At 40.4% G+C, this 144179-nt stretch overlaps 2 long non-coding RNA genes and 2 pseudogenes across 26 annotated transcripts; 1 reads left to right on the top strand and 3 right to left on the bottom strand.

Annotated features, from left to right (window-relative positions):
• Positions 1-959: 959 nt before the first annotated feature.
• On the bottom strand, positions 960-13557 carry LOC147367534 (uncharacterized). 22 transcript variants are annotated; one of them, XR_015169213.1, is made up of 5 exons: positions 11837-11974; positions 10917-11026; positions 2801-2908; positions 1347-1417; positions 1068-1205 (listed from the first exon to the last, which is right to left on the bottom strand). It is a non-coding gene; the product is annotated as an uncharacterized LOC147367534 (long non-coding RNA). The 22 variants fall into 22 exon arrangements; XR_015169229.1 differs by having other exon boundaries at positions 2784-2908; XR_015169222.1 differs by lacking the exons at positions 10917-11026; positions 11837-11974 and adding exons at positions 5193-5394; positions 10459-10597.
• LOC147367535 (uncharacterized) lies at positions 4919-58552 on the top strand. Of its 4 annotated transcripts, XR_015169233.1 has the most exons (8): positions 5722-6760; positions 6970-7034; positions 43968-44187; positions 44367-44532; positions 45431-47170; positions 52677-52762; positions 53909-54164; positions 54768-58552. It is a non-coding gene; the product is annotated as an uncharacterized LOC147367535 (long non-coding RNA). The 4 variants fall into 4 exon arrangements; XR_015169232.1 differs by lacking the exons at positions 5722-6760; positions 43968-44187; positions 44367-44532; positions 45431-47170 and adding an exon at positions 4919-5708; XR_015169234.1 differs by lacking the exons at positions 43968-44187; positions 44367-44532; positions 45431-47170 and having other exon boundaries at positions 5723-6760; positions 52708-52762.
• On the bottom strand, positions 35114-35697 carry LOC147367536 (large ribosomal subunit protein uL16-like; annotated as a pseudogene).
• On the bottom strand, positions 35648-35794 carry LOC147367537 (small nucleolar RNA SNORA70; annotated as a pseudogene).
• Positions 58553-144179: the final 85627 nt, after the last annotated feature.

Genomic DNA, 144179 nt, shown 5'->3' on the forward strand with positions numbered 1-144179 from the left:
CATCAAGAAAACCTTGTCAACAACAAAATTATCTATCAATAAGTTAACGTAAAATTTATGAGTGTGTGGTTAATGTTTCTCAAAGAATTTGGGAGAGGGGCATTAGAATTGCTTCTATTTTTATTGCTAAATATATATAATTATCATAAAGTATCTTGGGGGGAAAAATCTATGATCTTATTGACTGATAGTTGATAAACTGTCTAAGGCTCTTTTGAAATGTGAATCCCAGGACTGTACCAAATGTATCACAAATAAGTTCATAGTCTTCCTACATTTTAAAGCTGCTTTCATATTTACCTGCTCCTTTGTTACTGACTTTGATTCAGTTGAAGCCAACAGGTATTTATGGAATGCTTAATTATGTACGTCAGAAAGCTGAAGCATTTTAAAAAAGACTCTTTCTACTTTCTACTTTGTTCTGTTATCATTATTATTAATAGACTTTACTTTTATAAGTACTGCTAAGTTTACAGAAATATTGATTGGAAAGTATCAAGTTCCCATGTATCTCCTGCCCTTTTCTCCCTGGCTTGTTCCCCATTTTATTTACATGTTTTATTAGTATGATACATTTGGTACAATCAATAAACAAATATCAACAGTTGTTATTAACTAAAGCCTATAGTTTACCTTAGGGTTCACTCTTTGTGTTGTACATTCTATGGGTTTTGACAAACGTATAGTTTCATATATTGACCAGTCTGTATCATACCATTATTATACAGAATAGTTTGACTGTACTGACAAACCCCCTGGAAACTTTCTGTTTTAACCTAAAACTGACGTTAAATTGAATCATGGATGTTAAATTGAATTTTTTCATTTATAGCTTTATTATTTAAAGTTTCCACATTTAGTATTTCTTTTTAAAAATTTTTATTTATTTTTAGCTGCAATGGGTCTTTATTGCTGCATGCAGGCTTTCTCTGGTTGCAGTGAGGGGGGCTACTCTTTTGTTGCCGTGCATGGGCTTCTTGTGGTGGTATTTCCTGTTGCAGAGCACGGGCTCCAGGGCATGCAGGCTTCAGTATTGTGGTTCCTGGGCTCTAGAGAGACCACAGGCTCAGTAGTTACAGCATATGGGCTTAGCTTCCTTAAGGCATACGGAATCTTCTCAGACCAAGGCTCGAACGTGTTTCCCCTGCATCGGCAGGATTCTTAACCACTAGACCACCAGGGAAGTCCAGTATTTCTTTTTTCTTCTGTTGAAAAAATAGTGAGGCCATACATACCATTTGAATCCAAAATTTGTACACATGTCCCTAAATGATTAACCATTTATATTGATAGAATCTTTCATATAATTCAGTTACCCACCTCAGATATATTTATTGAGTTCTTACCTGGATCAGCACTCTGTTCCAACAGTCTTTTGATTAGGGGTGCTTGTGATAGGCAGCTTTATGCCATAGAGCTTCATTTCATGCAGAGATACATATTTAATTACCAAAACTCCTTTCACCATGTTTTCTTTGTCACTTTATTTTTATTATTATTCAAATGCATTTTTGAATAGGAAATATATGTATATAGTGCGAAACATACAAGGTATAAAAACATTCACATGTCCAGAAAGACTCCACTCACCTTTGCACCCACATACTCACCTCCCTCAACTGTTATCAAAGCTTTATATGTGTCCCCAGAGATATTACATATGTATACAAAATAAATCTTTTAAAATAATAATCTTTGCCTTTTTTTCACTTCATAATATATTTTGGATGCTGTTCCAAGCACTGATCTATTACTTGCTTATCCTTTTGATGAGTGCATAGTATCCCATTTTTTTGATGTTCCATACATTATTTAGCCAGTCCTTTACTGATGAACAAAGTTCATTTTTTGTGGTTTCAATGCAGCAGTGAGTAACCTTGCACATATGTCTTTTTATAAGTACTTTAATACAGCCAGAGGATACATTTTAGGAAGTGACATTACTGCATCAAAGAGGAGGTACATTTTAAACTGTGATAGATCCACAGTTCTATTTATGATAGTGTTACAAAGCAGGTTCACTGCCCCTGTGGACACAGAAGCCAGTACCATGACACCAGCTTTTGAGAAAATGAAGAGCTTTATTGTGAGGTTGACCAGCAAAGAGACAGGAGGCCAGACTCCAATCTGTCTCCATGATCCACAGTTCAGGGTGAAATTTAAAAGGTTGGGGAGTTTCAAATTTGGAGGCTGATTAGCTAGTCTTGAATCAGTTCATGTAAGCTATGAACTGATGTATGGACTGATGTTGGAAATCAGATTTTCCATATTGACCAATTTCTTGCTTCACAAAGGGCTCTGGTGGCAACATTTCTATTTGAGTTAGGTGGGCTGGGGGTTCTTAGTTCCAAGGTCATCCTGGAGACATGGCTTTTTAACCTGCACAGGTGAAGTGCTATTCTCTAAAATAACTCGTGTTGATTAATCAATCAACCTATTTAAGGAGGCAAAACCAGTTTCAGCTGGTTTCTGTGCTGTTTCAATGGGTCAGCCATTTTCCATAGAAGTTGTGTCAACGTACGGGAGTGCTATCTGCTTGCATCATCAGCAACACAACATGTTATTAAACTTTTGGATCTTTGTCAATCTGATAGATGAAAATTATACCTCATTGTAGCTTTAATTTTAATTTCTCTTATTATGTGTAAGACAAACATTATTATTTATGTCTTCAGAAAATTAATAAGGTAAAGATTGATGGCATTTAAGTTGAAGGCAGTTAAGTGATCCAACAACACCTAATAAGTGAGAGTGCCCAGAAAATGATCTGCTAAGCTTGCCACCTTGGCCACCATTTCACCTTGTTTCCATAGCAGCCAGCACAGTGTGGGGGATGAAAGGTTTGCCTTTCCTGGGAGTTTTCCTATCCTTGGTCTTAGTAGTTCTCAAAAAAGGTGTTGAAGAATGCCTGTTATAAAGGGAAATAAAACTCCTTACTAAAATGGCAAGATCAATGAATTCTAAAGAATCCTCCCAAAATCCCTTTAAAATCTTAGGTATTCACCCTCACCTCTGCCCTGAGATAGATCTGAATCAATATTAAGAAACTTGATACTTTCCAATCTATCCTGAATCTGAGTAACCACAATGATTGACATAAAATTCATGTTCTAGACTTCTGGGAGAGGTGAATTTATCCTAATACTGATGACACATATTTGAAAAAACACTCTTTCTTTTCCACTTCCTACTCAGAAACACTAGTTTCCTCTCTGTATGTGACTTCAAACTTGGACCTTTGGTTTCCTTATCCTCTGGGACCCTGAGAACCTGTGGTTTCCGAGTAGCAGTTAAAGACTTTGCCTTCATTCATGATGTATATGCATATATCATTGGAGTTTGTTGGCAGGTGGAGGCTTGTCCCTGACTTGTGCTGTCTCTTGATACTCCTGTCCCAGTTTGCTGCCGAAGGAGGATTATTCACCCTGATCATCATTTGCCTGAAGTCAGGGTTGGGTCTTGGAATATGAGAAAAGACAGAGCCATCTGGGGAGGAGTGGGTTTCCCAGGGCAGAACAGCTTGTGGTAATTTGACAACTGTTAAGCCAATCAACAAAGCGACTAAATGAAGCAAACTTTCTGGAATAGAAGTACTGTCAATCCTGAATTATAAATTTTCAGTTATTATCCTTTATTTACCAAATATTGAGCACCTACTATGTATCAAGTACTGTTCTACGTTTTAAAGATATAGCAAGTGACTAACATGGGAAACATGCCTGCATATAGGGTTGTTTTGGGGTTCCCAGGTGGCACTAGTGGTAAAGAACCCACCTGCCAATGCAGGAGACATAAGAGTAGTGGGTTCGATTCATAGGTCAGGAAGATCCCCTGGAGGAGGGCATGGCAACCCACTCCAGTATTCTTGCCTGGGGAATTCCATGGACAGGGGAGCCTGACAGGCTACAGTCCGTGGGGTCGCAAAGAGTCAGACACGACTAAGTGACTAAGCACAGCACCAACGCAGGGTTGTTTTATCCAAAGGTCATTGTAATTGTCTTTCCCCATTCTTATGGTGGATCTGAGGACCTAGTGAATCATACCTAGAAAAGAAGCATCCATTTCTAGTAAACCACAGCTGCACTTAGACTCAGCCTTATCTCTTTGCTACAAACAAAAGAAATGAGCTGAATTCTTTCCTAACACAGAGCACATCGTCTAGATTCCAGGAAGAAAAGTCTTTAAGATTCTCAAGTCCATCTGGGGGAAGCATAAATGACAAGGAGAAAAAGCACCGGTTTGAAAGCTGGTCAGCCACTTTTCTGCCAAGGGCTTGTCAAAATTGCTCAAGAGAAAGAAAAAAGAGAAACAAGTGCACATATACATTTTTTAAGTAGCCAGCAACCAAGACAACACCAATTATTCAACCACAGTAAAGAAACCAGCAGCCAAACCACACTGATTATTTAACCGCGTATCCAAGTGCTGAACACAGCCATAGCCAGCAACGTTAATTTAATGTAAATATCCTGAGTAACCAGCCCCTGTGGAGGCAAGTGTTGCAGCAAAGGACAGGGCCTCACCTTTCCTTGTCTTGGCTCCAGATGTTTGGAGCTGGAAAACTGGCTATAATCCAACTAATATCCCACCCCCTCTTTTTCTCCGTTTTGCATTTTTGTTTCTCTAAAACCCTGATTCATTTTTTTTTCTTACTGATCCACTGGTCTCATATGCACACACAAACTCAGGGAAACATTTCATTTGGTGAATTCTGTTCTTTTCCTCTTGATTTGTACCTTTTCTTTCCTTTCCTTTTCATTTCAATCGTCTTTCTTCTTTTCAACCTCATTGCTTTCATTCCTATGTATTTGATTCCTGTTTATTTAATTTTTACTTATCATATATAAAGTTTATTCTTAGTAAGTGTTTATAAGGAAAACATAAACTTTCTTCTTTGCAACTTGCAACTGCAGAAATTTCCACTAGGTTGAATTTTACTGTAAAATAGTTCCTTTCACTGGGAAATACCCAGACTTGTGAGCCCGGATGTCCAAGTTTGAAAACATAGTCCTATTTTCACTGGCCACAACTATAAACATCTGACTCAAGGTCAGCCAACCCATTGGTGTCTATCTTCTGCCTTACTCACTGGTATCCAAAGCTGCCAAATAAGATCAAGTCTGCTGTGCTGTAAGGACTCTCAAGCTCCAAGGAGACATTACACGAGTAGGTGTCCCAATCCATAGTTCCACCTGAGTCAGTCTTCCAGTCATCCCAGGCCAGGTGTCAGATGTATAGGAAGCAGCATCAGGTGCTTCCAGCCCCCGGCTCTCTGGTCATGCCCCCTCCAGCTGCTTAAGTCTTCCCCACCCAGATCTCAGACACTGTGGAGCGGAAACCTAGTCCTCCCTGTCTGAATTCTTGTGCCCCATCTGATTTCTTGATCCACAGAATCTATGAACATAGAAAAATGGTTATTCTTTAATGCCACTAAATTTAAGCTAGTTAGTTACATAGTGATAGATAACTTGAATCCCAGCTCAAAGGCTAGTCTGAGAACTAAAGAAATGATTGTATGTAAAAATGCTTAAAACTAGACCAGTGCCAGCCACATTGTAAGTTGACCTTCCTCAGTGGTAGCTTTTATCATTACTGTGATAAAATTTCCACTGATAAATATAGGAAATTTGAATTATTTAATAAAAATCCTCTTCTCTCACTCATCTTTAAAACTTAATAAGAAAATCTGGAGCAGAATTATGGAATTTGTAAGTTGTATTGTACTCCCCAAGATCAATGTCCTTACAAGCTCGGATAGAGAGAGACTGCACTATGATTTTCTAATAAATTGATAATTTACAGTCTGATGTGATAAAGGTCCGGAAAAACAAAGCCCTCTGTACTACAACAGAATTTTTCCTTAGAGAAGGTCCAGAATCCTGCTCACTTTTATGTTCCTCTGAGCACCCAGCAACAAAGCGGACTCCCTACCAATGAATGTTTGCCTCGCTGACTTGATCAATGCAGTTGTGTTCATTATCTTGCATAAACTTCTGGGAAAACATTGCTTTATTTAGTATTTTCTCTATTTTTGCTTTTAAATTTGTAATATTTTCTGAGACGCTGATTGGTAATCTCATAAAATTTAAATCGATGTTTATGGATTAAATAGCCAGTATTGTTAAGAATGTACAGTGCAGTGTAAACACAAAACTCTTGCACAATCTTTTCCTGGACTTGTGCTTTTTTGAACTGGGTTCAAATCTAAACTGAGCAAGGCCACACAGGGCGTTAGAGCAAAAAATGTAAAGCTGGAATGCACTGAACCCCCTTGACTGGGGACGATAGACCTTGGAGGAGGGAATTTTAAGGACATGCTTTTTATTTCTGGTCACCTGGCAAGCCAATCTACGAAAACATACCACACAAATGTGTTTTTCAAGCCACACACATTGTCTTAGTTAGAAAAACAACTTCAAACATCACATAGTGTTTTGGAAATTATTTGCTGAAAATGTCAACATACCCCCTGAAAGAAAAGCAGTTGCCTAGTTTTTGGACAGTTCTCATGTGCAGATTTCTTAAATTTGAAATAACAAAATAGTTAATATGATTATTTGGAGATGTATCACATTTTTAGATGGCCTGTTGAATGCTTTGCTCTGAATAATTAAATGTGTCTCATCTTATGGCGAGCAGTCCCTGTGGGTAGAGGGCAGACAGGAAAGGGAAGAAATGCCAGTAGGAGGAGCAGAGGGGCAAAGGAAAGACAAAGGGAGGGGAGAGAACAGATAGAGAGTGTGGATGGCTTCAGCAAACGGTACTCTCCTTTGAAACTCCTAGTCTCCACAGTTTTACTACAGCAAATATTAGTGCTTCTGTTTACATTTACAGTCAGTACAGAACAATCTACATATACAAAGTGAAAATTATTTAGGGCTGGTTTTGCTCAGTCAAAATGAAGTCTGGGGTAATTGTATTGCTTCTGAGTTCCTATGTATTGACCCAGTTTGGAATGTTCCTTTGCAGGGGCTATTGACTTTATGGATCAGAATCACCATCATGAATGTGGGAAGCATGACCTCAAGTTTCAGGTAAGCAGCCTAGAGAACATTTTTGTCTCAAACAGAGAGAGCACACATCAACTAAACATCCATATGCAATTGATTTGGCTACTTGCACTGTAACTTTATTTCAGTGGCTTGCCCAATATTCTCTTGCAAAACTATATCCTTCATGGATTACCACCATTATCAATGAATAGCTTTTACTAAACATTCACATTTACAGTATATGTCATTGGCTGGACATAAAGTGTATGTTACATGGAGAACTGAGCTTACGTGTGCATTGTGCCCTTAATCCTACCGATTTTATCGATGAAAGGTTGAGATGCTCAGTGCCATACAGTGAGTAAGCAAAAGAACTGGGATTTGGAGCTAGGTCTAGCTGACTCTAAAATCTACCTTATTTTACATGACATGATACACAATGCTTACTTGGAACAGTTGGTATTGGGAAACTGGTCTACTGGGGTCTTAAATAATCCTTTCGTCTTTGTAGTCTCTAGCTTAATGTTGGCCAATTATTCCAGCAGACAAACCGAGCAGGTTGGAGGAGGGGGCTGACTTTGGTATCAGCTTGTTGAGACTGGCAATCCAACCCCAACTTTGATACCATCACAGTGAAGTCAGCCTGGCACAGCCCCCACTTGCCAACTGCCTCAGAATTGTGGTCTAGCCACAAGCCAGACACCATAGGCTCTCAGACTGGTGAAAAGGCTGGGCAAAAGGCTTGGAGAGAAATGGGCGACCTGTAGACTGCGGGTTTTCCAGGCCTGCCAAGCTTTGCTTTCTTAAAGAGAATGAAAACTAAGTAGTTGGCTGTCTTGGATTCAGGGTAATGATCCCAATAAATTCACATGTATCAAATGACTCTTTTTGCATGTGTAGGCAGCACTGGAAATAAATAACTGAAAAGAAATAATTATTTGATGCTATCTCAAATGTCTCTGTTCCCAATTTTGCATAAAAGCTTGTTGATGACTTGAGTCATCCTGATGTATGCGTGGGACCTATAAATATATATTGAGCACTCATGGTATAATGTGTCAGGAGCCATACTTTTTCCTGAATTTATTTTGCACTCAGTGTTCATATTAACTAAGCTAACACTCTGCCATGGTGCCAGATGTGGATAACGGTGATCTTTTTCTCTATTCCTCCAGCCTCAGAGAGGGTCTCACATTGGCTCTTGCCAGCCTCTGGGTTGTACCACCATTGTGGGCTCTGCTTCTTAGCTTCTATCATCTTTGAAAGTATAAAAGTGTTAGTTGCTCAGTCGTGTCTAACTCTTTGTGATCTCATGGACCATAGCCCACCATGCTCCTCTGTCCATAGGATTCTCCAGGCAAGAATACTGGAGTGGGTTGCCATCCCCATCTCCATTTATCATCTGTGGAAGGAATTAAATTTCCTCTTTTATATACCGAGAGTGGTTTGTTTTCCTGGTTGGACCCTGACAGATATAGTTTTTATTCAGAATTTATTTTATATGTATATGAATTGCCTTTGATATAAGATTTTAGTAAGATCTAGAATGGGAGTCTTTCAGTTCTACAAATGTTCTGTGGGTTCTTACTATGTACAAAGTGGTTACATAGGTAACAATTTACTGATTGTTACACAGTCAGGATCTAAAAATTTGAGATCAGCAAAAAGTTTTTTTTCAGGTCAGTGGAATATAATTGACTCAATCAATTTTCTGCCTGCATATAATAAGAAGATACTTGGAGATGGAAACATTTATGAATGTTCCTGTTTGAACTGTGTCAAAGTCAGGGCTTTTTCTATGATGGTGTCATCAGATTGCCTACTGGTGTGTATTCTCAGAGAATGTGAGCAAGTTCATTCAAACTGTAATTTATACTGATTATCTTGCAGGAAAAGTTAGGATCATATTCAGAAAGGAGGGTAGTACACATGTTTCCTCCCACCCTCAATACAAATACATGAGGATTGAACCCAATGGGCCATTAAGAACTTCCAGATCATCAGTCATTGATCTATGAAGCCTATGAGGTCCACCCACCAGATAAATTTACTAGTAAGGATGGGAAGAGACAGAATAAGGGAGGCATGAGAAGAGCCCTTTGTAATTTTTCATGACATTTAAGTGAGCAAATAAGCTAGTGGTTAGGATAATCCCAAATAAACTGTGTTGACTAATTTTGTGCATTTTATTTACCAAAGAACATGCCTGCAAATTCTTATATTATAAATCATGATATATTGAGGGATGCCAAGAAATCATGGATTTTCACTGACTAAAATCACCTGATTTCTCAGGGAAATGGAAGTTAGAGCTTGGAATATCTTTAACCACTCTTCTCTGATACTGCCAGAATCTTGCTTTTATTCAGACCTCCTCCTTGTGTTAGCCTCAGAGAGGAAGAGGCTAGAAGATGTAGCAGACCCAATGTAGTAGAGAAGAGCATGAAAAGAAGGAAGGAGTGGAAGAGAAAGAAAGAGGAGGGGTGGAAGTACAGAGTAACAAACAGTCAAGGAACTGTAATGGGTAAGGCCACAGCCATTCCAGATGCTGTTGCCTGAACGCTTCCTGCTTCCCTCCATTTCCTGCTTCTCCTATTGCCTTAGCAGTGGGAATGCAGCCCTCCTTGTTGCCCTGGCCCTGTGAGGATGGGTTAAAGGACTTTAAATTTGTTTTCATCTCTTTGCTCAGGTAGGAAGTAAGCTTCACTTCCTTATCTTACCTATCCTTATCCTTTTGTACTTAAAGTATACTTTTATTTTTTAAAATGTTAAATATGAAAACCTTTCTCATCACCATTTTTCTTCTTGAAATTCAGCCAATTTTGTAGACTGATTGGCCACCAGTTCTCCATTTTCCTTACTGGATATGGGACCCAAACCATTTCCAGCTCCCTTTTATGTTTGCTCAGCTAAAAATACAATTCACCCCTTTCCACTTCAGCAACTGAAGAAGTTGAAATATATAGTTTACTTGCTTTGTTGGGCTTCCCAAATGACTCAGCAGGTAAAGAATTCACCTGCAGTGCAGGAGACACAGGAGGTTTGAGTTTGACCCCTGGGTTGGGAAGATCCCTTGGAGGAAGAAATGGCAACCCACTCCAGTATTCTTGCCTGAGAAATCCCATGGACAGAGGAGCCTGGCAGGCTGCAGTCCTAAGGCCTTCGGAGTCAGACACAACTGAGTGACTGAGCATAGCACAGCACTTGGTTAAAAAGTAGCACATTTGGATATCAAATTAATTTGGTTCAAATTGAGGACAAACGAATATTGAGCCAGCTTGGAAATGATATTTAAGGCTCTTTCCCCCTCTTGGGGGACACAAGATACCAAAACTTCACAACAGATTGAGATTTCAATTGGTAGTTACTGAAGAGGGCACCCCTTTCCACTTCTTCCCCTACTTTCCTCTTTAAAGAATTTCCTGAACTGACTGAATTTAGAATAGAAAATAATAGTAAGCATTACTTTGGAAACAGTGTGGTCTAGTTGGTGTCGAAAACTTTAAACTTTTAAATGTTCTCTTTGTGAAGGAATTTGCTAATTATCCAGCAGATGTTTTTTCTTTTTATCCCTTATGCGTCATAGTTTCCTTAAAATTCTCTCCCTCCTTTCCTTTCTTGCTCTGGCTCTGGCTCTAGCTCCATCTCCCCCTCTCCCTCTCTTTTCAAGTAGTGAGGACAGGTTCAAAGAATGTGCAAAGCTTATATACCTCAGAGCCAAAGTCCTAAGGCTGTCTTGATGAGAAACCCTCTTACTTTAATTATAACCTCTTCTTGAAGATTCTCTTCCAACTGAGTGATTTGTGTGTCCTGGAACTAATTTTATTAAGTGGGTTGCAACATTCAATTGCTTGTTTGGATTTCATGACTCTGCCTAAACCTTCGATGCCCCATTAAAATAATCAAATATTGGATTACAAGTACCTGTATTTTTTTCAGAGGATTTAAAGCTGAGAATTCCTTCACAGTTCTGGGAATGATCAGAGAACTATCAAAACAACTCAAAATCTTGGCTGGGAAGTGATGTTCTTATCCTTGAGAGAAAAAAAAGTACCCAAAGGCCAGCAGAATATTAAAGTCACCTGGTTATTTTGCATTCATCTTAGTCAATATTTTGAGCCACTCATATCAGGTTTTGAAATAGAGTTAAATGTCTTTGTTTAGTTATATAATTTGTTTATCTTTCATAATATGTTTCAAAATGAACTCTAATTTATGAATTTATTATTGGTTTATTCTTAAAGGTTAACTATCCATTTTTCCTACATGGTATATTTACATAGCCTTGAAAACAAGAGCCCTGCCAATACAGACTCATTTCCCAGGGACCTGGTGTAAACCAAGTGGGTCACATCTGCGCAGGTAATTGCCTCCATATCGTGATGGAAATGAGACTCTCAGCAGCTCATTCCGGCTCCACTCCCTCCACCTGGGCTGAAGCTCCCAGACGGGCTTTCCCACTCCCTCTGCCCTGCCCACACCTGTTTAAAAAACAGATGCAGGAGCGTGAACCCAAGAAGTTACAGTGAGAAAATGTAGTTAGTGTGAGTAAATTTTATGATTGCCTAATTTTGTGGGATTACTGAGCAAATAACTTGTTGTACAACTGATTCCCGGGAAGACAAAAGGCTAAAAGTACTGAAAGGTTTCTATACGGTAGGTTATGAATCAAGAGATCTGCTATAGTCATTCTTGGTTCCACACGAAATTTTCCTTTCCTAGACCATTTTGCCATGAAAAGCATTTGGTGGTTCTTTCCTGTATACACCACCCCGCCCCAGCCCACACATCTACCAATGCTGTTACTACTCCTTCTATTACTGCTACTACTCACACACACACACCTTTCCCGAGAAAGAGTCGCAGCGCTGAAGACAGGACTTGCCTGAGTCTCAGAATATTCTAAACAATGAGGCCAATCACTTCAATTTGCAGAAGCATGGATGTTGCTTGGAGGGTTCTTGAAAACCTGCTGTTCTTTTCAGCACCACCTGCATTTGGTCTTTAGAACAGAGCTCTAGTACTTCCCAAGAGTTCTGGTCAATTTTCAAATTTTTAACTTCTTTAATTAGATGAATGATGACTGGATATGGAATCTTCAACAAAATATTTCTTGATATTACTGTAACTTTCTTATCCCAGAAAGGGACCATCTTAGATGATTCTTGGATAAGAATTTGAATTATTTGGCCATATCAAATTGGGTGATAAAAATGTGTAGAGTTAAAGGAGTGAATTGACCAAAGCTATATGGTCATTTCTACAGATGGTAGAGAGGACAATGGAGGAGGCAGTTGGGATTCAGGGGTGGAAGTCTTAGTGCTTTGTGTGGCAAGTGAAAGTCCACTGTGAGAGAGGCAGTCTGATCATTATTCCTCTTATTTCTTGTAAGTTTAGGTGATACTCTCTCTGAGGCTTAAGGTATGTCCTTGTGATACATGTCAGTTCAACTCAGTGTGCCTCCATCATGTGAAGAGGGCTAGATGGCTAGAGAGCTATATTCTACAAGACTTAAAATGTCAAAGACCAGCAATCACGATTCCCTCCTAGTGCCCCCTTCCTGCCAGAGAGCATTCTGAATTGGAGGAAGTATAGTGCTGGGTGGGAAAGAGGACAGACCCTAGGAGGGGCCTGTAAGGAAGATGGGTTTCCCCCAAAGTGTGTGGAGTTTAACACCATGGAGATTAGGTGAAGAAATCATTGAGAGAGGTGTAAGTTAGCAGGCCAAGGTTGAGTATGTCCCCAAGGATACCCTTTGTGAAGATGCTTTTCCTTCCACTTATGTGTGCTTTCTCCTCAAACTATGGGAGAAAATGGATTTAGAGTACAGTTATAATTTTTCTCTTCTAGGATATAGTTATCTTGCATATCCTTCCTTTATACCTGCAGGAAAGTCTGACCACCCCTTCAGTCTTAAGTGATGCCCAAAGTGGAGAAGAGGAAATAGGAAAATGAGGGAAAGCATGGACATGTATCCAATCAGTATCCTAGCCCAACCAGGAGCCATGGTTCAAGCAGAGAAAGGACAACACCCTTCCAGCAGATTATACCTGGTAGTGACCATCAGGAAACCAAGGTTCCCCGAAGGATGGAGCCATTGGGAGGAGCATTCCAAGTAGACATCCATAAACATTCTGGTGAGCAGAGACTATTAGATTGAAGACCCAGGAAAAAAGAAAAAACAAAAGTGAGGGAGAAGAATTTGTTAAGAAATATATTATCTCCAAGCTCTCCTCCACCTGAATTTATATCTCATAGTTTCACCTTCAAGCTTCAGTTTAGAAATAAAACTTCTCCAAGAAGTCCCACAACTTCATATGATGTCCTAGATATCTTATAGGATATTGGACTTGGTTTAAATTATTTTTAAATCCATCCAAATGCCTTTTCCCTGCTGACAGCTCCATGCTGCCCACTCATATAAAAAGACTCACCAGGAGAATAAATTATTTCTTCCCTTGTCAGTGGTAATTTGTGTTCACTAAATTACCTCCAGATCTACTTTCCTGAGTCAAAAATAACTTCATAGTTTTTTTTCTTCCTTCCATGTCCATCTTGGAAAGACATATAGATTTTGAAGTTAACCTCTCTCTGCTAGATACTCAGAAATAATTAAGCTCGTTTTCTTAAGTCAGCCAGATGTTTCATTTTAAGATGGAACAATACATGGTTTATTTGACCCAAGTTCTCATGGAAAGGCCATTGCTTTCACTTTGATAGTCCTATTTTGTGAGAGGTAAAAATGAAAAACATCTTTAAAAGAATTCCTTTTTTTTCTGGGAACAGTGCTTGGTCTCAACAGGAAACCACATTTTTAAAGAACATGTAAGTTATTACTGATGATGCTCCAGAATCTGATCAAACAGTTTAAGCTGCAGACATCACGGTGGGATTTTACCACATTGTTCTTCATAACTGTTAAAAGAGATTGAAATGTCTTATGATGTCAAGGTCTGTTTCTGGCAAGGCATCTATTTACACAATTTCTTTGTCACTTTAGCATTTTCTTCTAATCAAGCTGGGCTAATGTGCTTAGGGTACCTTTTATTTTTGTCTTAAAGAATGCTAATAAATGGTTAAGGGTATTTTTTACAACATGGTGAGTGTTATTTCACAATGTTTCATTAGCTACAAATCCTCAAGTCACTTTTAAGAATTCCAGATGCCCTACTGTAGGTATTTTTGCAGCTGTTTTGTAGGAAATCATGAAAGTGCAACTCTCTTCAACAAAAAAAGGCCATATCTCATTCCTGCAGGGATCAGTCTCTTTACTATACTTTATAGTAACAAAAGGGCAATGTAAGGACAGCTGTGTACTGTACAAATTCTATCTGCCTGAAGTTGGGATAGTTACAATATCTTCTAATTTGTAAGATGGTTTGATTTTACATGGAAGGAAGACTTTCCTTTGAATATGCTCTGAAGTAAAATTTTTCTTCCTGCTATTTGTAAGGTAAAATTGGACTAAAGAAATCTGTCTGAATCCAATGCATTTGCTGTTGCAATTCAGTTTTTTTGTTGTTCTTTGTGTTTAGATTTATAAGTAGAATTCATTCATTCTTTTACCTGTCACATAACATGTTAATCTAATTGTCAATAACTATTGACTCTTCTTAAGATCACATATTATTTCCTTTACTAAAACAAAATTTAAACCTTGAAAGTTATATTCTGAAAAAAAAAGTTGTATTTTGTGGATATTGTGGATATTTATTCACCAATACCGTTTTATATCTCAAGAGTATTTTGGAGCGCAGATGACCACAGTTTGTGATAGAAAGTTCCTTTCATTACTTTCAGTATCACACAATCTATGTCTTCATTATCAGACAGCATTACGTGTTATTGTTGTTGTTTTTCAGGCACTAAGTCATGTCTGGTTCTTTGTGACCACATGGACTGCAGTACCCTAGACTCCCCTGTCCTTCACTGTCTCCCAGAGTTTGCTCAAATTCATGTACATTGAATCAGTGGTGCTATCCAACAATCTCATCCTCTGCTGCCCACTTCTCCTTTTGCTTTCAATCTTTCCCAGCATCAGGGTCTTTTCCAATAAGTCAGCTCTTAGCATCAGGTAGCCAAAGTATTGAAGCTTCAGCTTCAACAACAGTCCTTCCAATGAATATTGAGTTCATTTCTTTTAGGATTGACTGATGTCATCTCCTTGCAGTCCAAGAGACTCTCAAGAGTCTTCTCCACTGCTGCAATTTGAAAGCATCAGTTCTTCAGCACTCAGCCTTCTTTATGGTCCAACTCTCACATCCATACATGACTATTAGAAAAACCATAACTTTGACTATACAGACCTTTGTCAGCAAAGAGATATGTTTTTAAATATGCTTTTAAGTTTGTCATAGCTTTCCTTCCAAGGAGCAAGCAGTCTTTTAATTTCATGACTGCAGTCACTGTAGTGATTTTTGGAGCCCAAGAAAAGAAAATCTGTCACTGCTTCTACTTTTTCCCCTTCTATTTGCCATGAAGTGATGGGACTGGATGCCATGATCTTAGTTTTTTAAATGTTGAGTTTCAAGCCAACATATTTACTCTCTGCTTTCATCTTCATCAAGAGGCTTTTTTGTCCCTCTTATTTTTTACCATTCAGTTCAGTTCAGTTCAGTCACTCACTCATGTCCGACTCTTTGTGACCCCATGAATCGCAGCACACCAGGCCTCCCTGTCCATCACCAACTCCCGGAGTTCACTCAGACTCACGTCCATCGAGTCAGTGATGCCATCCAGCCATCTCATCCTCTGTCGTCCCCTTCTCCTCCTGCCCCCAATCCCTCCCAGCATCAGAGTCTTTTCCAATGAGTCAACTCTTCGCATGAGGTGGCCAAAGTACTGGAGTTTCAGCTTTAGCATCATTCCTTCCAAAGAAATCCCAGGGCTGATCTCCTTCAGAATGGACTGGTTGGATCTCCTTGCAGTCCAGGGGACTCTCAAGAGTCTTTCTCCAACACCGCAGTTCAAAAGCATCAATTCTTCGGTGCTCAGCTTTCTTCACAGTCCAACTCTCACATCCGTACATGACCACTGGAAAAACCATAGCCTTGACTAGACGGACCTTTGTTGGCAAAGTAATGTCTCTGCTTTTGAATACGCTATCTAGGTTGGTCATAACTTTCCTTCCAAGGAGTAAGCGTCTTTTAATTTCATGGCTGCAGTCACCATCTGCAGTGATTTTGGAGCCCCAAAAAATAAAGTCTGACACTGTTTCCACCGTTTCCCCATCTATTTCCCATGAAGTGATGGGACCAGATGCCATGATCTTCGTTTTCTGAATGTTGAGTTTTAAGCCAACTTTTTCACTCTCCTCTTTCACTTTCATCAAGAGGCTTTTTAGTTCCTCTTCACTTTCTGCCATAAGGGTGGTGTCATCTGCATATCTAAGGTTATTGATTAGAGTGGTGTCATCTGCATATCTGAGGTTGTTGATTTCATATCTGAATTGCAATGTTCCTGGTGGTCATTTCTTTCAAACAAAATCAGTGAGAAATGTTGAAATTGAGATTTAGGGCTCAATGGCCTTCTTGAAATTCACATTGCTAAGATTTTGGCTACAAAGTCAAAGCTAGGGTATGAAGATTCCATTGGTAGGACCTGTGATATAAGGAAAACTGGACTGAATCCAGATGGAGGATCAGCCTGTGACTCTAGCTATTTCTAGCTGTTGGCAATATTACCGAGAGTTGATTATTTCAACTCTCACATTTTATGGATGAGGAACCAGAGGCCCTTAAACACAAAGCTCTACAGCCAATTAATAATCAAGTCCCTGAGGGTAACATTTTTGCCCTTTTGTTTTTCACTTTTATTGCTTAAACATAGGTTTATAGATCTCATAACGGGTTCATGTAAGTGTCATTCATTCCCAAAACATGCAAAATGACTTAGTAAAGCCATGGGCATGCCAAGCGTAAAGACAGTGAGTACCCATAGAAGATTTGACATCTAGTGAGAGGGAAACTTACTGAACAAGGATTCCAATGCACGGAGGCAGCTGCCCTGATGAGGCAGACATGGAGATGGGGAATAGAACAGAAACAAGAGAAGTCATGTTCAAGGAGGCAGGAAAGTCCTTCTGGAGAAAAATGCTTTTGACACTTGAGGTGAAAGTTGAGGTGACTTCTCCAGGCAGAGGGAATGACATCGGGAATGTGCTGGAGTATTATCTTTGTTACTCAGCTTAGAAGAGTGGAATGGTCGGGGGAGAGGCTGGAGGTAACTGATTTTTTAAAGAAGATTCTAACAATGCTATTCTCCCACTGCTAGCACCAACCCAGCTGGTCTTACACAGCAATGACTCACCATCCCACCCCCTACAGGGACTCAGGGAACTCTTAAAAGAGAAAGGAGAAACAACCCCCTCTCTTAATCTCCGTGTAAGCTATCTCCAAAATATTTAGTTTACAAGGATTTTCAACTCCATCATCATTTTCCTCAAAACTGTTTACTACAACTATTGCTTATAGTACTAGTTGTAAGATAGAGAAAGTGTTAGTTGCTCAGTTGTGTCCAACTCTTGAGACTCCATGGACTGTAGCCATCCAGGTTTCCCTAAATTGAACAATAAATTCAGTTCCACTAAAGTTCTGGGCTTGTGAAATGTTTCTGCTTTTCTTTTAAAAATATATTCTATGGGATGTTTTTTTAGATTTAAGGAACTGATTCCCTTACATATATTCATAATCTTTGGAATAACATGATTCTTAGCCTAAATCCCTAGTTTTCTAAGTAGAGAAGGAAATTATCAGGACCTGTACTTTCATCACAGGTGGATGAAATAAGGTAATACATTTAAGGTGCTTAGAACAGCCTGGCATGGAGCACATGGGCAAAAAATAGGAACACTTTCCTCTACTTGTGAAGAAACAAGTAAGGCCTACTTTATGAGAACTTTGGTTGAATTGCATGCATAGAAAGATTTTGCCAGTTAATTTTACTACTGCCCTTCTTGACAACCATCCTATGAAACACAACTCAGCTGTCAGTGAGGACGTGGGGTATAGGTGAATTAAGTAAGATTCAAGCTTTGCAATACTTAAGGAAAGCAACAGTAAAAATTATTAAAATAGAAGCTAAAAAGACAATAGAAAAGACCAATGAAATTAACAGATGGCTCACTGAAAAGATAAACAAAACTGATAAACCTTTAGCTAGATTCACCAGGAAAAAAAGAGAGAGGCCTCAAATAAAATCAGAAATAAAAGAGAAATTACAAATGATACCACAAAAATACAAATGACTGTAAAAGGCTACTACGAACAATAAGAGAGCAACAAATTGGACAACCTACAAGACATGGATACATTTTTAAAAACATACAGTCTTCCATGACTGAATTATTTAAAAAAAAAAAAATAGAAGGTTTGAATAGGTTGATTACTAGTGAGGAGATTGAATCGGTAATCCAAAATCTCCCAATAAAGATAAGTCCAGGACCAAATGGCTTTACTTATCCTTCTCAAACTCTTCCAAAAAATTGAGGAAAAAGGAATGTTTCCAGACTTATTTTCCTAAGTCAGCATTCAGTTCAGTTCAGTTCATTCGCTCAGTCGTGTCCGACTTCTTGTGACCCCATGAACCGCAACACGCCAGGCCTCTCTATCCATCATCAACTCCTGAGGTTTACCCAAACTCACATCCATTGAGTTGGTGATGCCACCCAACCATCTCATCCTCTGTCGTCCCTTTCTTCTCCTGCCCTCAATCTTTCCCAGCATCAGCGAATTTTCAAATGAGTCAGCTCTTCCCATCAGGTGGTCAAAGTATTGGAGTTTTAGCTTCAACATCAGTCCTTCCAATGAACACCCAGGACTGATCTCTTTTAGGATGGACTGGTTGGATCTCCTTGCAGGCCAAGGGCCTCTCATGAGTCTTCTCCAACACCACAGTTCAAAAGCATCAATTCTTCGGTGCTCAGCTTTCTTTATAGTCCAACTCTCACATCCATACACGACTACTGGAAAAACCATAGCCTTGAATAGATGGACCTTTGTTGACAAAGTAATGTCTCTGCTTTTTATATGCTGTCTAGGTTGGTCATAACTTTCCTTCTAAGGAGTAAGTGTCTTTTAATTTCATGGCTGCAATCATCATCTGCAGTGATTTTGGAGCCCCCAGAAATAAAGTCAGCCACTGTTTCCCCATCTATTTCCCATGAAGTGATGGGACTAGATGCCATGATCTTAGTTTTCTGAATATTGAGCTTTAAGCCAACTTTTTCACTCTCCTCTTTCACTTTCATCAAGAAGCTCTTTAGTTCCTCTTCACTTTCTGCCATAAGGGTGTTGTCATCTGCATACCCGAGGTTATTGCTATTTCTCCTGGCAATCTTGCTTCCAGCTTGTGCTTCTTCCAGTCCAGCGTTTCTCATGATGTACTCTACATATAAGTTAAATAAGCAGGGTGACAATATACAGCCTCGACATACTCCCTTTCCTATTTGGAACCAGTCTGTTGTTCCATGTCCAGTTCTAACTGTTGCTTCCTGACCTGCATATAGGTTTCTCAAGAGGCAGGTCAGGTGGTCTGGTATGCTCATCTCTTTCAGGATTTTCCACAGTTTATTGTGATCCACACAGTCAAAGGCTTTGGCATCGTCAATAAAGCAGAAATAGATGTTTTTCTGGAACTCTCTTAATTTTTCCACGATCCAACGGATGTTGGCAATTTGATCTCTGGTTCCTCTGCTTTTTCTAAAACCAGCTTGAACATCTGGAAGTTCATGGTTCATGTATTGTTGAAGCCTGGCTTGGAGAATTTTGAGCATTACTTTACTAGCGTGTGAGATGAGTGCAATTGTGCGGTAGTTTGAGCATTCTTTGGCATTGCCTCTCTTTGGGATTGGAATGAAAACTGACCTTTTCCAGTCAGCATTACCTTATACCATAACCAGACAGGTTCCTCCATCCATGGGATTTTCCAGGCAAGAGTACTGGAGTGGGGTGCCATTGCCTTCTCCAATAACCAGACAAGGACACCACACACACACAAAAAAAGAAAATTTCAGGCCAATAGCTCTGATGAATTTAGATGCAAAAATTCTCAACAAAATATTAGCAAGCCGAATTCATCAGTACATTAAAAGGGTTGTACACCATGATCAAGTGGGATTTGTTCCAAGGGTATAAGAATAATTTAACATCCATAAGTTGCTCAATGTAATAAGCATTAAGAAAATGAAGAATAAAAAATCATATGATCATCTCAATAGATGCAGAAAAATCATTTAAGAAAACTCAACATCTATTCAGGATAGAAACTCTCAACAAAATAGGAATAGAGAAAATGTACCTCAGCATATTAAAGGCCATATGTGATAAGTCACAGTTAACATCATATTCAACAATGAAAAACTGAAAGTTTTCCTCTTAAGATTTGAAACAAGACCAGGATACCTACTATTACCACTTTTTTCAACATAGTACTAGCGGTCCTAGCCAGAGCAATAAAGAAAGAAAAAGTTTCCATCAAAACTGGGGAGGAGGGGGGCTGTGGGAAAGAACAAAGTGAAACTCTCTGGACTATGTGATTTTATACAGAGGAAATCCTAAGGACTATACCAAAACATTGTTTGAACTAATAAATTAAATACAGTTGCAGGGTACAAAATCAATATACAAAGATCTCTCATATTCACTTTCAACAAACTCAGAGAGAGAAATTAAGAAAGAAATTCCATTTACAATTTTATCAAAAAGACTAAAATACATGGGAATAAATTTAACCAAAGAGATAATAGGCCTGTACACTGAAAATTATAAAAGATTGAAGAACACACAAATAAATAGATATTCCATGATCATGGATTGGAAGAATCAATATTGTTACAATGTCCATATTACCCAAAGCAATCTGCACATTCAGTGCAATGCTGATCAAAATCCAGTGGTATTTCTCAGAGAAACAGATCCTAAATTTTGAATAGAACCACAGAAGACTCCAATCAGCCAAAGCAATATTGAGAGAGATTAACAAAGCTGGAGGCATCATTGTTCCCTGATTTTAGACTATATTACAAATCTATAGTAATTGAAACAGTATGGTATTGTCATAAAAAAAGACATATAGTTCAATGGAAAAGAATAGAGAGGCCACAAATAAATCCCCACATATATGGCCAAGTACATAGCCAAAGGAGCAAGAATATAAAGTTGGGAAAAGAGTCTCTTCAATAGATTATGTTCTGCAAACTGATGACAGACCAGGCAAAACAATACAACTGGACTACTAGCCTATGCCATGTGCAAAATTAACTCAAAATGGATGAAGGACTTAAATATAAAACCAGAAATCATAAAACTCCCAGAAGACAATATTAGCAGTAAACTCCTTGACATTGGTCTTGGCAAAGATTTTTCGTATCTGATTCCAAAAGCAAAGGAAAAAATAAGTAAATGGGACTACATCAAACTAAGAACCTTCTGCATAGCAAACTGTCAACAAAACAAAAAGAAAACCTGTTGAATGGGAGAAAATATTTGCAAATCCTTTATCTGATAAGTGGTTATTATCTAAAATATATAAAGAACACATAAAATTCAAAGTGAAAACAAAACAATTTGATTAAAAAATGGGCAGAGGATCTGAATAGACATTTTTCAAAGATAACATACAGATGGTCAATAGGTCATTTAAAAATGTTCAACATCACTAATCATCATGGATATGCAATTCAAAATCACAAAGAGGCATCACCTCACACGTGTTAGAATGACTAAAATCAAAAAGGCAAGAAATAACAAGTGTTGGTGAGGATGAGGAGAAAAGGAAACACTTGTGCACTGTTAGTGGGAATGTATACTGGTACAGCCGCTATGGGAAATAGTATGGAGATTCCTCAAAAAAGTTAAAAGGAGAACTACCAGAAAATCCAGCAATTCCCCTTCTGGGTGGAATCCAAAGAACAGAAAAACACTAACTTGAAATCATATATGCACCCCTATGTTTATATATATATAATATTATATACACACAATGGAATATTACTTAGCCATAAACAATGAAATCTTGCCATTTATGGAAACATGGATAGATGGACCTAGGAGTATTATGCTAAGGAAATAAAGCAGAGAAAGACAAATACTATATGATTTCACTTATATGTAGACTCTAAACACCAAACCAAACAAACAGAACAAAGCCAGACTTATAGAACTGACTGATGCTTGCCAGAGGGGCAGGTTTTGGTGGGGAACAAAATGAGTAAAGGAGGTAAAGAGGTACAAACTTCCAGTTATAAAATACATAAGTCATGGGGATGTAATGTATAGCATAGTGTACATTATGATAATATTGCGGTGCATATTTGAAAATAACTTATTCACACATACACAAAGTTCTAACTTTGTATGGTGGCAGATGGTAACTAGACTTATTGTGGTGATCATTTCAGTGTGCACAAATATTGAATCATTATGTTATATACTGCAACTGATATAATGTTATATTTCAGTTATACTTCAAATAAAAAAAAGAAAATTCCAGGAGATAGTGAAGGACAAGGAAGCCTGGTGTGCTACAGTCCATGGGATTGCAAAGAGTTGGACATGACTGAGCAACTAAACAACAAAAATAGAAAAAAGATGGAGTCAAGCATCATTAGTGAGGTGAAATATTTAAGATATATAATTTTACTTAACTCAGGTAAACATAGTAACTTGACCTATGTTAATAAGGAGCTTCCTAGCAGGGAAAATTGAAATGTCTGCCTTAATGAAGCAAATTAATAAATTTGTTATTAGAATTTAGAATGTTAATGATTCATCTAAAGTGATTGTGAATAGCTTGTTTTCTTAACTGGCTTTAAAAAGTGTCTGATTTTTTTTTTTTTTACACTATTAATTTATTTAGCTAACTTTTCCTCTCTGGACTGTGGAACTGTAAACCAGTTCAGCTGCTGCTCAAATATTAACCAACTCCCAAGTGAAGTCTATGCTAATGATGCTATAAGAAATTTAGGGGTAACAGACTCATTCATTTGCAAAATATTCACAGACATGGAAGATAAAATAGTTTGTTACTCAGTTGAGATGCTTGGAAAATATGTTCAAAGGATCTCACTCTTTCCTTTCAAAATATGGAACATTACAAAACACATGTGCTTACGTGGCTTAGATACATGAGCTAAGAATGTTTTTAAAGTTAAAAAAAAAAAAAAGATTAGAGGAAGGAAAAGTCCTTTAATTGAAAAGAATCTCCACCAATATAAGGAGAATAACATTTCAGTATCTGAGAGCCTACCATGACCTGCACTGAGACAGAGGAGGCAACATTGAATAATCAATGGAAAGTTTTTGTATAGTCAGTAATTATCCCTTTCCAGAAAAGCAAAGGGAAGGCCCACATTCCATGTCCCAATCTGGCTCCGTTCTGTGCACTCAGACTATTTCACTGAGGCCTCTGACTGCATCCCGGTGACACGACCCACACAATGGTCACAGTCACCAATGCAGTGCTGGCGCCAGCAAGCTTTAGTTTGTTAAGGAAAAACACTATTTTCCATGTATGTTTAAATAATACAGACACATAATATAAAAAAAAAAAAAAAACCAGAAGCTCTGGGTCTGTAATTTGATTCTCAGCCTTTGCAAAATAGGCAAAAATCCAAATATTTCTCTCTGCTAAAAAGAGTTTAAAATACGTTTCCAGGGATAACTTGGCTGGAGAGGCTAACTTGGAATTGGTGAGCTGAAAAGTTTGATTAGGTGGCGATCTGCATTTCTGAGAGAGAACCAAAAGGGCTCTTGGAATTAGCTGAGATCCAAAGGGAAGGTGGGCTCTATAATAGAACTTTCCAAGTTAAAATCAAGTGCTCATGTGTGGTGGTGGTGGGGTGAGTGAGGGAGTTGGGGGGGATTGAAGGGGGTAGGACACATTATTTTTGAAGTTTTAGACTTAGATCATGGAACAAAGTAAGGTAATACAAGGCCCACTATAAATCTGGCTCTAGAATCCTTTGTAATTAAATCTCTAGGACTCCAGATATAATACCTTGGCTGGAAGCTGTATTTCAATAGTGGTCCAGAAATGTATATCACTTGCCAGCTAGGGAAGCATCATTCTCTGAACACATATCACCCACACTGCCCTGGATCCTTCAAGTCAGGCCAGTCACATCCCAGGGGGCTCAACAGGTGAATCTCACACCAGCAGATATTTTAGGTAATCTCTCTCGAATTGCTCCCAACATGCTTGTTCTTGTCTTCACTCCCTGAATCCAGCTGTCTACATTCCAATAGTAGTCATTCTACATTCCTATAGTAGTTATTCTCCTTTGGGTTAAGTGGATTGGAGCTCAGCACTCCCACTTGACTGTCAGACTTACCACTGTAGATCCCAGACTGAAAAGCATCGCCTCTGATTGGGTCTATTTCCCCCTCTCCCTCAAATGAGTTTCAAATATCTCTTTGGTAGAAATAAACAACTTCTCCTAAGCCTTATGAAACAAGAGATAAAGATGACTAATACCTGTTCCCTACTTTCAAGGAACTTACAATCAACTGTTTTAGGTAAGATATTGACAAGGAAATAGGGCTAATATTATTATGAATCTCATGTTATGAGTGCAGGATGAGGGGATGCTCCATTGCCAAGATAAGGGAAAGAGCAATTCTCTTTAGAAAGACCAAGAGTATAATAGTTATGAAAAGATTTTGAGGGAGCTACAACTGGTGTTTGCTTTAGTTATTTATTGCTGCCATTAAAAAATAATCATAAACTTAGTGACTTAAGACAAATTTATTACCTTCAAGTTCTGTAAGTCAGAAGTCTGACAATGGTCTCACTGGACTAAAATCGAGATGTTAGCAGGGTTGTTTCTTCTGGAAGCTTTGGAGAAGAATCCACTTTTAAGCTCATGTACATCATTGACAAAGTTCAGTACGATGTGGTTGTAGGATTGAGGTCCCCATTTCCTTCTTGCCTCTCTCCATTCCTTACACATGATCCCTAAACTTCAGAACCAGAAATGGCATCAATCTTCTCAGGCTGCCCATCTCTTCTCCCTCTGTCTCTTCTGCTTCATCTTTCTGTCTTCCGCTCTGCCCTTAGGGACCAGATTACCTTGGGTTTACCTGGGTAATACAGGATACTCTCCTTTATCTTAAGATCAGCTGATTATCAAGTTTAATTTTATACACAATCACAGGCAGAACCCAAGGTGGTAGAATTCATGGGAGCCAAGTCTTATCTAGTAACGTGTTTTTATGATATTAAGCAAAGGGGTACAGAATAGAATTCAAATCATGTCCATATTAAACAGGTGCTAAGTTGCTTAGTATGGCTCAAGTTTGGAAACACGAGGTAAATCAGAATCCATTTCTTGCTCAAAGTCTCTCCTAGAGAAGAAGACAGACTTCTTTTCAAATAATTTTGATACAATAAGCTATTTGCAAAGTGACAACCAACATTAATAATTTTGTGGTTTTATTTTGATAGGCTATGTTTGTCTTTTGAATTTTACAAGTTGTATTTCATCGTGTATTTAGGACCATGATAGGGGCTTCCCAGGTAGCACTGGTGGTAAAGAACCTGCCTGCCAATGCAGGAGACATAAGAGACATGGGTTTGATCCCTCGGTGCAGATCCCCTGGAGAAGGGCATGGCAACCCACTCCAGTATTTTTGCCTGGAGAATTTCCATGGACAAAGAAGCTTGGCAGGCTATGATCCATAAGGCTTCAAAAAGTTGGGCTGAAGTGACTTGGCCTGAACACATGCACACAGGATCATGATAAAAGTTTTGAGGACCACTGAAATGCATGCATGCATTGGCCAAAGACAGGGCAAAATGAGATAAAATCTAAGAGAGCCCCATCCTTGATTGTCCCCTTGTCCTCACCTGCAGTACTGACTCTGACCTCCCATCCTGGTTTCAACTTGCCACTCAACTTGAAATATTCTCTCCTTTCCATCATAGCACTGAAATGGTAGAAAATCAGATAATAAGAGCAACATTCCATTTGGCACTTTGAAACTCATGTCTCATTTGCATCTCCTGTGGAGCGCTCTCTGTTCTCCAACATCCAGTCTTCCTTCCTCCTTTGTCACCTCTACCACTCAACTGATATATTGATAAGGGAATTGAGGACCGGAGGGCCTCAGTTTTATTCATTTTGGAATATCCTCTTAGTCTGCCCATACCAGACCTAACAGTGTTATAGATGGTGAAGCCATTCAATAAAGTTGTAGTAAATTATTATTTTTAAGGCAAAAATATTAAAAGTAAGTCTTTGATTGGTTTTAGAATTTAAAGTGAGTGACAGGAAATGGCATTTACTACCTGAAACTTTTCTCTTTTTCATGCAAAGAAGAAAGCAAGTGGTTAAGTGGTGAGGTATGAGCCTCAAAAGATTAGGGAAAACAAACACAATTGAAGAAAATTTCCTGTGATTCAAATGCAAAATAACTGAATAAATGTCATCCTGAAATACCCTGTGGGATACAGTAAGTCCCCTTCATGCCAGTGTGTGTGTATGTGTGAGAGTGTGTGTTCAGTTGCTATGTCTAGTCTGACTCTTTTTCAACCCCGTGGACTATAGCCTGCCAAAATCCTCTGTCCATGGGATTTTCTGGCCAAAGACAGGAGTGGGTTGTCATTTCTTCCTCCAGGGAATTTTCCTGACCCAGGGATGGAACCTGTGTCTTCCCTGTCTCCTGCATTGCAGGTGGATTCTTTATCGCTGAACCATTGGGGAACTAACCCTCAGGTTGAGAATGTTCAAAGAGTTGGAGTCGAACCTGCGTTCCATCAACAACAGGAGCGAGTGAAATTGCAACTTGCCCTTCCATCTTCAATTGCTGAGGATCATTCAGTTCTACCATCTCCCACCTCCTCTCCCTCCTCCAGGCAGTAACTCTTCTTGCCTGTTCACTCGATGCCAGTCCCTGTATGCCAGCTATTGTATTGTACTACTATACTTTTCTAAGTACTGTACTGTAAAATTAAAAACGTTTTATTTTTTGTTTGCTTTTTCTGTATTATATGTATGAAAAGTATTGTAAACGTATTACAGCACAGTACTATATAGCAGATTGTGCTAGTTGAATTCCTAGGCTAAATTTGTTGTGCCAACAAACAAATTGGACTTACAACTGCTCTCAGAACAGAAATCATTCAACTTGTTCATAAGTAGGGGACTTACTGTACAGGAGTTGTGAAAGGTGAGTAGGGCCATTGTACACATTCTGGAAAACCAAACATTTAAAGCAGACATTGAGAACATTTGGTTCCATATTCATCCTTCAGGGCATTAAAATTGCCAGTCAGTTGACCTTAAAATAGGAAGCTTATGGCTCAGTGGTAAAGAATGCACCGGCCATGCAGGAGCCATAAGAAACACAGGTTCAACCCCTGGGTTGGGAAGATCTCCTGGAGGAGGAAATAGTAACCCACTCCAGTATTCTTGCCTAGATAATCCCATGGACAGAGGAGCTTGGCAGACTACAGCCCATGGGATCACAAAGAGGCAGACATGACTAAGCAACTGAGCACACATGCATCAAGGTGGGCCCAACATAATCAGAATGATCCTCAGAAATGGAAGGGAAGGCAGAGGGTTAAGAGTCAGAGAAGATGTGATGAGGGAAGCAAAGTCAGAGTGCTGTGACCTGAGGATTCCGCTTGTCACTGTTGGTTTCGATGATGGATGAAAGGGCCATGAGTCAGAGAAGGTGGGAGCCTCAAGCAACTGGAAAAGGCAGGGAAACACATTCTCCTCAAGAGCCTCCAGAAAGGGACATAGCCCTGTCTTGAATTTAGCCCAGTGAGAAATGTGTCAGACTTCATTTGTGTTGTCTCAAGCTACTCAATTTGTGGTAACTTGCTACAACTCTCACAGGAAACAAACAATTATATAATTAGTCAATGTCCTGTTGTCTGTGGTGGACAGCCCACAAGATGCATTGTGGGAAAGCAGCCCTCTGATTGGCTCATGCTCCATGAATAAGGCTAACTGACAGACTCCAGGATGTCGTGGGGGAAAGGTCATTGTGACTCCCCAGCCATGGAGCCCCAGACTGCTGGGCTGTATGGGACAAAAGCCCAAATCCCAATCATTGCAGAAGTTAAAACTGATATCATACAAGCCGAGTTCAGCACTCAGATGCTTTTACTCGTACATAGAATCTTTTTTTTTTTTTTTTAATGTGAATTAGTTTCCAACATTTAAAGATTCTCTTGCAGGAAGAGGGACTCCTTCTAGGGCAAGAGAGTGGGCTCTTGTCTAACACTCAGAAATGAATTGTCTGAGGAGACACACGTACTGACACAGCAAGAGACTTTATTGAGAAGGGGTGCCTGGGTGGAGAGTAACCGGCTAAGGGAACCCAGGAGGACTCCTCTGCCACATGGCTCACAGTCTTGAGTTTTATGGCCAATCATTCTAATACAGGGTCCTTCCTGCTGGTTCATGCATTGCTCAGCCAAGATGGATTCCATCGAGGAGGATTCTGGGAGGTTGGTAGGACACATGGATTATTGTCTCCAGTCTCCTTTTGACATTTCCTGAATTCGGCTGGTTCGTGGTAGCTTGTTAGTCCCATGATCCTTACCAGGACCTCCTGTTGTTAAGACAGCTCTTGCAAGTGGCTACTATCTTGCCTGGGTATGGCGCAGATGGTTTCAGTGCTTCCCCTAACCATTTCACGTAAGCATCAGGATTTCTGACTTTTCTTGGAAAAAGTAAATCAGAAAATGTTGCCACACTTGAATCCCATGGGAGTGGAGTCATGGCTGCTCTTTAGACAGCACACTTGCACTGTTGGCTCCATATGCTCTACTCTACTGTCTCACACCCTCTCCCTGTCACCCTACCACACGGCCTGAAGGGACCAGTGTGCAATCCCTGGTACTCTGCTTGTGTACAATACACATTTCAGAACTGGCTTATTAGGGAAAGATACTAAAGGGAATCTAGCCACTTTCAATGCTTTTATCATACATGATAGCAAAGAATGCCTTCATTGATTTCAGAGACAAAAAATCCCAATAGTTTGATTCATTCCTCCATTCCATCCAAGTTCTTAGCCTAAGCAATACCAAGAAACACTGGCATTGGTGCCTCACAGGGAATTTCCAGGTCTACTTATGATTCTCATTCTGATCAGCTAAACCTTTGCTCCTTTAAGAATTTATAGAAAACTGACTTCAACAGGTAAGGGAAGCATTTTCTAAAGGATATGTATATAAATCAAGCTGGAGTACTTTCAAGATGATAGACAATGAACTCAAACAAAATGTCAAATGGTCTGATAGCATTTTCACGTGTACCCAGCCAAGGTTTAGAGAAATCCCTGTGCACTTTTATTGGATTAACAACACGTCAGCTCTGACATCAGCTGCAACACAATCTGCTATTGCAAAATGCACTTAGGAACCCTGATGCATTAATTGTTATGTTTGGCTTTATTACACACTTATCTTTTTCCTCATATCTGAAAGCTAGTGGTTATGGGCTAGAATTTTTGGAGAAGTGATACCTTAGAAGCTCACACTTGAAACAGCTCTGCACAGTGATGGAATGTCATAGTTACAGGAACAAGAGAGGAGAGTTGGCTCACAAAAGGGTCAGTGTCCTGAGTGGCTGGGTAGGAATCCACTTTTTCCACCTCAGGCTCTCATCTTCAGCCTACATGTAGTGAATAACCAGCCATATATGTGCAAAAGAGCGGTTGGGCTGGGCTTTGACACGGCCTCTGTGGGTGTGATAGATGTGCAGAAATCCAACCCTTCCCAGGGGGGTCAGGTGGAACCATCAAGACAAAGTGAAACAACTCTGTCCTGGAAAAGAACTTTTTTTTCCCGCTATTTGTGCCAAAGCGTTACAGTATCCCTACTAAATTGGAAATCTATGCAAAGAAAGAAAAAGCCAAAATGAAGCCATGAATTGAAATACTCTCTGCATAGAATATATTTAAATTGTACAAAAATTTCTGTATGAAGAAAGAGAGAAAGAAAAGAAAAAAGAAATGGCATTCACTTCTCATTTCCAAGGGCAAGTTGAAAACATCTGCTTTCTGGATTACAGAGTGAGACAGTATCCACGTCTGTGAAAAAGCAAGATCTCTAACATCTTTCCTTTGGAGGCTGTGGATAAAACAAACAAGGGGAGGATGAATTTCCCTCTGGTCTGCAGAGGCTTGCCTGAGCAGACAGAAAAATAGAGTACGTGCCTGCCCACCATCCCAACTAATAAAACTTGTGAAATATTTTTTCCATTGTCTTTTCATTGCTTTTCATTCTCTCCCTGTCTTCTTACATCTCTTAAGCAGTGATTCTGATGGGACGTGGGTTTATTTGAGCCTTTGATAAAACACAAACCACTATGCTTTTCTCCAGCCCAGGACTCAAGGAGTTTTGAGAAATACCTATAAATTTTCCTAATTGCTAGACAGTTTTTCCACTTTTAGGCCAACTGGCTTCCCTTAGCCATAATGTCGAGCTCTGACCTATGACTTGAGGGGCTCCTAATTGATGACTACCAAATGCTGAAAGGGGCTTTGGTTTTACTCATTTTTCTTCATCTGATTCTCAGCCTTGGGGCAGGCTGGCTTTTTAGTCCTGGTCTGAGTGGGCAGAAATGTGCCAATTCAGAAGGGAAACTGGGAAGGGGACAACTGTGTGGGCTTGTTGTGTGCCAGGCAGTGTGCTGAATTTTGCCTTACTTTATGGTCACAAACACTTGAGAGGTCAATTTTGTCAGTCTCGTTTAGACAATTAAGGATGTCAGATAAATAAGTCGATCATCTTAAGCCAGTGAGTGGCAGAGCTGGCAAACCAAACCAAAGTTGCCTGCCTCTGAAGCTTTAGTTATCTACACAGCTTTGATAAGTAAAGGGTCTTGAAACTTCTTAAAAGATACTTTGATGCTTGCTCTTCGGAACTTTTTATCACTTATATTGTCCCTGCTGCTGCTGCTAAATCACTTCAGTCGTGTCCGACTCTGTGCGACCCCATAGACAGCAGCCCACCAGGCTCCCCCGTCCCTGGGATTCTCCAGGTAAGAACACTGGAGTGGGTTGCCATTCCTTCTCAAATGCATGAAAGTGAAAAGTGAAAGGGAAGTTGCTCAGTCATGTCCGACTCTTCGCGACCCCATGGACTGCAGCCCACCAGACTCCTCCGTCCATTGGATTTTCCAGGCAAGAGTACTGGAGTGGGGTGCCATCGCCTTCTCTGATATTGTCCCTAGTATTAGAGAATTCCCACGCAGAGAATTACCTATGGCAGTAAGAGCTTTGCAGAATTCATTTGTAACATACCTCAGCTCAAAATTAATTTCCACTTTCAAATCCAGATGACATCTCAAAAGGAGACTGTCAGGTGAGAAGATGAGGGTAGGTAATTACACAGAATGTAGGTGACCTCAGTTATTCTACCAGTCCCCACACATCCCATGGCCATCAAGTTGTTCATGTGGCTGTAAATGTGTGGCTCCTTTTAAATAAGAAAGAATTTGGATCTGAACAGATTTATGGGAAACTGTCAGAAGCAGAGATGATTCTGAGGGACGGATCAGTGGGCAGTAAGACAACTGATGCAATCTGCAAACATAAGCCCAGGCAATTAGAGGAATGAAGGGCTTCTTGGGCAACCACCTACTCTCTACTTCCCTTCCCCCAGCAAACCTTTGCTTGATTTCAGACTTTCTACCTCCTGGTATACATTTTTATTCCAGACATCTCATTTTGTGTGTTTATACAAAAGATCAGGGCAATTACATGCAAAGGTCATGGGCTGTGGAATTAGAATACCTGGTTTCAAATTACTGTATCACACTGAAATACTGTGTGATCTTGGGCTAATTACCTAACCTCTCTGGACCCTTCTCTGAAAAATCAATTGCTCTAAATCTTATTGAGACAAGGTAAATAACACAATTCCTGGCTTATAGTAGGTATAAAAAAAAATACTATTTCTCTTTACTCTTCTTATTTGCTTTTTCAGAAATGCCCTGGGGTCCTAAGGATTTTACTTTTTTTTTTTTTTCTGCAAGCCTCAAACATTCTTAATTTGGTGGTGGTGTTGAAGACTGCCTTTTTATACAGTTCATGGGGTTTTCACAGCAAGATTACTGGAGTGGTTTGTCATTCCCTCCTCTAGTGGACCATATTTTGGCAGAACTCTCCACTCTTCTATTCCATTTGGGATTGGTGTCAATGGAACCTAGATTTTGGGTTCAGATTACTGGCAGAGATCTCTCAAACTCAGGGAAGATCCAGTCCCAGAAGACAAATTCTGATAGAAGACAGCAATGAAAACGCCATACTTCACCAGTGAGTGCTTTTAGGATGAGCAAAAATAATGTAAACTTCTACCTAAAGAAGTGGTAAGGAAATCCTTAAGTCAGAGCCCCAAGAGGAAACGGGAATTTGTTCCTTGTTTCCCACTTAGGTGGCCACTGGTGGGCATGATGCCTGGAGAAATGGCAGCCATCTTGAATCCATGAGGTGTCAGTCACAAGGATGAACCAATGTGCTGAAAATGGTGGAGGAATGGGTGGAGACAGCTGGAAGGACTCTGGTAACATTATGGAATTGCTGAATGAGTTTTTGGCCATCTATCTTCATATTTGTTGTTGTATGGGATAATTAATGCTTCAGTTCAGTCAGTTCAGTTCAGTCGCTCAGTCATGTCCGACTCTTCGTGACCCCATGAATCGCAGCACGCCAGGCCTCCCTGTCCATCACCAACTCCTGGAGTGCACTCAGACTCACGTCCATCGAGTCAGTGATGCCATCCAGCCATCTCATCCTCTGTCGTCCCCTTCTCCTCCTGCCCCCAATCCCTCCCAGCATCAGAGTCTTTTCCAATGAGTCAACTCTTCGCATGAGGTGGCCAAAGTACTGGACTTTCAGCTTTAGCATCATTCCTTCCAAAGAAATCCCAGGGCTGATCTCCTTCAGAATGGACTGGTTGGATCACCTTGCAGTCCAAGGGACTCTCAAGAGTCTTCTCCAACACCACAGTTTAAAAGCATCAATTCTTCGGTGCTCAGCCTTCTTCACAGTCCAACTCTCACATCCATACACAACCACAGGAAAAACCATAGCCTTGACTAGACGGACCTTTGTTGGCAAAGTAATGTCTCTGCTTTTCAATATGCTATCTAGGTTGGTCATAACTTTCCTTCCTAGGAGTAAACGTCTTTTAATTTCATGGCTGCAGTCACCATCTGCAGTGATTTTGGAGCCCCCAAAAATAAAGTCTGACACTGTTTCCACTGTTTCCCCATCTATTTCCCATGAAGTGATGGGACCGGATGCCATGATCTTCGTTTTCTGAATGTTGAGCTTTAAGCCAACTTTTTCACTCTCCTCTTTCACTTTCATCAAGAGGCTTTTGAGTTCCTCTTCACTTTCTGCCATAAGAGTGGTGTCATCTGCATATCTGGAGTTATTGATATTTCTCCCAGCAATCTTGATTCCAGCTTGTGCTTTTTCCAGTCCAGCGTTTCTCATGATGTACTCTGCATAGAAGTTAAATAAGCAGGGTGACAATATACAACCTTGATGTACTCCTTTTCCTATGTGGAACCAGTCTGTTGTTCCATGTCCAATTCTAACTGTTGCTTCCTGACCTGCATACAGATTTCTCAAGAGGCAGGTCAGGTGGTCAGGTATGCCCATCTCGTTCAGAATTTTCCACAGTTTATTGTGATCCACACAGTCAAAGGCTTTGGCATCGTCAATAAAGCAGAAATAGATGTTTTTCTGGAACTCTCTTGCTTTTTCCATGATCCAGAGGTTGTTGGCAATTTGATCTCTGGTTCCTCACCTTTTCTAAATCCAGCTTGAACATCTGGAAGTTCACGGTTCACATATTGCTGAAGCCTGGCTTGGAGAATTTTGAACATTACCTTACTAGCATGTGAGATGAGTGTAATTGTGTGGTAGTTTGAGCATTCTTGGCATTGCCTTTCTTTGGGATTGGAATGAAAACTGACCTTTTCCAGTCCTGTGGCCACTGCTGAGTTTTCCAAATTTGCTGGCATATTGAGTGCAGTACTTTCACAGCATCATCTTTCAGGATTTGAAATAGCTCAACTGGAATTCCATCACTTCCACTAGCTTTGTTCGTAGTGATGCTTTCTAAGGCCCACTTGACTTCACATTCCAGGATGTCTGGCTCTAGGTCGGTGTTCACACCATCGTGATCATCTGGGTCATGAAGATCTTTTTTGTACAGTTCTTCTGTGTATTCTTGCCACCTCTTCTTAATATCTTCTGCTTCTGTTAGGTCCATACCATTTCTGTCCTTTATCGAGCCCATCTTTAAGTCAAAGATTTTCTCATCTGCAACTACAAGTGTTATTGATTCTCTGATGTCTGCTTCTCAAAACTTATATGAGAATTATGCACAACAGAGGTAAAGCATCTAGAAAGTGCCTGTCACTTGGTAAACAGCTGGCAATCGTATAGCTTACATTTGTTAGAGTTGTTAATACACAGGCTTTCTCGGGGAGCAGTGGGGTCTTCGACAAATGGAAGCTTCCTTTCAGCATGCGTTGGTGTAACAGACAAAATTCATACATCCCATCAAGCCTATTAAGGGTCTTCACCCCATCACCTTGAGATTCCATGAGGTATTATCAATAGGCACAAATCAAATTTTGAAATTAACTGAATTTGAAGTGTTGCAAGTCAGATAAGAAGAAACAATATTAAACAAACCCTTCTCATTCCTAAGGAATGGGTGAGTTTACTTAACCATAAGTAAGGTTCTCCTTCCAAGCACTTCTTTTCTCCTCCCTGTGAGCTCATTTGGCTTATCTTTTTAGCTAGAGGGGAATTTCAAATCTGTCAGTATTACTGACTGGATAAATAGCTTTCAAGGGAAGGACAGTTGGAAATAAGTCCAAACTGCCATTTGTTGACAGTTTGAGGTTTATAAGTTGTCTAGAAAGTTAAAAAAAAAAAAAAAAAGACTGAAATGTTAATCATGGGCAAAAGTAATTCATTCACAAATTCAATCAACTTTTATGAAGTTCCTGTGCTTGGTGCTGTGGAAAACAAGGTCAAACAAGCCAGGGGCCTGTCATTCTGGGATTAGACAACCTAGTATGAAAGACATGTGAGCAAGTGTATGTAAAAAATCTATTGATATGGCCCAAACTGTATTTATACAGTGATGTTGAAATCAGGATGACCACTGGGATTACTGCTATTCATTGCTACCAGTGACTGAGCACTTCCTATGCACCAGGTTTGTCTTAAGTTCTTTATCTGCACTGTTTCTTTTTTTGTTTTTGACAGGAAAGTAGGATTTATTGGTGGGTGTGAGTAAGGAGGGTAAGGCTCTTGTGAGTTCAGGGCCCACGATTTGTTCAGAGGGCCACAATTAAGGATGTATTTGACCCCACAGCCATCTGGGATGAGTCACTTTTCTGCAACCATGTTTTCAAACTCATCCACCTTAAACTTAGTAAATCTCCACTTCTTGGAGATGTGCATCTTCTGGTGACCAGGGAACTTGGCCTTGCAGAGGGCCTCAATCACATGCTCCTTGTTCTGCAGTTTGGTGCAAATGGACATTATGACTTGGCCAATGTAGACCCTGGCCACTGTGCCCTGGGACTCTCCAAAGGTACCTTGCATACCTGTCTGGAGCCTAGACTGAGGACAGCATGCCAACCATGAATGTTCACTATAAAGGACTGTTTCCAAGGTCCCTTACGGCAACCTGTACAGGCAACAGGCTGCATACACTTACCTAGGAGGCTGCTGTTTGCAGCTTATCTGCTCTGATTTGCATAAAAATTCTTTCTGATCATTCTGGTTGTTATGTCCAATTTACAGATGAACACACTGAGACCCAAATGTACACAACTAGTTAGTGGAAGGAGCTAGAATTCATATCTAGGACTTCTTAAATCATGAAGCTCATAGACCTTATTAAACCATGGTAGAGGTTTAAACAGTGAACCCAGGTCTCCTGCATTACAGGCAGATTGTTTACTGTCTGAGCCACCAAGGAAGCCCAAAATGGAGATTGAAATGCAAAAAGTAATTAATTCTGTTGCCAGTGCTGAGTCATGTCGGGGCAGGGGAGGGAGGAAGGATAAGAAAAGGCTTCAGACAAGAGTTGACCCCCTGTGGACATTTCCTTTGTAGAAAAAGACTTCTCAGAAGCAAATATGTGGTCCATGGTCCTATAGCATATTTTCTAATGTGAGAGAGAGAAAAAAAAAAAAGGATGGAGGCAGAATGGTATCTGAATAGGCCCAGCGCCCCTGGAAAACTGCAAACCTCCAATGTAATTGGGACTTCAGGGACCTGGGATTGCTTGTTCTGCTAAAGTACTTGAAATTTCATGAATAAAAGGTTTTCTATGAATACAAAATTACTGTGATTGTCTACATTAGACCACAGAAACACTATAAACACTCAAAGAGAAGGGGAGATGTCTGAACCTATTTGTTCAGCATATGAAAGAGACAGGGAACCTGGATACTTTTGAAATCACTTGTAAGGAAGTTTCCTAACCAGACATCCAAGACCAAGAAATTCTTTTAGTCATATCGGATTCTGTTCTTTTGCATAAACCTTGACTTGAGTGGTGCCATAATTTTCCATGAAGTAATTATCAGATTTTTTTAGTCGGTCCAGGTTTTTGGACATCAGGTAGACATAGAATTGAGAGGCTAATTTTAATTCTTCCTATTATTTTAAAGTTTCCCCCAATAAAACTACTTAACAGATGATGGTTCCCTGGTACTCTAGCAAATGTTCCACAGGCAATTTGGTAGCTTAAGAGAACAAAACAGAATTTCTCTGCCTAGAACATTTTGGCCCATCTCTTCATTGTTAATTTATAAATCATATTGTTTTAGGTGCATCTTTTATATTTCAAATTTCAAAACAAACTTCAAAAGTTAAAGTGTGATATTATTCCATTTATGTGAAATATCCAGAATAGGCAACTCCATACACATAGGAAACTTTGTAGCCATTAATCAATTGCTCCCATTCCCCTTTTGAGATGATGAAGATGCTTTGGAACTAGGAGGTGGTAGCTGCACAATACTGTGAATGTACTAAATGCCACTAAATTGTTGCTTTAATATGGATAATTTCAAGTTATGTAAATTTTATCTCAAAAAAGTATGAAAGCCAAAATAAGAGCTCTTACTTTCCTCTCTGAAAGATTACACATTTGATATACTTTTCTTTCCTCTCTAGACTTTTTCTTTCTCATTTTAACTGATATTGTTTAGGATTTAAGATAAAGATTGCTTTTTTTTTTTTTTTTACAATATATCAATAGTTTTCTATTTTTAGACATACTGTTGACATTTGTGTTATGCCTCATGTGCATTAACTTTCTAGTCTAAATTCTGGATTTTTTTATTTCATTGTCCACTAGTATTTGAAGAAAACATTATCGCTTCCCCATTCTTGAATATGTTGCAGCATTCTTTGAGCAACTTTTAAAGTAAGAGTATATGTATTAAATGTTTTCTGAAGCCTTTCACTCCTGAAGATGACTTTCAGTTACTTTCACTTACAAATGATAAATGAAACTTTCGCAAAGAGTCAGACGTGACTGAGTGACTGAACAACAACAATCATCAGAGAAATGTAAAATCAAAGCTACAGTGTCAAAATGATGACTAACATCAAAAAGTCTACATATAGCAATGCTGGCGAGAATGTGGAGAACAGGAAACGCTAGTACATTGATGGTGTTGTGAACTGGTGCAGCCACTGTGTGGTGCGGACACAAAACATCATGGAGGTTCCTCAATAACTAACACAACTACAGCAATGGCACCGAAATTCCACTGCTGGGTGTATATCTCAAGAAAACGAAAACCCTATTTTGAAAATATTACATGCACTCCGGTGTCCATAGCAGCATTACAATAGCCCACTTTTAGAAGCAACCTGAGTGCTCATGAACAAATGAGAAAGAAGCTGTGGAAGAATCATAGAAACAATAGAATGTTGTCGTTGCTCTTGTTCAGTTGCTAAAGTGAAAGTGAAGTTGCTCAGTCATGCCTGACTCTTAGCGACCCCATGGATTGGAGCCTACCAGGCTCCTCCGTCCATGGGACTCTCCAGGCAAGAGTACTGGAGTGGGGTGCCATTGCCTTCTCCTGTTCAGTTGCTAAGTCATGTCCAAATCTTTGTATCCCTATTAACTGCAACATGCCAGGCTTCCCTGCCATTCACTATGCCTCTGAGTTTGCTCAAACTCATGTCCATTGAGTCAGTGACGCCATCCAACCAGCTCATCCTCTGTTGCCCTCTTCTCTTGCTCTCAGTCTTTCCCAACATCAGGGCCTTTTTCAATGAGTTGGCTCTTCACATCAGGTGGCAGCTTCAGCTTCAGCATCAGCCCTTCCAATGAATATTCAGTGTTGGTTTCTTTTAGGGTTGACTGGTATGGTCTCCTTGCTGTCCAAGGGACTCTCTCAAGAGTCTTCTCCAACGCCACAGTTCGAAAGCCTTAGTGCTCAGTCTTCTTTATGGTCCAACTCTCACATCCTTACATAACTATTAGAAAAGCCAAAGCTTTGACTGTATGGACCTTTGTAGGCAAAGTGATATCTCTGATTTTTTATATAATGTCTTGGTTTGTCATAGCTTTCCTTCCAAGGAACAAGCCTCTTTTGATTTCATGGCTGCGATCACCAACTGCAGTAATTTTGGAGCCTGAGAAAATAAAATCTGTCACTGTTTCCACTTTTTTCCCACCTATTTGCCATAAAGTCATGGGACTAGATGCCATGATCTTAGTTTTTTTAATGTTGAGTTTTAAGCCAGCTTTTTCACTCCTCTTTCACTCTCATCAAGAAGTTCTTTAGTTCTTTGCTTTCTACCATAAGAGTGGTGTCATTTGCATATCTGAGGTTGTTGATATTTCTCCTGGCAGTCTTGATTCCAACTTGTGCTTCATCCAGCCAGGCATTTCACATGATGTACTCTGCATATAAGTTAAGTTAGCAGGGGAACAATATACAGCCTTGTCATACTCCTTTCCCAATTTTCAACCAATCAGTTACTCCATGTCTGCTTCTAACTGTTGCTTCTTGACCTGCATACAGATTTCTCAGGAGACAGGTAAGGTGGTCTGGTATTCCCATATCTTTAAGAATTTTCCAGTTTGTTGTGATCCACAGTCAAAGATTTTAGCATAGTCAATGACGCAGAAGTAGATTTTTTTGTTTTGGAATTACCTTTCTTTTTCTATGATCCACTGAATGTTGGCAATTTGATCTCTGGTTCCTCTGCCTTTTCTAAATCCAGCTTGTACATCTGGAATTTCTTAGTTCACATATTGTTGAAGCTTAGCTTGAAGGATTTTGAGTACTACCTAGCTAGCATGTGAAATGAGTGCAATTGTACAGTAGTTTGAACAGTTTTTGGCATTGCCCTTCTTTGGGATTAGAAAGAAAATTGAAATTTTTCAGTCCTGTGGCCACTGCTCGGTTTTCCAAGTTTGCTGGTATATCGAGTGCAGCACTTTAACAGCATCATCTTTTAGGATTTGAAATATTTCAGCTGGAATTCCATCATCTCCACTTTATTTGTTCATTGTAATGCTACCTAAAGCCCACTGACTTCACATTCCAGGATGTCTGGTTCTAGGAGAGTGACCACATCATTGTGGTTATCTGGGTCATTAATTTCTTTTTTGTACGATTCTTCTGTGCCTTCTTGCCAACTCTTCTTAATCTCTTCTGCCTCTGTCAGATCCTTGTGGTTTGTGTACTTTATCGTGCCCGTCTTTGCATGCAATGTTCTCTTGCTATCTCCAGTTTTCTTGAAGAAATCTCTAGTGCTTCCCATTCTATTGTTTTCCTCTATTTCTTTGCACTGATCATTGAGGAAGGCTTTCTTATCTCCCTTGCTATTCTTTGGAACTCTGCATTCAGATGGATATATCTTTCTCTTTCTCCTTTGCCTTTCACTTCTATTCTGTTCTCATCGATTTGTAAGGCCTCCTCAGACAACCACTTTGCCTTCTTGCATTCTTTTTCTTGGGGATGGTTTTGGCCATCACTTCCTGTACAGTGTTACAAACTTCTGTCCATTGTTCTTCAAACACTCTGTCTATCCGACCTAATCCCTTGAATCTATTGGTCACCTACACTGTATAATCATAAAATATTTGATTTAGATCATACCTGAATGGCCTAGTCTTTTCCCCTACTTTGTTCAATTTGATTCTTAATTTTGCAAAAGCACCTGAAACACAGTTAGCTCCCACTCTTGTTTTTGCTGTCTGTCTAGGGCCTCTTCATCTTTGACTGCAAAGAATATAGTAAATCTGATTTTGGTATTGACCATCTGGTGATATCGATGTGTATGGTCATCTCTTGTGTTGTTGGGAGAGGGTGTTTGCTATGACCAGTGTATTCTCTTGGTAAAACTCTGTTAGAGTGTTACTTCATCATCATAAAAGATGAACTTCTGCCATTTCCAACATGGATGGACCTAGAGGGTATTATGCTTAGTGAAATAGGTCAGACAGCGGTGAATACTTTATGCTTTCACTTATATTTGGACTCTAAAAAATAAAGCAAATGAATGTATATAACAAAACACAAACTGATTTACAGATATAGAGAACAAATGAGTGGTTACCAGTACGAAGAGGGAAATGGGAATGGAGGAGATCAGAGTAAGAGATACAAACTACTATGCAGAATAAATAAGCAACAAGGGTATATTGTTCAGCCAGGGAAATATAGTCATTATTCTGTAACAACTTTAAATGGAGTATAATCTCTAAAAGTGTCGATTCACATCTGAAACTAATATAATATTGTAAATAAACTATATGTCAATTAAAAATCTGGTAATTTATTTCCATTTGTTCATCCCTGCAGAGGAAATTTATATTTTACCACTGGAAAACTGAGGAATATTTTATTAGGCATTGAGTGGTTTAAGTAAAGAAATAAAAAAATTAGATTTTCCCTAACTTATTTTGCTAATACAGAGTTTCTGAGAAATAGGAAGAAATAAGAAAGGAATTGGAACCAGACATATGAAGAGTTTCTTTTCTGTTTGTCCCTCTTTCTTCTACTGAGACTGAGGCTCTGACAGTTCTGATCTTGGGTGTTAAGAAAGCTTTCAGGACTGAGGATTCTTGGAAATCAGGGAGGACAAGGGGGATGGGAGTGTACATGTCTCCTGTATCTATAATTATGCTATTCATACAGTCTCATTTTACACTGATGATATGATAATGATAGTGATGGTTTTTATATTTAGCTGTTTGTTTTTTGTCAGATTTTGTGCTAGGTTTAACACACGTTATCATACTTAATCCCTGTGATCACCTTCAGTTCAGTTCAGTTCAGTCACTCAGTCGTATCCAACTCTTTGAGACCCCATGAATTGCAGCACGCCAGGCCTCCCTGTCCATCACCAATTCCCAGAGTTCACCCAGACTCACGTCCATCGAGTCAGTGATGCCATCCAGCCATCTCATCCTCTGTCGTCCCCTTCTCCTCCTGCCCCCAATCCCTCCCAGCATCAGAGTCTTTTCCAATGAGTCAACTCTTGACATGAGGTGGCCAAAGTACTGGAGTTTCAGCTTTAGCATCATTCCTGCCAAAGAACACCAAGGACTGATCTCCTTTAGAATGGACTGGTTGGATCTCCTTGCAGTCCAAGGAACTCTCAAGAGTCTTCTCCAACACCACAGTTTAAAAGCATCAATTCTTTGGCGCTCAGCTTTCTTCATGGTCCAACTCTCACATCCATACATGACTACTGGAAAAACCATAGCCTTGACTAGACGGACGTTTGTCGGCAAAGTAATGTCTCTGCTTTTGAATACGCTATCTAGGTTGGTCATAACTTTCCTTCCAAGGAGTAAACGTCTTTTAATTTCATGGCTGCAGTCACCATCTGCAGTGATTTTGGAGCCCCCAAAAATAAAATCTGCCACTGTTTCTACTGTTTCCCCATCTATTTCCCATGAAGTGATGGGACTAGATGCCATGATGTTAGTTTTCTGAATGTTGAGCTTTAAGCCAACTTTTTCACTCTCCTCTTTCACTTTCATCAAGAGGCTTTTTGATGATCTAGATTCACTTTCTGCCATAAGGGTGATGTCATCTGCATGTCTGAGGTTATTGATATTTCTCCTGGCAATCTTGATTCCAGCTTGTGCTTCTTCCAGCCCAGCATTTCTCATGATGTACTCTGCATATAAGCTAAATAAGCAGGGTGACAATATACAGCCTCGATGTACTCCCTTTCCTATTTGGAACCAGTCTGTTGTTCCATGTCCAGTTCTAACTGTTGCTTCCTGACCTGCATATAGGTTTCTCAAGAGGCAGGTCAGGTGGTCTGGTTTGCCCATCTCTTTCAGGATTTTCCAAAGTTTATTGTGATCCACACAGTCAAAGGCTTTGGCATAGTCAATAAAGCAGAAATAGATGTTTTTCTGGAACTCTCTTGCTTTTTTGATGACACAGCGGATGTTGGCAATTTGATTTCTGGTTCCTCTGCCTTTTCTAAAACCAGCTTGAACATCAGGAAGTTCACGGTTCACGTATTGCTGAAGCCTGGCTTGGAGAATTTTGAGCATTACTTTACTAGCGTGTGAGATGAGTGCAATTGTGCAGTAGTTTGAGTATCCTTTGGCATTGCCTTTCTTTGGGATTGTAATGAAAACTGACCTTTTCCAGTCCTGGGGCCACTGCTGAATTTTCCAAATTTGCTGGCATATTGAGTGCAGCACTTTCACAGCATCATCTTTCAGGATTTGAAATAGCTCAACTGGAATTCCATCACCTCCACTAGTTTTGTTCGTAGTGATGCTTTCTAAGGCCCACTTGACTTCACATTCCAGGATGTCTGGCTTTAGGTGAGTGATCACACCATTGTGATTATCTTGGTCATGAAGATCTTTTTTATACAGTTCTTCTGTGTATTCTTGCCACCTCTTCTTAATATCTTCTGCTTCTGTTAGGTCCATACCATTTCTGTCTTTTATTGAGCCCATCTTTGCATGAAATGTTCCCTTGGTATCTCTAATTTTCTGGGAGAAATCTCTAGTCTTTCCCATTCTGTTGTTTTCCTCTATTTCTTTGCATTGATTGCTGAGGAAGGCTTTCTTATCTCTTCTTGCTATTCTTTGGAACTCTGCATTCAGATGCTTATATCTTTCCTTTTCTCCTTTGCTTTTCGCTTCTCTTCTTTTCACAGCTATTTGTAAGGCCTCCTCAGACAGCCATTTTGCTTTTTCGCATTTCTTTTCCATGGGGATGGTCTTGATCCCTGTCTTCTGTACAATGTCACGAACCTCCGTCCATAGTTCATCAGGCACTCTATCTGTCAGATCTAGTCCCTTAAATCTATTTCTCACTTCCACTGTACAATCATAAGGGATTTGATTTAGGTCATACCTGAATGAAATATTAATTGTAAACATTCCAATTTTATAAGGAAAGGAAGTAAAGTATGGGGTTGTTAAATAACTTATTCAAAATGACATAGCTGAGTCTGCTTGGCTAGAGTACAGAGTATGCAGTTTGATTCTAGAATACATGCATTTAGCCATCTGTCTCTCTAGATCCGGGGGGAGTGGGCAAGTATAATGAAAAACACCTTTCAGAAGTGCAAAAGTTTAGGTCCAGAAAGAATAAGTAATTTTCCTAAAATAAATAGGAAAATTGGTACTTTAACCTTTGTCTAATTTTAACTATACGAAGCTACCTCTAGATGGTCAGAATCAGATAACCTTAAACTTAAGAACCAGAAGTAGTCTCAGAGATTATATCATTTCAGTGCCTAGTCTCTCATTTTACAGATAATCTATAATCACTAAAATCTCTAACCCAAACCAATCAGAGGTCAGTTCTACAGAGCAAGACAACTTTATATATCAAAGGAGAGTTATTGTTTGAAATTTTATTTCTATCAAAAAAAAATGAAGATGAGGGATCCAGTTCTTGATGGCAGCACAGCTTTTTACAGAAAATTCAAGTGCCTCATTGTTTCTCTGCAGCAAGAAGACAACTTGGGAAAGGATTCTGTAGACACTGAGCCCATTGTAGAGAGCTGTGGGACCCAGAGATTTTCATGAGAGTGAACATGCCCTTCGAGATCAAAGCAGATTGTCTTCTAAGAGGCGTCCAGTGGGCCATCCTCTGAAAAGTGACCCACTGTTCAGCATAGCTCTTTCCAGGACACTGAATTGGAGCCAGCTGGTGCCTGGAACGTACCTTGTATGTCACCTTCTGATCTCTGTCTAAAGGCCAACTGTATGTGATTAAGCATAACAGACACAGAGCTTGTGTTAAGCCCCGGATGTAACTTGTTGAGTGAAGAGCAATTGACTTGAAAATTGGACAAATGGATTAAGTTTCTTCTCTTAGTCTCTCTCTTTCTCTCTTATTTTTAATAGAGCAAGATTGTATCCTCTGGGCCTAGTCAGTCAGTGCTTGCTGTTTCTGAGAAGGATATTCATGAGCTGCTGCACTTCAGGGATACTAATTGGGATTTGACATGAAATTTTTACCCTGACATGTGCATCACCTAAGGAGGATGGCAACAACTGGCATCAAGCAAAAGTGTGTTTTGGTTTTTCCCCTTATAGTGACCAAATAATTTAGTGTTTTTTTTTTTTTTTTTTTAAAGCTCTTGCTGCTTCTCAAAATTGCTTGCACATTGGAATCACCTTGAAAATTAAAAAAAATACTGATGCCACTGCCAATCTATTCTACCCAACATATTTTAATTTAACTGGTATGAGGTGTGGCCTGAGAACAGGGAATTTTAAAGCCCTTGAAGCAATTCTAATGCACAGCAGAGTCTGAGAACCACTGGAAACCACTTTTAAGCCCCATCACTCTGATGAGGCGCCAGCTGCAAGCATGTTTTATACCAACATGTTTGCAGAGTATAAACATCACAGTGCAAACTCTTGCACCCAAGAACCCTGTGCTGCTAGTGGACAATCTTTGGAAAAGTTTGAATTTGTAAACTTATAATACATATAATTCCATGGGCTCCATATGGTTCCTGTTATGCTGAGGGAACTATACACATTTGCCTTGCCCCAGGATGAAAAGATAAATAACAGATGTGGTTAATTTTTATCATACTTGTAGTGAACAATAATAGAAAAATAAGAAATGAAGGGGGCAGCGAGAAAAGTAAATCACATGAAAATAAAACTTAAATCAACTATACTAGGTTATATCTTTGGATTTTAAAAATCCAGTTATATAATAGATAAGAAATAACTGTATCATATAATTCTTCAGTTCAAAGGGAGGCAGTCTCTACAACGACAAGAAGCAATATTAAAATTTTGGATGTTAATAGAATAATCTTAAATTGTTGATGGTAATGATAACTAAAATTTATACTTTACCATGTGGTAAGCACTGTACTAAGCATTTTACACATACTAACTAATTTAATCCTCATTACAACCCTGAGATAAATACCATTTTTATTTTACAGATGAAGAAACTGAAGCCAGAGAATTTAAGTAATTCGTCCAAGGTGACATGTTTACTATGTGGTGAAGCCACGAACTGAGCCCAATTCAGATACCATTCAAAGACATTCTAAAGGTCCTGGTGATGACCTGGTGACAATTCCTTCACAGAGAGAACACTGGTCCCATCTACAGAGATGAAGCAGAGTGTACAGCTGGAAGAAGTTTTTGGGAGAATTGCTACTAAGATTTAGGATGGCTGGGAATAAGAGTAATAATAATGCCAGGAACTAACATATACTTTGTGCCAGGCACTGGGTGAAGTTTGGGTGTGATTCACATATTCTCTACTTTTTTAGCTGTGAATCTCTTACTCCTGATGGTCCACTTAAGTCAACATGTGGTTGGCTAGGGTCTCTGTTGTTGTTCTGTCACTAAGTTGTGTCCAGCTTTTTGTGACCCCATGGATTGCAGCACACCAGTCTCCTTTGTCCTCTACTGTCTCCCAGAGTTTGCTCAGATTCATATCCATTGACCCAGTGATGCTAACTAACCGCTCATCCTCTCCTCCCCCTTCTCCTTTTGGCTTCAATCGTTCCCAACATTAGGGTCTCTTCCAGTGAGTTGGCTGTTTGCATCAGGTGGTCGAAGTACTGGAGCTTCATCATCAATCCTTGCAATGAATATTCAGGGTTGATTTCCTTTAGGATTAACTGATTTGATCTCCTTGCTGTCCAAGAGACTCTAAAGAATCTTCTCCAGCACGCTTCCCTTTGGAGACTTCAATTTTGTGCATATTAGGTCACGTGATGTGGTCTCACAACTTAATGAAGCTCTGTTTCTTGTTTTTGTTTTGAGAAACTTTTTCCTTTGTATTTGACTTTAGATGGTGTCTCTTGTTATGTTCTCAAGTCAACTGTTCTTTCTTTTTGCAATGTATAATCTTTTGATTGATTTTTTTCTCATCATTATGGCTTGCATTTTCTTGCTTCTTTGTATGCCTGGTAGTTTTTGATTGGATGCCAAAGATGCTGGATATTCTTGCATTCTTTTAAATATTCTTTATTTTTTTCTATGGGATGCTGTTGAGTTACTTGGAGGCACATTGATTTTAATATCTGTCAATTGGGACCAGGGTAGTATTTAGTCTAGTGCTAATAATCCCCATTTCTGAATATTCTATTCAATGCTAAATGAGTTATATTGTTTGCCTGGTGGTAACAGACACTGCTGCCAGTCTGTGTGCATGCCAGGTACTGTTGTATCTGAGTCTTTGGAGGAGATCTTTCCCCAGACTTGAGTAGTTTCCTCACATATATGCACTGCTCACTATATTGAATACATAAAGGAAAACCTCTAGAGATCTCTGGAGTTCTCTGTCTATGCAGCTACCCTCTTTGTATGCCGCCTGTGAACTCCAGCCACCTTACCCTGTCCAGATGTTTATCTTCAGTTCTTCGATTTGGGGACCTGCCTGTGCTCTCCATTCCCATGCTGTGGCTTAGAATCTCTTGCAAGGTACAAATATGAAACAATCCTAGGCCTTATCTTATTTTTTCTGTGTCTCTTAAGGATCACTGTCTTTTGTCTCTGATGTCCAAAGTGTTGAAAACCATTGTTTCAAATATTTTTTCTATTGTGTTTGTTTGTTTTTTCAGGTGGTTTTATAGATCCTGTTCCTCATACTCCATCTAGACTGGGAATAGAAGTATGAAAAATCTTTTTTTTTAAACAAACAAACTTTTTGTTCAATCTTACCAGAGGTTTGTTAATTGTTAATTTTATTAGTATTTTCAAATAACCCACATTTGTCTTTCTGAAATCTCCTTATGGTATATTTGTTTATTCATAATATTTTATTTATATATTTATGTTACTAATTTCACTTATTTTTATTATCTACTTTCTGATTGGCCCAGTATCTTTACACAAACATAAATTGGAAACACTCCCACTCAGATTAACCCCCGGGCAGCTGGTAACTCAGCTCAAGTAACTCAAGTGGCTCTTGTCTGGCATACAGCATAAGTAGACTCACCTACATTGAGGGAGTTTCTTGCCTGGCAATAAAGTTCAGTGTTTCCTGAAGAAGTGAAGAAACATGAAAACTCCACATATCAAGTGCTCTAATCTGCAAGCATCCTACTATGGATGAAGTATTCAATTGGCAAGGAATTGTGTTAATTAAGTCATGATCAGTCACAGGGGAATAGAGCTCAGGACTGGACTCAGCTTAGAATCAAGATTGGGAGCTGGTGAATTTTCACAGAAAACATAATGAGCTCTATACTCTACCATGTCCTATGGCAGGAGGTGCACACAAACAGCCATTGCTCTAGAAATTTAGAAGGTGGAGAATTGGTTCATCAGTGGCCAGGGTGATCAAGAAAATCTTCATTATGTGAGGGGAATATCTTAAAACTAGTATTGAATGGAAATCTTATTAAATGAATACTTCAATTTCTTTTTGAATACTTCTCAAGAAGATGATCCCTATCATCACTGGCCTAAGTGTCTATGCTTTTTATTTTTTCTAAAGTTCTGGATTTTTTCTCACAAATTTCTATAAGATAACATTCCTAAGCCCTGTGGCACTAACACTGTTCCCTAACATAATTATTGAGTAGCTGCTATTTGTGTTCTCAGAACCTAACATACTTTCTTACAGAAAGACTGCCTATATCTTCCATTTCCTACATAGATTAAAGTTTTGAATGTGATTCTTTGGTTACAGATAGTCTTTCAAGATTTGTAATCAGGCAAAGGCCACATAGTTTTGTGCAATTAAATCAAATAGATAAAGTCACATGTCATATGCCCTCCATTAAAAAATAAGGAGGTGTTTGTTCCTTCCCTATTCATGGCAACAGTCCTGTGTGTGTGCTCAGTTGCTCAGTCATGTCTGATTCTTGGCAACCCCATGAACTGTAACCTGCCAGGCTCCTCTGTCCATGGAATTTTCTAGGCAAGAATACTGGAGTGGGTTGCTATTTCCTACTGTCGGGGAATCTTCCTGACCCAGGAATGGAACCTGTGTCTCTTGCATCTCCTGCATTGGCAGGTACATTCTTCACCACTGTGCCACCTGGGAAGCCCAGCAACAGTCCTGGATAAGCCAAATGTGCTGCCATTTGCTGTGGGAGAGGCTGTGATAAATATGGCCATCTTCAGAAAGGTCACAGTCTTGTGAGGAAGAGTTACAAACCAAAATATCTAGCAATGACCTGATTTTGTTGCATTTACATGAATGCCTTTGATAGTTATGAGGACCTATCTGTGGCGATTCATCACACAGAGGCACTATGGATAACAGGACTCTCAAAATACAGTTCTCATAGATGTTAAGTCTGTCTTGATGAGCCATAACAACTGGGAATCACCACCTTTATTGACCTTTAAAAACCCACTTGCATTTACATGAACATGACTTGAATTATGGCAGATCTGGAAAGAAAAATCAATACAAGTAGAAAAGAAAGTGTTGGCCTATTGCTTTCTCTATAATATTTTAATAATTCAATTATTATACAGGTTAGTGAAATACAGTAAACTAATTATAAGGAAACCAATTCTATTGTCTAAGTTGCATGATGTGTGTATTTATTTCATTTGTATATCATAATCTATGACATTATTGAATGACACTTTGTACCGAAGAATATGCTATGTGTCTTGTATATATTGTCTCATTAAAGATTTGTAACAATCCCATGACACAGGTATGGTCATCATCCTTATTTTGTAGAGGAAAAAATTAATACTTTAAGTAACTTCATGATTAGGCATGGTGGATGGGGTAGAGCCAGGATTTGAACAAGAAAAGTTAGACTCCATTATGATTGGTTGCACTCCGCTTGCCATGTTAACTGCCATGTATGATCACTTTGTGATGTAAAGAAATACTGAATCACTGTATTGTGCACTGGAACTAACATAGTATTGTTTGTCAATTATTCTTGAATAAAACAGGTGATTTAGATATCTAAAAAGATAGGAACTTAGCCAATAATGGCATATATATATGCTTATATATGTTTGTGTAAACTTATAATGTATATATATTTGTGTGCTTAGTTTCTTAGTCATGTCCAGCTGTTTGCAACTCCATGGATGATAGCCCGCCTGGATCCCACTTCCCAGGTGGTACCAATGATAAAGAATCAACCTGCCAATACAGGAGACATAAGAGATGCAGATTCGATCCTTGGGTTGGGAAGATCCCCTGGGGAAGGGCATGGCAACCCACTCTAGTATTCTTGCCTGGAGAATCCCATGGATAGAGGAGCCTGGCCGGCTACATACCATAGGCTTGCAAAGAGTCAGACATGACTGAAGCGACTTAGCACCACTAATACCACCATATATGTAGTATATGTACAGTTAAATGCTGAGTTCCAAAGAATAGCAAGGAGAGATAAGAAAGCCTTCCCCAGTGATTAGTGCAAAGAAATAGAGGAAAATAATAGAATGGGAAAGACTACTGATCTCTTCAAGAAAATTAGAGATACCAAGGGAACATTTCATGCAAAGATGGGCTCGATAAAGGACAGAAATTGTATGGACCTAACAGAAGCAGAAGATATTAAGAAGAGGTGGCAAGAATACACAGAACTGTACAAAAAAGATCCTGACGACCAAGATAATCATGATGGTGTGATCACTCACCTAGAGCCAGACATCCTGGAATGTGAAGTCAAGTTTGCCTTAGGAAGCATCACTATGAACAAAGCAAGTGGAGGTGATGGAACTCCAGTTGAGCTCTTTCAAATCCTGAAAGATGATGCTGTGAAAGTGCTGCACTCAATATGCCAGCAAATTTGGAAAACTCAGCAGTGGCCCCAGAACTGGAAAAGGTCAGTTTTCATTTCCATCCCAAATAAAGGCAATGCCAAAGAATGCTCAAACTACCACACAATTGCACTATCTCACACGCGAGTAAGTAATGCTCAAAATTCTCCAAGCCAGGCTTCAGCAATACGTGAACCATGAACTTCCAGATGTTCAAGCTGGATTTAGAAAAGGTAGAGGAACCAGAGATCAAATTTCCAACATCCACTGGATCATCAAAAAAGCAAAAGAATTCCAGAAATACATCTATTTCTGCTTTATTGACTATGCCAAAGCCTTTGACTGTATGGATCACAATAAACTGTGGAAAATTCTGAAAGAGATAGGCATACCAGACCACCTGACCTGCCTCTTAAGAAACTTGTATGCAGGTCAGAAAGCAACGGTTAGAACTGGACATGGAACAACAGACTGGTTCCAAATAAGAAAAGGAGTACGTCAAGCCTGTATATTGTCACCCTACTTATTTAGCTTAAATGCAGAGTACATCATGAGAAACACTGGGCTGAATGAAGCACAAGCTGGAATCAAGATTGCCCGGAGAAATATCAATAACCTCAGATATGCAGATGACATCACTCTTACAGCAGAAAGTGAAGAAGCACTAAAGAGCCTCTTGATGAAAGTGAAAAAGGAAAATTAAAAGTTGGCTTAAAGCTCAACATTCAGAAAAGGAAGATCATGGCATCCAGTCCCATCACTTCATGGGAAATAGATGGGGAAACAGTGGAAACAGTGTCAGACTTTATTTTTTGGGGCTCCAAAATCACTGTAGATGGTGACTCTAGCCATGAAATTGAAAGACACTTACTCCTTGGAAAGAAAGTTATGACCAACCTAGACAGCATATTAAAAAGCAGAGGCATTACTTTGCCAGCAAAGGTCCATCTACTCAAGGATATGGTTTTTTCAGTAGTCATGTATGGTTGTGAGAGTTGGACTATACAGAAAACTGAGTGCCGAAGAATTGATGCTTTTGAATTGTGGTGTTGGGAGAAGACTCTTGACAATCCCTTGGACTGCAAGGAGATCCAACCTGTCCATCCTAAAGGAGATCAGTCCTGAGTGTTCATTGGAAGGACTGATGTTGAAGCTGAAACTCCAATACATTGGCCATCTGATGCAAAGAACTGACTCATTGGAAAGGACCCCGATGCTGGGAAAGATAGAAGGTGGGAGGAGAAGGGGACGACAGAGGATGAGATGGCTGGATGGCATCACCGACTCAATGGACTTGAGTTTGGGTAAACTCTGGGAGTTGGTGATGGACAGGGAGGCTTGGCATACTGCAGTCCATGGGGTTGCAGAGTCAGACATGACTGAGTGACTGAACTGCACTGAACTGAATTTAGAATATAGAAAAATAGTTAAGGCAGCGTTTGTGCATGCATACAAGCTCAGTCATGTCTGACTCTTTGTGACCCCATGAACTGTAGCCCACCAGGCTCTTCTGTCCATGGAATTTTCCAGGCAAGAATACTGAAGTGTGTTACCATTTCCCACTCCAGGACATCTTCTTAACCTAAGAATCAAACAAACATCTTCTGTGTCTCCTGAATTGGCAGGCAGATTCTTTACCACTTCACCACCTGGGAAGCCATGGCAATATATATATCATCAAAAATTATCAACTGTTTTTCTTCTCCTTAATTTATCACTGTGGCTCAGATGGTAAAGAATACACCTGCAGTGCAAGAGACCAGATTTCGATCCCTGGGTTGGGAAGATCCCCTGGAGGAGGGAATGGCTACCCATGCCAGGATTCTTTTTGGAGAATTCCATGGACAGAGGAGCCTGGTGGACTACAGTCCAATGGGTCACAAAGAGTTGGACATGACTGAGTGACTAATACACAAACACACACACAGATAGACACCTATAAACATATGTATAGACATACATATACATATGGATGTTCCAATTCACTGGGAAGGAAAGTGTGTTTCATTTTGTGCTGTTCCATGTCAGGGCATATGTATGTGACTGCTACTGATGGGAAAGAGTTTCATTTCAGATGAGGCCTCTACAGGAACCCCACCTCCCAGAACAAAACAAAGTCCCTTTCTGGGCACATTGCTTACATTTCCCGAACAGACTTTTTTCCATGCTGGCTCACGTGAGAACTTGCTATGAACACATCTCTGTCCCTTTCTGGACTTAAGCAAGATTGGGGGACCTTTGTCTAGAGTTCCCATCAGTGCTTGAACATGGGGGCTGCTCTGCAGATATGTCAACATATGCCTGAATGTTTCTTTCCAAGTGAACTCTCATCTGTTCAGTAAGAACTAATTTGTGCTCACTACTGGTTTCCCTTTGAGATGGAGTCCTATTAACACATCTTGATTTTTAGAGGGTGAGGGATAAATGGGAAAATGGGTGCATTCCCTTTGTATCTTTATTTACTTAAAGTTTGGTTTTCAGGCAAGCGAATTCAATATATGCCTTTCCCCAGGGCGAGAGGCTCACAAAGCAGAAGGAATGTCATTTTTCAGCCGACAGAAATAGAGGTAAGTCAATCTGGTGCCTACATGCTCTGTGAATGCTGGCGGCCAGCCAGAGTTCAGGTCTTAATTAAGCAGATTAGGCCAAAGAAAGCACAAATGCAAACCCAGGCAAATTACCAAAAATTGCTGTTATTCCAGCATTCCAACACACAGGATTTCTGAATATAAACTGTCCCCCCAAAACATTGTTGGTTAAGACTGAGGATAGCAAATCCTCTGGCTGACTGCAAGTCTGTCTGCTGGAACTTCAGATATATAAGCTCCGATCTGAGGCTTTTCCACACATGCCGGGCAGGAGGGCCTCTGGGACTGTGTGTGTATGCGCACACGTGCATACGCACATGCACACTGAAGATTCATCATGTCAAAAGCAGTACTTGCCCTGCAGTCCTTGTTAGAACAACCATATCACACAATGGTTTCTTTCTAAATAAACAGAGGAGGAGAGCTGGCCAATAAGGCCCTTTTTAGGTACATCAGGCCAAATTCAATCAGCAGTCCCTGCACAGACAAGTGGTCTTCTATGTTGGCTGGCTTGGGGGACAATATCATCCATCCCGTACACAGGCCCCCATAATTGCATCTCATTCCTGATTCCTGCAAAAAAAAAAAAAAAAATGACCCCCTCTTCCCATGGTTTGCAAAACACGTGGGAAGGAAATAGCAGATCGGAGCTAACTGGGCAAGAATTCTAACCAGATGATAGAAAAATGCTTTGTCAAAGTAAGAGTTCTTTGAATTTTTAAGAGCCCTGTATAATTTAATACACAGTCTTTTCAAGATGAAGTCCAATATGGGGCCAGCAGAACTCTCTGCCATTATTTCAGAACATTTTGCCAATTCTTTCATTTTGGATTCTCCAGAAGAGAATCCAAAATACAACATTCTTTATTAGTCCTGCCCCTACTTTTCTTTTTGGCAAGAGTATAAAAGAGTTTGCCACTTAAGCAACACAGTAAAAGACACAATTGAAGAAAAAAATGCCTTGTATAAGTGTACTGTGTTTTCAACTTTATTAAATAAACCCCATAAAGAAGTGATTTTTAAAAAGTCTATTAACCTACCATTGGTTTGCTGGGGGAGCTGGCTAGTGTCTTGCTCCCTGAGTCAGTGGCCCCTTTTATTTGTTTCCATGTTATTTGTTTTCAGCTTTTTGTCTGCAATAGTCACTTGAAACAGGAAGCACTCTTCAGAGGTTGTTGCTCTTGACCAAGACTATGGATGAAGTGGATACAAGGCTATACCCTGAGCACTTCCTTGGGGAAGAAACAACATGGGGAGCTGTTTGCCTGCTCTTTGGAGGTTTTTGTCTGCAGGTGTGAAGGCACCGTTTGCCTATTTTGGTAGAGCCTGCCTCCTGACTTCCTAACCATTATCTACCCAGGTGACTATATTCTCTGCCAAGGTAAGTCTACTGGGGGACAAAACTCTGTATATCATGATTATCTTCATTAAAAAAAAAATGCTCTTCCCTTTATTGTGAGTATTTGAAAGCAGGAAAGTAATTTCATAACAAGATTAATTCACAGAAAGGTAAGAATGACTAATAGCATTTTGAGGAATACCACTTCAAGTAATTTGTTCATACTTACAGAATAAGGACATACATTTCTTTGAGCATTTCATCTGTTTGAAAATAATCTATTCTGTCCCTGTGTGTCATTCGAAACCCAGTTTTAGATTTCAAATATGTTATCATGATAAAGTTAATCCAAAAGGATAAATCTTTATTGACACTACTCTAAGGACTAGGATAGATAAACAAGACCTCTTCAAACCCACAGATCATATCATATTGGAAACTGATTGCTCAGATCACTCTGTCATATTCTTATATCTAAAGCAGGACTGAGGATTAAAAACCTTCCTACGGTGTCTTTGAAAGATCCTTTCTTTGCATGGATGATGGGGCAGAGTGGCTTAATATCAGAAAGCATGTTCTATAGAATAAAATAAATAAGTACATAATTAATTCCCATATAATCTATTCCCTTCTTTGCTTGGTCAGAAGTTCCTACCATTTGATTCTCTATCTGTGGAGTGAATATCAAAGAGTTACAACAAGACAGCTATTCACACAGGAGGGGCTTTCAGAAGACTCCTAGCTTGGGCGGACACAAAACTGTAGAAGACAACAGTCAAGACAAGGGTAAAATGAGCTGGTGAAAACCTAAAGGCAATGGACTGCTGCTGCTAAGTCGCTTCAGTCGTATCTGACTCTGTGGGATTTTCCAGGCAAGAGTACTGGAGTGGGTTGCCATTGCCTTCTCCAAAAGGCAACATGAATTAGGAGTTAAAGCCTCAGAGATCCAAATGGCTTTCCCAGTGAAAAATTCATGTATCTTGACCTAAGACAGGAAATGAGGAGGAGAAAGAAGCCACCAAGCAGAAGAAAACTTAAACATTTGAAGAGAGAAAGTCAATATGCTCCAGATGCCTATAGTGGAGACATTTTGGGAAAAGTTCCAGAAGTGTGTTATCAGTGGAATTGTGCCCTTCCTGCAGAGCCCTCTGGAGGACCAATAAACCTCATTGCAGGTCACCATGCTGGTTGGATTCTCATGAAGAGGGAAAGGGAATGGGTAGAGCCATGGAGGAGGAGTGATGCCTCCAGGAATAATTTTCAAGAACATTTTATGATAGTGGGATGAACATATTCAGTGGTGACCAAAGATAGAGAGCAATTAACACTGAGAAGAAAGATTCATAAATTTCGAGTAGAAAAATCTGATTTGGAATTCCCAACTTTGCTCCCAACTATTTTAAAAGGTCCCTCCTGATGCTGTCTATCCCTATTGTGAAAACTCAAGTTGTCTGCAAAGTTACAAATGCCTCACATACCACGGTGCTGTGCTCTCTAACTCCCAGGATAATTATTCCTCTCAAAGCAAGGAAGTCACTGATAGAAATACAGTTAACTTTATTGGACAGCAAATTTGCATATATTCCTTCTGGGAGAATTAGTCTGAGGCAGTATAACTTGAAGGATCTCTATAAAGAGTAAATATAGATTGAGACTTGGCTCTTGTTTTCCTCAATAATCGAGAAAGATGATGGGCCGTAAGTGTCCTGCAAATGTCCTTTCTCTTCCTAGAACCTACGAAATCACTCTCCCTACCTCAGGCCATCTGGTGTTTGCATTATACTTTCATGTGGTTTTTCGCTCCCAAGACCCCACCCACCCTCTCTCATGTCAGGAATTTGATTCCAGCAAGGCTTTGTCCAGCACTTCCGCTCCTCCTTTCACATGTTTCTTGAAGCACCATGATTTCCCTGAATAATAAAAGCTTTTTTCCTCCTTATTGTTTTTCTTCTATAGAACCTCCAGATATGAAATCAAATGTTGTACATAAACTGTGTTCCTACTTTACTTGTGTATTTATTATTTATTCATAGGTATTGGTTTTTTGTGTGCATGGCTTAGATGTTCTCTGTAGAAATATTCTCTTTTTTTGTGTGTCAATAATGCCCATGTTCAGTTGTAACCTATTTAAAGGTAGAAAGTATACTCTTTAGCAAGTAGTTTTTAAAATGAATCTCTCTCTCTCTATATATATATATATATTTCGTATATATTTCAAAACACTCAAGTGTTTTGTTCAGTGGTTTTTGTAAGTATAATTTGTTGATTTTCAAAATGGTTTTCTGCTCAGAGCACACAATCACAGAGTAGAGACACTACACCATCATGAAAAACCCACAGCTAAACTGTATTTGATAACGAACCATTGGTGCTGACAATGATATTCACTCATACCTGCTTTTTTGGTTCTTTTAAAAATGGCCTTCAATTGTAACATGATCTTTGATACTGTTTTTAAAAAGTGAAAAACAATTTATAGTAACTGGCTTTCAGCAATTTGGGGTGAATCATTTCAGATAAATAAAGACAGAGAGCAGAAGAGATGAATTGTCTCTATAGTTCTCTGAAAACCAGGAGTCAATGATATTTACAAGGCAAGTGGGGAAGGCATCCTCCTTTATTTCCAGTGTTATAATATCTCACTGCATGGTCAGATTTTTAGGGATGTGGTGGGGCAGCCCTCTGTTACTCCCACTGCAGAGTTCCACTGATAAGCTGTTTGGAGCTAACAAGACTGTTTTTAGATTGGATGCTTGAGACTGAGCCCAATAGCAGAGTTGTAGTCCTGGATGAGACAGACCAGTAGGAGACACGGTGTGTAGCTGATATTTGCCTCTTCCTGACCAAATGATGCTGCATATGAATGAGCCTCTAAAGAAACACAGTGTATCTCTTGGGGTGGGGATGGGGGTGTGGGTATCAATAGAAAGGTTGACATGACTTTAGGGGACTCCAGACTGCAATTGCATGGCCTGAGCAATACCAGTGAAGGAGGCTTCCTTTGCTTCTGAGCTCTCCTCCAAAAAAGCTTCCACCAGAATGGCAGTGACCATGGTAGAGAGATTCATGTTTCCTTTGGTGGTGGATGGTCTAGACCATCAGACACACTTACCTGATTGAGGCCCCCGCTTCTCTCCTTGCAGGGTCTCTGCATTGCACTGGCCTGGCTCCAGACTTCCTGAATCTGGCTACAACAAAAGCAACAGTCCCCTAAAAGGAGCCTTTTAGTCAGTGGTTTAAATTCCTGGTTTTCTGTCCCTCAAGGGACAATGAAAGGGGCCTGACCTCTTGGTCACCTCAAGAAGGTTTGGAGTTCTCTGGAAAGAGGAGAAAGACAACCTTTTAACAGTTTGATTGGATAGCTGGAGTCACTACACAGGCACAGAAAAAAGACTGAAGAGAAATAAGGTGGAAAATTTAACTGTATGGTGAAATTTCAGGTGATCTCCTTTTACTCTTTGTAAAATTCTCTAAAATAAGCATGTGTTTTAAAAACCACTAAAAATAAATAATGTTAAAATATGCACCCAAAACCTGAACACAGTAAAATACTTTAAGTATGTGCTTATGTACAAAAATTCCAAACAAATCAAGGTTGTCAGAAATCACAAAAGATAATTTAATTCAAATTAAAGATGTGAGCTATTATCATTTTCAGATATTTACAGAATAGACTAGCAGGACTGAACTGTTTGTGGACGAGACATGATAACTTTGTTTCTTGCTGTGTCAGTTGTTTCTCTGTCTTTAACCAAGATTATATTTCCAGAATATCTACTTCTCCATTTATCCTGCCTTTTATTTTTCCATGGTTGCAATCTCCTGTAATTATGGGAAAAAGTCTTTCCTGGAGCAGCAGCTCTGAGATTAGCTAGTTTGGAGCCAACCTGAGTATTCCCAATTGGTGCTCATTATCTTCTTTGTAAGAACACAGTTTTCAGGACAGAGTTAGCTCTGCTCTGAGACTTTAAACAGCTGGAAAATGCATGACTTGACATGCATTAGATCTGACAGCATGTGAATCCACTGTTCAAAAGTACTTAATACCTATTTAATTTTCTTTTTTTGGGCATTTTATTTTCTTGTCCTTAAATAATCACCACAGTAATCAAAAGCATTTATGAATTACTGAAGTGGAACTCGAAATACTTAAGAGCCGATTGATTGCTTGGATAAACAAATGCCAAAGTTCAGGAGAAGGTCAGAAAGTTGAGTGTTGTCTTTTATTTTGAAGAGCTCAGTCTTTAAATTGCACACATTTGTCCTTGAACTGTCTGAATTCATCTTGAAAGGGCCGAAATGATCCCCAAATTAAGTCCTCTTGTACCTTGTTGATATACATTTATTTAAGAAAACATGAGACCCCCATTTTGTTAATTTTTAAACACTAATCTATGTTTCAAGATTTAATAAACAGTCTTTGTTAATGACCATTTTAGTCATTTATTCATTCATTCATTCTAACCTTTCTGGATTACATCAGAAAATAAAACAAACAAAAATGTCACTATGGAGCTTAAATGCTAGTCAGTGTAGAATAAACATAATACATAAGTAAAATATATGGTATGATAGGTTCTATGGAAAAAATAGAATAGCACAGGGGAGATGGGGAGAAAACAGACAGCAACTTGAGATGGGGCAGGGGGAGTGGGGATTCGGGTCAATCTCATTAAGAGGGTGACTTTTAGGTAAAGACTTGCAAAGGGGAGCAGGTTAGTCAAAAGAAGGGAGTGATCCAGGTAGGCAGAATAAATGGTGCAAGAGTCCTGAGAAGGGGAGGAGAAAGGGAGAAGGGGCTGGGCACAGGACAGAGGTGCAACTGGAGAGAGAGGGGGCAGGGGCGCTGGTATGGAGGGTGACCTCAGAGACAGCGTGGGGGAGGGGTTAGAGATTGTGTAGGGGCTCCTAGGCCACCACGGAGAGCTTGACTTTTCCTTTCAAAGGGGAGCCATTGCAGAATTTTAGAGGAGGACTTGACCTGACTTCCAGGGATCACCCTGGATGCAATATTGAGACTGGATTGAAGTGGGCAAGCTTAGGAGAAGGGATACTAGATAAGAAGCAATCAGAGTGCTTATGATGGAGCTGCTTAGAGCAGATTGGTGGCAGAGGAAGCAATGGGAAATGGTCAGACTGACCCAATTATCCAGGTGGAGCTAACAGGGCTTGCTAATGGATGGGAGGCAGGTGTGAGGGGAAGACAGGAGACAAACCAGGTTGTCTAAGGACTCACCGGCTCAGCAATGTGAAAAATGGGGCTGCCTTCCAGTGAATCTGTGTTTCTGTTTCAGAGACTCAATGGTAAACTTCTGGAAGACAGGGACCAGTGTCTTGTAAACTTCATTTGTTATTTTTGTTGTTACAGCACTAAGTCATGTCTGACTTTGTGATCTTATGGACTATAGCATGCCAGTCTCCTCCGTCCTCCACTATCTCCTGGAATTTGCTCAAATTCATGTCCTTTGACTCAGTGATGCCATCTAACTATCTCATCCTCTGCTGGCCCCTTCTTTTGCTTTCAGTCTTTCCCAGGATCAGGATCTTTTCCAACGAATCTGCTCTTCACATCAGGTGGCCAGAGTATTGGAACATCAGCTTCAGCACCAGTCCTTCCAAAGAATATTCAGGGTTTATTTCCTTTAGGACTGACTGGTTTGATCTCCTTGCATTCCAAGGGACTCTCAAGTGTCTTCTTCGGCACCACAGTTCAAAAGCATCAATTCTTTGGCAGTCAGCCTTCTTCATGGTCCAACTCTCACATCCATACACAACTACTAGAAAAACCATAGCTTTGATTATATGGACCTTTGTCAGCAAAGTGATATTTCTGTTTTTCAATACAGTCTATGCTTGTCATAGCTTTCCTTCCAAGAAGGAAGCGTCTTTTAATTTCATGGCTGCACTCACCTTCCACAGTGATTTTCAAAAAAACTCTGTGACTGCTTCTACTTTTTCCCCTTCTATTTGCCATAAAGTGATGGGACCAGATGCCATGAGTCTTAGTTTATTGAATGTTGAGTTTCAAGCCAGCTTTTTCGGTCTCCTCTTTCACTCTCATCAAGAAGTTCTTCAGTTCTTCTTCATTTTCTACCATTAGAGTGGTACCATCTACTTATCTGAGGTTGTTGATATTTCTTCTGGAAGTCTTGATTCCAGCTTGCGATTCATCAAGCCTGGCATTTTGCATAATGTATTCTGCCTGTAAGCGAAATAAACAGGGTGACAATGTACAGCCTTGTTGTACTCCATTCCCATTTTGAAACAGTCCATTGTTTCATGTAAGGTTCTAACGGTTGCTTCTTGATCTGCATGCTTCTTCATCCTGCATATTCTCAGGAGATAGGTAAGGTGGTCTGGTATTCCCATCTCTTTAAGAATTTTCCACAGTTTGTTGTGATCTATACAGTCAAAGGCTTTAGTGTAGTCAATGAAGCAGAGGTAGATATTTTTCTGGAACTTCCTTACTTTCTCCATGATCCAATGAGGGTTGGCAATTTTATCTCTAGTTCCTCTGCCTCTTTGCAACCCAGCTTGTACATCTGGAAGTTCTTGGTTCATGTACTGCTTGAAGGATTTTGAGCATAAACTTGTTAGCATGTGAAATGAGTGCAACTGTATGGTAGTTTGACCATTCTCAAAGAATGGCATTGAAATGAAAGCTGACCTTTGAGATTGGAATGAAAGCTGACTTTTTCCAGTTCTGTGGCCACTGCAGTTTTCCAAATTTGTTGGCATATTGAGTGCAGCACTTTAACAGCGTCATCTTTTAGGATTTGAAATTAGCTCGGCTAGAATTCCATCACTTCCATTAGCTTTATTTGTTGTAATGTTTCCTAAGGTCCACTTGACTTCACACTCCAGGATATCTGGCTCTAGGTGAGTGACCACACCATCACCATGGTTATCCGGGTCATTAGGATCTTTCTTATACAGTTCTTCTATGTATTCTTGCCACCTCTGTTTAATCTCTTCTGCTTCTGTTAGGTCCTTGCCATTTCTATCCTGTATCGTGCCCATCTTTGCGTGCAAAGTTCCCTTGGTATCTCCAATTTTCTTGAAGAGATCTATAGTGTTTCCCATTCTATTGTTTTCCTCTATTTCTTTGCATTGTTCACTTAGGGAGGCTTTCTTATCTCTACTTGCTATTCTTTGGAACTCTGCATTCATATGGGTATATCTTTCCCTTTCTCCTTTGCCTTTCACTTCTGTTTTTTTCCTTCCTCGGACAACCATTTTGCCTTGTTGCATTTTTCCCCCCCTTGGGGATGGCTTTGATCATTGCCTTCTGTAGAATGATATGAACCTCTGTCCATAGTTTTTCAGGCACTCTGTCTATCAGATCTAATCTCTTGAATCTACTTGTCACTTCCACTGTATAATTGTAAGGGATTTGATTTATACCTGATTCATACCTGAATCACCTAGTGGTTTTCCCTACTTTCTTCAATTTAAGCCTGAATTTTGCAATAAGGAGTTCATGATCTGAGACACAATCAGCTTCAGGTCTTGTTTTTGTTGACTATATAGAGCTTCTCTATCTTTGGCTACAGAGGATGTAATCAATCTGATTTTGATATTGACTGTCTGATGATGTCAATATGAGAGTTGTCTCTTGGTTTGTTGTAAAAGATTGTTTGCTATGACCAGTGTGTCTCTTAATGAAACTCTGTTAGCCTTTGGTGTGCTTCATTTTTTACTCCAAGGCCAAACTTGTCTGTTACTCCAGGTATCCCTTGACTTCCTACTTTTTCATTCCAATCTTCTATGATGAAAGTGGGGCTTCCCTGTTGGCTCAGAGGTAAAGAATCTGCCTGCGATGCAGGGGCCGCAGGAGACAGGGGTTTGATTCCTGAGTCAGGAAGATTCCCTGAGGGAGGGCATGGCAATCCATTCCAGTATGCTTGCCTAGAGAACCCCATGGACAGAGAAGCCTGGTGGGCTACAGTCATAGGGTCACAAAGAGTAGGACATGAAAAAAGCTCCTTAGCATGCACACATGCATGATGAAAGGGACATCTTTTTTTGGTGTTAGTTCTAGAAGTTGTTGTAGGCTTTCATAGAGTCGATCATCTTCAGCTTCTTCAGCATTAGTGGTTGGGGCATAGACTTGGATTACTGTGATGTCAAATGGTTTGCCTTGGAAACAAGCTGAGATCATTCTGTCGTTTGTGAGACTGCACCCAAGTACTGCATTTGTTGTAGTCTTTTGTTGACTATGAGGGCTACTCCATTTCTTCTAAGAGATTCTTGACCACAGTAGTAGATATAATGGTCATTTGAATTAAATTTGTCCGTTCCTGTCCATTTCAGTTCATTGATCCCAAAGATGTCAATGTTCAACCTTGTCATCTGCTGTGGAATTCTCCAGGTCAGAATACTGGAGTGGGTAGCTGCTCCTTTTTCCAGGGGTCTTCTTAATCCAGGGATCAAACCCAGGTTTCCCGCATTGCAGGCAAATTCTTTACCGTCTGAGTTACCAGGGAAGCCAAAGAATACAGGAGTAGGTAGCCTATCCCTTCTCCAGGGGATCTTCTGGACCCAGAAATTGAACCGGGGTCTCCTGCATTGCAGGCGAATTCTTTACTAGTTGAGCTGCCAGGGAAGCCCTTCTTACTCTATAGTCAGATGTTATTTTATCATCTGAATTTCACAGGGTACTTTTTCAACAGGTGTAAGTCCAGAGAGATAGATGGAGGAAGGGGAAGAAGATCAGTTCACACTTGTGCTCTAACTATCTTGTTCTCTTGCTGCAAGGCAGCATGGACTTAATCCAGAAGACACGGGAAAAACACTTTTGAAGCTTTTAAGGGGCTCGTCCAGTAACATCAGTGCCCGACACTGGCCAGTGTAAACAAGAGAGTAATTGGTGTTGATGCAGCAAACCAGAGTCCCAGGTAATTGCTGCTGCGTGGAAATGTACGTACAATAAGCTATACATGCGTGTGCTCTGATCAGAACTCATGAACTCCTCTCCAGTCCCTGGCCTGGGCATCTGAGTAGTCCCATTAGGACCTTCTCTTGGTCATTTGAATGCTCCCCCTTCTGCTAACTTTTTGGTTCTTCCCACAGCCGTCTCTTGGTCCCATTCATTGTTGGTGCTTCTTACTCATCATCCTACATAATTTCTGGACTCTTCCTACTCCTTAAGAAGCACCCAGGTCCTAGGTGCTTTCAAGCGCCTTGCTACAGGTACTTGTCTATTGATACAAAGCTACTCACATGTTTTACATTTCAATATTTATTTACACAAGTTTACCAATGTGCACTTCGTGCAGCGGTCTCCAAGGGAAGCTACAGCCTGCCACCACTAGAGATTAACAGTCTGTTCTTTTTTTGCCAGGTAGGCAGAAGCAGCATCTCATTTTCATCTGCATTTTTCTCCCTACTGGTGAGACTGAGTCCGTTTTCAGTCCAATGTTCATTGGACTGGACAGAACATTTCAGTCCAATGTTCATTAGCCATTTGTATTTCTTTTTTTAAAAAAATTATATATTAGGTCTTTGTGGCATACAAGCTTCTCTAATTGTGGTGAAGAGGCTCAGTTGCTCTGTGGCATGTGGAATCTTACTTCCCGACCAAGGATCAAACCCATGTCCCCTGCATTGGAAGGCAGACTCAACCACTGGACCATTAGGGAAGGCCTGGCCATTTGTATTTTCTTTTCTGCATTAATTACTCGTATCTTTTGACCCCTTTTCTACTGGGTAAATTTGTCTGCCTTTCCTTTAACAGTTGTATATTTTGCAAATATTTCCTCCCAAGTTGGCTTTTAAAATTTGCTTGGCTTCCCTGGTGGCTCAGAGGGTAAAGCGTCTGCCTGCAATGCAGGAGACCTGGGTTTGATCCCTGGGTCAGGAAGATCCCCTGGAGAAGGAAATGGCAACCCACTCCACACTCTTGCCTGGAAAATCCCACAGACAGAGAAGCCTAGTAGACTACAGTCCATGGGATCGCAAAGAGTCAGACACGACTGAGCGACTTCACTTTCACTTCCATTTTTTTTAAAATGTTTTTTGTGGTATCTTTCATAGTGTATGATATTTTCCTCTTAAAGTCATCAAATCCAATTTTATTTTCCTTTCTGGGTTCTGGTTGTTTTTTTTTTAATCTTCCTTAGGAAAACTTTTCCATATGAAGATTGTAAAGAGCTTTTCCTTAAGAGGGACCTCAGATTTTCTTCCCTTTGCTAAGTTACTTTTATGCTATTTAATTATATTTATGTCTATTAGATTATTCAACTAAATATTAGAACTCTTCAACTTTTTATTATGCAATCATTTAGCCCATTTTTGTACACTCAATTAAAAAAAAAGTCACAGCAGTTAATTTAAAAAAGAAGTTCTCCTTTACTTTCTTCTAGTAAATTTATAATTATATATTATGTATATAAATTATACATAAATTAATAATTTTGGTTTTTACATTTGGCAATCTGAATTTTTTTTATATAGTATGAGGTATGCTGCTGCTGCTGCTAAGTCACCTCTGTTGTGTCCGACTCTGTGCGACCCCATAGACGGCAGCCCACCAGGCTCCCCCGTCCCTGGGATTCTCCAGGCAAGAACACTGGAGTGGGTTGCCATTTCCTTTTCCCATGCATGAAAGTGAAAAGCAAAAGCGAAGTCGCTCAGCCGTGTCCGACTCCTTGCGGCCCCATGGACTGTAGCCTACCAGGCTCCTCCGTCCATGGGATTTTCCAGGCAAGAGTACTGGAGTGGGGTGCCATTGCCTTCTCTGAGTATGAGGTATATTCATCTGAATACTTTTTATATAGTATGAGGTATGAAAGTAACTTTATTTTCTTCAAAGAACAGCCAACATTATTTTCTGAAAAACAAACAAACAAACAAACACATTATCATGTGGCCTTCATCTTAAATTCTAGTCCCTTCATCCAACAGCAATAATTATTGAGCTCTGCTACATGAAGAACTCTGGTAAACTCAGAGTGGTGAAAAAGACAGAGAGGTTCCTGGGCTTCATCAATGTTTGGCTTGGTTAATATCATTAGTTAGATCTTATCTTGTTCAAATGTAATGGATCGTTAGCTTTCTAAGAATGGCAATACTACCGTTAATAGGTATTACATATTTGTATAGTTGGAACTATATAATGATTTTATACAAATGATTTTATACCTACCACACATATTTTATCATATAACAGGAACCAAAATAAAAAGATAATTTATAGATTTCCAGCTTTACCATGTCCTCATTAGTCACAGAAAAGCGCTCATCCATGCATCAGTGGCAAGAACAAGAGTAGTCGGGAGCCACCTTGTGCACTCACAAAGGAAACGAAGTCCTCCTTCTCTCTCCTTGCCTCCAAACTGATAGAGGACAGGGAGCGGGGAGAAAGAGCATTACCATGTGCTACAAATGGCCACAAACAAGAACACTTCCTGCTTCCCTTGCTTCTCCTCTACCCCTACATTTTCCATAGGGGCATCCTAGTGAAAAAGTCTCATGTTGTATTAGATCCAACAGAAGTGGGAAGGAATGTTTTACTAACTTAAGAAAACTTTCTGATGAATAAGAGTATTCTTTTAATAAATAGGAAGATATCAAATGTATCCAGGTAAAGACTTACAATTGTGATTTGAACTTGAACTTCAACAGTATATGACTTTTTGTTAGGCAGGTATAAGGGGAGCCAGGCAGGTTTTGCATTTCAACAGTGCTTTCTCTTTAGGAGCATTTCTTATAAGTGATGGACACCTCTCAGTGTCCAAACTAAGTGTCCTAAATTGAGTTATGCATATAAAAACTTTCACAATTCCATGGGAAAGCAAATCTTTATTCCACATAGATTTTTTTCTCCTCCATTATCCCTTCATGAAATCTGTTTCAGCCAAGGAAATAGAATGAAGGCTTTCAGATAGAGCAGAAGATGAGGAAGGAGACACATTATTACTGAACTCAGGTTGCCTGCTCACCTCTCAAAAGGCCAATAATTTGAAAGGCATGTGTTAGTAGAAAAGAAAGGTGCTTTAATTAAAAAAGCCAGCAAACTGAAGAGAAGGTGAACTCATGTCCTGAGAGCAACTCCAAAGATTCTGCTCAGCCATAACAGTTTCTGTATTTTTTAAATATTATTATTTTTATTGGTGTATAGTCACTGCTTTACAATGTTGTTTTAGTTTCTACTGTACAGCAAAGTGAATCAATTATAGGAAGATATATATATATATATATATATATATATATATATCCCGTCTTTTTTGGATTTCCTTCCCATTTAGATCACCACAGAGCATTGAGTACAGTGAAGTAAGTCAGAAACAGAAAACCAAATTTAGCATACTAACACATATATATGGAATCTGAAAAAGCAGGTATAAACGATCTTTTTTACAAAGCGGAAATAGAGACACAGACGTAGTAAACAAACGTATGGATACCAAGGGGAAAAGAAGGGGCAGTGGGATGAATTAGGAGACTGGGATTGACATATATACAACATTGACAATATGTATAAAATAGATAACTAATGAAAACCTACGGTAAAGTGCAGTTTTTAAAGGGGAAAATGGGGAAGAATCACAGTTACTCATCCAGGCAGGAGGTTAGGTTCTGCATTGTTCTCCATTGAGTGCAAACTGGCTGACTCTTGCTTCAAATGTTATTTTGCCCACATGATCTACCTGAGGATTGTTAAGGGCAACGTTGAGGGTAGACAGCTACTCATTCTTTAACTGCTTGATCCTTCATTCCTACTTCTTTTAACTTAGGGAAAGAATCCACAGGTAGGCAAGGTGTGCTGTCCATTCAGGAGAGCGTAAGTCAGGAGTTAGGTTAAATTACCTCATAATCTAATCTCTATAGTTAGTTTTTTTTTTTTAAGATTAGAGGGGAACAGAAATGAGCAAATAGGAAAGGGGAAAAAAGAGCTGCTTTCAGCAGTATTTTGAGTGATATCTTACAATATTTGTGACCTTCAGAGGCTCAGTCTTTGATTTTCATGGGATCTTGTTGACTTTGGACACTCCTCCTGGTGACTACTCTGCAGAATGCTTCTGCCTCTCACCTCCTTCGCTCTCTTCCAGTCCTCCATTCATCAACGGAATCCGACTAAACAGAGAATGACTGAAAAAAATCTACTACGAAGGCCAGACACAAAGAGGCTGGACCTTTGAGAGGATGAAGTGTAGGGGAATAAGGAATAAGGTCTGAGGATTAGGACAGACACTGGACAGAGGATGAGATGGTTGAATGGCAAGACTGACTTGATGGACATGAGTTTGAGCAAGCTTTGGGAGTTGGTGAAGGACAGGGAAGCCTGGTGTGCTGCAGTCCCTGGGGTCGCAAAGAGTCGGACATGACTGAGTGACTGAACTGAACTGCCAGCTGTAGGACTGGGAATGCTGAGGCCAAGAGTCAAAGACTAAGGTCTTTCACCACACAGTTCATGTTAAAAAATTTAACCAGTTGGTCCTGATCAACCATAACAGGAAGGACTTCCCTGGTGGCTCAGACAGTAAAGCATCTGCCTACAATGTGGAAGACCCAGGTTTGATCCCTAGGTCAGGAAGATCCTCTGGAGAAGGAAATGGCAACCCACTCCAGTATGCTTGCCTGGAAAATCCCATGGATGGAGGAGCATGATAGGCTATATAGTCCATGAGGTTGCAAAGAGTCAGACACGACTGAGCGACTTCACTCACTCAACCATAACAGTGTCATCCTAATTGTCAAACCTCAGGGATGGTTGGGCCACCAGGTCTGTGCATCAAGGGAGCACTCTGTGGGGTTCAAGGAAGTGACAATTATTTATCAACCAATATGTCAGTATTTCAATATTTAACAAGTATGGCCTTCCCAGTGTGTGCCAATGGACTGCCAGTCCTGCCACATTCTTGGCAAGAATCAGGGGAAGGTGCTGAATGGATTAGAGAAAGATGACCAGACTCGCATCCCTTGTGGACTCTGTATGTCAAGAAAAGACCACATGAACCTGAAATAAAGGCCTAACTGCACATTTGCTGGAAATCTGTGTGTCACTTCATCACCAAAGAGGCAGATCCTGTCTGTAGGAGCCACCCTTTGCATCCATGATAAGAGCTGGAGTTACCCAGTGACAGTCAAAAAGAAGAGTCTGGAGCTCTGATGTAACTTGAAAATTGTGCTCATTTCTATTACAAGTGAGCTCTGATATACTTCCCTCACTTGCCTCATACAAATAGCTCTGATAACAGCTCCTGCTTGGAAGGCACTTCACCTTCTGTGAGGTGCCTTCAATGGATATTGTTTATTTGGGTTCCAACAACAATGTTGTGATGTAATGTGTATTATCCCCAGGTTGTAGATGAGCAAAGTGTTGCTACCATGGTATCTTGCCCAATGAATCTGTGATTTAAAACAAAACCCACCCCTGGCTTTGCTCTTTTAACATTAGGCCAAATGAATCACACATTTTTAGCTAGAAATTATCTAGGATTTAAAAGCCTAATAACGTTGTTTAAGCTATTTAAAGAATGAGGGGCAACCATAATCAATTGCAGAAACACTTTTCTTCCTTTAGACCAAGGATTCTTTCCCATTTTTTACCCTTGCCAGCTCAGGAAGCCCACAGGACTGGAAAAGGGAAGGGGCTGATGAGGAAGTCAGTTTAGATCCTGGGGCCTTTAAAGAGGCTCTAAGACTGGAAAAATCTTAACATGTGGTCCTAAAAATAAACCTCAGAGGATGATGCCTGAATATGTTTTTGAAACATCACCAAAATTTACTGATAATCTGTAATTTGAAGTTAGCACTTTTAACGTATATCCAACAAATTAAAGTTCTCTGGGAACATATTTACGCTTGTTAGTTTTGTACCAGCATACCTCAGCGATGTTGCAGGCTCTGTTTCAGATCCTAGTGGTAAAGCTCATATCATGATAATTCACATCACATAAATTGTTTTGTTTCCCAGTACATATAAAAGCAATACTTACACTGAACTGTTGACTATTAAGTGTTCAATAAGTTATATCCTCTGTCGTCCCCTTCTCCTCCTGCCCCCAATCCCTCCCAGCATCAGGGTCTTTTCCAATGAGTCAACTCTTCACATGAGGTGGTCAAAGTATTGGAGTTTCAGCCTCAGCATCAGTCCTTCCAATGAACACCCAGGACTGATCTCCTTTAGGATGGACTGGTTGGATCTCCTTGCAGTCCAAGGGACTCTCAAGAGTCTTCTCCAACACCACAGTTCAAAAGCATCAATTCTTTGGCGCCCAGCTTTCTTCAAAGTCCAACTCTCACATCCATACATGACCACTGGAAAAACCATAGGCTTGACTAGACGGACCTTTGTAACAATGTATTACTTTAACTTAAAAATATTTCATTGCTAACCATCATCTGAGCCTTCCATAAGTAGCAATGGTTACATCAAAGATCACTGATCACAGATCACCATAACAAATGTAATAATGATGAAATATTACAAGAATTATCAAAATGTGATAGAGACACCCAGTGAGCAAATGTTGTTGGAAAATGGGGCCAATAAACTTGCTCAATGCCAAAGGGTTGCCATAAGCTTTCATTTTATAAAATTAAATATCTGCAAAACGTAATAAATGAGGTATGCCTGTATTTCAATGGTGATTTTCGTTTAGGAAAATATTCTCCATTCCTTGTAAATTACTGAAACCTCTAAGGGTTCAAACTAAAGGGGTTCTCACTTAGATTATTTACACAAAAATCTTCGTAATCCCATAAAAAAACAAATCTCTATTTCAAAAATGATTTTCATGTTTAAAATCTTTAGGGAAGGAAGTTTAAGTACTACAAAAGGTATACTAAGAATGAAATAGTCAGAAAATTAAGGGAAGTTGAGGGGAAAACTAAATTGATGAGCTTACTTCACAACAGTTTTGAGCTACTGAAAACTCATTTCTCTACACCTGTTCCCTTGTCCCTTCCTATATGAGAACTTCATCCAAGAAGTGAGGCTATCTGTTACCAACCATGTCCATTTGTTGTTTCTCATTAAAACAGAAGATTTTCTATTCATTTCAGGGATTTAAACTCTAGTAAAATTTTCAGTGTTTCCAAAGCTACTTGATACTCTCTGTTATTCTTCTGAGATCAGTATAATCCCCTAATTTAAGTTTATTTTCCTCTGGTTTCTTAAGTGTGAAAATCCACCATAGCAATTTTCTTGGAAAGTTCATGGACACAAATAGTTTTTTTTTTTTTTTTTTTAATGTGCTTCATTAGCTCTGTAATTATTTTTTTGAACACTGACTTAATTTTATAAATTTAGATATTCTCATTTCACCCATTTTCTATGCCCTCAAGGTGGCCCAACTAGAAAGGGAATAGGTGAATTTGTTGATTTTTGTTCTATGAATGTAAGCACAATCCTCTCAGCCCAAGGGCACATGCTCTGCAGGCCTCTTGCCCTTTCTGGCATGAGGTTTTGTACCCTGCTAAGACAAAAATCAGTTCAAATCCCCTGAGGACCGAAAGATCCAGATAAGAGGGCACAGCAATAGCCAAGAGAGAAGAAAGCACAGAAGGAAATATTTGGTAGATCTCTAAAACTTTAGTTTTAAGCCCAAATACTTTCTTGAAAGGCACCTTTGTGTGAGAGGGCTCATGGGTTTTTTTCTTATTCCTTTAGTTTCTTTCCAAGTCCTAGTGTGTGACTGTTGTTGGGTCATCAACTCCCCAACACAAAAGAAGGGACTGAGGTTCCCAGGGCTTTTCCGAGAACAAAAAGGAGCCTGCCTCATGCTGATAAATTACTGGTGTTAGCACCTGTAAGTCTGTTTCACATTTCACTCCAACCTTTATTCACGGCTGATAACAGCAACTGAAAATGAATCCTGACAGCCTGTTGCGATTTTACAGTATCCAACAGGAAAGCCCAGCTAATTGTGAGCATATGATTTTTTTCAAGCACCAAATTTTATATTTAGTTCACTGCTCTGATAAACCTACAAATTCAGCAGTAGCTAATCATCAAGGCATTCATTGTTTTGCTCCCATAGTTTGAGCAAGTTGCAGTTTGTTTTCTGAAAACCAACTTCTGCTAAGCTGGGAAGTCGTGATTGTTTCTTCATGGACTGTCCCTGTGGAGGTGTTTTTTTACTAAACTGCTCCAAGAAAAAAAAAGCTGTTGGAATACCAAACAAAGGCCCCTGTGCTGGAGTCTTGCAGGAAGGCAATTCCAGTGGTGTCTAGTTTCAGGCCAGAATACTAAGGTCATAATTTCAGGCCATCGATGGCTCTCCCAGATGTCTTTGGTCAAGTTAATCACAGTTTGCCTGAAGGTTGCTTTTTTCAGGTAATCCATCCTAGTGTGATTGTAAATCAAGAGCTCCTTCTAGCTGAAAGTTGGGAGCTTTTAGCTCAGCCTCAGACTGGGGACAGTTAACACAGAGCACCTAATCTCTATCTTTTTCATTTTGAAACTGAAGCCAATTCAGTCACTCTTTCACAAATGTTGAAAAAAAGCTCAAGAAGTTTACATGTCAAGCAAGCCTGTGAGTATATCATCAGTTGTGTCAGCAGGAACATGTCAAAATTTCCGAGGACTCAGTGAGACTCATCCCTGCAGTGGGTCCTCTGCTAGCTGAAGGTTTTCATCCCAGTGGTGCAGACTTTATGCCACACCAGGATTCCTCAGCTAAGCCCCAATGGGGTGCCGAGTGAACTGGCCAAGTGCTCCTGTTGCTAGAGAAGAAAAAGCATATTTTTCTGTTTTTCCTGGATTTTCTTCCTTATCCCCTTGCTGCTGCTGCTGCTGCTAAGTCGCTTCAGTCGTGTCCGACTCTGTGCGACCCCATAGACGGCAGCCCACCAGGCTCCCCCGTCCCTGGGATTCTCCAGGCAAACACACTGGAGCAGGTTGCCATTTCCTTCTCCAATGCATGAAAGTGAAAAGTGAAAATGAAAGGGAAGTCGCTCAGTCCTGTCCGACTCTTCACGACCCCATGGACGGCAGCCTACCAGGCTCCTCTGTCCATGGGATTTTCCAGGCAAGAGTTCTGGAGTGGGGTGCCATTGCCTTCTCCCCCTATCCCTTTACAGCCCCTCTTAAGAATACGTTGTTTTTCTCTAGCCTGAAGTTGATCTTTTCTTGATTCTTATTTAATTCCTATTTAGATTAGAACACCTTAATAAAGAGACTCAACAAAGTTGGAATAGAAGTAAACTTTCTCCGGCTGATCAAGGCCGTCTACGAAAAAGCCAGAGTGAATGCTTTCTCTGAAGATCAGAAACAAGACAAAAATGTCTATTCTTGGGACCTCAATTCAATATTGTACTGGAAACTCTAGCCAGAGTTGTTTAAAAGAAGTGGAAATTAAAATACATCCAGGTTGGATAGTCTTGGGGATCCCTGGACTTGTGACCGATATCCCCAAGATTTCCTACCTCTGGCCTGCTGCTGCTGAGTCACTTCAGTCGTGTCTGACTCTCTGCGACCCCATAGATGGCAGCCCACGAGGCTCCCCTGTCTCTGGGATTCTCCAGGCAAGAACACTGGAGTGGGTTGCCATTTCCTTCTCCACCTCTGGCCAGCTGGTTACAAATTCAGGGGTTCCCACAACCATACTGGGGTTTGATAATTTCATTAGAACAACTCACAGGACTCAGGGAAGTACTATTTTAGGTCACAGCCACAAATCAGAACCAGCTAAAAGGAGAGACACATCAGGTGAAGTCTGGGAGGATTCCAAATGGAAAGTTTTCATTGTCCCTGAGTATATACCACTCTCCTAACATCAAAGAGTGACCATACTCAAAGAGCATCATCCACCAGGGAAGCTCCAGTATTCAGTTTTTATGGAGGCATTACAAAAACAAAATTGATTGAATGATTGCCTCTGTGGTTAAATTCAATCTTCTGCTCCCCTCCCCTTCCCAGAGGTTGTGCTGTATCATGTGGCTTGAAGCCCCAACACTGCAATCATGTGGTTGGTCTCTCTGAAATGACCGATCCCCATCGCAAGTCATCTCCTTAGCATAAACTATCTAGAGGACCCCCATAAGTCACTACATTTGCACAAACTATCAGGTGTGGTCCAAGGGACCCAACATGAGTAAAAGATACTTCTTTCACTCAATAAATTCCAAGGGTTTAGAGCTTACCACCCAGGACTTAGGGATAAAGGTAAGCCAAGTTCTTTTTACACAGAAATAGAAAGGACCAAGAATAGCTCAAACAATGTTGAAAAAGGACAGAGTAACAGGACTTAAAGTTGTTGACATCAAAATTTACTTTGTTGTTGTTCAGTCACTGTCATGTCCACGTCTTTGTGACCCTATGGACTGTAGCATGCCAGGCTTCCCTGTCCTTCACCATCTCCTGGAGCTTGCTCAAACATATTTGAATCAGTGATGCCATCCAACCATTATGTCCTCTGTCGTCCCCTTCTCCTCCTGCCTTCAATCTTTCCCAGTATCAGGGTCTTTAAGATAGTAAGAGTGTTGTCCTGGTGTGGAAACAGACATATAGTTCAATGAAATAAAATTGAGATACAGAAATAAATCCTAATATTTAGGGTCAAGTGATCATCTACAGTGTACCAAGACAATTTAATGGGGAAATTCTCAACAAATAGTGCTGGGAAAATTTGATACCCACATGTACAAAATGGAAGTTGAACTCCTACCTCACACCATATAAAAATTAACTCAAATAAGTTGAAAACCTAAATGTAGATGCTAAAACTGTAAAACTCCTAGGAAAAAAAGGATAAATCTTCATGACTTTACATTAGACAATGGTTTCTTGAATATGACTCCAGAAGCACAGGTGATGAAAGAGAAAATTTATACACTATACTGAATCAAAATTATAAACTTTTATGCTACAAATAAGAGCATCAAGACGGTGAAAAGATGATCCACAGGATGGGAGAAAATACTTATATCTTATATGCAAATCATATATCTGATAAAGCATGTGAATGCATAATATATAAACTCACACAATCCAACAATAAAAGGACAAATAACTCAATTTAAAAATAACTAATTTTTTGAATAGCTATTTCTGGAAAGAGTATACTGCTGCTGCTGCTGCTACTGCTAAGTCGCTTCAGTCGTGTCCGACTCTGTGCGACCCCATAGACGGCAGCCCACCAGGCTCCCCCGTCCCTGGGATTCTCCAGGCAAGAACACTGGAGTGGGTTGTCATTTCCTTCTCCAATGCATGAAAGTGGAAAGTGAAAGTGAAGTCGCTCAGTAGTGTCTGACTCTTAGCGACCTCATGGACTGCAGCCTACCAGGCTCTTCCGTCCATGGGATTTTCCAGGCAAGAGTACTGGAGTGGGGTGCCATTGCCTTCTCCGGAAAGAGTATATACAGATGGAAAACAAGCCCACAAAAAAATGTTTAATATCATTAGGGAACATGCAAATCAAAACATAACAAGATATAACTTCACATTTATGAGGATGGCTAAAATAAAAGGGATAGGTAACATAGAATGTTGACAAAGATGTGGAGAAATTGGAACCTTTATACATTGCTGCTGCTGCTGCTCAGTTGCTTCAGTCATGTCTCTTTGTGACCCTATGGATTGTAGCCCACTAGGCTCCTCTGTTGGAGAAGGCGATGGCACCCCACTCCAGTACTCTTGCCTGGAAAATCCCATGGATGGAGGAGCCTGGTAGGCTGCAGTCCATGGGCTCGTGAAGAGTTGGACACTACTGAGCGACTTCACTTTCCCTTTTCACTTTCATGCATTAGAGAAGGAAATAGCAACCCACTCCAGTGTTCTTGCCTGGAGAATCCCAGGGATGGTGGAGCCTGGTGGGCTGCCGTCTATGGGGTCACACAGAGTCGGACACGACTGAAGTGACTTAGCAGCAGCAGCAGCAGGCTCCTCTGTCCATGGGATTCTCAAGGGGAAAATACTGGAGTGGGTTGCCGTGCCCTCTTTCAGGGCCATACATTGCTAGTAAGGTTGTAAAATGGTGCAGCCACTTTGGAAAACAGTTTGGAAATATCTCAAGATGTTAAATATAGAGCTACCTTATAACTCAGCAATTCTATTCCTTGATGTATCCCGAACAGAACTGAAACATATGTCTACATAAAAACCTGTAAATAAAATTTCACAGCAGCATTGTTCACAGTAGCCAAAAAGTAGAACAATCAAAACATCCATCAATTGTTGAGTAGATAAACAAAATGTGGTATAGCTATAAAGTAGAATATTATTCAGCCAGAAAAAGAACTGAAGCACTCATACATGCTATGACATGATTGAACCTTCACCATATTATGCTCAGTGAGAGAAGCCAAACACCAAAGTCCACATGTTGTATGTTTACATGTATATGAAATATCCAGAATATGCAAATCCAGAGACAAAATATAGATTAGTGGTTGCTGAGGATGGATTATGAATGACCTCTAAATGTCATAGGCTTTCACTTCTGGGTGATAAAGATGTACAGTGAAAAAAATAGATGATGGTTGCACAATTCTGTGAGTATTTTAAACACTCCTGAATTGTACACTTAAAAATAGTGAATTTTATTTGATAGATCTATATATAAAGTATATGTATATATATAACATATGTAAATATATCTTAATAAACTGACATTATAAAAACCAATAATTGCTTCTTGAGCCAATCATATCTTATTTTCTCAAGAAGGAATGCTTAGGTGGTGGTGTTGGGGCATGAGCAGGATCATAGTTCTTGAGTTTCAATGGTTATGGGTTGGAGGGCATTGCTACATAGGGTAGTGATTAAAGAGGAGATGATGGTTCAAGGGGAGATGCTGGTTCAGGGAGGAAAAAGATGACTTTAGTTGTGCATTAAAGATATGACAAATTACTGTATTCCATTCCAAAAATAAGTAAACAAATACATTGCACACAGGTAGGAAGAAACATAAAACCAACTTGTCATTGCATATATATCCTAGAATTATTCTTGCCTTAATTCTGCTTAATCTTTGTGCTCCACCTCAGCTGATAAGAATGAGGTCTTGTGAGATAAAAGAAAACAAGCAAACACAGGTTTACATCTCGCCAACAGTCAGAGCTCCTGGATCACGCTTTCTGAGTTGTCTGATCGAATGACCTTTCTCCATGAGCCTGCTGTATCCAGCCTTGCTTGGTCCTCTCTTTTTTGTCTTTAGGGGCCAGCTTCCTCTTCCTGCCTTCCTCTCCCTTTGAGAGTAGACACATAGGAGGCCAGCATGTCTGCCTCAGTGTTTCCTATTCAACCTCCCTCCTGGGGACAGCTTTAGTGCACTTCACAATATTGCTCCCTTTCCTGCTGCTGTCAGAAGTCAGAGCATTTTATAACACAAAACACCCATGTTAATGCAAAATAAGTCATTATATGTAAACAAAGTTTGAAATAACCTAGCAGTTATATGTAGCCACATTGAGTTGATCTGACCATGATAATAAACTGTATTTGAAGTAACTTTCTGAGTAATATTCTGAGTCTTCAAGAGGAGCAGCACATTCTAGATGTTACAGGTCATTCTGCAGTAAAGTGATAGATGACTGGTTCTGGTGGCAAGTGGCCATGGTTCACCACCACAGAAAGGCAGCTTCCTCTGACTGGGAATAGATACTTACTCTAACACTTCAGTCAGCTCTTCCAAATATTTATAAGAGAAAGCAATATCCAGTTGCATTTCATGTCCTACCACAGGAGAAAGTTTAGGGAATTAAATATAATTAAGCAAGCTGATGTTTTAGGATGATGGTTTAATTGAAGTGTGCTGGGAAGAGGCCCTGTGATTTATGGTGTCAGGTGTGATACAGTCCAAAATGCAGAAGGTAGGAATGGAGAAGAGGCATTCAGACTCTCTGAATCTGCTTCCTTAAAAATCCCTGCAGAAGGAGAGGGTTATACCAGATGACACTGGCATCTTGTTTACTCCTGAAGTCCATGGTTAAGTGCTTACTTGGTCACTATGGTAGAGCTGGGGGGACAGCACATCTAATTGACTTGGTTATCAGTAGTGACAGCAGATTTTCTATGAGATGATGTTCACTGTAGTTTCTACTGTGACTAACAGTTATAAAGTTTACATGAGCAAATAGAAATGTGACCTATGTTTTATAATAATCGTAATCAAATCTCTTTTTGATCAATTTATGCCAGTGCTAATTCACATACTGTAAAGATTTATGGACCATCATGTATTCAAAAATTAAAATGTTTTCTTCTTTGGAATGTCATGATGCTTTCGTACAGAGGGCAGCTGCGAGGCCCAGTTGTGGGAAGGTAAGTGTGACATCTTTGGGAATATTGTTCTCCATCTCTATCACCCAGTGCTTCCCACTGGAATTACTACTCTGTGGCAACCCACTCCAGTGTTCTTGCCTGGAGAATCCCAGGGACGGGGAAGCCTGGTGGGCTGCCATCCATGGGGTCGCACAGAGTCGGACATGACTGAAGCGACTTAGCAGCAGCAGCAGCAGTAACCTACTAACCTCTAGGCTTCAAAACATTATCAAGTTCAATACTCTTTAAGCCTTTTTGAAATGTTTCAGACATGTAAGAGTGTAAATAATAACATGATGATCCTCTTGTACTAACCATCCACCTGAAGAAACAAAACATTACAAATACAGATGAGATATTCATAGCCCTTGCTCTGCTGCACCCTTCCTTCTCTGAGGGGATCACCACCTGGCGTGACTTTTCTTTCTTCTCTAATTACGCCTTACGCCTAACTCATTAATGCAGAACACCACAGAACTGAATGATTCATTAAACAGCAAAGAACGTGTGTATGCCAAAAGATCCCATGTACTGTGTGGATTACATGTGTAGATTACATGTGTGTGTAGAAAGATGATGTGTGCATGTATAGAAAGCCTACATGTATTGTTTATGTTAATAGATTTTGCCAGATAGTTTTCTAAAAGCTATTTATTTGGAATTGAAGGTTTCTACATCTGAAACACTATTTCAAAATCTTTAATTTTCTAGAATATTTTGAAGACCACTGGCCTTGGGATTTTAGTCATTATGTTTCTGCCATGATTGCGTATGTGTCCTTAGCTAAATGTAGAGCTCTGTAAAATATCTTAGTTTCTTTGTCTATGACATAAAAACAGACAAATAAACAAACTGCCTGGCTGGATACTAGTGAATTGAGTATAAGCCTGACTTGTATCTTCTTGGACTTACTTTCTAGTTTGGCAAAGGAAAAATGGTCCCCAGAAGGGGGTAAAAGGAGACTTTCATTTATTCTGCATTTCAGAACAACCATTAAAAAAAATTGGGAAGTAACAGAGGGAAAAAAATGAAAGTGATCCAGTTCTGTGGGGTTCTGTATTCAGATAAGAAACCTTCCAGGAACTCAATACCCCAATATTACTTTGTACAAAAGTGGATGAAACAAATCACTTTAAAAGAAAATTAGAATCACACATTCTTCTCAAAAGTAACTTCTCAAAGTCAGAGTGAGCAAGACTAGATGAAACAAAATAGTTGTTATGAAATAAAGTTTGGAACACATCCTTTGTGAAAAACAAATTGTAGCTCATAGGAAAGACTGGGTCTTAACAAAACTCAAAAGCAAATTTGGACCAAATTAAAATACACAAGAAATTCATATCTGTTGCCCTGGACTTTGGGATCTACTTTGAACTCCAGTCCTATATATTCTCATGGATTTTCTTCTTAAGCCCATAAACTCTCAGGGGGGTAGACTAATGGCCTCTTAAAGAGGCACCTGAATTCCCCTTTGCCATCACCATAAATAAGCAAAGCACATCTCTAGCAAATCTCTAGATCATCTTAGAGAAACTAAATCCTAGAAAAGAAGGAAAGGAAGAAAGGAGAGAGGAGAAAGAACCATGACCCAAGCAAACCTTCAAACATTCAAAATTTAGAGTTAGGGACACTGTGGCATTGGACAAAAATAAAAAAGCAAAAAACAACCAATCAAACAGAAAACTTCCATCTTGTGCCAAAACATGAACTCCTGAGACTTAAAAAAAGAGAAAGAGAGAGAAAAGAAAAAGTTAAAATAAGCAAACAAACAAATCTTTGGTGTAAAGGCAAACATTGGGCTGCATTCAATGACTCCCTTTTAGATCAATTAATGCCACTGTTTATTTAATTCTGAATTCCGTCACATGTGGCAGGCAGGCGCGCTGCTCTTCTTTTCAACTGAAACAGCGCAAAACATAGTCGGGATCCAAGGAAATCTTGCCAAAATCCCTGGCAATGTATCACTTTTTTAAGCCCTGTTTTGCTTTTGTGCTCATGGTAACGTTCGCAGCTGTTGAACGTGGCTTCGGGCTGTCTGACTCCCTTGAGAGAATTTATGTGTTTTTCAACTTCCTTTCCTTATTAGGAGGCAGGAATCTGCGACACCTATTAGAACAAGTATGCATAAAGGGTAATGACCGTGCAATTTATTAGTGGTCTGTTCTTCCTCAAATGAGCCCTTGGCCCCCAGCTCCAGGAGGCCGTGCCCATGTTTGAATCACCTCTGCTTTCTCGGCAGCAGGTGGGCATAGCAGCCTTAATCAAGGGAGTGGGAGAGACATTGGCCTCTGGGAAAGCAGTTTGTTTCTTCCAAAGCAAGGCATGGAAGGGCCTGGAATATCACGGTTTGAATTTCATGAATATGAAGTACTAGCTGACAAAGTGGACAGGATGTATGTAAAGAGAAAAATGTGACCTACAGACTTCATGACAGCTCTGCAGCAGGAGAAAATGCCTCAGATCCTTTGTCTTTTCATTTTTCTAAAATGCGGGCTGTTAGGGTAAATTTTTTTTCTTTGAGGCCTGAGTTAGGGGAATGAGCACTTTCCAGGAAAGTATGGGAAATCTTTGCTTACTCTGAGTTTCGGCGGTGGGGGTTGGGTGAGAGCAGTGAAGAACAACCATTCGGGGGAAGGATGATTTAGAAGCTAAGTGTGGGCTCCTTTGAGCTGATCCCTCACAAAAATCTGTCAACAGGAGGCAGGAAAGAAGTTACAGTTTCTAATAGATTCACATTGGCAGCCTAGAAATACCAGGCTGCACTCTCTCCTTCCAGGGATCATGGTAAGGTTTGGAGTCCAGACAGAAAGTTCAGGAGAACAAAATGCTTGAGGACAAATTCATTTCTCTTAAAATCACATGTATGTTCAAGAAAGTGTAATTCATATGTTTTTGATTCTTTCACATTTAGCTTACCAAAATGTTTTAGGCAGTCGTGTACACAAAGCTTGTTAAGTCATTTTTCTTCAAGGCAGGAAACCATTTTAGGCCACAGAAGGTAGATACTAACCCCAGGAGGGCCAGGTTCAAACTCAGCCTCAGGGCATGACTGGGCTTTGCTGAGAAATATCAGGACGAAGAACATGTTCATTTCACTTGTGTAGTTTTTAAGTGCAGATAGTTGAGGGGCAATGAGCCAAAGGTCTTTTGAGCTTTTGAGCATGATCTGTACTGTGAAGTGAAGAAAATAATGTAAATGTACTCTAACTAGCATGGTAAACAAGTCAAAATTTGTCCAAAATCAATTCTCTTTTTTCCCATGAATGCTCAAAAATTCTCCTCTAACATCATCTGTGACCCTTTACATCACAGACTTGTTTTCATATCCCTCTGGCCCAGTACCTAACACGTTCTACAAGGCTCTGCAGAAACTGACCTGAGCTGAAATGACATGTGTTTTCAATGTACTGATCATATACAGAGTGCTATGCCTATGGCTTAGATGAAGTGATGGCCAACAGCCTGTGCTGTTGAGATTAGAGAAAACACATTCTGGTGGAGAAAGTAAAAGTGATACATGGGAGGAAAACCTACTGGTAGAGATAAGCAGGTAGGAGGGTGTTGGAAAATATTGGAAGATGTACTAATTTGCTGCCTCTCCTCCCTAATGTTCTTGGTCCTTTTTCATTTTTAACATAACACTGGAATTAAATGGAAAGAAACCTCATTTAAGGTTTATCCAGGGTAGAAGGAGAGCATTTCATTGTAGTGCTTCACGTAACTGACTCGGATCTCCCAACATGTTCACCCCAAACTGCATAAATCTCTCAGTGAGCAGCAAATGAGACCCATGTTTGGGTTTCTGACAAAACTCCTGGCTTATTTTCCCACTTTGCTCAGTCATTTCAAGTCGGCTAGCCAAAGCTGCTAATTAAAGAGGGGATGATTTATTTCATAACTTTCCTTTCCCTTCAGGAAACATAACTCAACTTCAGGCCCAGCAAGTGTACCTTGCCCTCTTCAATAAATTAGACCCACCTCATTAATACTTCATTAGCAAAACTGAAAACCCCATGACAGAACCTCAAGAAAGGAAGGGGTTGGCTGGTTCTGACCCAGAAGGCACAGCAGGCCTGATCGGACTTCAGCTCCCAAGCCGGGTGCCTGGCCCAGTGGGTCAGCTTGTGTGCTTGGGAAGTTCATTCTGTCCTGACTGCGCTCTTGCAGGGAATTCTTCATTTGTTTCTTCCTTGTGAGGTGGAAGGATAGATAAATGTGTTTTTAATCTTCTTACAGAATTTTTATAAGTTAAAAAATAGACCCACAAATATAGAAAAACTTACAGTTCCCAAAGAGGAAGGGCTTCCCCAGGTGGCTCAGATGATAAAGAATCCACCTGCAATGCAGGAGATCTGGGTTTGATTCCTGGGTTGGGAAGATCTCCTGGAGGAGGGAATGGAAACCTACTCCAGTGTTCTTGTCTGGAGAATTCCATAAACTGAGGAGCCTGCCAGGCCACAGGCCATGGGGTCGCAAAGAGTCGGACGTGACTGAATAACTAAGCACACCAAGGGGGAAAGGGAGAGGGAGGGATAAAATAGGAGTTTGAGATTAACATATATATACTCCTATATATAAAATAGATAACCAACAAGGATCTACTGTCTAGTATAGGCAATTATATTCAGTATTTTGTAATTACTTATAAGGGAAAAGAATCTGAAAAAGAATAGATATATATGTATGTGTGTGTGTATAACTGAATCATTTTGCTATACATTTGAAACTAACACAACATAGTAAATCAACTAATAATTCAATATAGAAAAGCCTTAAAACAAACAAAAAACTAAAACACTATGAACAACAAAATCTAGAGATCAGTAGTCCTTCACTACAAGTTTCTTCATCAATGAACACATCGCCATGGTTTAAGCTTCAAGAACAGGATACCTTTTTTTATATTTTAATAAAAGAGAGATGCCTCAAAGCTTATGCATGGTTGACTTAGCCTTTCCATATTTAAACATGAATTGGAGGAGAGCCAGACCATGCCAGCTGCCCTGGTTTTCTATACATATATGGCAAGTCAGTTCATCAGTGCGATGCAGAAGCAAATATACATACAACGAGAAATCTAATACTAATATCCACTTAAGGTTCTTTGGAGGTTCCAAGCAGTCCACTAATATTTAACCTGAGAGTTATAGAGGTACAACTGCTATTTCTCAAACTTTAATGTTCGCACATAACTGCTGTGGGTCTTGTTCAAAGGCAGATTCTGAAAGGTCTGGAGTGAGACACAAGAATTTGTATTTCAAACAAGCTTCCAGATGATGCTGATGCTGCTGATCCATAACCTACCACTTTTTAGAGTTGCCAAGTGGATCTGGTAATACTAGTGTGGAAAGGTATTAAAAACAAATTTCAGTGTACATTATATCCCTCCTCTTATAAAACCACCCTCCATTGTAATGTTGACAAACTTTAAAGTGTCAGTAACAACTATTTTTGGCTTTGCAGGCCATCTAGTCACTGTTGTAACCACGCTACTTTACCACTGTAACACAGAAGCAGCCATTGAAAATATGTAAGCAAACTGATACAGCTATATACTAATAAAACTTTATTTATAAAAATAAGTCAAGGCCAGATTTGGCCCATGGACTGTATGTAGTGTGCCAGCTCCTTTTCTATAACAGTGGCTTCTAAAACTTTGCATACTCAGAAATATGCCTCTGTGATACTAGTACATTTATTTATAAGTTCTATACACATTCTTTTGCACTAATGCAAAGTTGAAATGCAAAAGAAAGAAAGTTGATGTAAAGACTCTAATATTTCTTTGTTCATCCAAGTGGAGTATCTTTACTACCTCCTGCATATGCACAATCACCTTAATCAATGACGTGAAGAACTTTAAAATATGTTTTTTCTCTGCAAATATGATCATACTGATAATGGTAATATTTGGAGTTCTGACTGTCTTTGGAGTTCTAAGACATAGAACAACCATAATATATTGAGATCTTTACAGTAAGCAAAGTGAAGGAAAGCACTGTAAAGAATTACGTATGCAAATCAATGGAGTAACATAGTCACTCTGTCCTCTTTGAGGCTCATTTGAGAAGTCCTACAAGCTGGGTGCTGAACTAATCACTCTGTACACAGTATCTCATTTAATGCTTACATCACTCTGAGGTAAGGGTGACTATTTTTCCATTTTTACAGAAAAGAATACTGAGACTCAGAGAGGCTAGTACAAGGCAATACATTTAATTAATATCTAAATTAATTCTGAATTTAGTTAGGTGGTCAGTTGGGGTATAAAAGTCACCTCTAATTACAATACCCTTGCTCTTAATGGCTGCCATTTACAGTCTCATCAAATTATGACCATTTTCCAAAATGCTCCTATTTATTTATGATGTGATGTCATCACACTGATGGAAAATCCTGCTGGTTATACGAATGGCTTTAGCAGACCTTTCCCACCAATCCCTTCATTCTGTCAGAAGTTGCAGCTGGAGGTAGTGATAATACTAGGCCTCTGTGGTGAGAGAGAGGGCCAGCTAATTTCAACTCAATTGTTAGTTTCTTTAGTGATTGCTTACTGGCTATCAAATGTACTGAGAAGTTACGTGCTGAAAACCCATTTATTTCCAAAACTCAATCAGAGGTGACTAGGTTAGTTGAATGCCTATGAATGCCTATGGCTCCCTTCTATGTAAGGAGGAGTTGAATTGTAAGGCTAACAATTGACTTGCTTTGCAGAGTTTATACCAAAAGATCTGAATCAGTAAGAGAGAGAGCCTATCCAAACATTTCAGTCAAAACCAAACTATATATGAAAATGCATAAAAGTGTCTAGAAGGCTACATACCTAACTGGTAGCAGTGGTTGCCTCTACCAAGGGACAGGAGCATGCAAGAAAACTCTAAGTAAGGGGGCTTTTTTTTTTCAAGTTGATCTCCTTTATTTTTTTTTCATGTCAATGTATTTTCATGAATGTTAACAAAATAAGTTAAATCAAAAAGTCTTCTTTTTGAAAATTTCTCTCTCACACACACAGAAAAAAGTGAGTTAAGGAACATACAAGCAAAGTATTAGAATTATACTATTAGAATATATATTGTACATGTATTAGAATTGTAATACATGGCTCTGCATTTTAAGAGAGAAGATTATTGGCATACTGAGAAACTTTTATTTCAAAATAAATGATGCATTGGGGTAAATGTATAGCAATTACATCTAGTAGTGCCAATATTCAGACTGAAGCTTCAGTCAATAAGCTTTGGCCAGACCATCATCAATTGTAAATTAAAAGTGAGGGGAGGATTTGAGAGAGTAGCACTGAAACATGTATATTACCACATGTAAAATAAATGACCAGTGCAAGTTCAATGCAAGAAGCAGGGCACCCAAAGCTGGTGATCTTGCACAACCTAGAGGGATGGATGGGGAGGGATTTGGGAGGGGGTTCAGGATGGGGGGACACAAGCCTACTCATGGCTGATTCATGTTGATGTATGGCAAAAACCATCACAATATTGTAAGGTAATTATACTCCAATTAAAATAAATACATTGAAAAAAAGAGTGAAGGAATTATTTCAGTGAGAACGACACTGGGGATAAGAGTGCAGACAAATATAAAAACAATGAGATCAGAAACTAGGGCCATGAGATCCATCTTTTGAATTAAAAAATCAGGACATATTATCTGCAGCATGATAAGATACATATTCCTGTTTTCAAACATTCTCTTAGTTAGATTATCCTGAGAAATCTAGGACATCTAATCACTGTAGCTTTAGTCATTAAGAAAGCTAAACTACTTAAGACAACTCCATAATTGTGACACATGGGCTTAGCTGCTCTGTGGCATGTGGAATCTCCCTAGACTAGGGATCAAATCCATGTCTCCTGCATTGGCAAGCAGATTCTTTATCACTGAGCCTTCAAGCTAGGCTTCAAGAAAATTGGAAATATCAAGGGAACATTTCATGCAAAGATGGGCATGATAAAGGACAGAAATGGTAAGGACTTCAAAGAAGCAGAACAGATTAAAAAGAAGTGGCAAGAATACACAGAAGAACTATACAAAAAAGGTCTTAATGACCCAGATAACCACGATGTTGTGGTCATTCACCTAGAGCCAGACATCCTGGAGTATGAAGTCAAGTGGACTTTAGGAAGCGTAACTACAAACAAAGCTAGTGAAGGTGACTGAATTCCAGCTGAGTTATTTCAACTCATAAGAGATGATACGGTTAAAGCGCTACAGTCAATATGTCAGCCAATTTGGAAAATCAACGGTGGCTGCAGGACTGGAAAAAGTCAGTTTTCATTTCAATCCCAAAGAAAGGCAATGCCAAAGAATGTTCAAACTACCAAACAACTGCACTCATTTCACATGCTAGTGAGGTTATGCTCAAAGTCCTTCAAACTAGGTCAACAGTTAGTGAACTGAGAACTTCCAGATGTATAAGCTGGTTTTAGAAAAGGCAGAGGAACCAGAGACCAAATTGCCAACATTTGTTGGATCATAGAAAAGCAAGGCAATTCCAGAAAACCATCTACTTCTGCTTAATTTACTGCACTAAAGCCTTTGACTGTGTGGATCACAACAAATTGTGGAAATTCTTAAAGAGATGGGAATACTAGACCACCTTACCTGTCTCTTGAGAAAACTCTATGTGGGTCAAGAAGCAACATTTAGAATCTTACAGGGAACAACTGACTGGTTCAAAATTGGGAAAGGAGTACAACAAGGCTGTGTAATATCACCTGGCTTATTTAACTTATATGTAGAGTAAATCATGTGAAATGCCAGGCTGGATGACGCTCAAGCTGAAATCAATATTGCCAGAGAAATATCAATAGCCTCAGACATGCAGATGACACTACGCTAATAGTAGAAAGTGAAGAGGAACTAAAGAGCCTCTTGATGAGGGTAGAAGAAGAGAGTGAAAAAGCTGACTTAAAACTCAACATTCAAAAAACTAAGATCACAATAAAGCCTTGCAGCTTTGTCCAAAGAAGAAAAAAAAAAAAAAACAACTAAGATCATGGCCTCTGGTCCCATCACTTCATGGCAAATAGAAAGGGAAAAAGTGGAAGCAATGACAGATTTTATTTTCTTGGACTCCAAAATCACTGTGAACAGTGACTGCAGCCATGAAATGGAAAGACACTTGTTCCTTGGAAGGAGAGCTATGATAAACCTAGACAGTGTATTAAAAAACAGAGACATCACTTTGTTGACAAAATGTCCATATAGTCAAAGCTATGGTTTTCCCAGTAGCCATGTTATGGATGTGAAAGATAAAGAAGGCTGAGTGCTGAAGAATTGATGCTTTCAAATTGGTGCTAGACAAGACTCTTGAGAGTCCCTTGGGCTGTAAGGAGATCAAACCAGTCAATCCCGGTTCAGGAAATGAACCCTGAATATTCACTGGAAGGATTGATGCTGAAGCTCCAATACTTTGGCCACCTGATGCAAAAAATGACTCATTGGAAAAGACCCTGATGCTGGAAAAGATTAAAGACAAAAGGAGAAGAGGGTGGCAGAAGATAAGATTGTTAGATAGCATCATTGACTTAATGGACATGAATTTGAGCAAACTCCAGGAGATAGTGGAGGACAGAGGAGCCTGTTGTGCTGCAATCCATCAGATTGAAAAGAGTCAGACATTATTTAGCAACTGAAGAACAACAACCACCACCACCCAATAACTGGGACTTTAAGTACCTGAGAACAATTTGTTTCATTAACAAACTCTCTATGTTTATGTTTGAAATGGAAGTTTTAGGTATATTGTTTCTGGAAAGAGAGAAAAAGAGAGTAATCTCTGGAGGCCTTTCAGATTTAATTACATGTTGCAGTGTGAACTCTGTTCAATGCAGACAAGCCTCACAGATCACCAGAGAGACCGGCTCATAGCAAAAGCCAGAAGATCAAAATGGAGGCCAATCAAACATAACCTAGGTAAGTTTTTGTTTCTTTTTCTAATTATACTTTATTTCAAAATTAAAAAAGAAAAAAAATGGGGACAAATGCCAAATCAAACAAGATGCCCAGAAAAGAGGCATACATGGGGACTATCCCTGGCTAAGAGGCACTTATGAGTAGCCCAGCCAGGTGGTAGGACTTTCTGAGTGGGGATACTGATTAGCAGAGACTTGAGATGAAGGTGTCAGTGTCCCAGCAACCTCAGGGAGAAGCACTGCAGGCTGAGAGAACAGTCAAGAGCAAATATCCTCAGTAAGAAGACCAATGTGGCTGGACAGAAAGAATGGGAGAGGCGTGAGTAGGAAATGACGGTAGAGAGGCAGGTGTAACCAGATGATATAGGGTTCAGGGGACCACTGAAAGGAGGCTCAATTTTATTCTGAGTGGAAAGCCACTGGAAGAGGAGTGAGTGGTAGGTATAATGGTTTATATTTCAGAACGTTGATTCTACTTACTTTATGGAGCGTGATCAACAAGTGGTGGCAAGAGTAAAAACAAAAAAGAGGTCATTGCAGTATTTGAGGCAATACTTGATGTGGCTAAGACCAGTGTGGTGACAGCAAGGAGAGGGAGAGGTGCTCAGATGTGGGTTATGTTTTAAAGGTAGGATCGAGAGACTGTGCTTATGGATTGGATGCAGGTAGGGGGTTAGAGAGGAGGTGAAGACTCCACGTTGTTTTGCCATAAGATTCTAGAATGCATGGTGTTGTTGTTGACTGGGAAGGGAAAGTCAGAGGTGGAAACAGGGTTTATTTGCTTGTATGTTTTGTGGGAGGAAGAAATCAAGAGATTTTTCTAAGAAACTGGACAATGTCAGTAGATTCAGGCAAATGGATGTACTTGATAAAGAAGTGACAAAACCTGCCTATGATTATGATATTGAGAAAAAAGTGGAAGGAATCAAGAAAAATGTCCAGTGTTTGCTTGGGCAGGTGAGTGGATAGGGACAGCACGAGAGCTTATGGCTTAAACATCCAAATTTTCAAGCATACTTGATATATCCAAGAAGATAGTTTTTCAATGAAAAGACATGAAGCCCAAGGGAGATACCTTAATAGACTGGAGAAATTTAGGGAGACCTCAGAATTAAGTGAGGGCTGGGAGAGGACTATCTGAGAGTTTGTATGCTGAAATGGGAAGAAGGGATGAAACTCTGGGGGAAAGAGGAGAGACAGCTGATAGGTGTCCAGATGAGACTGCCTGGCAATTCAAACCCTTATGAGGGTTGCTGCTGCTACTGCTACTAAGTTGCTTCAGTCGTGTCTCACTCTGTGCGACCCCATAGATGGCAGCCCATCAGGCTCCACCATCCCTGGGATTCTCCAGGCAAGAACACTGGAGTGGGTTGCCATTTCCTTCTCCAATGCATGAAAGTGAAAAGTGAAAGTCAAGTCGCTCGGTCGTATCTGACTCTTAGCGACCCCATGGACTGCAGCCCACCAGGCTAACCATCCATGGGATATTCCAGGCAAGAGTACTGGAGTGGGGTGCCGTTGCCTTCTCTGCTGTGAGGGTTAATGTAAGGCTATTTCAAGAGAGAGAGAGAGACAGAGTTAATTGCAAGCAACTGTGCTTACTTTAGTATTTTGCCTAAAGCTGGTCTTCAAGCAGAGATGATAGATGACAATATATCTGTGCTTCTCAAGCTATTCTTTGCCCTCCTCTAGACCTATTGATCAGAGAAGGCAATGGCACCCCACTCCAGTATTCTTGCCTGGAAAATCCCATGGATGGAGGAGCCTGGTGGGCTGCTGTCTATGGGGTCGCACAGAGTTGGACACGATTGAACGAGTTCACTTTCACTTTTCACTTTCATGCATTGGAAAAGGAAATGGCAACCCACTCCAGTGTTCTTGCCTGGAGAATCCCAGGGACGGGGGAGCCTGGTGGGCTGCCGTCTATGGGGTCTCACAGAGTCGGACACAACTGAAGCGACTTAGAAGCAGTAGCAGCAGACCTATTGATTTAGAATCTTCTAGTGCAGGAGAGGAAATGGGCAGCTTATTTCAATGGTGGACATTAAAGCTTATGAATGATAGTGCTAAGGTTCATGACTTCAGGGAAGGTCTCAGGTCCTCATGTGAAGCACTTGAGCTGTTCATGCTTTACAGATACTGGGGCTCCGTACCATCGACTCATGGATAGACTTGCTTTTAGATCATGTCACAAAAGTCTATATCTTAGTCCAGTAATCTCTGAACTCATCTGATCATAAGAATCATCTGAGACCTTTGCTAAAACCACACATTTCCAAACCAATTCCCTAGAAATTCTGATTCAGTGATGCCTGGTCTGTGCATTTAACCAGTAGTCCCCAGGCGATACTCATGATCCAGCAAGGTTGAGAAACATTGCTTTAGTTAAAGTAATTTTTGTCTCATATGTGAAAATCTAGGAGCAGATCAGAAGCAAAGGGCAAACAAGCCACCAGCTGAAGAAGCAAAATATTACCCAAAGTCTTCCAGATGTTTCCCTGTTTACAAAGTGAATTCTGGTTTCATTAGCTGCCTTGCTTTCACTTATGCCTCTAGTTAAGTCGAGCATTCAGATAATAAAATACTATACAGAGACAATGATGAGAACTGTCACTTAGAGTATCAAAAAATAAACAAACCAACAAACAAAAAGAGGAAGCAAAAAAAATGGGGGAGGAAGGAAAGTAGGAAATTATATATTCATTTGATTAAAGAATAATTAGAAGAGATTTTTTGAACTGAACATAATATCAAAGTTTCTCTGCTCTATGTAATCTCTTCCTCATTCCCATTCCCCAAGTCATTTCTCAGTTCTCTTACAGAGTGATAGATCTTTTCATTAATTCATAATCCATTGCCTGATCACAGTTAAACAAAAAGATCTACTAAGTTTCTTAAATCTACACTGTTTTGTTCCAACCTTCCTTCTCCCCCATGAAATACGCTCTTGTGAGTTGATTAAAGTATTCATCTCCTAGCAATATATTGAGTTCTGGGCCAATATGAAATACTCAGCCATCAAGTTTAGATAGCAAGAGAGGAAGTATTATCTGAATTGATTTGATTCCTAAATTTCAGAGAGCAAGCAGCAACTCTTTTACTAGGAAGGAATTTACCCAAAGTTGCTTTCTAATCTTTCTGGCTTTTAAGTGCAGATAGTAAAAGTTTGGAGAGCAAGAGTTGAAGGAACAAGGGATTACCATAATTTACCATCAGTGAACACTATAGAAATGTGGTGTCAAGTATTGTTCGTAACGTAAATATTTGAGATCCGAGTCAAATTTACTTAAGTATTTGAGAGAACACCAAAATACTGTCACCTCTAAAATGTCCTTTTTTTTTTTAGTTGAAGCTGAAAACCACAGATTGGATTGTTTTAAACATGTGTGAGGATGGAAGGAGAATACAGATGTTTGACAAATTATGGCTCAACACCTTGCCTATGGCACTTGCCCCTACCACACAGAGAGACCCTGTGACCTTGAACTTCAGCTGTATTTGAAGACTGAGTAAGTGGGTCTTCCACGCAAACTAATCCTAGACTTGGAGTTCTATGACGTTTCTCCTTAATCTTCTCCTTTGAAATATCCTTGTAAATACCCTTTCTCTCCTTCACATACAATATTACTTACACATACCCAGGTCTGAAGTAAAGTGTCCTTTATTTAAATAAAGTAGAGATTGATAAATTATGTAACACATACAGTAGAAAAAATATTCATTTAATGAGTAACAATGTACATATGTATTTATTGACATGAAAAATCAAAAGCATATCATTTGGAAAAAGATACTTTATTGTTAACATACACACATATAACTCATAAAGATTTTCAAATGTATTTGCCTATTGTGAATGTCTAGCTTGTCTAGATAGTAAGATTCTAAGCATTATAAATTTTCTCTATCCTTTTTAAAATTTATATGATTTTTACCTTTTATGTGATTGCTTATAAAGAAAAATAACTATTTCTATTCAAACATTAAAATGAAGATTTCCTTGGGTTAAATTTTCATATTGACATCTACAAAAATATGAAAAAGCTAATGATGTTGAGATAATGAACTCCTTCTGTCCCATCTCTTAGTTACAGTATGTGCAGAAAAAATTTAAGAAGCTCACATACTCACTGTTGATTATATTACCTACACATTGGTCTGGTCTTGAAGTATAGTATTGTGAGAGACAACCAAAGATATGCAGTACAGTTTCTCCTACACAGTTGAGTGTGTACAGGAATGAATAGATGTATGAGTATTTCTTCAACTACAGAATGATAATGATAAAAAAAAAATCTAGCTCCTGGAGTTGCTATAATGATTCAGTTCAGTTCAGTTGAGTCACTCGGTTGTGTCCAACTCTTTGGGACCCCATGAATCTCAGCACGCCAGGCCTCCCTGTCCATCACCAACTCCCGGAGTTCACTCAAACTCATGTCCATCGAGTCGGTGATGCCATCCAGCCATCTCATCCTCTGTCGTCCCCTTCTCCTCCTGCCCCCAATCCCTCCCAGCATCAGAGTCTTTTCCAATGAGTCAACTCTTCGCATGAGGTGGCCAAAGTACTGGACTTTCAGCTTTAGCATCATTCCTTCCAAAGAGCACTGATCTCCTTTAGAATAATGATTCAACAGGTAAATATCTTACAATATGCTCTATAAAAATTGTTAGATCTGACTTTTTTCTGTAGCTTATAACATGACTGAGAGGGAAGCAACACAGTGAATCAGACACCCACACTTAGGGAAAAAAAGTGTAAATTACTGTGTTAATTGGTCTTAAGAGAAAAATTAGTGCATTAATTAGTCTTAAACATAAAAAAGATCAAACAAGTTTATACAAAAATTGAGAGTGTTGAAGAGAAAGCCTTGGATCAGAAGGAATCAGACTTACAGTTCTAACACCTATGTCTCCAAACTCACGTTTCTTTCTTTTTATAATTCTTTTTCCTTTTTTAAGCTGACAAGATATTGAAATGTTAAAAAGGAATCACAGTAAAAAAAATTAAAGGTAAAACCAAAGAACATTTTAAAAAAAAGAAATCCATAGGAATATATATGCAATGTAGATCCATATTTTTTCTATCAAACGGAAGATAGATACAGAGAAAGGTGGGAAATGAATAGAGATACAGAGATGAAGTGAGATTATGGATTGATTTGGCTTCATCTACTTGGTCACCACTAGACTACTGATAAATTTCCCAAATTTTATAGAACATTACACTGAATTATCACCATGAGGGCATTTCAATGTGAGATTAAAAAAATCAATACTTAATTCACAGTTTTAACTTCTGAAATTTTTACTCACAGTAGGTAATATGGCTTGACCCAAACTACTTTATGTCTATTTTTCAGCTTCCAGGGGTCCCATTTTTGACATTTTTGAGACCATAAACCATGAGAAACATAAATCAATATAGTAAGTATAGAATGATTGGTTAACAAGATACATGAATATTTCTCAAGGTTTTCTAAAGACTTGAATGGCTTTAGAGCCACTTCCACTGATTTAGAGTTTGGAATAGTAGAGAATTATAAAATGTATTTTCATTTTTAATCCATGTTGTACATTACTAAATATAAAAAAATAATTGATATGGTACAGTTATTTCCTGCCATTACTTCAAATTTCTCTCTTTCTCCTTTTTGCAGTTTTTTATGATTCTGTCATTTTTGACGTCAGAAGGAAGCCAAGAGTTACAAGAGGAATAGATTATGTAAAGGTAGCTGATTCTGAAGAAGAGTCAGCTTATAAGTTCAAAGAAGAAAATAAGGTTAACCCTTTAGTGTTCTCATTGGTAACATTTTCATTATTCTGCATGCTACTGCCAATTTTTAGACTGGTTCCAAATAGGAAAAGGAGTACGTCAAAGCTGTATATTATCACCCTGTTTATTTAACTTATATGCAGAGTACATCATGAGAAACGCTGGACTGGAAGAAACACAAGCTGAAATTAAGATTGCCGGGAGAAATATCAATAACCTCAGATATGCAGATGACACCACCCTTATGACAGAGAGGGAAGAGGAACTAAAAAGCCTCTTGATGAGAGTGAAAGTGGAGAGTGAAAAAGTTGGCTTCAAGCTCAACATTCAGAAAACGAAGATCATGGCATCCAGTCCTACCACTTCATGGGAAATAGATGGGGAAACAGTGGAAACAGTGTCAGACTTTATTTTTCTGGGCTCCAAAATCACTGCAGATGGTGACTGCAGCCATGAAATTTAAAGACGCTTACTCCTTGGAAGGAAAGTTATGACCAAGCTAGATAGCATATTGAAAAGCAGAGACGTTACTTTGCCAACAAAGGTTCGTCTAGTCAAGGCTATGGTTTTTCCTGTGGTCATGTATGGATGTGAGAGTTGGACTGTGAAGAAGGCTGAGCGCCGAAGAATTGATGCTTTTGAACTGTGGTGTTGGAGAAGACTCTTGAGAGTCCCTTGGACTGCAAGGAGATCCAACCAGTCCATTCTGAAGGAGATCAGCCCTGGGGTTTCTTTGGAGGGAATGATGCTGAAGCTGAGACTCCAGTACTTTGGCCATCTCATGCGAAGAGTTGACTCATTGGAAAAGACTCTGATGCTGGGAGGGATTGGGGGCAAGAGGAGAAGGGGATGACAGAGGATGAGATGGCTGGATGGCATCACTGACTCGATGGACGTGAGTCTGAGTGAACTCGGGGAGTTGGTGATGGATAGGGAGGCCTGGCGTGCTGCGATTCATGGGGTCGCGAAGAGTCGGACACGACTGAGCCACTGAACTGAAATGAACTGCCAATTTTTAATTTTTCTTAATGTTTGAAACTCTAGATCTCTGGTATTTATTTCCAGATTCTTCATGATTTGAAATCAGACCTCTTTTTATGTGTATGTGCATGCTAAACTGCTTCAGAAGTGTCTGACTCTTTGCAACCTCATGGACTATATATAGCCTGCCAGGCTCCTCTGTCCATGAGATGCTCCAGGCAAGAATAGTGGAATGGGTTGCCATGCCCTTCTCCAGGGGATCTTCATGACCCAGGGATCAAACCTTTGTCTCTTACATCTCTTGCATTAGCAGGCATGTTCTTTACCACTGAGCCACCTGGGAAGCCCATCTCTTTTTGTAGTTATGTTCAAACTACCATACAATTGCACTCATTTCACATCCTAGAAAGATAATGCTCAAAATCCTTCAAGCTAGGCTTCAACAGGACATGAACTGAGAAATTCCAGATGTCGAAGTTGGATTTATAAAAGGGAGAGGAGCCAGAGATCAGATTGCCAACATCCACTGGATCGTAGAAAAAGCAGGGGAATTCAAGAAAAACATCTCCTTTATTGACTATGCTAAAGCCTTTGACTGTGTGGATCACAACAAACTGTGGGAAATTCTTAAAGAGATGGAAATACCAGACCACCTTATCTGTTTTCTGAGAAACCTGTATGCATGTCAAGAAGCAACAGTTAGAACTGGACATGGAGCAACAGACTGGTTCACAATTGGGAAAAGAGTGTGTCAAGGCTGTATACTGTTACTCTGCTTATATAACTTCTGAGCACAGTACATCATATGAGATACCAGGCTGGATGAATCACAAGCTGGAATCAAGATTGCTGGGAGAAATATCAACAACCTCAGATACGCAAATGTTATCACTCTAATGGTAAAAAGTGAAGAGGAAATACAGAGCCTCTTGATGAGGGTGAAAAAGAGAGTGAAAAAAACTGGCTTAAAACTCAACATTCAAAAAACGAAGATTATGACATCCAGTCCCATCACTTTATGACAAATAGAAGGGGAAAAAGTGGAAACAGAGACAGATTTTCTTTTCTTGGGCTCCAAATCACTGCAGATGATGACTGCAGCCACAGAAGTAAAAGATGTCTGATCCTTGGAAGAAAAGCTATGACAAACCTAGACAGCATATTAAAAGGCAGAGACATTACTTTGCCAACAAAGGCCTGTATAGTCAAAGTTATGGTTTTTCCAGTAGTCAAGTAAGGATGTGAGACCATAAAGAAGACTGAGCACCAAAGAATTGATGCTTTCAAATTGTGGTGCTGGAGAAGACTCTTAAAGTCCCTTGGTCTGCAAGGATTTCAAACCAGGGAATCCTAGGGGAAACTAACGCTGAATATTCACTGGAAAGATTGATGGTGAAGCTGAAGCTTCAATACTTTGGCCACCTGATGTGAAGAGCCAATTCACTGGAAAGGACCCTGATGCTGGGAAAGATTGAGGGCAAGGGGAGAAGGGGACAACAGAGGATAAGATGGTTGGTTGGCATCATGGACTCGTTGGACATGAGTTAGAACAAACTCTGGGAGATAGTGAAGGACAGGGAAACCTGGTGTACTGCAGTCCATGGGGTCATGAAGAGGTGAACACAACTTAGTGACTAAATGTCTGAACAACATATAAATTTTTAAGCATTTCAAAAAGCACTGTCAAATATTCCTCAGGGGCTCGTAATGTGATCCTATGGACTGTAGCCTGCCAGGCTCCTCTGTCCATGGAATTTTCCAGGCAAGAATATTGTACTGCATAGCCATTCCCTTCTCCAGGGGATCTTCCCAATCCAGGGATCAAACGCAGGTATCCTGCATTGCAGGTGGATTCTTTACCATCTGAGCCACCATGGAAGCTCAATGGAGGCGTAAATACAATAAAGGAGATATTTTTCAGAGGCAATATTCCAAGCCATGAAAGGTTAAGCAATATACTTAGTGAAAAATGAAAAAAAAAAAAGAATCGATTATATGATGGGTTGAATTGTATCCCTCAAAGATATCTGTTGTAGTCCTAACACCCAGGGTATCATGTTGTGACCTGATTTTGAAGTAGAGTCATTGTAGATACAATTAGTTAAGTTCAAATGAGGTCACAATAGCAGTAGGTGACAAAAAGTAGCCCCTAATCCAATAGGACTGGTGTCTTTATAAAAAGAGAGACACAGGATGAATGCCAGGTGATTCCCAGGAAGAGACTGGCATGATGCAGCTGCAAATCAGGAGGACTAAAGATTGACAGCAAACCACCAGAAGGCAGGTGACACCAGGAAGGAATTCCTGAACTCTTTTAGAGGGGGTAAGGCCCTGTTGACACCTTGATTTCCGCTCTTTGGCTCCCAGAACTGTGAGACAATAAATTTCTTTTGTTTGAAGCCAAAAAAAAAAAAGAGCAGAGGCAGAGAGTAATTATTTGCTATTTTAAACCTTCCCATTCTTTGTCCATATCTACCTGGCATCTTAGTCTTACATTCTCATTCTGGTCTCCAAACTTCCTAGAGCCCTTCTCAGCATAATGTTTGCAGTACATTTAGCAAAATACAGCATGGAACAATATGTTGAGCCCACCTGATTTGATGGTGTGCTCACAACACTAAGGTTGGATAGCTGTTGCTTTGGTACACAGACAGTGGAAACCTGAGGTAAAAGGAGCACAGAAATGGTGCTTTAGGGAACTATACTCAATATTTTGTAGTAATCTATAAGGAAAAGAAATCTGAAAAAGAATATATGTGTATCTCTATATATGTCTGAATCACTGCTGTATTCTTGAAACTAATACAATGTTGTAAATCAACTACACTTCAGGAAAAAAAATTAAAAATAGTATAAATGATGCATTTTTTATTATCCAGAGAAGACTTCTGTAGACTGGGACCTACTTTATAATGTTCTCCTGGTATTAAATCCATCTTTGAATGAATAATCATTTTAAGACTTAGGTCTAAGTTCACAGAATCAATCAAGAGATGGCTAAGTGCATGAGGCTTGGAAATGAGTTCTGAGTTCTTGGCGAGGTGACATCAGTCAATTTACCGCACTTCTCTTAATCCCCATTCTGTCACGGGTAAAAAAGGGATAGAAATTCCTCTGACATAGGATCACTGTGATGATTGAATATGATATTATCTACAAAATATTTAGCAAAGTGTGTAGCCCATGGAAAGCACTAAATAAATAGAATCTGTCATTGTCACCATTCTTATTCAGAAACCATTGCAACATCCTTAAGTGTTTTTCCTAGTTTAAGAGAATCCAGTTTTTAATGGGTCAAATACAGTCAGTTTTCCTGCAAGGTATGGCTTCTGTAATGTGAAGAAGTCCACAAACAGATGGTAAATAGGGAAATGCTATCAATGTAACAGGACCTTTGTGCTGGCTCACACACGAACCTTCCTATCCAATGGGAAGCAAGCAAGGAAGAACAGAATTATAACCTTTCACAGGGAAGGAAGACCCCTCAATCTGGCTGCTGTACCTGAGGAAGGAGCCCCTTTAGCTACGTTTTAAGAAAGTTCAACACAAATTTCTGCATTCTGTTTTTCCTGCCCCTCCTCTACTCTCCCCCAAGATACAGCTCCCTGCTGTGAGGCCTCTCTTGGCTCAGGGCAGGTTCCCCTGCCTCCCACCTTAGCAACAGGGCCCTTCCATCAGTCTGGTCTCAGTTCCTGCAGCTGTGATCCAATCCAATGGCTTGTTGCCATATTCACTCTGGTGGCTTTATTCATTTTTAGTGTCTGCTGCCAAGAAAGTTCATGACACCTTCTTCCCCAGGTTCAAGTCATTGCTTTGTTAAGGCTGTAGATATGCCGTGGCATCAGCGCCCATCTCCTTTAATTCATAAGCCCGGTTATTTAAAGAGCACGATTTTGCAGAATGTAAAGTTTTCAGGAATGCTTTATCTCAAAAACATCTCAAGTGCGGTAGTCACTTACAAATGATCCGCTGAGGAATTACTTATCAAACTCAAACAAAATAACTCGATAGGCAAACTACAGGATGCAGTTGAAGATCTTCCCTCCAGATCACTGATGTGACTAGGGAGGAACAGAAAAAGATTTCAGAGAGACAACAGCATGAGGGGAAAAAAAAGAAAGTATATCATGGACTGTCTTTCTAAAAGGTAGTCATAAATCCTGAAAACAATTTATTCCATTTTGCAACAGCACACCCACAGACATTCTTTCCAGTTGACTTTTTGATTTGAGGGTTTGTGGGTCATTCACAGTGTGTGTGTCTGTTATAAACTTGGTTCAACTAAAAATAAAGTGGGGTCAAAGTTAACAGTCTCACCAGGCAGCCTGAGAGGCTGGGACTGGAGCTTGTGATTAGTGGTCAGAGCTGCTGTCAAAGGAAACTGACCAGGTCATCATCTCAGGAATGCAGATGCCTCAGTGGAAATAAAATGCAGGGCTTTCTCTGGCCTTTGGTATTCCTATTGTGTTATGTTTTTTCTTAACCCAAAGGATATTTAATATAGTTGACTCTTAAACAACATGGGAGACTTGGGGAGGTAGGGATTGGCAGAGTGTAAGGGTACCAGCCCTTCACTGGGTTGAAAATCCTTGTGTAACTTATGTTAGGCCCTCCATATCCACAGTTCCACATTCCCAGATTCAACCAACCTGGGACCTCGTAATATTGTATTATTTACTATTGGAAAAAACCACATGTAAGGGGTAGACCCACACAGTTCAAACACATGCTGTTCAAGATCAACTGTATTTACAGTTACTATTATCAGAAACTTCTAAAAGATTATCTTTTAAAGAATCAGCAAACTGGACTGTAAAGAAATATATCAACATGCTTCCACCTCAGGGATTTGGTCCTCGTTCTCCCAACTGCTGGAAATCTGCTTTGCACAGACACCTATTATACATGGCTACCTCCAGGGACACTCACTGACTGTCTTTCCCCAGGTGTTTCCCATCCTCTTTCTTGATTTATTCTTTTTCAGAGCATTATTGCCACTTAATGTGCTCTTTGGAAATGTGCTTGTTGATTGCCAGCAGTTGATCCAGAAAAAAATTCTTTACAAACTCTGATGCTATTTGAATTAAAAACCCCACCAGTTTCCTATTTGATTTGCTCCAGGTGGGAAGATACTTTTTACCAGGAGAGAGAGAAAAAAATTGAGAGAAGAATAGAAAAGGAAAGAAGGAAGGAAGAAAGGAAAAAAGAGAGAAGAAATATAATTGGAGAAAATACTTTAATGTGTAGCCTTGTTCAAGTCCTTCTAAATGAATCTCAGAGGACACCTTGGACCCAGGAAGACATCATGAATATTCTTGGAAGAGTGCAGAAAACATCTTAAAAGTTTTGCTTCTCAGGTATTCAAAAGTCTTAATAACATTTTTCCTGCTCGGGGGTCATGTTAAAATATAATTAAACCAAAGAGCTTAGCATGGAGGATAAGTGGTGGTCACTGCAGTGAAAAGTACAAGGTTGTGTGACTTTGGAGCAAGCATGGGGGACAGGAAAAAGAACACATATTTTTGTAGATCGGGCATAATTCAGGTTAAGAGGTGATCTAAAGAGCTGTACTTGAAAACATCTTCACTTATAAAAATGATAAACTCAAAATGGATCAAAGATCTAAACGTAAGACCAAAAACTATAAAACTCCTAGAGGAGAACATAGGCAAAACACTCTCCGACATAAATCACAGCAGGATCCTCTATGACCCACCTCCCAGAATATTGGAAATAAAAGCAAAAATAAACAAATGGGACCTAATTAAAATCAAAAGCTTCTGCACAACAAAGGAAACTATAAGCAAGGTGAAAAGACAGCCTTGAGAATGGGAGAAAATAATAGCAAATGAAGCAACTGACAAACAACTAATCTCAAAAATATACAAGCAACTCCTACAGCTCAATTCCAGAAAAATAAATGACCCAATCAAAAAATGGGCCAAAGAACTAAACAGACATTTCTCCAAAGAAGACATACAGATGGCTAACAAACACATGAAAAGATGCTCAACATCACTCATTATCAGAGAAATGCAAATCAAAACCACAATGAGGTACCATTTCACGCCAGTCAGAATGGCTGCGATCCAAAAGTCTACAAGCAATAAATGCTGGAGAGGGTGTGGAGAAAAGGGAACCCTCTTACACTGTTTGTGGGAATGCAAACTAGTACAGCCACTATGGAGAACAGTGTGGAGATTCCTTAAAAAACTGGAAATAGAACTGCCTTGCTGCTGCTAAGTCACTTCAGTCATGTCCGACTCTGTGCGACCCCATAGACGGCAGCCCACTAGGCTCCTCTGTCCCTGGGATTCTCCAGGCAAGAATACTGGAGTGGGTTGCCATTTCCTTCTCCAATGCATGAAAGTGAAAAGTGAAAGTGAAGTCGCTCAGTCATATCCAACTCTTAGTGACCCCATGGACTGCAGCCTACCAGGCTCCTCCATCCATGGGATTTTCCAGGCAAGAGTACTGGAGTGGGGTGCCACTGCCTTCTCCGAGAACTGCCTTATGACCCAGCAATCCCACTGCTGGGCATACACACTGAGGAAACCAGAATTGAAAGAAACACATGTACCCCAATGTTCATCACAGCACTGTTTATAATAGCCAGGACATGGAAGCAACCTAGATGTCCATCAGCAGATGAATGGATAAGAAAGCTGTGGTACATATACACAATGGAGAATTACTCAGCCATTAAAAAGAATACATTTGAATCAGTTCTAATGAGGTGGATGAAACTGGAGCCTATTATACAGAGTGAAGTAAGCCAGAAAGAAAAACACCAATACAGTATACTAACACATATATATGGAATTTAGAAAGATGATAACAATAACCCTGTATGCGAGACAGCAAAAGAGACACAGATATATAGAATAGTCTCTTGGACTCAGTGGGAGAGGGAGAGGGTGGGATGATTTGGGAGAATGGCATTGAAACATGTATAATATCATATATGAAACGAGTTGCCAGTCCAGGTTTGATGCATGATACAGGAAGCTTGGGGCTGGTGCACTGGGACGACAGGGAGGGAGGAGGGAGGGGGGGTTCAGGATGGGGAACACGTGTATACCCGTGGCGGATTCATGTTGATGTATGGCAAAACCAATACAATATTGTAAAGTAATTAACCTCCAGTTAAAATAAGTACATTTATATTAAAAAAAATGAATGAACTTCCGATATACACAACAACATGCCTAAAGCTCACATGCATTATGCTAGGCGAATGAAGCCAGACAACAGAGGCTATGAACCGTAGGATCTCATTTACCCAACACTTGGACTAGACAAAACTATAAGAACAGGGAATTCCCTGGTGGTGCAGTGGTTAATCTCTGCACTTCCAATGCAGGGGACCCAGGTTTGCTCCCTGGTCATAGAACTATTAATAGATCCCACATGCCTCAACTAAGACCTGGCACAGCCAAACAAATAAATAAGTAAATATTTAAAAAACCAAACAAACTATTCTCTAATAGGTCAGTGTTTTTACCAAGGTCAAGAGAAGATGGATGTTGTTACTGCCCAGATTAGTAAAAATCTGTAGATGATGTGGCTGCGGGACTCAAAATTAAGCAAACTCGAGTCACTGGTACAAGTACTACCAGAAACCTAAGAAATCAATGGTAGATATGCAAGAGTCTAGAAAACAAGAATGAATATGGGGCCCATGCCCTAGAGTTGGTACAAGGATGACAAGGCTTGGCAAGAGACAGATGCTGCCACTTATGTGAGATTGTTGGGCCTCATCTTAAGATTGCTTATGGGTTTAAAACTGTGGTCTTAAATTCATGAAAGCCCAATCAGAAAGGATATTAAATTCTGTGGATTCTTGATTACCTGGGGCTGAGTTAATCATATGTGGATTATTCAGTGAGGTCCCTCTGATCAAAGGTGTTCTGCCATTGCCTAGTGGCATGTACTTCACTGCAGTCCATCTGCTTCTGGATAAGGGGCAGGGGTTATGTTTTCTGTCTGAACCATAATGCAGGGTATCTGTGGCCACCACCCCATTCACCCAGCACCCTGGTCAGCAGAAAGCCTATGAGCAGAGGAGTAGAGAATCGGAAGCAACTTCACCCCAACTTGGGGAGATTCAAGATACACACTTTGCAAGGTGTGACTTTTGAGCTGAAACTTGGAAAATAATGTTCTGAGATGGGAAAGACACGGACAGAAGGACCTCCGGAGTAGGAAGCTGCATACTCTAGTGTGAACACGTAATTATGAGGCTAAATTTGGAGCACTTTGAGAGAGATATCATGTGTGTGTGTGTTCACAATGTAATTTTTTAAGAATATAAAAGTGGTGGAGAGATAGGGTACTTGGGGAGACCATGGAGGAACTTAATTACAATCCAAAGATTGCAGCTTTTTTTTTCTTCCTTTTTCTGACACTTCTCTTGTGGAAGGCAAGTAACATAATCAAAATTTTGCTGATGTTGCATGAGATGGAGCACCATCAGTTGTTCAAGGGTGAGTAAACTGCTAATCTAATGCTGAACAGCAGAAACTTGTTTATATCTATGACTGTAATGGCCAAGAATCAGGCGCACAGGGTAAAAAATATGTTACCTGAGTGAAAGTTGCACAGTCGTGTCCAACGCTTTGCGACCCCATGGACTATACAGTCCACGGAATTCTCCAGGCCAAAATACTGCAGTGGGTAGCCATTCCCTTCTCCAGGGGATCTTCCCAACCCAGGAATTGAACCCAGGTCTCCTGCATTTCAGGAGGATTCTTTACCAGCTGAGCCACCACATACGTTACGGTGGCACGTACTGAGCCACCACATACGGAAGCCCAAACATACGTTAAGTCAATGTCATTTTTTACATGGGCCAATTCTTAACCATAGCCACATTTTAAATTCTGATGTGTCTCTTCCCCAAGTTAATTAAAATGAACAGTGACTCACTGACCTTCAAAGGGATTCATAAGCTTTAAAAGATGAGCCATTAATTAAGGCTTCTCTCTATCAGCTTCAAATTGATTTTTCTAATCTTGACTGACTCCTACATATGCAAGCATGAAGGAAAAGGATCACCATTTTCCTTAAAAAAGAAATCCTCAAATCAGAACTGGTTTAATTTCAACATGATTTGGCAAATTAAAGAGAGTTAGAAATAAATAAGGAGTATCACTGAATGTGAGGATAAAAAATTAACAGCTTGAGGTTGATTCCAAATTGGCTTATTTGCACTCAATATGCCAGCAAATTTGGAAAACTCAGCAGTCACCACAGGACTGGAAAGGTCAGTTTTCATTCCAATCCCGAAGAAAGGCAATGCTAAAGAATGCTCAAACTACCGCACAATTGCACTCATCTCACACGCTAGTAAAGTAATGCTCAAAATTCTCCAAGCCAGGCTTCAGCAATATGTGAACCGTGAACTTCCTGATGTTCAAGCTGGTTTTAGAAAAGGCAGAGGAACCAGAGATCAAATTGCCAACATCTGCTGGATCATCGAAAAAGCAAGAGAGTTCCAGAAAAACATCTATTTCTCCTTTACTGACTATGCCAAAGCCTTTGACTGTGTGGATCACAATAAACTGTGGAAAATTCTTCAAGAGATGGGCATACCAGACCACCTGACCTGCCTCTTGAGAAATTTGTATGCAGGTCAGGAAACAACAGTTAGAACTGGACATGGAACAACAGACTGGTTCCAAATAGGAAGAGGAGTACGTCAAGGCTGTATATTGTCACCCTGTTTATTTAACTTCTATGCAGAGTACATCATGAGAAACGCTGGACTGGAAGAAATACAAGCTGGAATCAAGATTGCCGGGAGAAATATCAATAATCTTAGATGTGCAGATGACACTACCCTTATGGCAGAAAGTGAAGAGGAACTAAAAAGCCTCTTGATGAAAGTGAAAGAGGAGAGTGAAAAAGTTGGCTTAAAAATTCAGAACATTCAGAGAACGAAGATCATGGCATCTGGTCCCATCACTTCATGGGAAATAGATGGGGAAACAGTGGAAACAGTGTCAGACTTTATTTTGGGGGGCTCCAAAATCACTGCAGATGGTGACTGCAGCCATGAAATTAAAAGACGCTTACTCCTTGGAAGGAAAGTTATGACCAACCTAGATAGCATATTCAAAAGCAGAGACATTACTTTGCCAACAAAGGTCCGTCTAGTCAAGGCTATGGTTTTTCCAGTGGTCATGTAAGGATGTGAGAGTTGGACTGTGAAGAAAGCTGAGCGCTGAAGAACTGATGCTTTTGAACTGTGGTGTTGGAGAAGATTCTTGAGAGTCCCTTGGACTGCAAGGAGATCCAACCAGTCCACTCTGAAGGAGATCAGCCCTGGGTGTTCTTTGGAAGGAATGATGCTGAAGCTGAAACTCCAGTACTTTGGCCACCTCATGCGAAGAGTTGACTCACTGGAAAAGACTCTGATGCTAGGAGGGATTGGGGGCAGAAGGAGAAGGGGACGACGGAGGATGAGATGGCTGGATGGCATCACCGACTCGATGGACGTGAGTCTGAGTGAACTCCGGGAGTTGGTGATGGACGGGAGGCCTGGCGTGCTGTGACTCATGAGGTCACAAATAGTCGGACACGACTGAGCGACTGAACTGAACTGAATCTTATATTCCAATCAAGGCAACAAGTCCATGTGAAACCAGTTCCTGGTATGAAATTCCTTCATTTGGTGTTATTTCCAATTTCCAAGGGCTGTCCTGTGAAGTGTGCATGGGGAGTTTTCTGTTGAAGTGCTCTGAGTATTGCTTTTTACAAAATTATAACAATAAAGATTCATATCCAAATTTCAAAACCAAACTTAATGCTCATTACCTGAGCCTCACCATAAACCTATAAGTTGAATCATTCCCATTTTACTGATGAAGAAACTGAGTCTTAGATTTAATTCTCAATTATCCTAGGAGGACAATGCACATTTCTCCTTCATAAGAAGTCTAAGGTGCTGCTGTTTTGTTTGCTTTTTTTGGCATCTAGCCCTTAAAATATATTTCCTAAATGATCTGTTTACTGTCTGTCTTCCCCATTAACATAAATACCCCAAAAGGAGGGGACTATGTCTGTCTTGCTCAGGGCTCCATGCCCAAAGCCTAGGACAGTGTCTGGAAAACAGAAGGTTCTCAATATCTGTTGAATAGGTGTATCACAAAATGTCTTTTAAAATCAATTTGTCCTCTTCCTAGCTACTTCAGTTTTTCCTACTATTTGGAGGTTTAGCATTCATCAAATGGGTCCTTATACCTAGATACCCATTAACAGGTTTTATCTCTAAAGAAAAGCAATATAAACAAAAGTTTGGATAGTTTTGCTTGCTCTCTGCACTGCAGGAATGAGCAAATTGGTGTGTATATTCTAAAGTTTCCATGAGACCTGAGTTTGCATGGAGATGTCATTACTATGGTGATACTAGGCTCACACAGCTACAGCTGGCCTTCTAGGAGGAGAGACTCTGAAAGTGTTGGTTGGATTCCACTTGTCTCAAGATTGTTGGCATGGCCCCGCCATCCCCTTTAATCTTCCCTTTGAGCTGATCTGTCTTGAAGGAGGAAAACTAAGCAAGGACTAACAGCTTTCTGTGGTTGAGTATGAGAAATAGGATCACAAGACAACTGTGCATTTCCAAATTGTAGAAAGAGACTCTATCTCATACATTTAAGGAAACATAAGCCTGGAGTAATTAATTTTTCACTAGGAATGATCTTGGATCCTTTTATTATCAATGAAATCCCCAATCACAATTCTGTATGAATTTAGCAACAAACATAAGTTTTAGTTTCGTTTCGTTTTGTTTTGTTTTTTTTCAGTCTCAGCTTTACTTTCTGAAACTGCCTTCCAAAAGGTCAGAAAGGTCTATATGTGATTTTTTTCACATACAGAAAGAAAAAAAACACGGAAGGACTTGTGTCTTGAGACAAGTTTAGTGCCTACTGGCTAAATCCCGTAAAACACAGAGAAGCCACTAATGGTGGGCTGAAAATATAGAACTTTGCACCTTTATTTCAGTTGGGTTGGTGTATTTAATTTATTTAGCCATCTGGACAAGGGAATTTAATCTGTTTATGCGCTCACGCAGGGATGTGCCATGACCTACGTGCAAGGGGAATATTTCACCGATTAATTCATGTCTGAAGGCAACATTCCCCTTCCTTCCTGTGGTCATCTGCCTTCACTAGTGTAGATAATACACATGATACTCTTAACCACATGCCAGGGACTTGCTAAGCACTTTACCAGTAATGTCTCACAACCACCTTCCAAGTTTTCTATTTTTATGATCTCAATTTTACAAATGAGACATTAATGCCAAGAGAGATTAATTTCTCCCAAGGTCACCCACTTATTAAGTGCTAAAGCAGAAATTTTGGTGTGTTGAGTTCCAGAACTTGGGTCTATAATCATGATTTTGCACTGCCTTGTCTTTCTAAGCATGTATTGCTCAGAAATGGGGGCTTGTCTAATAGATGTACCAAAAGGACACTGGAGAGACGATTCTCTTTGGACAGTGACAACGATCTAGCTAAAGCTTTTACTTTTGTTGGTTCATCATCATCCCTAGCTAATAAAACATGTCTCCCCTCAAAATGTGTTTTGTCTCTCTGGCTCACCAAAGGGATAACTTATAAGACACAACATATAAGATAGCAGCAAATATGCCTTGCTAAGAAAAGTACGGCTGTCAACGCAATCAAATACACTCAAGTTGATAGCTTAATTTTGCTGTAAAAATTTAGAAGCCAAAATCCCTGCATTTGGGCTCAGGATACCTATATTCTGATTCTAGCCCTCTAACTTTGGGAACTTATCCCTCTGGAGTCTCAGCCTCATTTATTCATATGTGCAATGAGGAATAATACTTGTTCTGCTGATTTTCCTTTAGTAACTATGAGGGGAAAGAAATTCCAGCAACAGCAAACACCAAGGCTTAGATCAATGTGCCAGTCACTCAGCCATTCACGTAACAAATAATTTCACTGAGTTTGTACCCTGTGTGGGCATCATGCAATGTCTTGGGGCTACAAAGTCTTCACTCTGAGAGAGGGATATTCTGAACTGAAACTCAATTTGGCCTGTGGGGTGGTTAATAACATGAACTTTGTTGGATTTCTTTCTAGGGCTCAGTATGTATTAATATAAACAGAATTGAATATTTTGGAAAGTTCTAGATCTCTCACCTTATATTTGGCCACAGAATGCATGGAAACTAAAACTGAAAACCAAGCAACCAAAGAGGAATGAATGGAGCCCAGCCTGGATGGGGGGCACATCACAGGAGATCTTGGCTGTCAAGAGAGCTGCAGTTCCCATGACAGCAGCACGGTTGCTCTGTGATAACAGAAGGAAAACATTACCCTACCTGAGCTCTGTCCCAGTGCTATATGGCCCAGATGGTTCTGCCCTCCATGAACACCTACTCAGATCTGAGACTAGTTGGTCCTAGTGCCTGGTGTTTATGGGGCGGTGGAGGGACAGGGGCAGGCATAGGCTTGCTCCACGGAAGGCGTTAACTTCTGCCACGCATAGCCCTTCTGAAACCCTTCTATTTCCTCCCATTCAGAGGCACGCCTTTTTACGTGCTAGATGAGTTTTCTAATTTCTGTGAAGTTCGTGGGAAGATAACCACCACCATAAACATGTAGGTTGGCCAACTTAATTGGGAACAGGGCCCTGCTCTCAGGAGGGTTGCTCTTAAGAGTTCAGTACTCTGAGGATGCCATTTTGCAATTCATAACAACATGATCCTTGATTTTGTTTTATACAAGAAGTCTGATGGGACAACGGGGCTTGTGTAGGATCTTGAAAGCTTTTTCACACAAGGAAGCTTCCTGCATCTACTTTGCAACACACTTTTAGCCTTCTCCTCTCCACTCTCTGGAGCACTGGGTCTTCTCCGGCCTCCTTCAGCTCCCACCCAGCAAGTGCCTCAGGCGGGGAACTGGGTACAAGAATGGGGACAGCTGGGCTGTCACATGATGGCCAAGGCAGGCAGAGGGCTCACCGAGGTGAAGGACAGGATAAATTCTGCAGGCAGTAGGCTGCGCATGCGCACGTGCATATGCGTGCTCTGCGGGCAGGTCCCTGGGGGTCCATGAGAATCTGAGCCCAACTCAGGGCATTCAGGTGCCCAGGGGGCGTGCTGTTAACTAGGAAATTAACACCAAGGCAGATCGAAAGAGGCCAAAAAAGAAAGGAAACTTTTTCTATTTTAACGCCTTCCACAGCCCTGTTTGCAACAGAGCTTTGTACTTTGGTTTTGTGCTGGGCCGCCTTAAACTATGGAGGGGCCCTGCTGGGAAGCTCAGATTCCAAGGGTAAAAGCTGACTTACTTTTTAACACTCACAGATTAAAACAAAAAACAAAACAAGAGCTAACCAAAAGGACCCATCTCCCCAGTGAAGGGGAAAGGGAAAGCAGAGGGAAAGTTACATTTACTAATGCCCTTCCCAGGCTGGAATGAGGCTGATGCTTTACTGATACCATCCTTTAAATCCCCGCAGAGAATCCGGTGGGGAGGTGGGGAGGGGTGGGGGAGGGATTAGCTTCATATTCAAGGTGAAGGAACAAAGGCTCAGAAAAGTTAACTGATTTGCCTAAGAAACTGAGTTAGCCTCTGATGCAGGGTCAGAATGCAAACCTGGGTTGCTGGGTGCAAAAGCCCGCAAGCTCTGTGTTGCCAGACCTGGATACAAAGTTATTGTAAAAGGAGAAAAATGCCATGGACCTCAACTCAAATCATCCTTATTATGATGTCACTTAAATGTGTAAGAACGTAAACCTAGGTATTAACTTTTTAGCTTTAGTATAAAGTTCTCAGGTTAAATACAAAGGAAACTACACAATAAATTAAATTTGAATTAGCAACAGTAATGTAATAGATGGTGTTTTGCTCAAAGCTAATTAAATTCAAATTAAATTTGAATTCATTAATATCGAATTTAATTGTGGAAAGATGTATGTTCATGGCTTATTCAATATTTAATTTCTAAATTTGACATTAATTATCCATACATAGGGAATTTTTGAACACAAAAGCATATAGTATGAAATCATATTAATAATTCAAAGGTGTTTTTATTATTTTATTTCATGATTATTACTGTACTTCCAGTTGAAGGTTATCCGACCTTATGTTTAAAAATCACCACTCTTGATGGTGAGTTGTTTGGTCACATAAAATCATACTGTTCATTTAAAGATAAATTTATCATGACAATATTAAGAAATCTATTCCAATTATTTCTGGATTAGGAATTAGAACACTTTATTGCACATTAACCACTACACTTTCTGATAATGAAACATTGTAAGTAGTTGAATGGAGATGACAATGGCTACTAACCAATAGGTATGGAGCTATTTCAATATTTTAACTTCTGGTTATGGTTGCACCATACTAGCTCAGAATTAGCCATGACTATTACAGAAGCTTACTCTGCCCTTGGCCATGGCCTTCCCAATCATTGCTTATCAAAGAAAGCATGTAAATATGGTTGCTTATGTTCCTACAGTGTGTAGGATTGTGTGTGTTGAGTACATACATACAGATCTATAAATATATGTTTGTGAATATGTGTATATGTACATGTCAGGAAATTTCTGAGCCTGGAGGGAAAATATGAAGCCTCGTATTTTATCCTTGTTACTGAAGATATTTGCATATAATGTTGCATTATCTCCATATAATGTTGCATTATCTGCATATAATGTTTTTGTTCAGTCATGCTGACTCTGAGACCCCAGCATGCCAGGACTCCGGCAGCACGCCAGGCCTCTCTGTCCCTCATCATCTCCCAGAGTTTGCTCAAATTCAGGTCCACTGAGTGAGTGATGCCATCCAACCATCTCATCCTCTGTCATCCCCTTCTCCTCCTGCCTTCAATCTTTCCTGGCATCACAGTCTTTTCCAATGAGTCGTCTGTTTGCGTCACGTGGCCAAAGCGTTAGATCTTCAGCTTCAGCATAAGTCCTTTGAATGAATATTCAGGATTGATTTCCTTTAGGATCGACTGGTTTGAACTCCTTGCTGTCCAAGGGACTCTCGTGAGTCTTCTCTAGCACCACAGTTCAAAGGCATCAATTCTTCAGCACATCAGAGGTACACAAAAAACCAGCACTGAATTTTATGTTACCAGATGCTCTCTTTCTTAGGCATTAGTTTTCCCTTGGTTGTGGGTTCCCTACCAACTCCAACTTATCTAAGGGTGGGAAAATAGCTTATATATTTACTTCATTATTATTGATATTTTTCCAGTTTGTCCAAAAGTTACTTGGTGCTTACTGTGAGTAAAAAAGAGTTCTAAAGCATTTCATAATACGAATTACTTCATATTGCTTTAAGTTGCATTTCCCTGTGACGCGAATTGAAAAGAAGTAGTTTGTTTGGGGGGTGACTCCAAGGAGTTTTTGTCAGGTTGGAGAATGGGATGGGGATGGGAAAGAAGCCAGGTGGGTGCATTCAGGAGCGGTTACCACTGTGGGAGGATGGGCTTGATTCAGTTGGGGCTCTCTGAGAGAGGATGGAGAACACCTCAGAATCTCCCCACAGGGGCAAGGAAGCTGGAGTATTTCCTACCCATCTCTTCCTTCAGTAGTTAAAGGGGCAGCTTCCAGGTGCCATTAGCTCCATGGCACTTCTGGCCTGCCTCACAGGTGCTGAGTGGTCAGAGAACCCCTTCCAGAGAGGCCCAGGAGGCTGCAGTAAGAGGTTGTTGTTTGGGAGGAGGCGTGCCCAGGGGCCTTAAAGGGGCCACCAGCATCTGCTGCCATACTCGGAGCAATACTCTTATTACACACATTTGACAGAGAGGAAATGGAGATCCAGGGTGGTTAGGCGCATTGTCCCCAGATCCTAGAGGCAGTGAGTGCAGAAGCTGGGATCTTATCCCCTGGTTTGGCCATAATCTGCCTTCTTCAGTACTATAAAGGGAATCAAAATTAATTTTATCCCTCTGGGTATTTTTCCCTAAAATATTCCACTTCAAATCATAAAGAGGTCTTAACAATGCATATTTTCTAATGTGGTGAAGAAGAAATCTGTTGATGATAATATATTCTTTCCATTTCTATCACCTCTGAACAAATATTTCTGAATGTGCTTCTCCTTTTTCTTGGATGGTTCTTGGATGACTCTCCAATATAAAGTCTGCAACTTTTCTATTAAGAATGAAGGCAAATTATCTAAAAGGAAACAACAGTAACTCTTTAAGAGAGATAGAAATGATGTTACAGTCAAGGGTGGAGTTATATGTCCCAAGGATCAGGGGATGGGACTGGGTAGCTCACAAAATATAAGTTGTACTATTTACTTCTGTGATCCACACAGTCAAAGGCTTTGGCATCGTCAATAAAGCAGAAATAGATGTTTTTCTGGAACTCTCTTGCTTTTTCGATGATCCAGCAGATGTTGGCAATTTGATCTCAGGTTCCTCTGTCTTTTCTAAAACCAGCTTGAACATCAGGAAGTTCACGGTTCACATATTGCTGAAGCCTGGCTTGGAGAATTTTGAGCATTACTTTACTAGCGTGTGAGATGAGTGCAATTGTGCGGTAGTTTGAGCATTCTTTGGCATTGCCTTTCTTTGGGATTGGAATGAAAACTGACTGTGAAGAAGGCTGAGCGCCAAAGAATTGATGCTTTTGAACTGTGGTGTTGGAGAAGTCTCTTGAGAGTCCCTTGGACTGCAAGGAGATCCAACCAGTCCATTCTGAAGGAGATCAGCCCCGGGATTTCTTTGGAAGGAATGATGCTGAAGCTGAAACTCTAGTACTTTGGCCACCTCATGTGAAGAGTTGATTCATTGGAAAAGACCCTGAGGCTGGGAGGGATTGGGGGCAGGAGGAGAAGGGGACGAGAGAGGATGAGATGGCTGGATGGCATCACTGACTCAATGGACGTGAGTCTAAGTGAACTCCGGGAGTTGGTGATGGACAGGGAGGCCTGGCGTGCTACAATTCATGGGGTCGCAAGGAGTCGGACATGACTGAGTGACTGATCTGATCTGATTTACTTACAAGAGTTGCATAAAAGTAAAAGGGAGAAAGGCTCAGAGTCCAGGTGATGGGCCTTGATTGGGAGACAAAGTGGTCCTCCTGGGCTTCCTAGTGTTTCCCTCTCCAGGAACAAGGCTGACATGCCTTTTAGGGAACACCATCTGGAGTCATGTGACATAGAGACTCCATGGGTCTATGACTCATGGATCAAAGTCCTGGAACTAAATCACACATTTCAACCTGACTCAGACATGCTTAGAATGGGCCTAGCTCACTCTTTTCACATCTGTTTCCTGTGTTCAGTGCTATTTGTCAGATGACATGACAAAAAGGCACAACAAACGGCCCCAACTGCAAAGAACAACCTGCTATTGCAGGAAATGTATTGCGATATTCTCTTGAGTCTGTTCTGACTACAATCCCTTTCCCAACCCCTCCATGCTTCCAGAGGGGCTCCTTTGCCTCAGGGGAGTTTTGTGTCAGAACAGAAAACTTATGCTTCTGGAAACAAGTAGTCTGCCTCTTCTGGCCTTTATAAATCCTAAATTGATAAAGAAATTTTCCGAGTATCCTTGAGACAAAGGACTGAAAGGGGTGTATCTTTAAGAGCAAAAGGAGAGAAGAAGAGAGGTACTCCCCACCAACCAGGAAGCAAGTTGAGGTGTTGAGTTCTTGGGGAAACAGGCACCTGTAGGGTCTCAGGAACTAATCTCAGCCTCAAAAAAGATTCTGAGCCTCATGTGTGGTCCCAAAACTCAGAGCCACTGTGCTGTATCACAGTGATTGCAACCCAAGGGATATGAGAGACTTCCTTCCCCCCAAATTTCAAACACAAGTGTCTCAGATTCTTAAAAAAATCTGGAGAGAAGTCACAGTAGCATCTAAAAATGATGCTGCTCAGTAGGGTGAGGGTGAGGGTGAGGATGAGGGTGAGGGTGAGGGTGAGGGCAGTTTTACAGAAATTTTTTACTGCTTGAATTTGTTAGGTGTTTCATACTCAGCACTGAATAACAGCTAATATTTAATGTGCATTTCAGTGTTCTACAAGCAGAGTTAAGTACTTTGCATGAATATCTCATACAATCTTCCCAGCAGCTCAGTGGGTTTGATGATTTTGCTTCCCCCATTGCACAGATGAGGAAAATGAGGCTGAGAGAGTCTGTGACTTAGCTCAAGCTAAGGCCCCATTGAGTGAGTGACCCAGGCCAGCTGGCAAAAAGTCTGTGCATTTAACTCAATGCTGTAAGTCTAGATCATAAAATAATTAGGGCATCATACCTGAGAGTACATGGGTAAAGTTTAAATTCAGTGTTTCAGCTATACATTTGCAGTACTTTGAAAGAAAGAGACCAATGAAGGCTGCAGACAGGAATTTCAGCACCATGAAGGCTGAAAACTTGGTTGATTTTGTTCAACAGTGCATCCCAGGTGCCTAGAATAGCACCTGGCTCATGGAAGGAACTTAATATTTGACAAATGAATGAATGAATAAATGAATGAATGCCTTTTATGATGAGAGGGCTTTTGAGAATCCAAAGGAAAGTCATTTCGGGTGGGGTAAACCCCACTTTGCTAAATCACTTTGAAATGTTTAGGGGTTTGTATGACTGAACACTTCACACATTTCCAAAATGGGTTCATTATCCAGGCTTGTCTCCTCTACCAAGCCCTGATCACTTTAGTGAAGGGGAAGGAATTCTTCCTGATTCTAGAATGCAGATAGACTCCATCAGCAAAGTAGTATTTTGGGTAGAGTAGAGATAAGCCGAGGTAAATACCTAGATTAATGACAACAGATCCATATGTTTAGCATAGACTTATGTTTTGATTGTCTGTAAGCATATAACTGCTCATTATGTCTTCATTAAAGAGTTTAAGGGATCCCGGGGTGAATTATAATGATTAAAAATAATGCAAAGCAAAGAGCTTTTTGGATCTACCTCTCAGAACATAAAGACTCTTCTTAGGAGATGGTGGCTTGATTCTAGAATTCTCATAAAACAATCTAAGACAAAGAGAAGTCTGTAATAGGGAGTTTTTAAAGTAGAAAATACAAGGATATGAATTCAAGATTCAGTTTTAATTAAAACTATAAGGCTATGTAGCAATGTGTTCCAGAGATTCTGACAAGGTATTTATTTCTGTTTTACTACTGGGGCAAGTCAGCCCCAGAGCACTTAAGGGATTTCCCCTAGGATAGCAGATCCAAGCCTCCTAATACCATCCTCAAATCTATGGAGAGACAGATCGAAGGAGAAATCACCTATTAATGTTCTAGGACAGTCTGCAACCAAAATTAATGGTGAAATGGAAAAGTATATACATACTGTTCATTTCCTATATGAACTCAAGCGACCTTCTGGCTGCTCTAAATGAGAAGTCTGATGTTTCCCTTGGCAGTATTGCTGGGGAGATAAGATAAATTGGAATTCCTAAGATGATCTGGGATACTTATCAGTAGAAATAGCTTCAAGGGAAATGTCTGCTTTCTATCTCTTGAAAATTAAGAAACCACTGACAGGAAGAAATTTTGGTATTTGATAATAAGAAGGCAGCATGTGCCACGACGACATTCTAGGGCATACATGCTCAGTGTAAATAGAAATCGATCTGCATAGCAACTGAGACTCACAGAACCACGACCACCTGCCAGCTCTTGCTTAGCCACCTGCAGCTTGGCTCCTCTGTCTACCCAGAGCTGCAGTACTATTAGGTCAAGGGCCCACTGTCCCGTTTGTGTCCACTGGGGCCATTGTTACCTTGTAAAGACGGGCACTTCTCTGACATTTGCTCCAACACCAAGTAGAGCAAAGGAAAGAAATGTTGGTAGTGACTCTCAGTACCTAGGGATATAGTTTACAATGACAGTGGATCTCTTCCACTTTCTGGACTTTAGGGTAATGTCCCCAGCTGCCCCCACTGGGGCTGCCTATGGGAGTGACATTGGCAGTGCTCCACATAGAATATGTAAACTTTTTGGTTCTTTCCCAACGTCAAATTTAATCCCCAAAGGAAAACACTCATTTCACTTCCTCACTTTCCTAAGACTCTGGGATGAAAATTCCAACATGTTTTTCTGCTGTAAGATTTTAAACTTTTACTGGTTTTGGAGGTGTCAGGAAAGGTACAGAAGAACCCTTGCTTGCAGTACCAGCTTCAAAAATTTTGTGCTCAAAGCAGGTGACTCAAAAGCATCAAATACAAACGCTATTTTGATTAAGACAAATCTTTTGCACTTGTGTTTGCATGTGAATTCTGCGGGCAGGATTAACATTAATTACATAGAGAAAGATCTCCATGGAGGTGAGATAACTCTGCCTGTTTTCAGAGAGAATGGCCAGCATGCGCTGCACAATTGGGCAATTACAGTGGCCTCTCTGAAACACAAATCTGACTGTGCCAGTCTCCTGTTTAAAACCTTGCACTGGTTCTCTTTGACATAATGAATAGTCATCAGGATTCTATTGGTAGCAAGGCACAAAAACCTAACTTAAAATGATTTAGGTAAAAAGTATGTCTATTGGCTTATGTGGCTAAAAGTCCCAAGGTACGGGACAGCTTCCAGAAGGATCCAGGGGTTCAAATGATACTGCCAAGAATTCATCTTTCTCAGGGCAGGGGCAGCAGGGAGGGAAGCTCGGCATTTAGGGTGCAGGTTTGGAGACAACTGAGCTGTGTAAGTGCTGACCTTGAGAGCCAGAACCTGCTTACCGGGATTTGCCTTCTTATGTTCGCACCTTAGGCATCTTGCTGGTGTCACCTGTCAAGGCCCTGGGACATTTTCACCTCTCAGCTCTTATTTTCACATTAACTTCTTTTTCATGTGAGTTCTTCCCTTGCAGTGACCATAAAGTTCAGGCATGATTTTATCATTTTAATAAACTTTTCCCTTTCCTCTTATGCCTCCTTCAAAGCACTTTTCTTGTAAATTCAAGAAAGAACAATTCGAGAATTTGGCTCTGATTAAGCTGGGTGTGGCAGAATCATTTAATACTATGTGGTCCCCCAATTATTTCCTTTTCTTCCTGGACATACAAGTTAGCTAACCTACATTCCCCAGGTCGCTTGCATCTTGGTTGGGTCATGTATAGTGATCTCCACATACCCTCTGTCTCCACTCATTGCCTGGCTGGAACAGATGACTTAGCAGATAGCTCCAGGGTCCCAGAGGATTCCGAGGTCCCAGGATATGACAGAGCCATTGTTGAAAGGAGCCTGGATCTCTGGGTCACCAGGGATGGAAGAAATCATCCTAATGAGATACTTGATAATTAATGCTTGTGTTGAGTTTTTTGTGAGCGAGAAACCAAACACTGAGATTTCAGGATGTTTGATACAAAAGTTAGTGATTCTTGTCCCATTTAATCCACTGGGTATGTGCTTGTTCACGAACATATTACTGTTATCAGAAAGGATGGGATATTCTGACCGGCTAAGCCTGGGTCATACATACATCTTTGGGGCTATGGGTTAAATAGAGCCCTGCCCCAAACTACACAGATGTAGAATGAAGAAGGAGCATTTCTGTAGAGGACAATCAAGATGCTGTTACCAGAGTACAGAGGGGAGATGTTGGACAGACAGACAAACAGACAAACCAGAAGTCCACTACAGACCTGCACAAAACCCTTAGGATTGCTTCTGTGATGTTATGCTATAAGAATGCCCAAAGTGGTGAGTCATTAATTATGTTATCAAAACCCATGAAATCCCTCAAAGCAGGGGTGGACATCATCATCACTTCATCCCCAACATTGAGCATAGTCCTTCCATCTGGAGGAAATAGGCAGATAAATGAAGAAAGGAATATAGTCCACTTATCCAGCTGTGAACTAAACTCACCTTCCCAGAGGATATTCATGGGATATCGAGATCGACTTTTTCATTTATATCATTAAGTAAGAAATTAAGTAATCAAAAATGATCAGTAGCATGAATATTTCTGAAACCATTTATCTGTTTTATAAATCTTACTATGTTAATCTAAAGGATAACTTTTGAATATAAGGTACTTATAAATTTATTTCAGAATAGAGGTATTATGATAACTTAGTTACATCAAGAACTTACCTGCCTTATTCATGTGTGCATATGTGTATTTCAAGGGAAAAACAGGCTAAAGACAAATTATAAGTGAAAACTAATTTTGGAAGTAGAATTTATTCTTTGTCTCATTTTTCTTTCCTTTTCCCATTGTTTGGGGCTTTATAGAAAACCAGTATCCAACATATGGCTGATATGAGGATGAAACTGTGAGCAATGTCTCAGATTTTATTGTGATCTTTCTTTCTCTCTTAAAGATAATGTCCTCATTGTCGGACTGAGACAGAAACTCCCCACCTCTCTATTAAAAAAAAAAAAAAAGGCAGCCCTGACCAAGAGGTTTCTGAAGCCTCCATTGATAACACACAATGGCCTCTTCTTACAGGAACATTTCACGGCCCTTAAGTAAGTCACTGTTGGCTCATATGATGAAAGAGTGAAAGATGGAGAAAGAGAACCTGAGGGCTCATCAAAGCCTGGTCTTGGCAGGGGATTGTGGGTATTAGCAAGAATCCATAAATAGCCGCCTGAGCTAAGAGATGCCAATTTTGTACCTAAATGATGAGAAAAGACAAATCTTCAAAGTAAATATTTTCCTGCATCTTTTAGCTCAGGAGAGGTAAGGGAAGGGAAGGAAAAGCAGAGGACATGAATAAGCATTGCCATGAGTCAGAACCAGTGCTCTGGGTAGCTTTGCCCCTCCTCTCATAGGCTCTCTGATGCCAATTCCCACTGTCCTGGGCCATAGCTGGGACCATTTTCCATTGCATAGAGGTGAAGGACCCTATGAAGATGTGCTGAGATGTATTTGCTAAGCTCCATACTTAGTGTAAAAATAAGATTGCCACTTTCTGTCAGCTTGACCTAGGGCACATCTGTGACCTAGGACAATCTGTGATTGTCCCCACCCTAATTCCTGAAGCCTGCTGTATTACACAGTTCACCAGAGCTTTTATTAATTCTTTTTTTTTATATCAGAGGAGATTCATTATTAAATTGGTTATGGGAGATGAGAAATTCTACAATCTGCCATCTGCAAGCTGGAGAAACAAGCAATCTGTTCTTGTTTATAGTTCAGTCTGAATCCAAAGGCCTGAGAATAAGGAACTCCTATATCCGAGGGCAGAACACGGATGTCCCAGAAGACAGAATTCGCCCCTCCTCTGCCTTTGTCTGAGCCCACAGCAGGTTGGATGATGCCCACCCATCTTGGGGAGGAAGATTTTCTTGCTTGGTCTACTGATTCATATGTAATCTCTTCTGGAAACAACCTCACAGACACACCCACAAATCATTTTTTATCAACTTTCTGACAGTCAAGTTGACATATAAAATGAACCATTATACCTGTGAATATATTACCTTATATGGCACAAGGGGGGCTTCCCTGGTGGCTCAGAGGTAAAGAATTTGCCTGCAATGAAGGAGATGCAGGAGACATGAAACAAATTCAATCCCTGTGTCAGGAAGATCCCCTGGGTGAGGGCATAGCAGCACACTCCAGTATTCTTGCCTGGAGAATCCCATGGACTGAGGAGCCTGGGGGGGCTACAGTCCATAGGGCTGCAAAAGTCAGACACAGCTGAAGGGACTAAGCATGCATGTGTGACACAAGCTGCTTTATAGGCGTGCTTAAGGGAGTTGATTCTGGCTTATCCAGATAAGCCAAATTTAATCATGTGAAAGCTTTTCCTAGCTGGGTCAGAGAGAGAGATGTGACAACAGAACAATCAGATGCCACGTTTCAGACTTTGAAGACAGTGGGAGAGGCCACAAGCTGAGGACTGTGGACAGCCTCTAGAAGCTGAAAAAAGGCAAGAAACTGAGTCCCTACCCCCTCTGTCAGAGCTCACAGAAAAGAAAGCGGTCCTGCCCAAACCTTGATTTCACCCTGTTGAGACCCCTGTCAAACTTCAAATTTCTGTGGTCTCTAAATGTGTGGTCATTTGTTATGGCAGCTGTAGAAAACTAATATATTCTCTAACAACTCTTGAAAAGAACTAGTGACCAGAGGCCAAAGAGAGTTGGTAGTCTGCTTGTCTACCAAGCAGTGGTAGTCGGTAGTGGACACTGAGAAGCAAGCATTAAATTGTGTGTTCTATGATTCTGCCTTCTAGTCTCATTCTGTTCAGTGATAAAAATATGTAGCAAGAGTAGGGAGATTGGGAGAAACAACCTGGGTGTTTATTTACTGACTTGGAGCAGAAGAAGATGCTGAAGGTCAGTGTGAGAGGAGTTATCTCTGACCTCTTAGGACAAATGCAAATCTGGACAGTCACAGAGTTGTGAAAATTATATCTTAAAATCAAAGTTGGGAGGAGGGAATCAAAGTCGGATTACTTTTGTTCAAGCTCTAGGATTGTAAATTTAAGATGACCAAATAAGATGCATTTGAAACCTCTTTGAAGGTTATACAGTACAGGGTGCAATGAGCTGGATGCTAGCTCTCCAAAAAGGTTTATCCATGTCCTCATCCCTAGAACTTTTGCATGTTTATTTCAAAAGAGTTTTTTTTTTTTTTTTTGCCAAGATGATTAAATTAAGGATCTTGATAAGAGAAGCTAGCTCATCTGGAATTATCCAGGTGAACCCTAAAGGCCATCACATGTCCTTGTAAGATAAACACACAGAGAAGAAGACACCCAACCAAAGAGGAAGTTGTGGCTATGTGACCACAGAGGCAGAGACTGGAGTGATGTGACCATAAGTCAAGGAATGCCGGCAGTCTCCAGAAGCTGGAAGTCAAAGAATAAAACCTCTCCCTGAGCTCCGGAGGAAGTGTAGCCTTACCAACACCTTGATTTTGGTCCTCTGGACTCCAGAACTCTATAAGAATACAGTTCTATTGTTTTAAGCCACTCAGTTTATGGTAATTTGGTATGACAGCTTTAGGAAACTACAACATGTAAGCTTATAGACTAAGCTATAAAGCATAAGTATTGGTAGAGATTACAGCATATACCTTTATTAGTGCCATTAAGTTGTCCAGAGACATCCCCATATCACAGAATGATTATCAGCATGTGAGCCCCAATCCAATCAATTTTAAATTCATGATTAGGTGGTAAAATCCTTAAGGATTCTTATCACCTCCGTTGCCACCCCCTGCCGTAGAACTGGGTGCCAGATAGGTGCCCAACAAATATTTTCTAATCTGTATCACATACGAGGAAGTAATTCATCCAGTGAGGAACTCCTTGGGAATGCAGAGAAGTCATACTGCCAAGACCAGAAGAAGTGACTCAGTAGGATCCCAGTCCCCCATTTCTTTCAGAAGCTACTGAATTCTCAGGAAAGACCTAAACCAGGTCCAGGGACTTCAGGGTCATCCGAGAGGCACAATGAGCCCTCTATAAATGTTTCCCTGTAGCTCCTGACAAGAGGAGTTTCTGGTTGGAGGCCAAAGACAAATTGGCCTGATGAACCCACAGGACAGAAATGAATGGGGGTCAAGTTACTATGGTGATGTGGTCTGAAGCCCCCCTGCCTCAAGGGTGTACCTACCAGGGTCATTTCTCATTGGCCTCTACCCAACCTGAGTCATACTGCACTGTGAATTTGAGATGACTTCTGGTCCTCTTGGTGCTGCCTCATTTCTTTCTAGGAATCTCTAGGGAGTATCTAGAAGTTCCTTGAACATTTCTAGAAATAGTTGCTTTGTATGGAAACATTCCAGGGTCCTGTTCTGGCTATCTCTGGCTCATGCCCTTCCTCCTGTCACAATAACTCCCTTCCAATTAGCATGACAACCATCTGCCCTTGAGGCTGAGGCCAAAACAAATATGATTATCAGGCTATCTTCAAAGTGTTGACAGCGCCCTTGGTGTTGGATGAACTTGCAGCTTCGGTCACTGTGCCAAGTTTGGTTCCCAGGGACTGGAGAAACTGTGAAAGGAGAGAGAAAGCTATATGCATTTGAATGAGAAACATACTTCCATCAGCCCATTTCCTCCACCCAATTCAGCAGTATGAGAAGTCATTAAAGAAACCTGCATTTTTTATTACCAGTTTGGTAATCTTTCATTTATCACTATAGAGTCCCATCCTACCCAGAATATGCTTGAGTCGAACTCCCAAATCTCTTGTCTCTCTTGTGGGTGAAATCCATAATTTCTTCAAATGAGATTTTCTGTGCCATGTGGCACGGCCACTTCTTTCCACCTTTAACATCGGCACTCACCCTAATATATGGTAAGGACCCTAATGTCTCACTCAAGAAGAAGAAACTGTTGTCTTCCTTTCTCAGTTGAGGTCTAGGACAGCTATATTGTACCACATAGTAGCACCATGTCCTGAAGCATTTGAGGTGATCAGAACCAGAGCCATGGCTAGCCTCCCTCTCCTCACCTCCACCCTTCTGGGGTTTTGGGCCTTAGTAAGGAGCAAGTCGGGAGACGGCAATGGCACCCCACTCCAGTACTCTTGCCTGGAAAAATCCCATGGACGGAGGAGCCTGGTAGGCTGCAGTCCATGGGGTTGCTAAGAGTCGGACACGATTGAGCGACTTCACTTTCACTTTTCACTTTCATGCATTGGAAAAGGAAATGGCAACCCACTCCAGTGTTCTTGCCTGGAGAATCCTAGGGACAGGGGAGCCTGGTGGGCTGCCGTCTATGGGGTCGCACAGAGTCGGACATGACTAAAGTGACTTAGCAGCAGCAAGGAGCAAGTCATCCCTGGATAGTTTCTTTTCAACTTTTCAGCTAGGTTTGACGTTCAGGTTGCTTTGTGTCTTGAATTCAGCATTTACTGTCTTTTTTTTTTTTAACTTTTTATTTTGTATTAGGGTATAGCCGATTAACAATGTTATAATAGTTTAAGGTGAACATCGAAGGGACCGAGTTATACATATACATGTATCCATTCTCCCCCAAACTACCCTCCCATCCAGGCTGCCACATGACATTGAGCAGAGTTCCATATGCTATACAGTAGGTCCCTGTTGGCTATCCATTTTAAATATAGCAGTGTATACCTGTCTATCCCAAACTCCCCAACCATCCTTTCCTCACCATCCTTCCCCCCAACAACCATAAGTTCATTCTCTAAGTCTGTGAGTCTTTTTCTGTTGTGTAAGTAAGTTCATTTGTATCATTTCTTTTTAGATTCCACATATGAGGGATGTCATATAATATTTCTCCTTCTCTGTCTGACCTATTTCACTCCGTATGTCAGTCTCTAGGTCCAGTGCTGAGACTCATACACAGTGGCACTGTGCTCCCTGAAGGGGGTGAGGGGTGTGTGCTGTTGGCCATCTCTGTGCTGTGTCAGATGACATCAGTGTACCCATGCAGTGTACCCACAAAGTTCAGCAGACTGTGGAGGAAGACAGGAGCAGGCAAGATGAGCTCTTCTCCAAGATAAAAGCATCACTCCAAAATGAGTCCTGGCAAGATACCTAATCTCACTTCACCTTCCAAACAGGGCTGTGGTGAAGATGGAATAATAAGATGACATGTAGAAGCACCCAGAAACTTATTTGTCAGTGAAAGTCAGTGTGGCCACTGTTTTAAGGACTTGTCTTTATTTTACTGGTCTCTTTTTATTTTTCTGCAAAACGTGGACAAGTTGCCATATATAATGTGATATAACATAACTAATCTGGGATGTATTTGCTAATTCCCTTTTTTCAGCCAAATGGTTCGCCCAGATGGACATGGAACCAAGAGGCAGATCCAATATTGACTGTGCCAAATGAATAAATGGAAATAGATTTGAAAGGTGGGAACTTTGAATGGAAAATTTTTCCCTTTCCTTGCTTTCCAACCTGAGTTCTGCTGAGAAGTGTTAGAGAGCTCTTGAAATTCCACTGTAGGAGAGCAGGATTTCAAATGGAAAATTTTATTTTAAATGCCAAGAGCTTCTTGTCTCTAGGATAATGTTTTGTTTTTTCTTTCTTGAATTCTCTGACTTCTTCCTTTCCTTTGATGAACTATTTCCAGCCAGCTTACTAATATTTATGTATTGTAATGGACACATTTTGGTTTGGAATTTTTATAGGTTTTTTTTGTGTGTGTGTGAGTAAAATAAGGTTAAATCTTGTACTTTGTAAAATTTATCCATACATTCCACAAGAAGAATTTACCACCACCCTCAAGGTTGGTGGTAGAGAAAGGGAGGCTGGCCCCAGTTCTGATTCTGGTCAGCTTTAATGCTCCAGGACATTCTCCTCTTCTGGGGTTTGGGGCCTTGGACATTTTCTTTTCCACTTTTCAACTAGGTTTGATTTGCCAGTCATTTTGTGTCTTAAATTCAATATTTACAGTAAGTAGTCACAGTTGTGCTGAACACTTCACACTGTAGTTCAAGTTGTAGCTATCTTGTGTAGTTAATGGATGTGTTTATGGGATAACTCATGCAGCTGAACATTATATATGCATCTGGTTTCAAATTAGCTAGCCTCACACAAAAGGGCATGGCTATGTAAATATGAGAGAAACAGGAAATCTTTAAAGTTAGCACGGGTGTCCAACTCACAAGGTTGATACACTGAAAAGAATATCCATGCCAAACTAATCCTTAGACCCCTGGGAGATGATCTTCTCTCGTGGGCTCTGATATATGACCATTTGTGACTTCCCAGGGGGAATTATCTGGATGAAATGGTGATCTTCATATAGATTGCTGCTGCTGCTGCTGCCAAGTTGCTTCAGTCGTGTCCCACTCTGTGGGACCCCAGAGACGGCAGCCCACCAGGCTCCCCCGTCCCTGGGATTCTCCAAGCAAGAACACTGCAGTGGGTTGCCATTTCCTTCTCCAGTGCATGAAAGTGAAAAGTGAAAGTGAAGTTGCTCAGTAATCTCCGACTCTTCACGACCCCATGGACTGCAGCCCACCAGGATCCTCCGTCCATGGGATTTTCCAGGCAAGGATACTGGAGTGGGGTGCCATTGCCTTCTCTGTCATATAGATTACCAGGCACTTATTCTGGTTATCACATAAGGAAAAGTCTCACAGACCAAATTAACATCTTTGAATCATACAATACATTAAATCAATTTAAAATAAACAGCCAGAAACAAGAGATGGGGTAAGAATTTAACATACAAGGGCAGAAGGACCACACCTCCAGAATCTTCTGTTATGTGGTGCTTGTACATCCTGTCTCTCTCTTCCACTTTGCTGCATCAGCCTTCCCATGACAACGATGTTATAAAGACCGGAGCTAGTTATAAAGACCAGAGTTAAGGCTTCAGTGAGGGGACCCAATGAATGGAAAGCCCAGAGCCAACAATATACTCTTGATTTATTGGAGAGATGCAAGCTATGCAGTTAGCCTGATAAGTGACTTTGAATTTTATCTACCTTTCTTGGGGACAGGACATGTGGGGTCATGTTGGATGTCACTAATAGGTGGCTGATGCAAGACTGAATAGTGAGTGCCTGTATGTTTCACATATATTTAGTATATTGTAATTATGCAAAACCTTATATATCTCATGAATTTATTTGATGTCTCTTAGTCCTATCCCTCCTTTCTATCTTTATTTAGTACACATACGCTCTTCTCATTGTATATATATCCCAGATTGCCACCTTACCTATATTTAACACATTTCATGAGTTCTGTATATTCCACATGAGCCCATACATCCATCCCATTGATTTTCTTGTCTTCTATAGTGTAGTGAGAGTCACTCAGTCATGTCCGACTCTTTGCAACCCCATGGACTGTACAGTCCATAGAGTTCTCCAGGCCAGAATACAGGAGTGGGTAGCCTTTCCCTTCTCCAGGGGATCTTCCCTACCAGGAATTGAACTGGGGTCTCCCGCATTGCAGGTGGATTCTTTACCAACTGAGCTATGAGGGAAGCCCTATAGTGTAGGAAAAGAGCAAATTAGCCAAGATGGTGGTGGTCAGGCTCTCTCACCTCATATCCTCTTGCTCTCTCCCCACATTTTGTAAATAATGATGTAACAGCTGAGACCATTTATAGCACTGCACATGCAGCTCATGACCTATATATACACCACCTGAAAAACCCCTGTAGCTGTGTCTGTGGGGTCAACTACAAGAGAATGTAGCATATCTGCTGCTGCTACCTTGCTGCTGCACCAGCCAGAAGAGAATAAATATGTTTGCAGTTTCTACAGCTTCTCGCATCTTCTTCCAGCTTGCCTACCGTGGGTTCAGTGAAGAGGGAGACATTTAGCAAAATCAAATATTCTCAAATACCATAGCAAACACAAATTACAGCAACATTCAGAATTGGTTGAATGGTGTAGTAGAAAAAACCAGAATTAATAGAATTAATAGACATTCAACAAAACATTTATTGGTAGGAAATATATTTTTGGATAAACACCTTCCTATTTCCCACAGAAACAATGGAATCCCAGAAATCTCTGACAACAATTCTCTCATTTCAATTAATAGCACTATTATTTTCCCAGAGGCTCAAATCCCAAATTGTTGTTGTTGCTCAGTTGCTAAGTTTTGTCCGTCACCTTGGGACCCCATGGACTGCAGCACACCAGGCTTCCCTGTCCTTCACATACTCCCACTATCTTTGGGCTTTGCTCAAATTCATCTCCCGGAGAAGGCAATGGCACCCCACTCCAGTACTCTTGCCTGGAAAATCCCATGGATGGAAGAGCCTGGTAGGCTGCAGTCCATGGGGTCGCTAAGAGTCAGACATGACTGAGCGACTTCACTTTCTCTTTTCACTTTCATGCATTGGAGAAGGAAATGGCAACCCACTCCAGTGTTCTTGCCTGGAGAATCCCAGGGACGGGGGAGCCTGGTGGGCTGCCATCTATGGGGTCGCACAGAGTCGGACATTATTGAAGTGACTTAGCAGCAGCAGCAGCAAATTCATCTCCATTGAGCTGGTGATGCCATCCAATCATCTCATCCTCTATCATCTCCTTCTGCCTTCAATCTTTCCCAGCAACAGTAGGCAGGCACCATTTGAGCCAAAGCATTGAAACAGTCGTTCCAATGAATATTCAGGACTGATTTTCCTTAGAATTGACTGGTTTGATCTCCTTGCTGTCCAAGGGACTCTCAAGAGTCTTCTCCAGCACCACAATTTGAAAGCACCAATTCTTCAGCACTCAGCCTTCAATATGGTCCATCTCTCACATCTGTACCTGACTACTGGGAAAACCATAGCTTTGACTATGTCATCCTTTGTTGGCAAAGTGATGTCTCTGCTTGTAATATGCTGTCTAAATTTGTCATAGCTTTCCTTCCAAGGAGCAAGCATCCTTTAATTTCATGGCTGCAGTCACCGTCCATGTGATTTTGGAGCCTAAGGAAATAAAATCCTTCACTTCCTCCACTTTTCCCCCTTTTATTTTCCACGAAATGATGGGACTGGATGCCATGATCTTAGTTTTTTGGATGTTGGTTTCAAGCCAGCTTTTTCACTCTCCTCTTTCACCCTCATCAAGTGGCTCTTTAGCTCCTCTTTACTTTCTGCCATTACAGTGGTATCATCTGCATATCTGAGGTTATTGATATTTCTCCCGGCAATCTTGATTCCAGCTTATGATTTATCCAGCCCAGCATTTCACATGATGTATTCTGCATATAAGTTAAATAAGCAGAGTGACAATATACAGCCTTGTTGTACTCCTTTCCCAATGTTGAACCAATCAGTTGTTCCACCTCCAGTTCTAAGTGTTGCTTCTTGATCTGCATACAGGTTTCTCAGGAGACAGGTAAGGTGGTCTAGTATTCCTATCTCTTTAAGAATTTTCCACAGTTTGTTATTATCCACACAATCAAAAGCTTTAGTGCCATCAATAAAGCAGAAATAGATGTTTTTCTGGAATTCTCTTGCTTTCGCTATGACCCAATGACTGTTGACAATTTGATCTCTGGTTCCTCTGCCTCTTTGAAACCCAGCTAGTACATCTGGAATGTTGTTTGGCCATAAAAAGAAAAGAAGCTCTGACATATGCTACGATATAGATGAATTTTGAAGAGTTTCTGTCAAGTGAAAGAAGATAGTCACAAAAGACCACATATTAAAGGTCCATCTAGTCAAGGCTATGGTTTTTCCAGTGGTCATGTATGGATGTGAGAGTTGGACTGTGAAGAAAACTGAGCACCAAAGAATTGATCTTTTGAACTGTGGTGTTGGAGAAGACTCTTGAGAGTCCCTTGGACTGCAAGGAGATCCAACCAGTCCATCCTAAAGGAGATCAGTCCTAGGTGTTCACTGGAAGGATTGATGTTGAAGCTGCATCTCCAATATTTTGGCCACCTGATTTGAAGAGCTGACTCATTTGAAAAGACCCTGATGCTGGGAAAGATTGAGGGCAGGAGGAGAAGGGAACGACAAAGGATGAGATGGTTGGATGGCATCACCAACTCGATGAACATGGGTTTTGGTGAACTCTGGGAGTTGGTGATGGACAGGGAGGCCTGGAGTGCTGCAGTTCATGGGGTTGCAGAGTTGGACATGACTGAGCGACTGAATGTTCAGAATTGATACAGAAAATACATTAGTGGTTGCATAGAGCTGAGGAGGTGTGGATGATGTGTGGAGAAGAGGGAAGTAATAGTTAAAGAAGACAAGGTTTCCCACTGTGTAAATGAAAATGTTCTAAACTTGACTGTGGTTTGTGCATATCTATCAATATACTAAAAATGAATTCTGTACTAAAATTGAGTAAATTGTATGGTATAAGAATTATATATCAATACATTTTTTTTTTTTAAAGTATGGTCAGTGTGGGCAGGCACCATTGAGCTATCTGGGAGTTTGGAGAAATGAAGACTATTTCCTCTCCAGATGCACTGAAGAATCTTGTTATGAATCCCAGCAACCTGTGTTTTAACAAGTACTCCAGATGACTTTTATGTACCAAAGTATAAGAAATACAGAAATAAATTAAAAGGACAATTCCATAGTAGCAGGTCTATTAGACCCTACACAACCTTTTTTGTCTCTCTGATGCCAATTCGTATCCCAGACACACTACCTCTTCTCTGTGTCATCAACAGGCCAAATGGCTTCTCCTCTTCGGGCCTTCAAGCGCTCAACTCCCTCTACCTGGAGGACCTTCCCTGAGATCTTAATATGTCCAAATTCTATTTGCCATTCAGTTTTCAGCTTACATGTTGTTTCCCCAAAGAAGGCTTCCTAGACCATCCTAGCTAAATTGGCCTTCCATTCATCTGGTCACTTCCCTTGTTATATTTGCTTCATCGTACTTATGCCGCTCATTGTACTTATCCTGTTTGCTATTTTCTGCTTTATTTGTGGGCTGTCTGTTTGCCCTCCTGGAGTATAAGCAGGTCCATCTCTCTCAGTCAGTCAGTTTAGTCGCTCTGACTCTTTGTGACCCCATGGACTGCAGCACTCTAGCTTCCCTGTCCACCACCAACTTCCAGAGCTTGCTCAAACTCATGTCCATCGGGTCGGTGATGCCATCTAACCATCTCATCTTCTGTCACCCCATTTTCCTTCTGCCTTCAATCTTTCCTAGTATCAGGGTCTTTCCCAATGAGTCAGTTCTTTGCATCAGGTGGCCACAGTATTGAAGCTTCACTTTCAGCATCAGTCCTTCCAGAGAATATTCAGGACTGATTTCCTTTAGGATGGACTGTCTATCTAGTAGGCACTCAATTACTGTTGAATGGATGAGGTAACACACTGAACCCAAGTGTCTTGGAATACATACCTTACCATTCACTCTCTATGACCCATGCCTAGTTTCTGAGCCCTCTGTATCTTGCCAACAGACTGTGTTGGGAATTGTTCTATCAAAATTGGAAAACTTTTCTAGTAACAAGAAAGGCCACCCTAAAGACTTAGCTATAAGCTAAGGATGGCAGAGAGAGATAAGTGAAATGGATGAGGAAACTATTCTTCACCAGACTAAAAGTTCCTCAAGAATGGCTCCAGTGACTGCTACAAATTAAATGTCCCTAATATATTTGCCTGGGGCTTCCCACGTGGCTCAGTGGTAAAGAATCTGCCTGTCAATGCAGGAGGTTCAATTCCTGAGTCAGGAAGATCCCCTGGAGTAGGAAATAACACCTGCTCCAGTATTCTTGCCTGGAAAATTCCATTAACAGAGGAGCGTGGAGGTGCTACAGTCCATGGGGTTGCAAAGAGCTGGACATGACTGAGGACAATGCACAATATATTTGCCTAACTCTTGAACTAAGTACTTGGGAAGTAAAAAGTATTTCATTCTTGCTTTATACCAAACCAGACCCTTAAGAGATGCTTCCTAGAGTCCTCCAACCCCTTGCAGAGTCACCTAAATACCATGTTCCCTGCCCCCTTTTCTCATCCTTTCTATTAAATGAGATATTTGTGTTTTAAATGAAATCCATTGTTGACCTATCACTAGTAGAAAAGAAACAGTGTGCATGCATTCCTCATGTAATAAGAAATAAATCCCTTAAGCCTATAATTTGCTCCTACTGGTATAGGATTTTGAAGCCCAAGAATGCATCTGCCATCGAAGAGGTTAATTCTGGGGCTGCTGGCTCTGCAGCTATGTATGTGGCCATTGTTCATGATGGAGGAATGATCTGGAGGAGATCAATGCTCTGTTCTCATAATGAACCTTATGTTTCTAAACACAGGTGCGTTTGGATTATAGACATTTATGTCATTAAATGGGGTAGGGGAGAGAAAGAGCACAAAAGCAGCTCAGAAACAGGCCCCTTGGAAATGCAAGATGGTATTATTGTAGTAGCTCTTATCAACATGATCGTTGTCTCTTTGATGATGTATCATGGTACAGAGATAGTGGTGAGAAATCCAGTCTCTCACCACCATGTTTTCACCATGCCACCTTTTACTAAGGGATGAAGGGAACTCTTGCTAGAATTCACCTTATTGAAAAGAGTTGTCAGAGGGTCCCTATTCCATCCTGCAGTCATTTCAATATGCTTTTTACTCCAACTTTGTGTTTCATCTCTGCTGTTTGATGCATAAAAATGAAAGAGCTCCTGGGAAATGCTTGCTCCTGATGACTCTGATAAGGCAGATGTCCTAGGAAACTATCAGAAATGTGCAGGGCAAAGAAAGGAGGGCTACCCAATGACTCATCCTCATTCTGTTGCTCCCATCCACCACTAATTCAGCATATATGTGTCCTGCATCACAGTCCCAGGATTCCTGCAAATCAGACATTTATAGGTATTCAAGACAACCCAACTCTCAGGACAATTAATGTTCTTGGCCGTGTTACAGACACATATGCAGTGGGAATTTTTGAAATTAGTCATATGACATGCTATCGTTAACCCTTATCTTATCTTGATGAATATTTTTAAAAAATTATGACAAAAGTCTACTCCAATGTCAGTAAACAAAGTCAGGTTTAAAAAGGCATCTTAGATGGGCTCATTTGACTGAAAAAATCTCCAAGGTTTTTACTATGTGTAAGACTGTGAGTGAATATAATGTCTCAGTAAGTTGTAAATGCTGTGGTGGCATTTTACTGACTGCCTCAAAGTTTGAGCTGGAGCTGACACTAACAGTCATCTGATCTAACAAAACAGAGTTACAGAGAAGTTGGGTGATGTGCCACGTGCACAACCAGGTGGCTGTGAAGCCAGGGTGAGCATCCAGTCTCCTGACTTAAAAGTTATTCTTGCTCTTAAACTATGTGTATCTACCAGGGTGCAGTTAGGGAAGCAGAGCCACCATGAGTGATATAGACTAAGGTTCAGGCCTTCCACAATAGTGTGAGCTGGTGAAGGAGTCTTTAAGAGGACGTTGCTCTGTGTCCAATTTGGACCTAAAAGGGCTGCAGGTCAGGATGACTTGAAGTTGGGATGGAAAAACTGAGGGTCAAGTGCAGAAGACCAAGGGCAAACTGGAATTCACGAGGACAACTCTGACCTGCAGCTCTCTCCCCACTTCCAACCTCAACGATGAGGGCGACATGCAGAAAAAAGTTGGCAACCTTCTATGCCAAACTACACACATACTTGGCTGAGGCCACAGAGCAGGGAGGAGGAGAGGAGCATGAGCCGAGGCATCGGAGGCCCAGCTGCGGCCTCTGACACTGCAGGGAACAAGCAGATCTGCACCCACAGGTGGAGTTACAGTTGGGCCCCTGCTGTGGCCTTGTGGGTGTAATGGCCCTCGCTTCACCCCTGCCTTCCAAATCACACAGAAATGTGTTTTGCAGTCAACTCTATCTAACCTAGATTATTAATAGATAAGTAAAAAGCCTAAGTAAGCAAAAAGCCACCATAGTGCATTATAGCCTGGCAATATATTTGCAGATGCCTTTGATTTTTCTTTATGACACCAAATGCAGAATAATTCAAATATACAAGAGAATTTGAATTTAGGAAGTTTCTATGGTTTCCTTTATGGAATGAGTGGTTTTCTTCTGCCTTGAGTACTCAATCATTGGTTTATTTTCTTGCCATGTAATTTTTGAAATGAATTAAAATTACTGTAATAAGTAATATTTGTATATTTTATATATATATGAAAATTTGGATCTATTGATTACCCTAGCAGCAATAGCAGGTCCTCTAATGTGATGTATGTCATGTAAATGAGGGTTAGACAAACTTCAAGATCCATTTGTCACTACTGTCTCTGCATCTGTGTGCTTATGTATTTAGGTATCTAGGTAGTATATTTGTATTTGATCTATCTATCTACCAATCTCCTTGGAGAAGGAAATGGCAACCCACTCCAGTATTCTTGCCTAGGAAATCCCATGGACAGAGTCTGAGTCTGGTGGGCTACAGTCTATGTGCTTGCAAAGAGTTAGACACAACTTAGCAACTGAGCATACATCTATCTATCTATCCATCTGTCTAACCAGCTAGTGCTATAGAGACTTAAGAATACTTTTGATGAGTACACAGACAGATATGCTAAAAACTGAGAGCTGAGACTGAAATACTGGTGTTGTAACTTCTGAGTAATTGTTTCAACTACTGACCACTTGTCACTAACCCAGAAGTCAAAAGAACTGGCAGTTATGTAAACTGTTTCTTCACTTTGGCTTCTTGAGATAGTTCTATTTCAGTTTGGCTTCTTAGATACAGATAGGAAATGCAGAAACAGTTTAAAAAATGTCTAACCACATATGATTTTTGAGAACTTGCCATGCTCTCAGACTTTCAGCTTCTGTTCCTCTACGTACTTCTCAGACTCTTTAGCCTTGTAGTTTGTTTTACTTCTCAGAGTCAAGCCCAGCAATGCTCCTTTCCTCTGCTTTTGCTTTCAAGAGAAAAAAACAAACAAAGTTAAGGCTATAGGGGAAAAAATCAACAAATAAATACAGCTTTGTAAATATGTTGAGATAATAAACTTTCCAGCTTTACTTCAACCCAGGAAAGAGGTGAGACAAGTGGTTTCCAAATATTTGATAAAATACAGAGGGTGTTTGGGGGTAGAAATAATTCTGGGTTTTGGATCTAGAAGAACTGGATTCAGCCCATTTATCCGTCTGTGTCCTCTTTAGTATTATTTAACTTATTAGCATTTATATTTCCTCTTCTGCAAAATGCCTGTCCTCTATTTGCTTCCCTGAGAAGTTCCAGGGTTGAACTTGTCCCCCTTCTACCTTCCTTCACCTTTACCTGCAATGACTCCATCCATCTCATATGACTGACATATACAAATGGTATTATGAGTGGGGTCACATTATTTTTAAATGTTAGAGAATAAAGTCTTTATTAATGTTATTAATAAACTTTAACTTTATTAAATAAGTGGAAATGTTAAAAGAACTTATATTTTAGTCTGATGACCACTGTTTATCTTGCTTAATTGAAAAAATTGAAGTAGCCAATTTTTTCCTATGTCCCAAAAAAAACGTGAAAGACTTTGAAATGGTGAAAAAGATCACTGGGGGTTCTGTATAGGTAACCCTCTGGGTTAGTTATGTCTTTTATTGTCTTGGAGCTATCCTACAACTTGTAATCTGCAGACAATTAATGCTAATGCAAATGATTCTTCTTGAAAAACAAATACAGTCAAGTCTCATTAGTCACGGTGGTTGTGTTCTATAAAGTGGCCATGAACACTGAATTAGTGAACACAGAGCCATGGTTTTCCGGGAAAACACAAGGTTAGGCTCCTGCAACATTCTGATCACAATATTTTCATCAACCAATCAACACATAACCTTGACTTCTGTGTGTTTCTGTTAAAGGCAGCTTCTTTAATATAGTTGTTATTTTGTCAACATTGAATTAGAAGTCCACAGTATTATAGCTCATGCCTAAAAGAGCTGACTAATTGGAAAGACCCTGATGCTGGGAAAGATTGAGGGAAGGAGAAGGGGCAACAAAGGATGAGACGGTTGGATGTCACCACCAACTCAACGGATGTGAGTTCGAGCAAACTCAGGGAGATAGTGAAGGACAGGGAAGCCTGGCGTGCTGCAGTCCACAGGGTTGCAAAGAGCTGGACACGACTTAACGACTAAACAACAAATCAGCAAATACTGAGAATGGACTGTATGGTGTCCGGTGGATATAGAATTGATTTATCTCCCCAGTTTTCCAACAAGAAACCAGTTTTGCAACAATGATGCAGATTTATTTTGACCATTTCTGACCACCTATGAACTACTAAAAAATAAACACATTAAAATTTACAAGAGTTTATTTGAGCAAACAGCACTTCCTCAAAGTGCTTTGAGGCACTTCACCAGCTGGAGCTAGGGGAAAGACTTTTATGAAGAAGACATGGAAGCAAAGCAAGGAACATCATTTGATTGGCTATAACTTAAGTGGTTGCCTTATCTGGGCTTTCCTAAATAAAGGCTGTTTGTGATTATCTGTTCTTAAGTTTCAATTTCTTAACTTTGAGGCATTTCTAGGAATTGACTTTGGCTTAGGGTCTAGTTTGCTTACATAGGTGCAGAGGCAGGAGAGACACCTCAGTCTAATATCCTTGTGTTTCATTATTCTAATAATGCCACATGTTCCACACTTTAGATTTTCCTTTAAACTGGTTTTCCCATCTGACTGGTTCCCTCATTAATTAATAGTTACATGAAAGTTTTAGCCATGCATTCTTTTAAACTTTATATGAGTTGCGATTTTACCTTTGACATTTTTTATTCCTTAACATTTGAAAAATAGTTGAGACTGAATTATCATCTTCAACTAGGGTAGTTTTATATAATTCTATGAGCCCACCTTCTCAGAGAACACTTCAGAACATTACCTTCAATGAATTATAATTCCTTTTGGGGAGTCTTGTATCTGCTATTCTACGGATTCATGATGTAAGAAAGTGCTTTTACAATCTATTTATCTGTGAATGAGTATCTTATTTAATCATGACAGCCTGTGAGGAGCTATTGTTCTATTTAAGGCTGAGGAAATTCACACTCAGGGAGCTTCTGTGACCTGCTCAAGATCACACACGCAGACAACCTTAGTTTGACGGTTGCCAAGAGTTAAGAGGTAGGACTTTAAATAATATCAGATTCGTTGCCCTTCATGTAAATTATACTGAACTCAATCCCAAACACCACAGGAACTAAAAAACTCTCCCACTTTTTGGCATTTAAAAGAATAATGTCCGTACCTGAGCTTTGTTATGCAGATCATGGAAGTGGGCACATTAGTTGCGGGGGGGTGGGGGGGTGTTGAAGGTATCAATCTTGACTTGCTTGATTTAAAATGGGAAGAGCAGAAAGTTGCTGGAAGACAAGAAAACAATGGATTCTTACTCAGAGCTAGTGAAAGGAGTGGAGCACGGAACCCGAGAAGCCCAGGTTCAGTGCTCGTGCTTGACTGGGAGTCGTGAGAAGGGAGAAGGGGGCAGATGGGCAGCTTGTCCTATTATAATGAGAGGGGCTTTGAGAAAATGAGAGAGAGGTTTTGTATTCTGCTGAGTTTGAAAGACTTCAGTAAAGCTCCAAAATACATTTAGGGAATGCTGGACTTTTTTTAAGTGCAGCATCTTGCTAAAAGACTGAAGGGGCCTGGTTTTGTCTGGGTGGGGATTATCACTTTCCTATTAGCGGAAGATCCTTATAAGGAGAGATGAGGGAACTCTGGCCCAGGACTTAAAATCTGGCTAAATGATAAGATGTTGGCCACTAACTCTTTAAGACATCACTTGATCAGCTGTTATTATTATTTACTACTTTTTTGTCAAGGGTCGTAGAATAAGCTCAGCAGAAAATAGATGAGAAGAAAGAAAACTTTATTGGCTGCAATAGCAGGAGGGTTGGTCTGGCAGGTAGCAGAGATTTTATATGTTACAGGCACTTAGGCTCGTCTTAGACAAAAAGAAACAAAACAAGAAGCACTTAATATGTGGAGCAAAACTTATTCTCTATTATTAGTTCTTAAAATACCTAAGCCTAAGGTGGCACAGTGTTAAAGAAATGAAAGTTGCTCAGTCGTGTCTGACTCTTTGAGACCCCATGGACTGTAGCCCACCAGGCTCCTCTGTCAATGGGATTTTTCAGGCAAGAATACTGGAGTGGGTAGCCGTTCCCTTCTCCAGGGGTTCTTCCCAACCAATCCATCTGCAATGCAGGAGACATAAGAGACATGGGTTCAATCCCTTGGGTTGGGAAGATCCTTTGAAGTAGGAAATGGCAAACCACTCCAGTATTTCTGCCTGAAAAATCCTATGGACAAGGAGTCTGGTGGGCTGCAGTCTTGGGGTAGCAAAGAGTAGGACATGACTGAGAGATTGAGCACAGCAAAAAGCCTAAGGCAAAGTACATCTGGGACAATACTTTATTAGGACTTCTGACAATGAAAATGGTTGCTTTATTCATGTAGGACATGCAAAGGATCTTAACTTTTTATCGTTTGACATACATATATGTCCTTCTCTCTTCCTCATTTCTACAATAAAGTATTCTCTAATTTCGTGATATGGCAGATATATGGTAGATCAATCAGAAAAGTCGATTATGATGGAGACTCACTAAAAAGTGATACATGCTTTGAATAATTTATTTTAAATCAAAATGTGTGCATTACATTTATTGGCCAACATTTGATGTAGGACCAAGGGTTATTCTTTGAACTGGGGACATCTAATTGAAATTCTGCATTATCTTTCATGCTTCCCTTGTGCTAAGCTGGTAAAAATCCACATGCAATGCGGGAAACCCTGGTTCGATCCTTGGGTTGGGAAGATCCTCTGGAGAAAGGAAAGGCTACCCTCTCTAGTATTCTGACTTGGAGAATTCCATGGACTGTATAGTCCATGGAGTGGCAAAATGTCAGACACGATTGAGCAACTTTCACTTTTTTCCATTATCTTTCATACATGAGTCATAGCAATTAAACATATTCTATCCTTACCAGTTTTCATTTCTTTTAAAAGGGAGCACTGTCCTAAATTAAAACCAATGACACAATCAGCACACAAAATCCTTTGAGATTTTTAGGATTTTTTTCCCTTAAACTTTATAGTTCTCCTATAATTATTCAAAGCATTTAATTTTCATAGAGAAAATTCTCTTACTAAATTCATCTTTCACTTATTTAGATTACATCTGATATAATTATGTTATAATATAATATTATTATATTATAATATATAGTTATATAGTTTTAATAATAAATTATTATTTATAATAATATATAGTTATTATATAATAATAACTATAATTATTATAATAATAAAGAAAGACAGCTGACATACACAGGTTTGGGATCCAAGCCTCTATGCATCTATCTCATGTGGTAAAGGAATCATTTACAGGATAGTTCAGTAACATACAACATGGCAAATATTTAGCATGCTGTAGACAGCAGTTAATATGCCTAGAAAAGAAAATGAAAATGGATCGACCATGGTAAGTTAGGTTGGTCAGGAAGAGTCAGGTATAAATTCAACTCCAGGGTAGAATAAACCTTACTGGCAAATGGAGATCAGAAAGCTAAGAGACCTGGATTTCCAGAATTTCCCACCCTTCCCACCCCACCCAAACTACCCTGCAGTGCCTGTGAGCAGCTGGGAAGCCCTGAGGGTTGAAGGGAGCAGCAGGAGGAAACACCATGTCAGCTGACCATGTGGCTTGGGAGCACCACTCACACCTTGGCTACTGCAGCTTTCTCATCTGCGAAAAGTGAAGTTTGAATCAAAAGAAAACCACATGGATCCATTTCATCTCAAAGTCAATGATTTCTTTGTTTATTTGCTCAAGCTATTGTTTGTTTCAGTTTACTTTGTAGGATACCAAAAAGTAAAGCATTGTTTATATACAGCCGCAATAACAGTGTTGTAATTAAGTGGATGCTTTATAATTCACTTCCTGGCCTCTGGAGTGGAAACCATTGCTTGGGGCCTCTGACAAGAGATTGTATCAATTGCTTTTGGATATTGCATAAATGGGCTTCCCAGGTGGTGCTAGTGGTAAAGAACCTACCTGCCAATGCAAGAGACGTAAGAGACACAGGTTCGATCTCTGGATGGGAAAGATCTCCTAGAGGAGGGCACAGCAACCCACTCCAGTATTCTTGCCTGGAGAATCCCATGGGCAGAGGAGCCTGGCGGGCTACAGTCCATAGCGTCTCACAGAGGCAGACACGACTGAAGCGACTTAGAATGCATGCATTGCAGCAATGGGGACATAGGCTGGCAATCTCTGGCAAAGGAGACGCCAAGGGAGAGCCAGCAGTGCCTGCCCAGGTCCCAGCATCACCCCTGACCCGCCTTCTGATGGAGGAAGAAATCCTGAAGTTGAAGACCCCTGACTTCCCTCTCTCACTTTGAGCTGCAGTGTGAGCGCCATCAAGCCTCAGAAGGCCTCTTTCCAAGGCTGGGCGCCAGGGGCTTCCCTGGCACAGGGAAGTGAAACCTGGCAAGTCCTTTTGCCCTCTTCCCTGGGCCGAGACAGCAAGGAGGGGGCAGGCTGGCAGTTCATTTCTATTGTGCCTGCTTTCTGTGGGAGTCCCTGCAGCTGGAGAGACTCTCAGATCCAACCTGCTGTGCTGAGGGAAAGCTGAATGGACCCAGGCACTCTGTGTGCCTGACTGGAGAAATCCACTGTGCTCAGAGGAGAAACAGAACAGGACAAAGCCCGAACAGACTCTGGTTCAGTCACTGTATGTCAGTTAGGACAATTCATCTGAATGACCGTAATTAACATGGATGATCAGCTTATGAGCAAAGAAGATACTTTGTTGTCTCATATCTATATCTTGTCTCCTTCAGGTTTTTGGAAATATGAGTATAGAATTAATAGTTCAAGGGAAGAGTCCAAGCTTCTTCCTCCTCGTCAGCCTTCTTCTCTCCGCCCTCCCTGTCTCTCTCCTCTCTCTTCCTCTAATTGGCCATTGCATGAATTGAAGTGGATTTTGAGTCCTTATTTGATTTTTTTGGAAAAGCTTTTTATATTCCTTGTTTGTAATTTTAAAATCAGTTGAGCATGACATTTCAGATATCTTTCTCTCAGCAAAACAAAACAGAAGAAAATGGAGTTCAGTTACTTTTCTGATCCCACGTGGTTATGATTTTCTTTTTAAGCAAGTCAGTTACTTTTAATAAAAACTTTCCCAATTCCTGTTAAATAAGAAGAGAGGAGTGTTCCAAACATAACAGTCTAAGGTAGCACAGAAAAATAGATAATAACACAAAGCTACATATGTAACTTTAAATTTTCTAGTATCCATATTTTTAAAAAGAAAAACAGGGAAATTTAATTTAGTGATATATTTATTTAACCCAATATAATAAAAATATTATTATTTTAACATGTAATCAATATTGAAAATCAGTAATGAGATATTTTACCTTTTTGGTAGAATTATGTCTTCAAAATGCAAGGAGTATTTTGCACCCACAGCACATCTCAGCTTGCACTGGATATGTTTCAGGTACTCAACAGCCGTTAAATGTGTAGTAGCTACTATATGGAGCATCATTGGTGTACAGATTCTTTTTAGTATGCTGACAACTAACTTTTCTTTCATTTTCATTTACTGTTGTGTTTTCAAGCAGAGAAACCATTTAGAATCCAAGTCTTTTGTCAAATGGGGACCTATCAGAGCAGTTCCCATGAGGTATAAAATTTGCTCAAGCAGCAGCTATTTCTAGTTACTCCACTTCTTCCTGCTCCAGCAGAACGACCATTGGTGTAGAGAGTAAGCAGAGGATGTCAAGCAAAACTACTTAATTTCTCTCATTTCATTTCAGTTCAGTCGCTCAGTCGTGTCTGACTCTTTGTGACCCCATGGACTGCAGCACTCCAGGTTTCCCTGTCCATCACCAACTTGAGCTTTAAACCTCTGAAAAATCAAATTATTCCAATGAGAAATATCACCACTCATTACCCAACAATGAAAAAATTGTATACTGTCTTTTGCAATGTTTCTAAATGTGCATAGCCCTTCCATAATTGTATGCCATGCTATGCTTAGCTGCTCAGTTGTGTTTGACTCTTCGTGACACCATGATTGTATAGCCACCTTGCAAACTGATACAAGCCCACTTACTAGGTAGAATTTTCCAGGTGAAGAAAACAACATACCCTATTCGTTCCTGACATGTGAATGTTGAAGGCGACACCACTCATCATGGCTTTCCTCACCTCCATTGTGACTGGGGACAAGGCATCCCCATGCATTCCCCACGTTACTGACGGAATTTCCACTCTTGCTCACAAAATCTGGTACCTGCAATGTGTAACCATCTCATTATCTTTATTATAACATTTTTCATACCTTATCTCTATGTTAGGATTTGTGCAAGTAAAAAAAAAAAAAAAACCCCACTAAGATTCATTACATTGCCTCTCCCAATAATGTATGACCCACTGAGGACAGAAAACATTCCTCATTCTTCACTGTGTCTAACTGAACCTGAGCAGCATTTCCTGGTGCATCATTGATGCTCAGGACTTTTTCATTGAAAGCAGGAAGTTTTGCCTTGTTCATTGACCATTTTCCCTTGATTGTACACTTTCATCAAAGACCTGAGACCACACCGGTATTTCACACTGATTTTAATTCATTTAACAAATGTTCATTGAGTGCCTGCTTGAAGCTAAGCACTGTGCCAGAGGAGGGTGCTGAGAAACACAGACAAGCTTCTTAAATTCAAGGAGAAGAGGGAAGATGTGGAAAAATAAATGTCCTGGGCACTGTGCTTTTGAAATACCTTCCAGTGAATTTTCCCTCTGGGTAGTCTGCTTTGTTTTGTGTATGTGTTTTCCTCCCCTGCAACCCATTCCTCCATTCAGCCTGAAGGCTCAGAGTTTTAGGAAGAAGATCCAGGAACTACTTGGAACAAACAAATTAAAGGGTAAGGAAGAAGGAGAGGTCCCCAGGACACAAAGAAGAGAAACAGACCCTCTCTACTGTCTTAGTGGGGCCATCGTGGAGGGAGTGTGGAATTGAGAGAGGAGGTGGGAGGCAGAGAGGGAGGAAGAGAAGAAGGGAGAGGTCTTGCCCTGCTTGCCACACGCAAGGTCTACAAGCTGCTTTCAAGTCTCCTTGGTGCCAGTTGGAAGGGCGTTCTGAGCCTTAGGATTTAAACTGCACTGGACTAAGTTTTACAGTATAAAAGACTAAAGAGTGACCAGCTATCTCTAAGCTATTGAGTCGCCCGCTACCTGTAGATGGTGACCAACAAAGAAAAATGAATAGCAGTACTGTACCCGGAAAGCTTCAGACAGATCTGTATTTGTACAGTCCTGAGTTGGGAATGTCAAACCCATGATGGCAAGGGATGAAATTCTCAGCCAGCTACTCCTCGTGTGGCTATAATTCTTTCAGAAATGACTACTTTTTTGGATACATTGTTGGAAGTTCAACTCGGAATATTTCAGATGTAAGACAACAGTCAATTATTATAAAAAAACTAACATGTAGTATTTGATCTATAATACTTCATGAGTGGGTGAATTTATAAGTGATCCATAAACGAAGAGAAAATTTCATTTTTTAAATTTCATCGCTTCAATAAGTTCTCAACAACTATTGTAATTCATTACCTAAAACTTCAAATGCAGAAATGCCAGTAATTGATGTTTTTAATACTTAACCATTAAAGAACTTCTGTAACTTTCTGTTTTAGAACAGCCTATGCTTAGATGTTCACCTTCTTTAAAGCATTTTCCAGACATCTGTGCATATTTTTAAAAGCTTTATATCTTCCAAGGAATACAAGGGAGAGTGTATGGATTTTGGAATCAGACACATCTGGGCTCAAGTCACAGCTCAGTTATGGTGTAGCTGTGACCATGATCAAATAACTCAACCTCTCAGAGTCTTGGTAGTCTCAGCTGTGGAAGAAAAAAGAAAGAAGGAAGGAAGCAGGAGGGAAGGGAGAAGGGAGAGCAAAAGAAAGTAAGAGGGAAAGAAGGAATAGAAAGGATAGGAGGAAAGGAGAAAAGAAGAAAGGGGGAGGGGGGAGAAACAAACTAGAAAAGAGAGAGGTGGGAGGGAGCAAGGAAATGTCCTTCTTTCCCGGTTGGTGTTGGTGAAAGTATGCATTAGAGACAACATAAGAATATCTGGTATGGGCCTTGGCACAAAGTGGATATTCAGAAATTGGTAATTATCATTAGGGCTTCCCTGGTAGCTCAGCTGGTAAAGGATCTGCCTGCAATGCAGGAGACCCGGTTCAATTCCTGGGTTGGGAAGATCCCTTGGATAAGGGATAGGCTACCCATTCCAGTATTCTTGGACTTCCCTGGTGGCTCAATGGTAAAGAATCCACCTGTAATGCAGGAGACCTGGGTTCGATCCCTGGGTTGGGAAGATCCCCTGGAGGAGGGCATGGCAACCCACTCCAGTATTCTTGCCTGGAGAATTCCCATGGACAGAGGAACCTGGTGGGCCAGAGTTCATGGGGTTGCAGAGTGACCACTGGCTAGATTATCATCCCTGAAATATACAACTGTCACCCCTTTCTGAAAACATACAATTGCTTTTTGTCTCTGGTCATCACCAAAGTTACCCCTCTGTTGCACTTCCTGTGAGGATGATCTGAGTGACATTGGCAATTGGTAAGTTAGTCTTTGCCTCTAAGGGGTGGATTTCCTCCTGGCTCCTTCATCATGTGACTCTCATGTTTTTGAGCAATGGTTCAATGACTTTCCATTGTCCTTTGCAAGAACCTCATCTTCCAAGAGATGGCCTTGGGAGAGGCAGAGAGTGAGTGAGCATGCAAGTCAAAACCTCACAGGATATTGTGAGGATTAAAAATAATCATTGAATAACATGGCTCCAAGGTGTTCATAAATAGCGTCAATGAATAGTATTGAATAATTAGTCAGGGTGTTGGCCATCCAGTGGGCTGCTGCAGCTAGTAACATCAAAAATGGCCATGGGGAGTGATGGGGACTTTTTCAGATCCTGAAACAAAGTATGAAAATCCAGAGCAGGGCAAGCATGTGTGAGATACCCAGAAGAGCAGGGCTGACCAGGACAAGGAAGAGGAAAATGAACCCATGGTAGGTGCAAAGATGGTTCTCTTAGACTCCTGGCCTTCTTACCAATTCTTTCATGAAAAGAGTCTCCCATCTTGATCTCCCTTCTCCACAGAATCATTTTCTTGTTTACATGGTTATGCTGAAGCTAAGTTCTAGCAAAATGGTGATAGTTACCATTACAAAATCTAGATCAGACTGTACTCAGCAAAGCCTGTAACTCAGATCTTTGTGAAGACAATGTAGAACTGCATTAGGCACTCGTGAACAAGCAAACCCGGGTGGAATGGCCATTACCTGAGGATTTGTGTCGATGTTTCAGTGCCCAGAATATATGCATTTTACCCTGGGTCCCTCCAGAAGATGATACTGAGATAAAAATTCAAGTGCAAGCAGTTTGTTTGGGAGGTGAAAACATGTTACACTAGAAAGGGAGCAGAGAATTGGCACAGGGCAGGGAAGCACAGAGAGTGTTATTAAATGTTTACACTGGGGGCCCCTGGAGCTTAATCCTGCTGGGGAAACTCCAGGAGCCAGTGTGGAACCACCACTTGAGGGACTGGGAAGCTGGAGTATTATACACCAACTCTAGCTAGTCATCAGTTGACAGCTGTTCCCAAGAAACTTTAATTCCTTAGGACTATTGATCATATTGGCCATCATATTTCTAATTTTATTTTAAATGAAATGAAAATTGAGTCCAAGCATAGAGAAAGAAAGGAGAAAGTGAGTGACAGGTAGGCAGCAACGAAAACAAAGATGCCGGAAGTCCCTAAGGCCACCTTCCTTGCTGCTAAGGGGTGTGCGCATGTCTTGCTCTCCGTGTCATGCCCTACTCTGTACTGTCGGGGCCTGAGACACATGCTGCGAAAGTTCCCTGAGCTCCTCAGACATGGCTTTTTTTTTTTTCCATCCAAGGAAACCAGCTTCCATAATGGAAGAAATTTTCCAAAAGATTTGGACACAGTATACACATTCCTTTTAATTTTTACAAATCAATATCTAAATTACAGTGCTCAGGTAAATAAAGAATACTTATAGAACAAAGTACTTATAAACATACTGCTTCTTTCTTATTACATGAGATTGAACAGAGATCTTCCCTGTAGCAGTCAAGCATCTAAAATTCAAATTCTGTTCCAGAAACGCCTTCCATCCCCCCGACAGCCACGTGATGCGCTCTGACCCCCAGGTGACCCCCATATAGCTTAGTCTCCCCAGATGCATGTTGTCCAGCCCTCTTAGATTGTCCTCTCCTCCGTTCCCACCCTTGAGAGCTCTTGGACACTTTGGGAGCCCTGCCTTTGGCTACTGTCCAGGGAACAATCACTTCCTAAAGCATGCTTGTGACCCCAGAGAGTTCATGGGAGCCTCCCAAAATAGGTTCCTTTATTCCCGGTGCAGCTTTTGCCTGTGAGACCTGAAATGCATAAGACTTTAAACTCAGTTTCCCCTTTGAGAAGGGAAAATGAGTGATTTACTGAAATTACAGGCATTGTCTTACTGCCTGCAGAACAACACAACAAAAACCACTCTCTCTGGCTACCCTGGAGTATGCGACCTGGGGCTTTGGTATCCCATAAAGTTTGAAGTAAGGAAAAATTCTGAGCTCACAGAAGGGATCCTTTCTTCTCTGATTTGAACTACCTGTCTCTTGTGTGGAGAAATTCAATACAACCATGAAGGCACAAGGACTCACATGGGCCATTGTAGATGCAGAGTTCGGACTGAGACCAAGGCAGAAGGATCATCTTTGTCCAGGTGAGGTGCTGAGCTCGGGTGTAGGTCTTACTAGACTGGCAAATCGTCT

This window comes from Bos grunniens, chromosome 8 (genome assembly GCF_055505025.1).
Source record: "Bos grunniens cultivar Pamir isolate PY7600 chromosome 8, Bosgru_T2T1.0, whole genome shotgun sequence".
In the NCBI taxonomy this organism is placed as follows: Eukaryota; Metazoa; Chordata; class Mammalia; order Artiodactyla; family Bovidae; genus Bos; species Bos grunniens.